The following is a 144,179-nucleotide window of genomic DNA, read 5'->3' as shown; positions in this document are numbered from 1 at the left end:
AATATGCCCATGTGTTCCAAAGCATCCCCTGCACTCGCCTATTTGACTCTTATCCCCCGTATGTGGTGGTAACAGTGACTGCTCACCATCACTGACCATTCACAATCTGCCAGGCTCTGTGCTAAACGCATTAGAGGCCTCTCCTATAATCCTTGTAATGATCACAGGTGGTAGGTACTGTCAGGCCTCTGAGCCCAAGCCTGCATGTATACATCCAGATGGCCTGAAGCAACTGAAGAATCACAAAATAAGTGAAAATGGTCAATTCCTGCCTTATCTGATGACATTGCCTTGTGAAATTCCTTCTCCTGGCTCAGAAGCTCCCTCACTGAGCACTTTGTGACCCCTGCCCCTGCCCCCAAGAGAACACCCCCCTTTGACTGTAATTTTCCACTACCTACCCAAATCCTATGAAACTGCCCCACCCCTAACTCCCTTTGCTGACTCTCTTTTTGGACTCAGCCCACCTGCACCCAGGTGATTAAAAAGCTTTATTGCTCACATAAAACCTGTTTGGTGGTCTCTTCACATGGATGCCAGTGATAGGTACTATGAGGAACTCCATTATGCTGATGAGAAAACTGTAGCGTGAAGAGGTAATTTGCCCAAGGGCACAATTAGTAAGTAGCTGAGGGAAGATTCAAAGCCAAGCGGTTGGACTTTTAAGCCTGTGCTCCTAACCACTGTCCAATACAACTTGAATTTCTTTCCCCAAGACCATGTGCATTACAAGAATAGGAAGTACTTTATCTTTTCTTTGTATCCATAGAACCTAGCAGAATGCCTGGTGCATATATATATATATATACACACACACACATCACACACACACACACACACACAGTTTGCTGAATGAATGCAAATAAATGAATGAGTGGTAGAGGCAAGGAATGAATGGGAGGTGAGAAAGTAGGCACAGCCATCCCAGAAGAACCTCATGAATTTTGGCTAAGTAGAGAGGAAGAGAGAAAAGGAACCATGTTTTCCATGATCAGCCTTCTGCAAACTCCCCGCTGGGGACAGGAGCAGCCTGAGGAGCGACAATGGGAGGGCACAGTGAGCCCATGTACTTGTGAGCCCAAGTAGGGGAAACTGGGGTTTCAGTAACTTAAGAGTTTTGGGCATATGATTTTTCAGGTCCTCTGGGCTCTAATATTGCAAGGTCTAAAGACTCCCTATGTTCCCTTCTGCTCTCACGGGCAGTTGTTTGTTCATTGTCATCATTATATTCCTGCCCTGCCCTTGTCCAGGGTCATGGGGAGAATGTACAAAGCCACTGTGGCTGTATTTCCTCTCTTGTGATACAGGATTTGCTCCAGGCTTCATTTCCCATCCTCTGCTTGCTTCAAACCTTCTCTTGTCTGGAAGTTCCCAGCCTCCCCGCTATTGACAGCACTCCCAGATTCTTCTTCCTTTTTGGCTTTCATTTAACTTCTCAGTGCAGTATTTTTGAATCAACCTCTTTAGCACCAGGTTCAACAGCCAAGGGCAACTAAAGGCTTAGTCTTGGGAACAACCCAATGGCCAGACCTAGGTCAAACCTAGTGCCCATGCTTTTGGGGAGGTAGAATGTTTTTTCAATAATATCTAAGTTTTGTTTCTGCAGCAGCCAGTGTCAATGCCTTCAGTCCTCCCCCTCACCACCCGCCCCCATCACGGCCTATCCTTTGGACCCTAAACTTGCAGTATCTGCATCTTCTGTGCCTGAGAATTTTTGGCCCCTTTTTTGCTCAGAAGTGCCACAGCCCCCAGAGCAGCTCTTAACAAAAGCTGATGGGGAGGTGGTATATAAATACCCCAGCTCCTTCACCCCTCAGGTGGTATGATTCTGAGGAGTGTGCTTCACACCAGGGCTTCTCCATGGGTTAAGGTCTAATCATTCCCTAAGGTGACCAGTCTCATAACTCACACATTGTTGGCTGCCTTCCCTTCTCTGTCACTTTCCCACTTTCCTACCAGCAGCCCTTGCATCTCCCCAATAAACCACCTGTACTCAAGTCTCTCTCTCAGAGTCTGCTTCTACAGGATCCCAAACTAAGACTGTTTCAAAGTTTTTTCTTTGGTGGAGACTTGGAAACAGGGCCAGGACTAGGTGCTCACTCTCTGGGTGGCGCAAATGCCAACTGTGCATTCACATGACCCTGACACTAAGTGCCTCCTTAAATGTGAAGCCTCGGCAACTCACCTACCCTTACCCCAGTCCAGAGGTATACAATTTTTGGCTTCCTTCAGCCAGACTGGAAGAAGAAGAATTGTCTTAGGCCACAAATAGAATATACTAACACTAACAATAGCTCATGAACTTTTTAAAAAATTGCAGAAAAATCTCATAATGTTTTAAGAAAGTTTGCCAATTTGTGTTGGGCCACAGGTTGGACAAACTTGCCCTAGTCCTGTCAGATAACGATTATTATCTACAATAGTCTCACCAGCCTGGAGCTGTTTGATCATTTTATATCCATGTGTTTGTTGTTTATATCAGTATCTTCCCTTTATAGTGGTAATCTCTGAGAGGGCTTATGCTAATTTGGATTGTTTTTACATTATGCAGAATAGTATAGTTATGGATCAAATTGTGTCCCCCTCAATGCCCCAGATTCATATATTGAAGCCCTAACCTCCAACGTGACTGTATTTGGAGACAGGATCTTTGAAGAGCTCATTACAGTTAAGTGAAGGCATAAGGGTGGGGCCCTGATCTGATAGGACTGTTGTCTTTATAAAAGGAAGGGGCCTCCCCACCCCCAACACCTGCACAAAGAAGTCATGTCAGCACACAGGAAGGTGGTGGCTGTCCACCAGGCAAGAGAAGAGGCCTCAGTTTGAAACCTGCCTTGCCAGCACCACCTTGATCTTGTACTTCCCAGCCTCCAGAAATGTAAGAAGTAAGTTTTTTGTTTTTGTTTTTTGTTTTTTTTTTTTTTGAGATAGAGTTTCACTCTTGTTGCCCAGGCTGGAGTGCAATGATGTGATCTCGGCTAACTGCATCCTCTAACTCCCAGATTCAAGTAATTCTCCTGCCTCAGCCTCCTGAATAGCTGGGATTACAGGCATGAACCACCACGCTTGGCTAGTTTTGTAGTTTTAGTAGAGACAGGGTTTCTCCATGTTGGTCAGGTTGGTCTCAAATTCCCAACCTCAGGTGATCCACCCGCCTTGGCCTCCCAGAGTGCTGGGATTATAGGCGTGAACCACCACGCCTGGCAGAAATAAGTTTTTATTGTTTAAGTCAGGGGACCCCAACCCCCGGGCTGTAGACCAGTATCAGCCTGTGGCCTGTTATGAACCCAGGCCACACAGCAGGAGGTGAGCAGTAGGCAAGGGAGCATTACCACCTGGGCTCTGCCTCTTGGCAGATGAGCAGCAGCATTAGATTCTCATAAGAACCTGATGAGAAGCCAGCTGAAACCGCCAAAACCAAGATGATGACAGTTAGATTCTCCCAAGAATCTAATGCTGCTGCTCATCTGGCAGAAGGCGGAGCTCAGGTGGTAATGCTATCGTGAAATGCGCATGCGAGGGATCTAGATTCCACACTCCTTATGAGAATCTAATGTGTGATGATCAGAGGTGAAGCAGTTTCATTCCAAAGCCATCACCCACCACCAACCCACCTCTACTGTCCTACCACCCTACTTGGAAAAACTGTCTTCCACGAAACTGGTCCCTGGTGCCAAAAAGGTTGGAAACCACTGGTTTGAGCCATCCAGTCTCTAGTATGTTGTTGTGGAAGCCCTAACAAACTAAAATAGATATTGAAACCACCTTTGCAAGAATTACAACAGTGAGAAAATTATGGTAGTGAAAGAGATGGGATTTAACCAGCCCTCACTTTTCCTTTAGCTGCCCTTAATTATCCCTGGGTTTGGGCCAAGCTAACTTTGTGCGGAAACTAGCCCTTTCCCAAAACTCACCTGCCTTTGTAAACCTAATGAGAGACCACCAGGCTAGGAGGATAGAGGAACCTGAATTCAGCTAAGGTGTAGACATAAAGGATTGCCAGACACTACTCCAGAGGTGACAAGATACACAACTTCCTCAATTACTCCTGCAGATAACATCACTCTTGTAGATCCTAAGATTGGTTTTTTGAGATATCTTTTCAGGCTTTTTGTGTGTCTGATGCCTGATGGCTCCACTTGGACCTGCCACCTGCTCCTGTGACCCCACCCAGAAGTGACTCAACGAGCAGGAGGACCATTTCCCACACTTGTATAATTGCACCCCCAACAAATCAGCAGCAAGCACCCATTGCCTAGCTACCTCGACCTCTTCTCCCAAACTACCTTCAAAAACCTCTAGCCCCAAATTCTTGGAGAGACTGATTTGAGTAGTAATAAAACTCCAGTTTCCCATTTAGTTGGCTTTGCATGTGTAAAACTCTTTCTCTATTGCAATTCCCCTGCCTTGATAAATCAGCTTTATCTGGGCAGTGGGCAGTGGGCAAGTGCGCAAGAAGAACCCACTGGGTAGTTATGCCAGGCGTTTGAACTAGAGTGACTTCATCTTGAATAGGGGGTGGATAAAATGAGGCTGAGACCTGCTGGGCTGCATTCCTAGGAGGAGAGGCATTCTTAGTCGCAGGATGAGATAGGAGTCACGGGATACACCTCACAAAGACCTTGCTGATAAAACAGCATGCAATAAAGAAGCCAGCTGAAACCGCCAAAACCAAGTGACCTCTGGCTGTCCTCACTGCTCACATACACTAATTGTAATGTATTAGCATGCTAAAAGACACTTTCACCAGTGCCATGATAGTTTACAAATGCCATGGCAATGTACAGAAATTGCCCTATATGATCTAAAAGGGGGAAGGAACCCTCAGTTCTGGGAAATCCCTGACCGTTCCCAGAAAACCCATGAATAATCCACTCCTTGTTTAGCATATGATCAAGAAATAACCATAAAAAACATACAACTAACAGCCCTCGGGGCTGCTCTGTCTATGGAGTAGCCATTCTTTTGTTTCTTCACTTCTCTAATAAACTTGTTTTCACTTTATTCTGTGGATTCACTCTGCATTTTTTTCTTGCAGAAGTTCCAAGAACCCTTTCTTGGGATCTGGATCAGGACCTCTTTCTGGTAACAGTTACAATATCCGTTACAATATCCTGTGTTTAAAAATCCAATACAAGGCCAGGCATGGTGGCTCACACCTGTAATCCCAGCACTTTGGGAGGCCGAGGTGGGTGGATCACGAGGTCAGGAGTTTGAGACCAGCCTGGCTAACATAGTGAAACCCTGTCTCTACTAAAAAACACAAAAAATTAGCTGGGCTTGGTGGCAGGTGCCTGTAATCCCAGTTACTCGGGAGGCTGAGGCAGGAGAATCGCTTGAACCCAGGAGGCAGAGGTTGCAGTGAGTGTCACTGCACTCCAGCCTGGGCAACAGTGTGAGATCCTGGAAAAGAAGAAGAAAAAAAATACAATACTGTGGGCTGGGCGCAGTGGCTCATGCTTGTAATCCCAGCACTTTGGGAGGTTGAGGCGGGCAGATCACCTGAGGTCAGGAGTTCGAGACCAGCCTGACCAACATGGAGAAACCCTGTCTCTACTAAAAATACAAAACTAGCCAGGCGTGGTGGTGCATGCCTGTAATCCCAGCTACTCGGGAGACTGAGGCAGACAATTGCTTGAATCCGGGAGGCAAAGGTTGCAGTGAGCTGAGATCACATCATTGGACTCCAGCCTGGGCAATAAGAGAGAAACTCTGTCTCAAAAAAAAAAAAAGAAGAAGAAAAAAAAGGCCGGGCACGGTGGCTCATGCCTGTAATCCCAGCACTTTGGGAGGCTGAGGTGGGCGGATCACGAGGTCAGGAGATCGAGACCACTCTGGCTAACATAGTGAAACCCCAACTCTACTAAGAATACAAAAAATTAGCCGGGCGTGGTGGCGGGCGCCTGTGGTCCCAGCTACTCAGGAGGCTGAGGCAGGAGACTTGCTTGAACCCGAGAGGCAGAGGTTGCAGCGAGCCAAGATCTCACCACTGCACTTCAGCCTGGGTGACAGAGTGAGACTCCATCTCAAAGAAAAAAAAAAATCCAATACTATTACCTTCATTCATATATTCATTCATCCATTCATTCATTTTCTTTTCTCTTTTCTTTTGTTGAGACAGAGTCTCACTCTGTTGTACAGGCTGGAGCGCAATGGTGCGATCTCAGCTCACTGCAACCTCTGTCTCCTGGGTTCAAGTGATTCTCCTGCCTCAGCCTCCCGAATAGCTGGGATTACAGGTGACCACCACCATGCCCAGCTAATTTTTTCTTTGTGTCGTTAGTAGCGACAGGGTTTCCCTATGTTGGCCAGACTGGTCTCAAACTCCTGACCTCAAGTGACCTGCCCACCTCAGCCTCCCAAAGTGCTGGGATTACAGGTGTGAGCCACCGTGCCTGGCCTCATTCATTTTCAACAATGTTTAAGAAACCTCTACTCTGGATGAGTAAAGGTCTAATGATGCTAAAGATGCTCTCTGAGGAGCACACAAATGAATAAGATACTTTCTCAACCCTGACTCAAGGGCCATCTCATCATCAGCATTGTTATTTTAAAATGCACATTTGCACATGTTACTCCACTGATGTAGGAAAGATGACAGGACCTGACTCCTGGCCCCTTTCCAGATTTATCTCCTGTCATTCCTCTTCAAGTACCTTGTATTCTAACCACAAAGGATTATTTGTTGAACTCTTTCTTTATTTTGGGACTTTGCTTAGTCCCCTGTGGAAATCTTACTTATCCTTCCAGATTTAAGAGAAGTCACACTACTTCCATGAAACCTTCTGGATTCTTCCGTGCAGAATTAATTACTCTTTTACTGGTACTGATAGCACCTTTATACCTCTATTGTAGTATTTACTGTAGTCCACAGTTTAATTTTTAATACATCTCTTTCTAAAACTAGAGTGCAGGTGCATCTAGAGCAGGGGCTTTCTTTTTGTTTGTTAGTTTTTTTCTTTTGAGATGGAGTGTCACTCTGTCGCCCAGGCTGGAGTGCAATGGCACGATCTCGGCTCACTGCAACCTCCACCTCCTGGGTTCAAGTGATTCTCCTGCCACAGCCTCCTGAGTAGCTGGGATTACAGGCACCTGCCATCATTCCTGGCTAATTTTTGTATTTTTGTAGAGACGGGGTTTCACATTGTTGGCCAAGCTGGTCTTGAACTCCTGACCTCAGGTGATCTGCCTGCCTCAGCCTCCCAAAGTGCTGGGACTACAGGCGTGAGCCATCACACCTGGCTGCTTTCTCTTCTTTAACTTCTTTCTTGCATCTAGTACAGAGGCCCTCTCAGAGCAGGTACTCAGTAAGCATGAAGAAATGAATATGATGCCTTTGGGAACTTCAAGACTACTAGAATGAGCCACTCATAAAATTAGTTCATAAGTCAACCAACCGTCATTCATTTTTTAAATAAATATTTTAAGGGGAAATAGTGCACAAAGAATTTCGTTCCTCAGCAGGAGCACAATTTATATAGATTTCTAAGACATATCAGGAATAGCCTTGGATACATAAGAAAACAAAACAAAAATTTCCAAATAACAGAGATTTCAGGAAGATAGAAGTTTGATTTTCACTCATGTAGAGGAGTTTAGGTAAGGGTGTCTACAGCTGATACAGCCAAACCATGATCACCAAGGGCCCTGGCTCTTTTTATCTTGCTTTGTCACCCTCCAACATAGCCATTGCATTGCATCTATATTCCAGCTAGCTGGCAGGAGGAAGAGCCAATGCGGGGCATGTGTGTTCACCCCACCCCAACACTTCCTGGAAGTTGCTCATCACACCTCCATTTCTATTCCATTGGCCAAAACTTAGTCACAGGAGCACACTTGGCTGCAAGATATAAACTGTAAAATTCCAGGAGTTCACAACCAGGCTGGGCAGCAGGGTGAAACCCCGTCTCTACTGAAATACAAAAAAAATTAGCTGGGTGCAGTGGTGGGCACCTGTAGTCCCAGCTACTCGGGAGGCTGAGGTAGGAGAATCGCTTGAACACAGGAGGTGGAGGTTGCAGTGAGCCAAGGTTGCGCCGCTGCACTCCAGCCTGGGTGACAGATTGAGACTCCGTTTCAAAAAAAAAAAAAGTAAAATTCTGGAGTGGGTAGAATATCTAAAATATCAAGTACCAGAATAGTGGAAGTTCCATTTCTAAGGAAGAAGGGAGGAAATGAATTTGAGACAGCCAATTAAGTTTCCGTTCTCAACTTACCCATTGCCTGGACCTTGTTTCCTCAGGCAGATAGAAGCTGCTGTACAATGTAGGATACCTAGAGCCCTGTGTGTAGCTAGTTCACCAAAGTGGTAGATTTCATACGAGAAAATGTGCTCTGTGTTGTGTCCTCTGGAATGAACTTGACATTTAATAAATAATAACAATTAAGGAGAAACCTCTGAAATTGACTTGGGACACTGCATTTTCCTCATTCACCTGAAATATCTCCTCCATAAAGGTCAGCTTTGTTATTCAGAAGGTACAACTTGATACACATCTTCCACTAAATGCAATGCCTGGTGCCATGTTGCCAGTGACGTGTGGGGTTTTTGTTTTTGTCACGGGTATTAGACGCACATTTTAGTTCAAAACAATGACTGAATAAACCAGCAAACTCAGGTTGGGTAGGAGTATAAATTCCCTGTCCCAGTACTTTTTTGTAAATGGAAGTAAATGGTTTCTTTTTTGTAAATGGAAGAACAACGCCTTCCTCCCAAAGATTTTATGAGAATTAAGTGTATGTGTTTGTGTGGGTGTGTGTGTGTGTGTGTGTGTGTGGAAAACCTTTCCATTCTCAAAGTATATTACTGTTACAGGGCTTTGGGGGCAGTAAGCAAATATCAACCTATTTGATGTGAAAGATAAAATAGAACACAATAGCAACCATGCTGGAACTAACAGAGCGGGGGAGCTTCAAAAATAGAAGGGCTTGTTGCATACTGTTTGAATCTCAGGGCTGGACAACCTTCACAGAGCAGGCACATTTCCAGCATGCCCGGCCACTGGGCAGAACTCCTGGGAGTTCCACACCACTGCAAGTCCTCTCAGAGATGAGTTGCATCTGTTTCTCACCCTGAAGGAAAGAGGGGAGAAGGGGAAGCTGGCAGGGCTGGGCTGGCCAGATGCCAGCTGAGTGTCCCAGAACTGGATTTGGATTGTGGAAGCTGAGGTTGAGAACATTCCCACCCCAGCCAAGGTGTCAAGCCACAGTACACAGGAGAAAGCCTCAAGCCCCAAATCAGGAAGCATGTGAGCCTACAGTAAGTGGAGAGCGGCCGGCAGTGGAGACAAGTGAAGGGGTCACACAGAAGAGCTGGGAGTTGAAGAGGAATGAGATCAAAGCAAAAGGAGAGGGAGAACAGGACCAGGAAAGAGAAGTAGGGGTTGGGGGGACAGGCCTGGGAATCTCCTCAAATATCTATGGGGCCTACAGAGTTCAAAGGAATGACCTGGCTTCAAAAGCCACGTGGCCGGCGTGGAACCACCTTAACATCAAAGCTGACCTGCCTTGAGACCCTCCCCTTCCCATGATTCTATTACTGTCAGCAGGATTTGCTGCTACAGTGGAACAACATGGAGTTTGATTACAGACACCACTGGTTTCCAATCTGCATTCCCTGGGCAGGTGGTACAGTTTATGTGCTGCACAAAGGCATCCCAGAGATGGGGGCACACAGGGGAGGGGAAACCCAGTCCATATCTCAGTCACCATGCCCAGGTGTGGGGCTGCACCTGCCCAGAGGGAAGAGGAGGCTCACTCTTTGCTCAAAGGCACCTGCAGGGCTGCTCCCCTCACAAAGTCCCAACATGGGACCGTGGGAGTCCTGGCCTGCCCCTTCATGCTGCAAATCCCCCAAAACTGCAGCTTAATTTCATTTATAAAATATTTTAAACTAAATGTAAAAGTATACTCCCCAAAATGCACTTAAGTGAAGACCATCAGACCAAATTGTTTGGGGACAGAGACACCTTAGAATAAAGCTTCTTGCAATCTCTAAGCACATATCTGAACTCAATGTCAATGTGTTATTTACTTTGATCTCATGGCTCTGCAATGAACTTAATAACATTCAGGCCTTCACGTAATTGAGTAGTGACCTGGGAGCGGTCTGCACAAAGCTAGAAAAAGGAACCCAGGCCCCATGCGGTGGCTCACGCCTGTAATCCTAGCACTTTGGGAGGCCAAGGCAGGACAATTGCTCGAGTGCAGGAGTTCAAGACCAGCCTGAGCAAATGGTGAAACCCTGTCTCTACAAAAAAAATACAAAAAATTAGCAGGGTGTGGTGACTCATGCCTATGGTCCCAGGCACTCTGGAGGCTGAGGCGGGAGGATCATATGAGCACAGGAGGTAAGGCTCAGTAAGCCATGATCACACCACTGCACTCCAGCCCGGGCAACAGAGAAAGACCTATCCAAAAAAAAAAAAGAAAAGAGAAAGAAACTCATAGGCCAAGATGGGACACTGTGTCTCCCCGGCCCTGTGGGGATGGGAATAGAGGTGATGCGGTGGTTGCTGATGCACAACTGTCTTGTTTTCAGGTGAAGGGCATTTCTCTTGTGGAGGGGAGGGCCTTGGACAGCCAACGCCATTTTGGATTTAACTCATACAGTTGTATCTCCTTGCTCTGATTCCACACTCACTGTATTAGCTTGCTAGGGTTGCCATAACAAAATACCACCCACACACAAAAAGTCTACTGAGTGGCTTAAATAACAGAAATTTTTTATCTGGCAATTCTGGAGGCCAGAAGTCCAAAATCAAGGTGTTAATACGTTTGGTTCCTTCTGGGGGCCGTGAAGGAAGGATCTGTTCCAGGACTCTCTAGATAGCTGTGGATAGCTGCCTTCTCTCTGGATCTCTTCATATCATCTTCCCTCTATGCGAGCCTGACCCTGCATGCAAAATCCAAATAAAGACATCAGTTGAGGCCCACACTAATGACCTCACTTAACTTGATTACCTGTGTAAAGAAACTATCTCCACGTAAGTTCATATTCTGAGGTACTGGGGGGGTTAGCACTCTAACATACATTTTTAGAGGAGCACAGTTCATCCTATAACACCAAGGAATCTTCTAGAGATAATTTGGCTTCCCTGAAGATTCTCCTACGTGGAGAGAATCCAGGGACCAAGCAATGAGCACTTCTCATTGTCAATGAATGATTTCTGTTAGTGAAATATTACTAAAAACAAAACTTCCTGCCAACCTAGAAAACCTCTCCACAAAAGTAGAGGAGAAAGGAAACCGTCTTATTATTCAGCAAACATTAAACCAGAATGTAATGCGCATCACAGGCAAACTGCTAAAAAGACAGCAGAGACAGAAAGAAGCCTCACCCTTTATACAGGCGAGCAGATGCAACCCGGTCCATGCGTGTTCTCAAGATGAACAGTAACTAGTCCTCAAGTAAGAGGGCTTGACAGCACCATTTGCCACACGGAGTTCATTGTAAACTCACTTGGGAATTAGGGTGACCACTTTCTTTCTCTCCCACTCTGAGATGTATGTAAACTGTTTTAAAAGCTAAATAAACCTGTTGTCAGCTTTTGGCCTAGGAATGACTTTCCCAAGGACCTGGGAGCCATCATTTTAAAATGTAATCATTGTTTTGGCTGGGCACGGTGACCCACGCCTGTAATCCCAGCACTTTGAGAGACCGAAGCTGGTGGATCATCTGAGGTCAGGAGTTCAAGACCAGCCTGGCCAATATGGTGAAACCCTGTCTCTACTAAAAATACAAAAATTAGCTGGGCGTGGTGGTGGGCACCTGTAATCCCAGTTACTTGGGAGGCTGAGGCAGGAGAATTGCTTGTACCAGGAGGCGGAGGTTGCAGTGAGTCAAGATCATGCCACTGCACTTTAGCCTGGGCCACAGAGCAAGACTCTGTCTCAAGGAAAAAAAAAAATGTAATCACTGAGAAAAATAGTGCCCCTATCTCCAAGTTTTTGTGGGAGAGTAGAAGCCTACATTTCTATTGGTTTGTTTTCTCTCTCTCTCTAATAATAGAGACAGGATCTTGCTCTGACACCCAGGCTGGAGTGCAGTGGCATGATTATAGCTCACTGCAGCCTCAAACTGCTAGGCTCAAGTGATCCTCCTACCTCAGTCTCCCCAGCAGCTGGGGCTACAAGTGTGTGTCACCATGCCCTGATCATTTTTTCTTTCGTTTTTGATAAAGATGGAGTCTCACTATGTTGCGCAGGTAGATCTCGAACTCCTGGCCTCAGGCAATCCTCCTGCCTTAGCCTCCTAAAGTGCTGGCATTTCAGGCGTGAACCACCATGCCCTGCTGGCTTATTCACTTTAAATCAATTTTTAGAAGTTTTAAAACATATTACAAACACTATTCCTTTGTCATATATTTTACAAACATTATTTTCTTTGTCTTTTCTACTTCTATTTATATTGTGTTTTTTTCCTATACAAACCTTTTTGTTTTTTAACTAGGCAAGCTTGTTAATCTTTCCAGACTTTGTATTTTTTGTTTGTTTGTTTTTCTTTCCTGAGACAAGTCAGTCTCTGGGTTGGGATTTTGTACTCTACGGCCACAGACAGCAGGAATGCCCAAAGCATTGGCTCCAACAACTGTGACCCGGGACGTTCACGGCCATGGCCTGTGGCTGAGGGTATCCTTTTTTTTTTTTTTTTTTTTTTTTTTTTGATACTAAATCTTGCTCTGTCCCTCAGGCTGGAGTGCAGTGGTGCAATCTCAGCTCACTGCAACCTCCACCTCCCAGGTTCAAAGGATTCTCCTGGCTTCAGTATCCCGAGTAGCTGGGACTACAGGCATGCACCATGATGCCCAGCTAATTTTTGTATTTTTACTAGAGATGGGATTTTGCCATCTTGGCCAGGCTGGTCTCGAACTCCGACCTCAAGTGATCCACCTGCCTTGGCCTCCCCAAGCGCTGGGAATACAGGCATAAGTCACCGTGCCCGCCCGACTGGCCGGTATTCTTGTAGGAAACATGCTGAGTCCCTATGGGTCACAGAAGGAAATTCAGAGATTGAATAAAATGGCCTCCATGTTCCTTTGAGGTTCTCAGATTTAAAGTCATTTCTTCCAGCTAAGCCCCAGCCTAGATAGGAATATTAGTCTGGGTTTATACTAAATAAATGATAAGATTATCCAAGCTTCTGTTTCTTTGAATCAATTAAGATATGCTTTTTTCCACCTTGAACTATCTGTATTTCAAAGAAATTCATTGTCAAGTTACTGAAGCTGTAATAACATTTAAAGAAAATTTCTGGACCATGCCTGATGTGATTCAGAAAAAATTCAGGGAATATCCAAAAATACAAAGGAATGAACAATAATAAAACTTGGCAGACCACTCAATAAAATGTCATTTATTATCTTGCAATTTACCTGAAACCCAATGGCACAGGCCCTTCCTAATATTTCATTCCTCTGCTTTCCACAGTAGACCCTTAAGGTTTTCCAATCTTGCTTGTAAAAAATAATCTTTTATTCCCCTTCACTGCCTATTTCTAATTCTACTTTCTCTTCTTCACTTTCCTGGATCATCACTGTCTTCTCTAGGCCTCAGGTGTACCAATTCCTTCTGTTTTCAGTATGGACTTCCTAACAATTAGGATGTGGAGGCCAAGGGAGAATGGAACAGGTTGCCTCGGGAAGCATTGAGCCTCCTCCCAGATTGAAAGTGTAAAAAAGAGGCTGAATCGACCAGCACGGTGGCTCACGCCTGTAATCCAAGCACTTTGGGAGGCCGAGGCGGGCGGATCATCTGAGGTCTGGAGTTCGAGACCAGCCTGGCCAACATGGTGAAACCCCGTTTCTACTGAAAAATACAAAAATTAGCCGGACGTGGTGGCAGGCGCCTTAATCCCAGCTACTTGGGAGGCAGAGGCAGGAGAATCGTTTGAACTTGGGAGGCGGAGGTTGCAGTGAGCCGAGATAAAGCCATTGTACTCAAACCTGGAGGACAAAAGCAAGACTTCTCTCAAAAAAAAAAAAGAGCTGGATCCCACGCAGGAGATGGTGGGGCAAGAATTCTAATTATTACTGGAGTTTGGATTATATGATCTGGAATATTCTTTTTGAAACAAAGACATTGTCTCCAGTATGCCTTAGTGCAGGCACACACAGACTCAAAGACTCAAAAACTACTCTGTAGAAGAGAAAATTTCTAGGTTAGAAACATTTCAGCTTAATGATATGGACCAGGACACCTTCAGTCTCTAGTTTAATTCAGTGTCAGATAAATGTGCTTGCTACATTTGAAAGGCTTCATGATTAAAAAAAAAAAAAAAAAAAAAGAGGCTGGAAGGAAATACGTGACTTTATATGCACAGAAGAAATCTGGAAGGGCATACATCAAAATGTTTCAACGTTTCATCTCTGAGATTTGCTGCTATGACTGTGATCTGGGATGTCAGATCCAGATGGATGATTTCAATGTTTAATTTTTGTTATTCACTATGTTTCAGATTTTCTGCATGAAAACAAGAATTATGTTTACAAACTACTACCCACCCACCCCATCTCTATCTCTTATCTTTTTTTTTTTCTCTTTTGACAGGCTGGAATACCAGTGGCATCAGGACTGACTGGTGGAGGGCAGGTCAGAGAGCTGTAAGCAGTGTATATCTAGCAGAAAAAGATGCTGAGGAACAGAGAGCACTACAGACACTATGCTGACACCCAGGGCTACACCCACAAGGAGTTGTCTGGGGACATCAGGTATGGCAGAAAGACCCGAGGGGAAGCCAGGTGTGGTGGCTTACACCTGTAATCCCAGCAGTTTGGGAGGCTGAGACTGAAGGATGACTTGAACCCAGGAGTTCAAGACCAGCCTGGGCAATATGGTGAGACCCCATCCCTACAAAAAAATTTTGAAAAATTTAGCCAGGCATGTTGGTACACATCTGTAGTCCCAACTACTTGGGAGGCTGAGATGGGAGGATTGCTTGAGTTTTGGAAAGTGAGACTGCAGTGAGCCATGTTTGCACCACTATACTCCAGCCTGGGGAACAGAGAGAGACTCTGTCTCAAGAAAAGAAAGAAGGAAAGAAAGAAAAAAGAAAGACCCAAGGCCCATGGAGTTCATGTCAGAGAGGGAGCAGACTGGCTGGCTGTCATACAACTTGGTTTTAACTCAATGAAAGGAAGAGCTTTCTCACCCTCAGAGCTTGCAGAAAACCAAATAGAGATCCCTGTAAAAAGTGATCTCCTAAAGAAGCCAGGACACGATGATCCACTGGGGTACACAGGAAGCAAAGAGGTCTTTTGTCCCTTACACGCTTGAGATATCCCAAGGGAAGAGCAAGGGTTCCATAGTGTGGAGCGTTGACAAAGACAGCTGCACTCCTTGGCTGGCTTTCAGAGTTATTGTGATGTGTGGCCAGCTAAGTGGACCCAGTGAGGATATTGTCTTGATTTAACTAAAGTAGTTCCAACAAAATGGCTAAATGTCTAAAAACTGATGACTACAAAACATCTAAGCACAAGAGAACAGCAAGGAAAAGGCAGAGCCGGCACTTCTCCAACACTGAGAATTAGCTCTTTGTCAGCCACATTATGAGATAAATTCAAATCTGCTTAGAAGTTGGCTGAACACAGTTGAAGTGAACAGAAAGACTATTTGAACTATGAATTTACATCTGCTATCACTAACAATAAATCAAGCTGGAAGGGCATACTATGTCTTGAGATATTAGCCCATCATACTGTGAGGCCATCATGATTAAGCATTTAGAACATTATTAATAATAGTATAATTATAATGAGGGCAAAGGGGGTGGATAATGTTAACAAAATAAACTTTGAGATCATTTCATAAGTATTATATCTTTCATCTTTATCTCATCATTTCAATTCTGGGTTTTGTTTTTTGTCTTTTTTGTTGTTGTTGTTGTTGTTGTTGTTATTGTTTTGAGACAGGGTCTCACTCTGTCACCCAGGCTGGAGTGTAGTGGCATGATCTTGGCTCACTACAGCCTCCACCTCCTGGGTTCAAGTGATTCTCCCACCTCAGCCTCCTGGGTAGTTGGGACAACAGGCACACACCACCATGCCTGGCTAATTTTTGTATTTTTTGGTAGAGGCGGGATTTCACCGTGGTGGCCAGGCTGAAATTCTGTTTTTTTGTTTTGTTTTGCTTTTTTTCTTTTTTGAGATAAAGTTTCGCTCTTGTTGCCCAAGCTGGAGTGCAATGGTGGGATCTTGGTTCACCGCAACCTCAGCCTCCTGGGTTCACTCCCACCTCAGCCTCCTGAGTAGCTGGGATTACAGGCATGCGCCACCTCGCCAGGCTAATTTTGTATTTTTAGTAGAGACGGGGTATCTCCATGTTGGTCAGGCTGGTCTCGAACTCCTGATCTCAGGTGATCCACCCACCTCAGCCTCCCAAAGTGTTGGGATTACAGGCATGAGCCACCTTGCCTGGCAAAATTCTGTTTTTATAAATGTTTTGATATTACTTATATAGAACTCTAGACATATATAGAAGAAGTATTCCTACATATTAGCATGTAATAGATTAGTGATAGGTGTGCCCAGTGCCACATAGGAAAGGACAGTGGATTGCAGCAGTGATTAGACATGGGATCTCACATGCACCAATTGATAGGAGAAAAATACACAGTTTAGAAATAGGAGGCTTGGAGATAATGAGTTCCTGTCATGGGAGCTGTTCAAACATAAGCTATGATACATGGTCATTTGATGTCATGGTAGAGGGGATTGTAGGAATCTTTGGAGACTTGGACTGGAGGACTTTTAAAGACTTTCCACCCTGAATTCTACATTTCTGTGTCTCTTCTGTATTCTCAATGTACTTCGGTCAACTTATTTCATGGAATTTATCTCATTCTGCCTTTCATTGTGTTGGCTTTATATGTTTATTTGCCTCTTATGGTAGGTTAAGTTTTTTGAGAGAAAAGTTTATTTTGTGTGTCTCTTTGTAACCCCAAGTTACCTGAAACCATGCTTTGCACATTGGAGGCATTCAGTAAATGCTTCTTAATGTAAATAGTGAAACATCATTATTTTTAGTAAAGCAAATAGTATTGTCTGACTTCTTGGAGAATAAAATGATATATGAAAGACCGATGAAAGCAGTGGAGGAAGTTGTTCACAGATTACCTTTTAAGATTGTTTTCGGTATTGAATGCAGATCATTTTCAGTATTGAATGTACCATCACTTATTAAAATGCTGTTTTTGTGCAAAGACGGTGGGACTGCTCCATCTTAAGTAAGATGTAGCATCACATGAAGTTTTACTCTCCCAACAAGAATAAATCCACATGTATTTACTGAGCAGTTCTCCTGTGTCAAGAGCTGTGTTGTGCACTTTGAGGATTACACAATAACCATCAATATGGCTTCTGTCTCAAAACGCCCAGGATTCATTTCAGAAGATAACAGAGAAGAGGCGCACATGAAGCCAAGAATGCTGAGATACCAGGTATTACAACATCATAAACTGGTTCCAACTGAATGCTCTAGAAACCAAGGGACAAGAGGATCCCTGCAGGTCAGAACAATCGAGGAAGAATGACTTTAGCATGGCAGGACTGTCAGGACGGCATCCCATGTGTGGGACCAGCCCTTTCTTTGTGATCCATTCCAGACATTTGTTAGGATGCTGGGTAGAATGTGAGCCACAAGTCAGAGAGCTTCTTTGTCGTCAGAATCATCGATAGCCTTTTGTTTGCCGCCACAATTAAGCCCCTAACCCAATGTTTGTATCTATAAATGTGGCAAATTGTGGTTGGGATGATGTTGAAAATTCCTTCCAGCTATTAAAAAAATCTGCAATTATATAAGAAAAGATAATTTCCTGAGAGAGGGACAGATACAGAAAACTTGGCTTGCCAGATAGGTCTGTCAAGGTATGTCTTCCCTTGCCTGAGGAAGGAAACCAAGCCTTAGAGCTACGTGGAAGAGAACACAGCCAGGCTGTCTTCAGGACAACTTGAGCTGCTGTGTGACCCTCGTGAGCCCCCTCTGTCCTGGCTGTGCTGTCGATGTCTCCAGGATGGGTGGCCCTGCTGAGGCTATCCTTGCTAACTTGGGTTTGGTAGCTGGCTCTGCAGTAGCGGCAGTGCGGCAGCCACAATGAAAATTGATTTTGTTCCATCCTTCAGTCAAATCCATCTCTGCTGCTAAACATAAGAGCTCAGCTCTTATGGCAGAGACTCTAAAATGACAGTTTCTGAAGGGAGGCTTTGCCATTAATGGATTCAAAGAGCAAGCTATTATGAGCACAGCAGAACTAGAACAAGTAGAGCTCAGGCAAGCGAAATCGTTTTTCTATTTGTTATTATCAGGGATGAGAATGGCCACATAGAAAACCAATGACCAGAGCCACTTGTGTTTTGTTTCTTGTTCTTGTATTTAACAAGTACTAACTGGGCAGTACTTGTTCGTTTATGTAACTGTTCATCGGCTCATTAATTCAACAAACTTGTTGCTGCTCCAACACATCAGGCACTGTGCTATATGTTTGCAATGTAGAGACCAATAACATCCTGTCCTGCCCTCTTGGAGACACCAGTTTATGGGAAAGGCAGGAGAGAACAATGCACTGTGACAAGTGGATGTCAAGGGAATACAGGGAATGGGTGGTGGCAGCTCAAGGTTTGTAATCAGGGAAGAATTCCAGGCTGAAGCCTGTGTTAAACCTGGAAAGTTTGAAGGTGAAATAGAATAAGAGAGTTGAGGCAAAAGGACCAGCTTAGACAGACACAGAGACAAACACGGTGAGTTCTCATATGAAATTTATTCATTCAACAAACTTGTATTGAGCATCTATTTTGTGCCAGACACTGTTCAAGGTACTGGGGATACATCACTGAATCCAACAAACAAATATTCCTGCCTTCATGGAGCTGATATTCTAGCAGGGCAGACAAATAAGAAATAATAAACATAATAAGTGAAGAATGCAGCATGCTAGAAGGTGCGAAGTGTCTGAAGAAAGGGAAGAAAGAAAAAATAGACCACGGTGTGGGGCGGGGAATGCCCAGGATAGGTTCAGGCCTCTGAAGGGCAGGATGCAAGGGTCAGGGAGACTGCTCAGCGTTGCCGCCATCCTTAACCTTCCAAGTCCTCCTCCCCAGTCCTTCCTCCAACTTGTGCTTGCGCCATTTTGCGAAATGGATTATGTCCCTCCTCCGATTCGAATCATTCCGTGGTTGTCCTCTGGTTTCAGGCTCAGGTCTAATCCCCTGAGCGTGGCTCGCGTGGTCTAACCTCTACCCACATCAAGCCTCTCTTCTGGGGTTGTGTAGCAGGATGAGCCACAGACAAAGCTCCTCAGACACCGAGTTAAAGAAGGAAGGGATTTATTTGGCCAGGGGCATTGGCAAGACTCCTGTCTCAAGAACTGAGCTCCCTAAGTGAGCAATTCCTGTCCCTTTTAAGGGCTCACAACTCTAAGGGCGTGCACGGGAGAGGGTGGTGATCGATTGAGCAAGCAGAGAGTACGTGACTGGGGGCTGCATGCACCGGTAATTAGATCAGAACAAAACAGGACAGGGATTTTCACAGTGCTTTTATATACAATGTCTGTAATCTATAGATAACAGAACCGATTAAGTCAGGGGTTGATCTTTAACTACCAGGCCCAGGGTGTGATGCCGGGCTGTCTGCTTGTGGATTTCATTTCCGTCTTTTAGTTTTTACTTTTTCTTTCTTTGGAGGCAGAAATTGGGCATAAGACAATATGAGGGGTGGTCTCCTCCCTTAGTTGGAGACATCTGTTGACTTCCTCCCCACCATCTCTCTCCTTTCTTTTCTCTTTCTTTCTTTCTCTTTCCTTCCTTCCTTCCTTCCTTCCTTCCTTCCTTCCTTCCTTCCTTCCTTCCTTCCTTCCTTCCTTCCTTCCTTCCTTCCTTCCTTTCTTTCTTTCTCTCTCTCTCTCTCTCTCTTCTTTCTTTCTTTCTTTCTTTCTTTCTTTCTTTCTTTCTTTCTTTCTTTTCTCTCTTTCTCTCTCTCTCTCTCTCTCTCACTCTCTCTCACTCTCTCTCACTCTTGTTGCTCAGGTTGGAGTGCAGTGGTGCGATCTCAGCTCACTGCAACCTCCGCCTCCTGGGTTCAAGTGATTCTCCTGCCTCAGCCTCCCAAGTAGCTGGGATTATAGGCATTAGCCACCATGCCCAGCTAATTTTTGTATTTTTAGTCGAGATGGGGTTTCATCATGTTGGTCAGGCTGGTCTCGAACTCCTGACCTCAGGTGATCCGCCTGCCTTGGTCTCCTTAAGTACTGGGATTATAGGCATGGGCCACCGCGCCCAGCCGCCGCCATCTATTTCTCCCCCCATGCTTCCCCTTGGGATCCAGTAGTTCCAGGGAAGTTGGAGGCACCCCCAGCACCAAGCAGAGGCCAATCCACAGCCTCCACACCTGGCCAGGGTAACTGGTTGAAGGGGGCTTCAGATCTAAAGTGATCTAGTTTGGCTTGTTCCAGGAATGCTGGGGACGCAGGGCGTTCCTCCTGTTCTAGACGATGTGGTGTGCAGACGTGAGACCTGGAGCTGGGGCAGACACTTCAGGTCTCGTGGGGAGAATCAGCTTGCAGGTAAATTGGAAGACGGAGGAGAGAAGCAAGAGACTGGGGAAGCAGAGCCCCAGACCCGTGACACATGAGTGTTCCAGGACACAGGGCTCTCAGAGCAGCCTTGGCGTCCCATAGCAGTGGCTGCAAAGCCAAACCCTCGTGTCCCACCCCAGCCCTCCTGAGTCAGAAGCATGGGGTGGGGTCCAGCCAGCTGCATTTTCACAAGCTTCGCCTGCTCCTTGAAGTTTGATAACCACAGGTCTAGAGCCGTTGTCTTAGCCAATAAATTCACTTTATAGTTTAAGCCCATTTGAGTCAGTTTTTCCATACTTGTGTCACTTGCCCTTTGAACCAGAAGACTCAGGTGCTGTAAAGAAAAATGGGACTTCACTTGTGTCCCTCATGTCCTTGTAAACCTGCTCAGTGCAGGCTGGCCTCTTGCCACTGGGTGAAAATTTGGGCAGGCTGCATCACTTTTCCACCCTGTCTTTTTCTTTCTTTCTTTTTTTTAAAAAATTATTTATCGTGGTAAAATACATGTAACATAAAATCTATCACCTTTAAGTGTATAGTTCCTTTGCACTAAATATATTCACATTCTCATGAAACCATCACCATCATCCATAAGCAGAAAATTTTCACCCCTAATTGAAATCCTGTTCCCATTAAACACTATTTCCTTCTCTCCCCACCCCTGGAAACGACCATTCTATTTTCTGTCTCCGTGAATTTGACTATTTCAGGTACCTCATGTAAGTACCTATAATAGGTACTTATAAGAAACATACGACATTCCATACAACCTTCCAGGTACCTCATATAAGTACCTAGAATAGGTACCTAGCAGCATCATCTGTTCAAGGTTCATCCATGGTGCAGCATGTGGTAGAATTTCCTTTCTTTTTAAGGCTGAGTAACATTCCACTGTGCGTGCACTCCACATTTTGTTTATGCAGGCAGGAGTCAGTGATCACTTGGTTGCTTCCACGTTTTGACTATTGTGAATAATGCTGCCATGAACGTGGATATTCAAGTATCTGTTCCAGTCCCTGCTTTCCCTTCAGGGAAATTCTTATCACAGATTCGCTTCCCCAATCTGCTCTCACTCTCTTCTCTCTCCCCTTGGAGTGAGAGGTGTCCTGAAATTGGTTCTGGATACTTGGAATACTTTCTCTTGCATCTCCAAGCCTCAGTTCGAACAAGCAACTCAGTATCCTGTAAAGCCCATGAACTGTAGCTAATCACCTGTTATCTCTCTGAAAGTCTGAGTCATAGCCTTACCCTCAAAGAGGAAAGAAACTCACATGTGTTTTAGAGGCTGCCAAGCACTCTGGAAAGGGCTTTACATGTTTTTATCTCATTATACTGTGTAACGACCTTGTCAAATAAGGATTCTTATCTTCTTTTACAGAAGAGGAAACAGCTTCAAGAAGGCAAGTAGTGTGTCTGAGTTCCCACAGCCAGAAAATAGAATCAAAACACAGGTCTGGGTCGGGCATGGTGGCTCATGCCTATAATCCCAGCACTTTGGGAGGCCAAGGCAGGTGGATCTCCTGAGGTCAGGAGTTGAAGACCAGCCTGGCCAATATGGTGAAAATACGTCTCTACTAAAAATACAAAAATTAGCTAGGTGTGGGGGTGCAAGCCTGTAATCCCAGCTACTCAGGAGGCTGAGGCAGGAGATTCACTTGAACCCAGGAGGTGGGGATTGCAGTGAGCCGAGATCATGCCATTGCCTCCAGCCTGGGTGACAAGAGTGAAACTCCGTCTCAAAAACAAAACAAACAACAACAAAAAAACCACAGGTACTGTTGGCCTGCTGAGCATTTCTATGATTTCTTCATTCTACTCTATATTCTTTTTTTGTTGTTTGTTTTTGAGACAGGGTCTCACTCTATTGCCCAGGCTGGAGTACAGTGGCACAATCATGGTTTACTGCAGCCTCAAACTCCTGCCCTCAAGAGAGCCTCTCACCTCAGCCTTTCCAGTAGCTGGGACTACAGGCACACTCCACCATGCCTGGCTAATTTTTGTATTTTTTGTAGAGACAGGGTCTCACTATGTTGCCCAGGCTGGTCTCAAATTCCTGGGTTCAAGCGATCCTCCCGTCTCGGCCTCTTGAAGTGCTGGGATAACAGACGTGAGCCATTGCACCCTGCCTATTATACCCTAGTTTCGTGTCTAACTGGAGAGACAAAACTGTGAACAAATGAAGTGTGGAGGACTGACCACATGTTAACTCTTAGAAGAGAGAATACAGGGTGGACTACACTGTTTTGAGAGTAGCCTATGGTGAAGGTTGAACTTGCTCAGGACCTTGGAGAATGAATAACATTTAGATAAACAGAAGGTAGAAGAGAGAACATTCCTGGGGTGAGGGGTACACTAAGGCAAAGGTAGGGAGGAGAGCATTCAAGGGACACACACTGGACCTTCCTAACTAGTAGGTGCCTGTCAGAGAGCAGTAAGCAATAAGGTTAGATCAGAAGGTTCTGCTCACATTTGAACCAAACTGGAAATCCAAGCTCTTTGAAAGCAACATGGCATAACACATACAGTACGGGGTTAGACTTGGACTTGGAACTCTGCCCTGTCCATGTGGAAGTCATTTAAATGGTCCGATGCTCTGTTTCCTTCGCTGTGAGCTAGGGATGGTCATAGCTACTCCGTGCGGCTTTTGTAAAAATCCGTGATGGTGTGTGTATAAAGTGTCTGTCCCAGGCCTGGCACAGAAGCGCTCAGACGTGGTAGAGGTTGTTGTTGTCATCACTGTTATTGTTATACTCAGCAGTGCCTTCATTGGTAGGGAAGCACTGGGAGTTCCCAGAAACAGGAGAGGCTGACTAGGAAAATTTGTCTAGCAACAGAATGTAGTCCGGATGGCTTAAAGATAATGTGGGAGGAAAAGGAGACTAGGAAGAGGTTCTTAGGTTATTGGAACACAAAACCACAAGGGGCTGAGGCAGGGTGGAAGGAACTGGAATGAAGAGGAAGAGATGGCAGAGCTCACTGGGGCTTGGAAGTAAAGTATTAAGTAGAGGAAAAAGTCCAAAACAACACCAAGCTTTCTGGTAAGAATGACGAGGAAGAGGATGGTGTCTACTGGTGTCAGACACTAAACATAAGGAGGGAGAGCTGATTGCCTGGGAAGTACAGAGGCCCCAGGGAAGCTGTGAGGCTCAATTCTGGGCATGTTGAATCTGGGAGGATGATAAGATATTAAAATAAAATAAAACCCACTTTGTTTTACACATGGGGTGAGTTGGAATTGACGCCAGAGTATATGGGGAAAAATCAGAGTGCCAGAGAGAACATAGCAAGACTGGATTGGGGAGTGAACTGACAACACTCTTCATATAAAAAGTCTTCATTGTCTGAAGTTAGTGGCAGAAAAACCATGCACTTGCTTGACTGAGAAGGAAGCCACAGACCCCCCGGCACCATGAGACCTGAGTGGCCGTCCTTTCTTACCTAGTCCGTGGATAGTACTGCACCAGGCAGAGTGGCGCGTGCTCCATGCTATGGCTGAAGGAGGGAAGCCCGTGTTTATGGAAAGTTTCATGTCTTCACTGCTGGGGAACTCTGATCTTTTGTCTATATATACCTCATGTGTCAGTTAATATAATGCAAAGTTAATACAACAGCACTGATCCTCATGTGACGATGCTGGCATTCAATATATATTCTATTGGAAATTTCCTGAATATTTCTAGTTTGCTAGGATACTATTCAAGACCACTGCAGTATATATTACTTGAAAGAGTTAATATCGGTCCCCCAATACTTTAACTGTGACCCATTGCTTTAGAAAATTAAAATGGAATTAATTTGGTTTAACAATCACATGATTTTATCCTTCTTAGCTTTTTAGAAAAAAAAGCTTATTTCAGCAAAAATTACCTAATGCAAGAGCTGTTCTGTGAGTGAAGACTTTCTTTTGATTTCAAATCATGTCTATTTCTATGTAAATCACAGTGTTGATAATTTCTCCAAAGAGCCAGAACATCAGAATGTGGTCCATTTATTATTTAAATGAAATGGCATGCATCATTAGTTGAGTCCTTGAGATAGGTTCCATCTTATTGCTATTCTGAGTTCAAGCAGATTGTAAATGAAAGTCTAAATTTTATACAAGCAATGCAATGTCTTTAAAAGTGCCTTCCGGGTAGGAAGGGGGTGAAAGGAGAGAATTTCATTCTTGCTTTTGTTTCGGGGCTACACTGATGTCCAGTGTCAACTTGAGCATTTATTTGTATGTACAAACAGACAGCAAACTTGAAATTTCAAATCTCTAACTTTTCTTTTTGGTACATATTGCACTATCATAAGCTGCTAGACCAGGTAAATGGAAAACCAAGCATACAGAAGGATGTTTTGATTTTTATTTAGAGAATCTGAATAATAAAATTTAAGATTTACTGAGGATGTCCCTTCTATGTACTCCCATTATACCCTAACAATCTCCGGCATAGACACACTGGGGTGTATCTATGTAACTCTTCTTCCATGAGATTGTTGGTTCTATGAGAGGAGACCACATCTGCCTTGCTCACCATCAGATCCCCAGTATAGTTCTTGTGTCAAATTGTAATATGCATGCAATACATATGTGACTATCTAAATCCATGAACGATGGCAATTAAGCTGTTTCATTTAACTAGTTGCATGGAATGCTAAGATATCTTTCTTTATTATGAAAGGCTGGGCGTGGTGGCTCATGCCTGTAATCCCAGCACTTTGGGAGGCCGAGGTGGGCAGATCACTTGAGGTCAGGAGTTCAAGACCAGCCTGGCCAACATGGTGAAACCCTGTCTCTACTAAAAATGCAAAAATTAGCCAGTCCTGGTGGCATGCATCTGTAGGCCACTCGGGAGGCTGAGACACGAGAATTGCTTGAACCTGGGAGGCAGAAGTTGCAGTGAGCCGAGATTGCACCACTGCACTCCAGCCAGGGCAACAGAACGAGACTCCATCTCAAAAAAAAAAAAAAAAGGAATGATAGAAGCTTACAGCTATATAGGCGTTATAAGTGATTTAGTGCAGTGGTTTTCAACTTTAGATGCACTTTTTTGTTGTTGTTTTGAGATGACTGCAGTGCGGTAGCATGATCTCGGCTCACTGCAACCTCTGCCACCCAGGTTCAAGCAATTCTTCTGCCTCAGCCACCCAAGTAGCTGGGACTACAGGTGCTTGCCACCACGCCAGGATAATTTTGTATTTTTAGTAGAGATGGGGTTTCACCATGTTGACCAGGGTGGTCTTGAACTCCTGACCTCAAGTGATCAGCTTGCCTTGGCCTCCCAAAGTGCTGGGATTACAGGCGTGAGCCAGTGTGCCTGGCCCACTTACTTATTTTTATTCAGTTGTACAATAGATCTTTTTAATTTATTCCTCCTGTCTAACTGAAATTTTGTGCTGTTTGACCAATATCTCAGCCCCACTCTCAACCCCCAGGACCCAACATTCTATTCTTGCTTTTATGAGCTCAACATTTTTAGATTCCACATGTAAGTGAGATTGTGTGGTATTTGTTTTTCTGTGCCTAGTTTATTTCACTTAACACAATATCCCCCAATTCCATCCATCTTGTTGACAGAATTTCCTTCTTTTTTCAGGCTGACTAGTATTCCATTGTGTATATGTGCAGTGGACCCTTCATATCTGTGAGTTCTGCATTGGTGGATTCAACCAACTATGGATTGAAATATTTGAGAAAAATATGAATAGTTGCATCTGTACAGAACACATACAGACTTTTTGTCTTTGTTTCCTAAATAAGACAATGTAATAACCATTTACAGAACGTTCACATTGTATTAGGAGTTATAAGTAATCTAGAGATGATGTAAAGTGTGCAGGAGGATATGCACAGGTTATATGCAAATACCATACCACTTTATGTAAGGGACTTGAGCATCTGTGGATTTTAGTATCTGGGGAAGGTCCTATGGATACTAGGAGAAAACTGTACCACATTTTCTTTATCCATTCATTTATTCATGGACACTTAGGTTGAATCTACATCTTGCATATTGTGAATAATGCTGCAATGAACATGGGAGTGCAGATATCTCTTCAATATACTGATTTCATTTCCTTTGTATATACACCCAGTAGTGGGATTGCTGGATCCTATGATAGTTCTATTTTTAATTATTTGAAGGACCTCCATACTGCTTTCCGTAATAGCTACACAAAGTTACATTCCCACCAACAGTGTGCAAAGGTTCGCTTTTCTCCACTCTCTCTCCAATACTTGTTATCATTTGCCTTTTTGATAAGAGTCATTCTAACAGGTGTGAGGTGATATTTCTTTGTGCTTTTAATTAGCATTTCTTTGATGACTAGTAATTTTGAGCATTTTTTCATAAACCTATTGACCATTCATTGTATGCCTTCTTTTGAGAAATGTCTATTCAGATCCTTTGCCCATTTTAAAAATCAGATTATTTGTTTTTTCCTTTGAGTTGTTTGAGTTTCCTACAGTTTGGCTCTGCCAAGTCATATGTTGAAATTTGATCTCCATTGTTGGAGGTGGGGCCTGGTGGGAGGTGTTTGGGTCATGAGGGGTCTCTCATGAATGGCTGGATGCCATTCTCAAGAGTCTGAGTTCTCACTCTTAGTTCCCAAGAGAACTGGTTGTTGAAAACAGCCTGGCACCTCCCCCTCCCTCTCTCATTTTTTCTCTCTCTCACTATGTGATCTCTGCACACACAGGCTCCCCTTCCCCTTCTGCCATGATTGTAAGCTTCCTGATCCCTCAGATGCAGATGCCAGTGCCATGCTTCTCATACAGCCTGCAGAACCATAAGCCAAATAAACCTCTTTCCTTTATAAATTACCCAGCCTCAGGTATTCCTTTATAGCAACACAGAGAGATTAAGACAGAGTTTTTAAGAGAGAATAAGATTCTATTTTGAGACAGAGTCTCACTCTGTTGCCCAGGCTGCAGTGTAGTGGCATGATGTTGGCTTACTGCAACCTCCGCCTCCTGGGTTCAAGTGATTCTCCTGCCTCAGCCTCCTGAGTAGCTGGGATTACAGGCGTGCACCGCCACACCTAGCTAATTTTTGTATTTTTAGTAGAGACCAGGTTTCACTATGTTGACCAGGCTGGTCTCATACACAATAAATTTTCCCAACACAGTTTACTGAAGAGATTGTCCATTCCCCATTGTGTGTTCTTGGCACCTTTGTGAAAGATCGATTGATCATAAACACATGGGTCTATTAATATTTCCGGACTCTCTATTCTGTTTCATTGGACTCTGTGTCTATTTTTATGCCAATACCATGCTGCATTGATTACCATAGCTTTGTAGTGTATTTTATTTTATTTATTTAAAAATATATTTTACTGTTCCTTGTGAAGCAGGATTACCCCATGGGCAGCATGCCCAGAATGGCAGCCTGTAGTGTATTTTAAAGTCAGGTAGTATGATGTCTCTCGCTTTGTTCTTTTTGCTCAAGATTGCTTTGCCTATTTGGGGTCTTTAATGGCTTTATATAAATTCTAGGATTTTTTTTCTATTTTTGTGAACAAATGTCATTGGTATTTTGACAGAAATTGCATTGAATCTTTAGATCACTTTGGATATTACAGACATTTTAACAATATTAATTCTTCCTATCCATAAACTTGGGATATCTTTCCATTTATTTGTGTCTTCCTCGATTTCTTTCATCAATGTTTTATAATTTTCAGTGTATAAGTCTTCTGCCTCCTTGGTTAAATTTATTCCTGTTTAAATTTTTTGGTAGCTATTGTAAATAGGATTTTTTTTTTTTAATTTTACCAAAAAGTTTAATTATGGTTCAGAAAAAAAATGAGCAAATAACTTTCTCTGAAAAAATATATTGATTCTGTATAGATCACAGTGATGGAGGGAGGGGCTGGTAGGTTAAATTACCCTATTTTCTTTTTCTTTTTTCTTTTTTTTTTTGAGATGGAGTCTTGCTCTGTCACCCAGGCTGGAGTGCAGTGGCACCATTTCAGATCACTGCAACCTCCACCTCTGAAGTTCAAGCAGTTCTCCTGCCTCAGCCTCCTGAGTAGCTGGGATTACAGGCTTTTGCCACTAAGCCCAGCTAATTTTTGTATTTTTAGTACAGACTGGGTTTCACTATGTTGGTCAGGTTGGTCTTGAATTCCTGACCTTGTGATCCTCCCGCCTTGGCCTCCCAAAGTGCTAGAATCACAGGCATGAGCCACTGCACCTGGCTTCTTTTTTTTTTTTTTTTTTTTTGAGATGGAGTCTCGCTCTGTCACCCAGGCTGGAGTGCAGTGGCAGGATCTCGGCTCACTGCAACCTCTGCCTCCTGGGTTCAAGCAATTCTTCTGCCTCAGCCTCCCGAGTAGCTGGGATTACAGGCGTGCACCACCATGCTGGCTAATTTTTGTATTTTTAGTAGAGACCAGGTTTCATCATGTTGGTCAGGCTGGTCTTGAACTCCTGACCTCGTGATCCACCTGCCTCGGCCTCCCAAAGTGCTGGGATTATAGCCATGAGCCACCTCGCCCAGCCAATTACCCTGTTTTCTATTCTGAAAATGATTTTAATAGAAAGTCCCATTTCCAGTCTGAGTATAAAGATACATGTGCCCCAAATGGCTGAGAATAAATACAACAGGACATGCAAAAGCTGTAAAGCTAAGGACATACAAGAGAAAAATCTCAGAAATACCCAAAGTAGCAACAAGGAATGTTTGGCTGGAACTTGGAGTTCTTTCAGTCATCTTTGTCTTCTGCTCCATGTTTTAGGATGTGTGTGAACTCAGTCTAATTTAAATTCCCCTTTTTGTCAATAGGATCTTCTCTCTACAGCTCATCCACTTCCTCATCCATGAACCCATCCCCCATGGTTGTCAGCAGCTCTCATAGGTAATCTTCCCGAATCGTGCCAGTTGCTTCTTCATCAAAGCAAGCAAAAACATTTCTGATGACATCTTCAGGATCTGTGCCATTTAACTTCTCACCAAACATGGTGAGGAACATGGTGAAATTGATGGGGCCTGGAGCCTCATTCATCATGGCATCCGGATACCCATTAGTTGGACTCTTCCCCAGTGAAGCAAGCACATCCTGCAAATCTTCCTTGTTGATGAAACTATCTCTGTTCCAATCAATCATGTTGAAGGCCCCTTTGAACTCCTGAATCTGTGACTGGTCAAACATAGCAAACACATTGGATGTTGTGCACTAAGGGCACTTCTTGGTGGTCTTGGTGTTTCCTCTTTTGCTTGACATGATGGTGGTTAAATTATCCCAGCACAGCTACGAGAATCTGAGCACCTCAGTGAGCCCCTTGCTGCCGCTATATGTAATAGGATTTTTAAAAATTTCTTTTTCAGATAATTCATTGTACTACATACAAACTCTACTGATTTTTGTATTTTGAATTTCTGTCCTGTAATTTTACTGAATTTGTTTATTAATTCTAACAGTTTTCTGGCGAAGGACTTAGGTTTTCTATATATAAGATCATGTTGTCTGCAGAGACAACTTAAGTTCTTCTGTTCTAATTTGGATGCCTTTTATTTTTTCTCTCGCCTAACTGTTCTGGCTAGGACTTCCAGTACTATGTTGAATAGAAATGGTGAGAAATCGGGTATCCTTTTCTTGTTCCTGATCTTAGTGAAAAAGCTTTCAAGTTTTCACCACTGAGTGTGATGTTAGCTGTGAGTTTGTCACATATGGCCTTTATTGTATTGGGGTACATTCTTTCTGTACCTAATTTGTTGAGAATTATTATTATGGAAGAATGTTGAATTTTCTCAAATGTTTTTTCTTCATCTATTGTGATAATCATATGATTTTTGTCCTTAATTCTTTAAATATGATGCATCAAATTTGTTGGTTTGTGTATGTTGAACCATTCTTGCACCCCTAGGATAAATCCCATTTGATTATAGTGAATGATTCTTATGATGTACTGTTGAGCTCGGTTTGCTAGTATTTTGCTGAGGATTTTTGCATCTATATTTATTGGGAATATTGGCCTATAATTTTCTTTCCTTATAGTATCCTTGTCTGCCTTTGGTATCAGGGTAATGCTGGCCTTGCAAAATGAGTTTGAAGTATTCTCTCTTCTTCAAGTTTTTGAAAGAGGTTGAGAGACATTAAATATTAGCTCTTTAAATTTTCTTCTTTATATGAAATTGGTTTGTTTTTTGAAGAGATAAACAAAATTGACAAACCTTTAACTAGACTAAGAAAAAAAGAGAAAAAAGACTCTCTCTTTTTTTTTTTTTCTTTTGAGAAGAAGTCTTGCTCTGTAGCCTAGGCTAGAGTGCAGTGGCACAATCTTGGCTCACTGCAACCTCTGCCTCCCAGGTTCAAGCAATTCCTCTGCCACAGCCTCCCAAGTAGGTGGGACTACAGGCATGCACCACTATGCCCAGCTAATTTTTATATTTTTAGTAGAGGCGGGGTTTCACCGTGTTAGTTGGCCAGGCTGGTCTTGATGTTTTGACCTTGTGATCCGCCTTCCTTAGCCTCCCAAAGTACTGGGATTACAGGCGTGAATCACTGCACCTGGCAGAAGACTCTCTCTTTGAAGAAGACTTTCTCTAAATAAATGAAAGAGGGGACATTACAACTGATACCATAGAAATACCAAAGATCATAAGAGATTACTCTGAACAGGAGGTTCCAAGATGGCCGAATAGGAATAGCTCCAGTCTATAGCTCCTAGGGTGAGTGACGCAGAAGATGGGTGTTTTCTGCATTTCCAACTGAGGTACCGGGTTCATCTCACTGGGGCTTGTTGGACAGTGGGTGCAGGACGGTACGTGCAACCAATGACTGTGAGCCGAAGCAGGGTGGGGCATTGCCTCACCCAGGAGGTGCAAGGGGTCAGGGAATTTCCTCTCCTAGCCAAGGGAAGCCGTGACAGGTGGTACCTGGAAAATTGGGACACTCCCACCCTAATACTACGCTTTTCCAATGGTCTTAGCAAACGGCACACCAGGAGATTATATCCCGTGCCTGGCTTGGAGGGTCCCACGCCTACAAAGCCTCACTCACTGCTAGCACAGCAGTCTGAGATCGAACTGCAAGGCGGCAGTGAGGCTGGGGGAGGGGCATCCACCATTGCTGATGCTTGAGTAGGTAAAGGAAGCGCTCAGGAAGTTCAAACTGGGTGGAACTCACCGCAGTTCACGGAGGCCTGCCTGCCTCTGTAGACTCCATGTCTGGGGGCAGGGCATAGCTGAACAAAAGGCAGCAGAAACTTCTGCAGACTTAAACATCCCTGTCTGACAGCTTTGAAGAGAGTAGTGGTTTTCCCAGCATGGAGTTTGAAATCTGAGAACAGACAGACAGCCTCCTCAATTGGGTCCCTGACCCCTGAGTAGCCCAACTGGGAGACACCTCCCAGTAGGGGCCAACTGACACCTCATACAGCTGGGTACCCCTCTGAGACGAAGCTTCCAGAGGAAGGATCAGGCAGCAATATTTGCTGTTCTGTAATATTTGCTGTTCTGCAGGCTCTGCTGGTGATATCCAAGTAAATAGGGTCTGGAGTGGACCTCTAGCAAACTCCAACAGACCTGCAGCTGAGGGTCCTGACTCTTAGAAGGAAAACCGACAAACAGAAAGGACATCCAGACCAAAACCCCATCTGTATGTCACCATCCACAAAGACCAAAGGTAAATAAAACCACAAAGATGGGGAGAAACCAGAGCAGAAAAGCTGAAAATTCTAAAAATAAGAGCGTCTATTCTCCTCCAAAGGAACACAGCTCCTCCCCAGCAACAGAACAAAGCTGGACAGAGAATGACTTTGATGAGTTGAGAGAAGAAGTTCAGTAACAACGAACTTCTTTGAGCTAAAGGAGGATGTTCGAACCCATCGCAAAGAAGCTAAAAACCTTGAAAAAAGATTAGACGAATGGCTAACTAGAATAAACAGTGTAGAGGAGATCTTAAATGACCTGATGGAGCTGAAAACCATGGCATGAGAACTACGTGATGCATGCACAAGCTTTAGTAACCAATTCAATCAAGTGGAAGAAAGGGTATCAGTGATTGAAGATTAAATGAATGAAATGAAGTGAGAAGAGAAGGTTAGAGAAAAAAGAGTAAAAAGAAACGAACAAAGCCTCCAAGAAATATGGGACTATGTGAAAAGACCAAACCTATGTCTGATTGATGTACCTGAAAGTGATGGGGAGAATGGTACCAAGTTGGAAAACACTCTTCAGGATATTATCTAGGAGAACTTCCTAAAACTACCAAGGTAGGCAAACATTCCAATTCAGGAAATACAGAGAACACCACAGAGATATTCCTCGAGAAGAGCAACTCCAAGACACATAATTGTCACATTCACCAAAGTTGAAATGAAGGAAAAAATGTTAAGGGCAGCCAGAGAGAAAGGTCGGGTTACCCACAAAGGGAAGCCCATCAGACTAACAGTGTATCTCTCAGCAGAAACTCTACAAACCAGAAAAGAGTGGGGGCCAATATCAAACATTCTTAAAGAAAAGAACTTTCAACCCAGAATTTCATATCCAGCCTAACTAAGCTTCATAAGTGAAGGAGAAATAAAATCCTTTACAGACAAACAAATGCTGAGAGATTTTGTCACCACCAGGCCTGCCTTCCAAGAGCTCCTGAAGGAAGCACTAAACATTAAAAGGAACAACTGGTACCAGCCATTGCATAAACATGACAAATTGTAAAGACCGTCAATGTTAGAAAGAAAGTGCACAAACTAACGAGTAATATAACCACCTAACATCATAATGACAGGATCAAATTCACACATAACAATATTAACCTTAAATGTAATGGGCTAAATGCTCCAATGAAGACATAGACTGACAAATTGGATAAAGAGTCAAGACCCATCAGTGTGCTGTATTCAGAAGACCCATCACACATGCAGAGACATACATAGGCTCAAAATAAAGGGATGGAGGAAGATCTACCAAGCAAATGGAAAAAAAAAAAAAAAAAAAGCAGGGGTTGCAATCCTAGTCTCTGATAAAACAGACTTTATACCAACAAAGATCAAAAGAGACAAAGAAGGCCATTACATAATGGTAAAGGGATCAATTCAACAAGAAGAGCTAACTATCCTAAATATATATGCACCCAATACAGGAGCATCCAGATTCATAAAGCAAGTCTGTAGAGACCTACAAAGAGACTTAGATTCCCACACAATAATAATGGGAGACTTTAACACCCCACTGTCAACATCAGACAGATCAACGAGACAGAAAGTTAACAAGGATTTCCAGGAATTGAATTCAGCTCTGCACCAAGTGGACCTAATGGGCATCTACAGAACTCTCCACCCCAAATCAACAGAATATACATTCTTCTCAGCACCACATTGCATTTATTCCAAAATTGACCACATAGTTGGAAGTAAAGCACTCCTCAGCAAATGCAAAAGAACAGAAATTATAACAAACTGTCTCTGAGACCACAGTGCAATCAAACTAGAACTCAGGATTAAGATACTCACTCAAAACCGCTCAACTACATGGAAACTGATCAACCTGCTCTTGAATGACTACTGGGTAAATAATGAAATGATGGCAGAAATAAAGATGTTCTTTGAAACCAATGAGAACAAAGACACAACATAGCAGAATCTCTGTGAAATTTATAGCACTAAATGCCCACATGAGAAAGCAGAAAAGATCTAAAATTGACACCCTAACATCACAATTAAAAGAACTAGAGAAGCAAGAGCAAACAAATTCAAAAGCCAGCAGAAGGCAAGAAATAACTAAGATCAGAGCAGAACTGAAGGAGACAGAGACACAAAAAAACCTTCAAAAAAATCAATGAATCCAGGAGCTGTTTTTTTGAAAAGATCAACAAAATTGATAGACCGCTAGCAAGACTAATGAATAAAAGAGAGAAGAATCAACTAGACACAATAAAAAATGATAAAGGGGATACCACCACCAATCCCACAGAAAGACAAAATACCATCGGAGAATACTATAAACACCTCTATACAAATGAACTAGAAAATCTAGAAGAAATGGATAAATTCCTGGACACAGACACTCTCCAAGACTAAACCAGGAAGAAGTTGAATCCCTGAATAGACCAATAACAGGCTCTGAAATTGAGGCAATAATTAATAGCCTACCAACCAAAAAAAGTCCAGGACCAGATGGATTCACAGCTGAATTCTAACAGAGGTAGAAAGAGGAGCTGGTACCATTCCTTCCGAAACTATTCCAATGAATAGAAAAATAGGGAATCTTCCCTAAACCATTTTATGAGGCCAGCATCATCCTGATACCAAAGCCTGGCAGAGACACAACAAAAAAAGAGAATGTTAGACCAATATTCTTGATGATCATTGATGTGAAAATCCTCAATAAAATACTGGCAAACTGAATCTAGCAGCACATCAAAAAGCTTATCCACCACGATCAAGCTGGCTTCATCCTTGGGATGCTAGGCTGGTTCAACACATGCAAATCAATAAATGTAATCCATCATATAAACAGAACCAAAGACAAAAACCTCATGATTATCTCAATAGATGCAGAAAAGGCCTTTGAGAAAATTCAACAGCACTTCACGCTAAAAACTCTCAATAAACTAGGTACTGATGGAACGTATCTCAAAATAATAAGAGCTATTTATGACAGACCCACAGCCAATATCATACTGAATGGGCAAAAACTGGAAGCATTCCCTTTGAAAACTGGCACAAGACAGGGATGCCCTCTCTCACCACTCCTATTCAACATAGTGTTGGAAGTTCTGGCCAGGGCAATCAGGCAAAAGAAAGAAATAAAGGGTATTCAATTAGGAAAAGAGGAAGTCAAATTGTCCCTGTTTGCAGATGACATGATTATATAGTTAGAAAACCCCAAAAGCTTCTTAAGCTGATAAGCAACTTCAGCAAAGTCTCAGGACACAAATTCAATGTGCAAAAATCACAAGCATTCCTCTACACCAATAACAGACAAACAGAGAGCCAAATAATGAGTGAACTTCCATTCACAATTGCTTCAAAGAGAATAAAATACCTAGGAATCCAACTTACAAGGGATGTGAAGGATCTCTTCAAGGAGAGCTACAAACCACTGCTCAATGAAATAAAAGAGGACACACACGAATGGAAGAACATTCCATGCTCATGGATAGGAAGAATCAATATCATGAAAATGACCATACTGCCCAAGGTAATTTACAGATTCAATGCCAGCCCCATCAAGCTACCAACGACTTTCTTCACAGAATTGGAAAAAACTACTTTAAAGTTCATATGGAACCAAAAAAGAGCCCGCATTGCCAAGACAATCCTAAGCCAAAAGAAGAAAGCTGGAGGCATCATGCTACCTGACTTCAACCTATACTACAAGGCTACAGTAACCAAAACAGCATGGTACTGTTACCAAAACAGAGCTATAGACCAATGGAACAGAACAGAGCCCTCAGAAATAATACCACACATCTACAACCATCTGATCTTTGACAAACCTGACAAAAACAAGAAATGGGGAAAGGATTCCCTATTTAATAAATGGTGTTGGGAAAACTGGCTAGCCATATGTAGAAAGCTGAAACTGGATCCCTTCCTTACACCTTACACAAAAATTAATTCAAGATGGAGTAAAGACTTAAATGTTAGATCTAAAACCATAAAAACCCTAGAAGAAAACCTAGGCAATACCATTCAGGACATAGGCATGGGCAAGGACTTCATGACTAAAACACCAAAAGCAATGGCAACAAAAGCCAAAATAGACTAATGAGATCTAACTAAATTAAAGAGCTTCTGCACAGCAAAAGAAACTATCATCAGCATGAACAGGCAACCTACAGAATGGGAGAAAATTTTTACAATCTACCCATCTGACAAAGGGCTAATATCCAGAACCTACAAAGAACTTAAACAAATTTACAAGAAAAAAGCAAACAACTCCATCAAAAAGTGGGTGAAGGATATCAACAGACACTTCTCAAAAGAAGAAATTTATGCAGCCAACAGACACATGAAAAAATATTCATCATCACTGGCCATCAGAGAAATGCAAATCAAAACCACAAGGAGATACCATCTCGTGCCAGTTAGAATGGCAATCATTAAAAAGTCAGGAAACCACAGGTGCTGGAGAGGATGTGGAGAAATAGGAACACTTTTACACTGTTGGTGGGACTGTAAACTAGTTCAACCATTGTGGAAGACAGTGTGGCAATTCCTCAAGCATCTAGAACAAGAAATATCATTTGACCCAGCAATCCCATTACTGGGTATATACCCAAAGGATTATAAATCATGCAGCTACGAAGACACATGCACATGTATGTTTACTGTGGCACTATTTACATTAGCAAAGACTTGAAACCAACTCAAATGTCCATCAACGATGGACTGGATTAAGAAAATGTGGCACATATACACCATGGAATACTATGCAGCCATTAAAAAGGATGAGTTCATGTCTTTTGTAGGGACATGGATGAAACTGGAAACCATCATTCTGAGCAAACTATCGCAAGGACAGAAAACGAAGCACTGCATGTTCTCACTCATAGGTGAGAATTGAACAATAAGAACACTTGGACACAGGGTGGGGAACATCACACACTGGGGCCTGTCGTGGGGTGGGGGAAGGGGGGTAGGATAGCATTAGGAGATATACCTAATGTAAATGAAGAGTTAATGGGTGCAGCACACCAACATGGCACATGCGTACATATGTAACAAACCTGCATGTTTTGCACATGTACCCTAGAACTTAAAGCATAAAAAAAAAAAACCCACAAGAAAAAAAAAAAAGAGATTTCTCTGAACAAATTGTATGCCAACAATTGGATAAGCTAGAAGAAATGGATTAATTCCTCAACACATATAACCTACCAAGACTGAATCATGAAGAAATAAAACATATGGCTGGGTACGATGGCTCATGTCTGTAATCCCAGCACTTTGGGAGGCTGAGGTGGGTAGATCATCTGAGGTCAGGAGTTCAAGACCAGCCTGACCAACATGGTGAAACCCAGTCTCATCTAAAAACACAAAATTAGCTGGGCATGATGGAGCATGCCTGCAATCCCAGCTACTCAGGAGGCTGAGGCAGGAGAATCGTTTGAACCCAGGAGGCGGAGGTTGCAGTGAGCTGAGACTGCACCATTACACTCCAGCCTGGGCAACAAGAGTGAAACTCCATGTCAAAAAAAAAAAAAAAAAAAAAATAGAGACTATATGAACAGATCAGATCAATAACCAGTAAGGAGATTGAAACAGTAATAAAAAAAGTCTCTCATCAAATAAAAGTCCAGGATCTGATAGCTTAATTGTTGAGTTCTATAAACCACTTACTCTTATCATTTGATATTTTCCTTTATATTGACTCCCTTTTAGGCATTACAACTATTTTAAAAGAAAACTATATCATTTGATAACTGGGCAATCTGTTTCAACTGCTATACATAGATGAAAAATGAAAATAAAAGTAAGGAGAATAAAATGTAACTAAGTTCTAGGTAGATAAAATTGTCTGCTGATGACACTCAGCCTGAAACTTGTCTCATTAAAAAGAAGTACTTGGAAAAATGTCATTAAGTTGAAACTTTCTCCTTGACAAAATGATTCAAAGAGAATCGAAACGGGGTGACTTTTCTATTATATGTGAGTCATATAATAAATTCTGGAATAATTAATTCTGTTATTAATGAATACATCCTGCATTCACATAGCACCTATAATTACCTCAGGAACCATGGTGTTCTACATAACATACTCTGTAAAATACCATGCTCCAGGCACAATTGGAGAACTGCTTGTTTTATGGATATTTTTGCAATGGCTGTCTAATCAGAATGATTAAAGATCGAAATACATTAAGGATAGAATTCTGGCATTAAAAAATCTGTATAAAATGGGGAAGAAAAGAAAAAGACAACTTTCTTTTGATATGCCCCCAAAAGGAAACGTCTACTGAGAACTTCTTTTATTGAGTTTCAAGCTCTTTATAGATTACTAAGTAATCAAGTCTGATGCCGATTACACACCAGTACACACTGTTTCAGTGCTCTCTTCAAGCAGAAGCAGCAAAAACACTGAGTGCAATTAAAAAGGTGACAAGAAAGAGATGGAAGACCCTACTGTTACTCGCAGCCAAGTCAAATGCAATTAACCTGTGTTTTCTAACGCAAAAATTTTTTTTCAGGCAAAGTTTTTCTTATCAGACATCCCTCAATGGGTTGAACCAGTGGTACAGGACAAATCATGAAGGGGCATGAAACTGATGTGTGCTTCTTCAAGCATTACTCTATAATGAGAAAACATTTGCTGGAACAAGCCTTATACTCTCCATCAGATGCAGACTTGGCACTCATTCCATTTCTTTTTTGGAAGCTGAAAATGCCTTTGTCTACTGGCGCTGTTTAAAAGTTGTCTAATCAACATCATCATAATGCTGTGTCCCTCCTGCGAAAGCCAGCTGGGATCTCTGGTTCTATCAGGGAGCAAGTTTTAATACAGCCACTTTCCTTTCAACATATTGGCTGGGAAATCTCCCCCGCTGGGAAGTAAAAAGCTTTAATTTTGTGAATCATCAAAGCTTTTTCTTATACATGGTGTAGAATAACCTTTCCTTTGCAGAAGGTCTAATCCAATAGCCTCCCAGACCTCAGGATGTCACCAAATGGCATGTGCGTGCAAGAAGAACAAAGGAGGAAGCCATTCAAAGCCCAGCTGCATATTGCATAACACCTTGAATTAGAAAATCCACGACCCATAAAACGCTTACCTACTTTGTGGAGTTTAAATAAAGCAGAGTGCTGCTCCTCTTTAAAGAACTGCTTTACAGTTATCTTCCTGTCAAAATTCCAATTATTCTATGACTCAGTGGGTAAGTGTTTAGCTTTTTGAAAACTTTTTTTGGGGTAAGAATGTGAACAAGTTTTTATGAGAAGTTTGTAAAGGAAAAGTTTATATAATAATGCTCAGCTGCAACAAATACAAATATATTTTATTTCATTATTTGAAATAAAATACTTAATGTTTTAAGAATTAGATCTTATCTATAAAATTGATGAACATTTTCTTTGGTACCTCTGAAAAACATAGTAATTCCCCCCATCTAGGAATTAACTGATATCTGTGACAGGGTTGGGAGTATTCAATATGCGCCTCTCTGAGACCTTCGGACTAAGATTTCCGTATAAGAAGAATCCCAGGCTGAAAATTTTTATGTACCAGGGATTCATTTTTCCTAATTTTTACAAAACCTGTGCATGGGCACTTTTTATTTCATCTGTACCAAAGACCAGCCGCTGCTCACTTTCTCCACTTCCGTTTAGCTCTGGGGACAAGGCTAGATGATACTTCTCAACCCCCCTTGCAGATAAGCCTGGCTCTGTGGCTCATTCTGGCCGAGGGAACGTGCAAAGAAGTGATGCGCTCACCTTCAGCCTGGCCCATAGAAACCTCTCCCATGCAGTCTTCTCATCCACAATCCACTCGCTAAGTGGCAAAGGATCCAGGCAAAGAAGTAGAGGCTCTAAAAGCGTATCCAAGTCACAAAATGAACCATCACACGCCAATTGTAAATATCCACAACGCTGAACTTTGAGTGAGAGATAAATTTTTATTGTGTTAGATCACTGATATGTTAGAGTGCTATTGTTTTTGTTTTTAAAGTAGCTCTTAATATAATCACCCGGTGTCCTTGCTTCTTTCTTTTGGCCTCCCTCTGCTCTCCTCTTTTTCTTGCTCCTGTTATCTTTCCTTATCATATGATTAGGTGTTTTGATTTAATAACCAAATCAAAATACCCTTAGTGGATTTAGGATTAAACCCTTGATGGTGTTGAAATAATAAGCAGACTCAATTGATTTAATTCGGAGAAAAGGTTTCGCCAATTCGACTTCTTAAAACATTTACAAGTTAAATATTTAAGATAACTTTTATTAAACAACTGCTTGGGTGGATGGGCATTTATCTGGTTTAGAGATCACATAAGAATCAAGGTAATTAGGACTAACATGGTGATCTCAGCGCGAATGACCCAGAGGATGTGTACAAGACAAGCCTCTGCTGATAAGAAGGAAAACTAATGTGCATGAACTTGGAAAGACAGACTTGGAAACTCAGCCAACTCTCTTTATTTGAATGGCCCTGCGGCTTCTGTTGGGCACACATAGATGATGAAACACAGGGTCAAACATCTGTAAGAGCAGGCCAGAAGGAGTATTAGTACTGCAAATAACTGGGTGAAGCTTCCAAAATCATTAAAGTTTCAAAAAAGCTTTTCACAAAAAATCTAAAATGAAAATTCCAGTCTGATTTTGCATAAGCTGCTTTCTTTCAGATTCCGTTTAGTGGTTATAACTCACCCTCTTCTCTTTTCCATGTAGGCGGTTCTCAAACTGGGCTCAGTTAAACCTGTTCAGAGGCTGTCTCAAGAAGTGGGCTCCAGGCAATTCACTCTGGATTTAACCAGAAAAGCTTCATTTTGAGCTGTTTTGCAAACTGGGTTTTAGCATAAGCATTTATTTTTGTGTGTGAGTGGAAAGGTTCCTTGACTTTAAAGGGGTACAAACCATTGCTTTACATCTTAGCTGGACATCACATCTATTGTCAGAGTTTTAGTCTCACAAATACCCAGTGATGTCCAAATCTGAATCTATGGCACATCTCTTTTCTGAGCACCCCCCTCATAGTCCCACTCACATTTCACATGTCCGCTTACTGGATGTCTCATAGACACCTCATCACAATATTCCTGAAATAGAACATATTATGCTGCCTACTCTTCTTCCTTAATTAATGACATCACCATTCACCCGATTACTCAACATAAAACTCTGAATCATTCTGACCCCCTTTCCTCTCCCTCTCTGTATCCAATCTGTCATTAGGTTCTGTTTTGTAAAGCGTCCTAAATATCCTTTAAATATGTCCTTTCTCTCCACCCTCACTGCCACTGCCTTGGCGTAGGCCCTTGTCATCATCCTTCATCTGGATCATTAAAATAGTCTACAGATGGCTCTCATATCACTGTGCTTCATGGCTGCCTTGGGGGTTTATATAAAATACAGCAGAACGCATAACAGTTAATATTTACGTTTAGCTTTGTAGTCAACCGATGCTTTCATGTACATTGTCATATTTAAGTCTCACAACATTCCAGCAAAAAGACATTGTGATCATTCTTAATTCAGAACAGGAAAATGATGCCTAAGAAAATTACCTTGAACAAGGAGTCTCACCAGGTCATAGTGATTTGAACCCAGATCCAAAGGCTCTAAAGTTTATGCTGATGACTTTAAGCCATACCTCCAAACAGGCATCACCATGCCTAAAAGAGAAAGTGCACAACCTTTAGTCTGAGAAAGCCTCTTTATAGTCACGCCCCACAGAGCATATTTAGTAGTTAATAATAGAGTTCTAGAGTTAGAACCCACATTATAGTGTGAAACCTTAGAGAAATCATGCAAACCCTCGAATCTGCAGTTTCTTCATTTCTTAATCTGTGAAGTACGGCTAATAATAGAGTTTATCCTACAAGGTTGTTGTGGGGCTTAAATAAGGTCATGAGTGTGAAGCCCTTCACACTTGGCCTGTCCCAGAGAAAGTGCTCAATGAATGTTGGTTCTTGGTACCGATTTATCAGCCTCATCCTGCACCATTTCCTTTCTGTCCTCCACCCTTCAAACAGACCAGACCACATTCTCCACTACTGCTTCTTTGAAGCCTCAAAAATTCAGGTTGATGACTCCCCGACCACTTTATACCACCCCTACAGTTATATACTTGGTCGGAGAGTATAGCCTTTAAGTCAGCAGTGGATTGTTTCCTGGGATTGGCCAATAGGGCCTTGAGAAAGTCCCCACACAACAGAATGTTCTTCCCACAGACTCTCGCTGGTCTCCTGCTTTAGGCTTCCCATCTCCTTGCCCTGACTCTTCCCCATCCCCTGCCATTTCTGACTTTAGATGTGTCCCCTAGGCTTGCCCTGGCTCCACTTCTGATCTCAGCACCGCACCAGTGCTGTGCTTCTGGGCAAGCCTTTGGCATCTTGGTCCTACTGTCTCTGGCGTCTGACCTCAGTCTGTCCTGTTTCTAGCTTTCCTGGAGCTGACAACTCCCAGGGACTGATCAACAATGGTTCAGATGGGATGATCATAGTTCTTATCACACTGTTTCATGTTATTTCTTTGTCTTTCTCATCCATTAGGATAAACTCTTCCAGGACAGAAAGACCTTGTCTTTGATCTTAGCAGATCCTTCATAGCACCAGGTTTAGAATAAGTGAGTGCCTGTTGATTGAATAGACTATTCTTTCTCCACATAGAGGCATCTGATAGCACAATCTTCTGAAACTGCTGTTGTACAACCACATTCAAATTAATGGGAGGTACATACAACTGTGGTCATATGTGAAGTTTTTTTCCCCACCAGAATAATATTTTAAAAACCTCACCCCTAAAATAGTTTTAACAAATTATTTTCCTGCTGGGTACTGTGACTCACACCTATAATCCTAGCACTTCGGGAGGCTGAGGCGGGTGGATCACCTGAGGTCCTGAGTTCGAGATCAGCCTGGCTAACATGGTGAAACCTTGTCTCTACTAAATATATAAAATTAGCTGGGCATGGTGGCGCATACCTGTAATCCCAGCTATTCGGGAGGCTGAGGCAAAAGAATCCCTTGAACCCGGTAGGCAGAGGCTGCAGTGAGCCGCAATCGCACCATGGCACTTCAACCTGGGCAACGGAGTGAGACTCTGTCTCCAAAAAAAAAAAAATTATTTTCCATTATGTGCTGACAAGTTTCTATAAATTCGACTATGTCATCAACTGTCCTCATTAATTTAGTTTCATTCTACACATTTTCATTGTTAACCCTTTGCTTTTCATCAAGCACTTTGTTGATATTAGTCCCTTACTTCTGTACATAGAGTCCTTGAAAGGAGTTTTATGTTTGTGTTTTCTTGCTGCACCTTGTTGAGTAACTTTTTCCAAGTACAGTATATGCTACATAATATTGCTTAAATTGAAATACACAGACATTTTTGCAGCTACAAAATAACCTCATTTTGTGTTTGATTAAACTATCACAGCTTTCATTAGACACATTTTTCTTTAACCACTGGGCCTTATTTTTATTTATTTGTTTATTTATGTATTTATTGAGACGGAGTCTCATTCTGTCACCAGGCTGGATGCAGTGGCATAATCTCAGCTGATTGCAACCTCCGCCTTCGAGGTTCAAGCAATTCTCTTGCCTCAGCCTCCTGAGTAGCTGGGATTATAGGCATGCACCACCACGCCCAGCAAATTTTTGTATTTTTAGTGGAGACAGGGTTTCACCATGTTGGTCAGGATGGTCTTTATCTCTTGACCTCATCATCTGCCCGCCTTGGCCTCCCAGATTTCTGGGATTACAGGCGTATGCCACCACGCCTGACCTAGTTTTTTTTTTTTTACTTTTATGTTATTATTATTTCTCTGAGACAGACTTTCACTCTTTTTGCCCAGGCTGGAGTGCAATGGCACGTTCTCGGCTCACCGCAACCTTTGCCTGCTAGGTTCAAGTGATTCTCCTGGCTCAGCCTCCCGAGTAGCTGGGATTACAGGTATGCACCACCACGCCTGGCTAATTTTGCATTTTCTAGTAGAGACAGGGTTTCTTCATGTTGGCCAGGCTGGTCTCGAACTCCCAACCTCGGGTGATCCGCCCACCTTGGCCTCCCAAAGTACTGGGATTACAGGCGTGAGCTACCGCGCGCCCAGCCTTATTTTTTTAAATCTGTAAAACAGTAAGGTTGCTTAGATGAGCACTTTCTTTTCAGCTCCACTGCCTGTAGTGTGTGGTTGTGAGATGTGACTAAAAACTCTGGTGTCTCCTTGTCTCAGGTGATCTCAGAATTAATAGAGGAAAATTTAAAAATTCTATTGGTTTACTAAAAAGAAAAATGTACTTTGAAATTATTACTTTTTAAAGGAAATAAGCTTTAGAAAAATGCAAATTAATGCAACAACGAGATACCACTTTTTATCTATCACCTAAAAACATATGGGTTAGGGAAATGCACATTAATGAAATGAGATACCACAAATTGCCTACCAAAAACATGATTATCCCTGGTGTTGGGAGGCATTATTGTACACCACTGGTGGGAATGTAATTTGGTGCAATTTTCATGGAAGGCAATTTGACAGTATGTATTCACCAGACTTAAAAATGCATATAACAGCTGGGCGCGGTGGCTCATGCCTATAATCCCAGCACTTTGGGAAGCTGAGGTGGGCAGATCACTTGAGGTCAGGAGTCTAAGACAAGCCTGGCCAATATGGTGAACCCCGTCTCTACTAAAAATACAAAAAATTGCTTGAACCCAGGAGACGGAGGTTGCAGTGAATCAAGATCGTGCCACTGCACTCCAGCCTGGGTAACAGAGTGAAAGTCTATCTCAAAAAAAAAAAAAAAAAAAAAAAGGTATATAACCACCCATCTGCAAGGGGTTAATAACCAGAATATACAAGGAACTCAAACAACCCTATAGGAAAAGAATCTAATAATCTGATCAAAAGATGGACAAAATATTTGAATAGACATTTCTTAAAAGAAGACATACAAATGGCAAAGAGGCATATGAAAAACTGCTCAAGGCTGGGTACATGCCTGTAATCCCAGCACTTTGGGAGGCCAAGGTGGGTGGATTACCTGAGGTTGGGAGTTCGAGACCAGCCTGACCAACATGGAGAAACCCTGTCTCTACTAAAAATACAAAAAAAATTAGCTGGGCATGATTAGTGCATGCCTGTAATCCCAGCTACTCAGGAGGCTGAGGCAGGAGAATCATTTGAACACGGGAGGCAGAGGTTGCGGTGAGCTGAGATCATGCCATTGTACTCCAGCCTGAGCAACAAGAGCAAAATTCCATCTCACAAATAAAATAAAATAAATAAATAAATAGAAAAGCTGCTCAATATAATTGATCATTAGATAAATGCAAATCAAAACTACAACAAAATATCATCATTGATAGCAATGAGATATCAGCTAAAACGGCTTTTATCCAAAAGATAGGCAGTAACAAATGCTGGTGAGGATGTGGAGAAAAGGAATCCCTGTATACTCTTAATGGAAATGTAAATTTGTACAACTACTATGAAGAACAATTTGGAAGTTCCTCAGAAAACTAAAAGTTGAGCTACCATTATGATCCAGCAATCCTACTGCTGGGTATATACTCAAAAGAAAGAATATCAGTATATTGGTGAGATATCTGCACTACTATGTTTGTTACAGCACTGTTTACAATAGCTAAGATTTGGAAGCAAACTAAGTGTCCACTGACAGAAGAATGGATAAAGAAAATGTGGTACATATACACAATGGAGTACTATTCAGCCACAAAAAAGAATGAGATGCAGTCATTTGCAATGACATAGATGGAACTGAAGATCGTTATGTTAAACGAAATAAGCCAGGCACAGAAAGACAAATACCACATGTTCTCACTTATTTGTGGGATCTAAAAATTGGAGCAATTAAATTCATGGACTAGAGAGTAGCAGGATTGTTACCAGAGGCTGGGAAGGGGAGTGGGGGCTGGAAATGAGTTGGGGTTGGTTAATAGGTGCAAAAAAATAGTTAGAAAGAATGAATAAGATCTACTATTAGAGAGCGCAGTAGGGTGACTGTAGTCAATAATAGCTTAATTGTACATTTTAAAATAACTTAAAGAGTATAATTAGACTGTTAATAACTCAAGGAATAAATGCTTGGGAGATGGATGCCCCATTCTCCACACTGTGCTTATTTCACATTGCATGCCTGTGTTAAAACATCTCATGTACCCCATAAACATATACACCTACTGTGTACACACACAATTTTAATAAAAAAGTAAAATTGTTCTCATTAAAACGAAATAAAGAAATAAAAAGGCATATAACCTTTAAGCCAGAACTTACTCTTTTAGAATGTTCTCCTAAAAATATAATTGAAAATAGATGCAAAGCTTTAGCTAAATGGTAGTTTGCAGCAGTTTGATTAGAAAAGAAAAGCTCTTTGAATGCTTGCAAATTGAATGAAGTACCATTTCCCAAACAAGCAAGGACAGATGTTTGGGGCTACTGCTCTGTAAAAATTGTGTGGCTGGACACACAATAGAGAAGAAACATCTAATCACTCCTCTCTGAGGCTGAACCATTGGCGGGAAGGAGATAAAGGTCACTTTTCTTTATCCCTTCACCAGCTCCATTTCAGGACAAACCAGAGGAAATTGAGCATCTTACAAGCTGAGCAGCAAAAAGCTAGAAGGTAGAAGAGGAAGAAAGGAGGCCAGGTCAGACCTACTTCCAGACCCCATCTGAGGGGGCAGGTTCCAGAACACCAAGAAGACTGGGGGCAAGGAAAGCTCTCTTGTGCCACCTTGTAATCCCCACATGTGTATGCATCAAATAGAAAGGCTCCCTTCTGCTCATAGGCTGTACTGATGTTTCTTCTACATGGTTAGAATTTATTTTAAAGTTTATGACAGAAAATAATTTAAAGGTCCAACAATGGAAGATGGATTGAAAAAAATGTTTATAGAAGACTTTACTAACATGAAATAATATTTACAATATATAGATGAGTGAAAAAAGCAGATTACAAAAAAAGTATGCAAAGTTATCTCATTTCTATGAAAAACAATACATACACACACATATATATATGTACAGCCACAAACAGAAAAAAATATGGAATAGTGATATGGTTTCAATCTGTGTCACCACCCAAATTTTATGTAGAACTGTAATCCCCAGTGTGGGAAGTGAGGCCTGGTGGGAGGTGATTGGATCATGGGGGTGGTTTCTCATGAATCATTTAGCACCATCCTCTTGGTGCTGTTCTAGTGACAGTGAGTGAGTTCTCACGAAATCTGGTTGTTTAAAAGAGTGTAGCACCTTCCTTCTTCCCTCTTGCTCCTACTCTGGCCTCCTGCTTCCTCTTTCCCTTCCACTGTAATTGTAAGTTTCCCAAGGCCTCCCTGGAAGCCAAGCAGATGCCAGCATCATGCTTCCTGTACAGCCTGTAGAACCATGAGCCAATTAAATCTCTTTTCTTTATAAATTACCCAGTCTCAGGTATTTCTTTATAGCAGTGTGAGAATAGACTAATACTGATAGTATACTTTAAGGTGTCAACAGAATTCTAGGTACTGGTGTTAGATTCAGTAGCTAATAAGACAGACAAGACCCCTACTCATAGTGCTTTTATTCTCATGGGGAAATACATAACATAAAAAATAAGCCAATAAATAAACATATAATATGTGCCACATACTGTTGTCCGTACTGGGGATACAATTTTGTGAACACACTAGGCAGTTATGGTCCCTGTCCTAACAAGTTTTCTTGTCTGCCTTCTGTGTCTGCTATGAATAGCGAAGTGAGGAGGCTGTGGGGACCTAGGAAAGGGACACCTGACCCGGTCACGAGGGATCTGGGAAAGCTTCCCGAGGAGGGAAGTGCAGACTAACAGCTAAAAGATGAGTAAGGAGTAAGGCAGCTGCAATAAGAGAGAGCTTTCCAGAGAGAGACCAGGGCAGGTTTTCAGACCTCAAGGAGAGAGGGAAGGAAGGAGGGCAGACAGACACACAGACTGGCTGAATGACTGACTGCTTTATTCCAGGAATTCATTCTGGTATCTGTGGCACTTAGGGTTTGAGCATGGATGGAACAATGCGGAGTAAAGCAGCCCGGGAAGCAGGTCATGAAGCCATGTTAAAGAGGGCTTGGGCTTGACCTGGAGTGATCTCTCAAAGGTCATCATGAGTAGTTCAAGGGCTCAGTAAATCAACTTAGCCCTAGTGTGTACTTCTTTAGGAAGAAACCATTTTTTAAAATAATAGTATCTTTGAAACCCATTTCTGAAGAATATTTAATTACAGGGAGATATACTTATGCTGTGGTGCTTAAAAGAGCAGGCTACAAAACAATGTGTATAGTATACATGGTAACACCCTTATGGAAAAAAGTACAAATATGATATATGTTATTTGTAATGCAAAGAAAAATGTCTTAGGGAAATACGCTAAAACCAAAATGTAATCTGTGATTATCTCTAATGATGGAATTACAGGTAGTTTTTGTTTTCTTTTCTTTATGTTTTCTATAGTTTTCAAAATTTCTATAATGAAGTGAATATATATTCTTTTTATAATCAGAAAAAAATATTTAAGTGTGCTTTAGAGACAGAGAGCAGAGCCCTAAGGGTTATACATCACCAAGTGACCTTGCCTATAGGCAATTATTCAGGAGAAAAAAATAGGCTCAGCATTGAAGTCTGTCCAGGCACAGCAGCACACGCCTGTAGTCCCAGCTACTTGGGAGGCTGAGGTGGGAGGATCACTTGATCCTGGGAGGTCAAGGCTGCAGTGAGCTGTGATTGTACCACTGTACTCGATCCTGGGCATGGGCAACAGCGCAAGACCTTATTTCAAACAAAACAAAACAAATAACAAAAAACACTGAAGTCCGGATGGGACTCCAGGACTCACATTTTTTACTTGCAGGAGATTTTACTCACATTTTTCTGTAACAATTTGAATTGCAATGTGACCTGCACTAAAGGAAGCGCTGTTTTTTGACAGCACACATAAATTTCTCTATTGGCAGATAGGTTTCACCAGTAAAACTAATATGTATGCACATATTTTTGCATGCCTAAGCATATCATTTGTATATGCTTTAAACTTTTAAGTCCTGTTTCTAAGAATTCTGTGCCACACTCGTACTTGACAAGCCAGGTAAAACAGCTAAATTAGATCATTTCTCTATTAAACTATTCTCAGCCTGGCTATGGCTGTCCTGAGGAGACTTGAGTGCTAGCTCTCCACTGAGGGGCTTGCCAGCGACCTTGGACCTACCACAAAACTGCTTTGGGCTTCAGCTTTCTGAACCACAAATGAGCGAGGTAAGCTACCATTGCTAAGGTCGCCTAAATTCTATGATTTTGGGACTTCTTTCCCATTGTAAAACTTGACAACATCCTAAAAACAGAGTGAAGACTGAACACTCTTTCATTTGTTGACTAAAGAAAAAGCGTCAGGCTTTTTTTTCTGAGATGGAGTCTCCCTCTGTTGCCAGGCTGGAGTGTGGTGGTGCGATCTCGACTCACTGCAACCTCTGCCTCCAGGGTTCAAGCAATTCTCCTGCCTCAGCCTCCTGAGTAGCTGGGACTACGGGCGCATGCCAACACGCCTGGCTAATTTTTGTATTTTTAGTAGAGACAGGGTTTCACCGTGTTGCCCAAGCTGGTCTCGAACTCCTGAGCTCAAGCAATTCGCCCACCTTGGCCTTTCAAAGTGCTGGGATTACAGGCATGAGCCACCGTGCCGGCCCAAGCATCAGGCTTTTAAAGAATTAAAGCTAGCTTTATTTAGAAGTCTTCCTGGGGACTGTGGACCAAGGCCTGGAGCCTGGGAGCAGTCTTTCGGCTCTGGCACAGTTTTTCATCCCACTGCTTATATATAGGTGGTGGGGGTTCAGTACACGCAAAATCACATCAAACTTCCTCAGAAGTTACATTAAAGAAGAATCACATCACGGTTTGGGTGTAAGAGTACATCTGGTTATAAATTACAGAGGCATAATCACTAACCCCATCTGACGTTATCTTATGTATAGGACAAGGCAAGGACCAGGTCATTTATCTTTTAAGGAGTGTAGTGACTCAGGCAAGAGACATGGGGGGCCTATGTGCTCTCTCCTGTTTTGTCTTCAAAGCATCTTTCCAGAGAGCTGCCTGTCCTACAGAGTCAGGGACTTTATGAAATTGTGTTGCCAGGAAGAAATGAACAAATATGGCTTCTTATGTTTGCTACTTTGTCTCATATATTCTACAAGTTTTACAGAAATGAATCAAGTGCTATTTTATTATGCTTAATTTTTTAAAAGTTATTTCTTTATTTATTTATTTTTTGAGACAGAGTCTTACTCTGTCACCCAGGCTGGAGTGCAGTGGCACGATCTCGGCTTACTGCAAGCTCCGTCTCCTGGGTTCACACCATTCTCCTGCCTCAGCCTCCCAATTAGCTGGGACTACAGGTGCCTACCACCACGCCAGGCTAATTTTTTTGTATTTTTAGTAGAGACGGGGTTTCACCGCATTAGCCAAGATGGTCTTGATCTCCTGACCTCGTGATCCACCCGCCTCGGCCTCCCAAAGTGCTGGGAGAATTTTTAAATTTTTTATTTATGTATTTTTTGAGATGGAGTTTCACTCTGTCACCCAGGTTGGAGTGCAGTGGCGCAATCTCGGCTCACTGCAACCTCTGCCTCCCAGGTTCAAGCGATTCTCCCGCCTCAGCCTCCAGAGTAGCTGGGATTACAGGTGCCTGCCACCACACTCAGCTAATTTTTGTATTTTTAGTAGAGACGGGGTTTCATCACGTTGGCCAGGCTGGTCTCAAACTCCTGACCTCAAGTAATCTGCTGCCTTGGCCTCCCAAAGTGCTGGGATTACAGGCGTAAGCCACCACACCCGGCCCAATTGCTATTTTAAAAAGAAATGTCTGAAGTTGCTTTCACATTCTGGAAGGTGGAATAAACAAGTCTGCTCTTTTGCTTGAGAAATACCTAGAGGGGTCTTTTGATTATAGAAGGTGATCTCTCCAAGGCATATTCTGGAAAAAGGGGATTCTGGCAGATAACTAAATTGTACTGTAAGTAGAGAGATGGTGGAGTTGCAGTGCTAAAATGAGGGGTGGCTGTATCAATGGAAGTGACTTTAGCTCTTTCCTGTAGCCTCCATTGGAGCCCCTACCCAATCCAAGTAACATACAATCTAAGTAAAAATTGTGTGCTTCAAAGCAAAGCAGACTTTGAGATAAGACCTCTAGCCCCAGTTCCCAATCAGGCTGTTCTTGCTGAGCTCCTTCTTCTGTATAGAGAGTTTCTGAGTCTCTGCTGGCGAAGGAGAAAGGTACAAGAACCCTGGGGACTCCAAGAAGATGATACAGAGGAATGAGGGTAGAGAGGAAAGTCGGCCCTAGGAGCACAGCAGCAGGCAAGGCCCTAAAAGGACGGATAGTAATGTAAATTTCCTGTGCTGGAGAGTTGACTAAAGGACTTGGAGGATGGCAAGACCTGATGTACAGCTTGAAGTTGTTTTCCAAGCAGTGCCCCTCTCCATCACCCCTGACTTTCAGCAAAGGTTAAAATATGCAATTGTCTAATGTTAATGGTGCTTCGGAGAATGAAGGAAAGGGAATCCCTGTAGGGGATTCACCCAATGAGGTGAAGTAGTAGAAGTAAGAACAATAGCTGCAGGGCAAGATGAGAAACGGGAATTCAGCAGAACCTTTCAGAGAGAGATTACTTGAAGAACAGCAGCCACCAGGCCTTCTGCACACTCTGCTCCTCTGCTGTGACGTCCACCACACACAGGCTAACAAGCACACGCGCACGCACACATGCACATGCACACAAGCACATGAATGCACTCATGCACACCCTCCCAGGAATCCTGAGAACCCTGGAAGGAGGCAGGGCTTCTCATAATATTTGGTTTGGGAACTGGATACTCACCATTTCATTTGGATATTACACGACAGAGTATTCTCAATAGATTGGAAGATTGGCGAATGGCTTTCATTTGACTGTAAATGACAGAAAAAATAGTCCCGTTATATTAGTAATATTAAATCATCAACAGCTGTTATTTTTCTTCAAAAGAGAGTCAAAATGTCCATTGTAATAGAAATCATTTGTCCAATTGTTGGCAAAATGTTCGACAAGTTCCATGTTTTAATCTCTTGCTTCATCAGCTGAGCTAAATGCACACCTTGTACTTACATGTGCTTGTTAACCTGGCCATTCTTTCATTCTCAAGGCCCCCTGTCTTCCCTGGGCCTTTTCTAAGATAACTTAAACTTAAGGGGGCTCAAAGAAAGGCCTGGTCGACTCACATGGGTTGTCTCCTCTTACTTGGCACGGTGATTTTAAAACTGGAAATGATTTTAGTGCTGGGTGCTTTCTATGCTCCCCATGTGGTGTGTGTGAAAGTGGGAGCACTGAGCATGTGAGTGTAACAGGAGTGAATATTCCAGATGTGCTGTGGATCTCAAGGACCTGGCTTCACCTGGATTTACTCTGTTAGTGTCCATGATCATCACAAGCTGAGGAAGGTCCAGACCCTCACTCTACTGTCACTTCTAAAATCAAAATACGAGATCATGAAATGATTGTGTGAAGGCAGAACTTTCTTGGATTATTCATGGAAATACATGGGCAAATGCCTTTTGTGTGTGACAATTATAACAAGAATTCCTGCCAGGGAGAGCTTGTCCTGTGTTAGGAAAATACCATCCTGCCTGAGGTAAAAACAGTCTATAGAAGCTGGGCTTGGCGTGTTATACTATAAGAAGCTCCTGGGTGAACCCAGAGGGAGGGTCTAAGTGTGGATAAAATGATACTCAGTGTGCTTTTTCTTATTATCTTACAACAATCAACACACAAGATTTCTGTGATCAAATGTCTGGGAGTTTCTCCCCAACAAGCAATCAGTTCTGCAGCAGACACCAACCTGGCGCTACAGTTCAATTTTGACACTATCTGTCTGGAGATAGTGTCAGATCCCACAGGTTGAAGGCTCAGTCCCCAGGATCACCCCAGCTCCCAGATACCAGTCACATGTCAGGGCCTCCAGAAGTCCTGACAGACTGGCTTCAGTTTGGGATTGCTACAACCACTCTTTGGGTTGGGTTAATTTGCTAGAGTGGCTCACAGAACTCAGGGAAACACATTGACCAGTTTGTTATAAAGGATATTACAAAGGATACAGATATGTAGAGTGAGGTATGGCGGGAGGGGTGCAGGGCTTCCACAGGCACTCTACCCTCCAGTTATCTCCTATGCTTAGCCATTCGGGAATTCCCCAAATGCTGTCCTCTTGGGCTTTTTATGGAGACGTCCTTGGATAGACATGATTGACAACCATGTAGAAATGTGTTTGGACAAAAGGATATGATCTAATGCTCATGGACTGAGTGGGGAGACCCAGCAAAGCCTGTCTGTTCCGGTTCTCCTTGGCTTCTCTGTGCAGCGCTCCTTCCTCCAGGCTATGGGGCGGGACCCCTTCTGAAATGGGAGTCTTACGGCCTACAGTCACACAAGGTAGCTCAGGGAATTTATGGTCAGCTCCAAGACGGAAAAGTAGGGGAAGATTCCTGTCTTGGGGAGAGAAAGAAGGGTGGGGGAAGGTCAGAGAAAGATTCTATTTTCTAAAGCCTGATTCTGAGGCCTAAAGTGCCCCCCCAAGATTATAACAAAATACTGTAACAAGGGCTATGGGAGTTATGAGCCAGGAACTGTGGATGAAAAAATATATATATTTATACATTTATATAAATTTTAATATATTTATATATATTTATGCTTTTATATAATTTTTATATATTTATTTATATATTATTATATTTATATATAAATATATATATGCATATATTTTCATCCACTATATATTAAAAATACCACGGAGAGAAGGGGAGAGAAAAAGAGAGAGAGGAAGAAAGGGAGAGAGGAGATGTTGTGCTGTTTCATAATGGGGCCTCTTGAATCCTCAGAAAGTTAAAAAAAAAAAATCACAGAATGCTTGGTGAGACTGCATTTCTTGTGGGAACCATAGAGGAACTGAGGAGCCAACCAGCTCTAAGCCTACGTGATCACAGGGAGCAGAGGCCCCTGGCTGCATTTGAGGGATATGGCCATGCTTAGAGGGAGTTACAGGAGTAGAACCAGTGAGCAGGAGTGGAGGTGCTGTAGCAAGTGTTAGTGCTTGGGAAGTGAACACGGCTCATTAGTGAAAAGATACACACACACACACACACACACACACACACACACACAGAGCACCGATAAAGGAAATCTCCTGATTTTGAGGAAAGACTTGAGTGAGAGAGCTCAAGGAAGTAGTTTGTTCTGTCCATCTGGGACATATGGTGACAAATCCTTACAGGAAGAAGAAAACTATGCCTATTTCTGCCCTTGAATGGAGTGCAGGCATTCCTGGAAACTGCGACAGGTGTACTACTGCAAAGAAGAGTCTATTTTCCCCCTGGGACAATGGGTATAACAGAGTGGCATCCTGACCAATAACTCAGCATCACATAAGCCATAAATAGAACCAACTGCATGTCACAAAAGCAAAGTATTAACTTATATAATTACCTCAAATTGTAAAATTATTTCTTAATTTCTATAAAATAGGCATAAATGTAATGTACACATAATGTTACAAGAGACTCCAATATGCTATAAAATGAATAACCATAAAAACAACTAGTGTTAACATGAATATAACATGAAATGTTATAATAAAAATGAACTAAACACTTGACTAACGATACTTTTGTTTGCCTTCTTAGCAGTTAAATATAGTTTTATGGTCCAACATATAGGTATAATCTTAAAAGGGCTATTCAAGAAAGTGAGTTAATACTTTTTTTTTTTTTTGAGACAGGGTCTTGCTCTGTCACCCAAGCTGGAATGCTGTCGTGTGATCTCAGCTCACTGCAACCTCTGCCTCCCAGGTTCAAGCGATCCTCCTGCCTCAGCCCCCCGAGTAGCTGGATGTTGGTCAGCCTGGTCTTGAACTCTTGACCTCAAGCAATCCACCCACCTTGGCCTCCCAAAGTGTTGGGATTACAAGCATGAGCCACTGCCCCGGCCTCTTTTCTCTCAATAAGTGTTCCCGAATTAAGCAGTGCTGTTTGAAGTCAGTCAATTAATCAAAAGTTCCTTAAGACACATGGTAAATACTTACTACTTGTTTGTTGCTCTTGTTGTTGAGGGTGATGAGGGTGATGATGATGATGGTGGTGATGGTGGTGGTGACTTCTCTGAAAACACTACATGGCATATAGCTACATGTTCTTTTAAGAGGTAGGACCTTCTGGAGGGTATCAAGTGAAATAAGTTCATACTATGGTGTACCTGACATGGAACAACTGGGGAGCAGTGGTTTGGAGGTACTTTATGAGTCAGGATTGCATTAAGCTGCATGGAATAGAGACCTGTCTGTAAATAGGGCTTTGTCCTTCCCAATAACAAGAAGTGGATGCAGCCTGAGGCTGGCACAGCTGCTCAAGATAGTGGTCAAAGACCCAGCTTCTCTACCCGCCTGCTGTACATCCTCATGCTCCTGCATCTCCAGGCATCATGAACACATTCCAGGCAGGAAGAAAGAAGAAGGGCAAAAAGTGTGTACCAGCATATTTATTCCTGGTTTTTTTTTTTTTTTTTTTTTTTTTTTTTTTTTTTTGAGACAGAGTCTCGCTCTGTCACCCAGGCTGGAGTGCAGTGGCGCGATCTCAGCTCACTGCAAGCTCCGCCTCCAGGGCTCACACCATTCTCCTGCCTCAGCTTCCCAAGTAGCTGGGACCACAGGCACCCGCCGCCACGCCCGGCTAATTTTTTTGTATTTTTAGTAGAGATGGGGTTTCACCGTGTTAGCCAGGATGGTCTCGATCTCCTGACCTCGTGATCCGCCCGCCTCGGCCTCCCAAAGTGCTGGGATTACAGGCGTGAGCCACCGTGCCCGGCTATTTATTCCTTTTTATGAGGAAATCAATAGCCTTCTCAGATGCCCCATCAGCAGACTTCTCCTTGCCTCTCATTGGCCACCATGAAACAGGGCCTCTTAGCCACAATGAAAACTAAGAAGATTCCATCCGAAATGAAACCAGTGTTCCATAGTAAAAAAAAAAAAAAAAAAAAAAAAAGAAGGGGAGCCAGGCACCGTGGCTCATGCCTGTAATCTCAACACTTTGGGAGCTGAGGTGGGGATTGCTTGAGCACAGGGGTTCAAGACCAGCCTGGGCCACACAGTGGGATCCTCATCTCTACAAAAAATACAAAAATTAGGCAGGCAAAAAATTAGGCAAAAAATATCAAAACAAGCAAACAAACAACAACAACAACAAAAAAAAAAAAACAGAAAGAAAGAACAAATACAAAAATTAGGCAGGCGTGGTGGCACATGCCTATAGTCCCAGCTACTCAGGAGGCTGAGGCAGGAGGATCACTTGCCAACCGCCCAGGCTGAGCCTGGTAGGCTGCAGCTGCAGTGAGCTATGATTGCACCACTGCACTCCAGCCTGGATGACAGAGTGAGACTCTGTCTCTTTTTTAAAAAATAAAATAAAATAAAATGAAGAAGGGGAGAATGGATATTCCACAGGCAACTATCAATATCCTCCTACAGGTTGATTTATTTTGAGGTAATAATTCAGGGCTTTGCTGCAGCATAATTCATACTATGAGTCATGTTTAAATGGCAAGGTCATAACAATTTTTTCGCATATGTTGTTTGAGTTTAAACTGCTGTACTTTTTATAAATTCTGCCATGCTCACCTTCTCAAGATTATTATCTGCCATTTAAAAATATATAAAACTGGCCGGGCATGGTGGCTCATGTCTGTAATCCCAGCACTCTGGGAGGCTGAGGTGGGCGGATACCTGAGGTCAGGAGTTTGAGACCAGCCTGGTCAATATGGTGAAACCTTGTCTCTACTAAAAATACAAAAAATTAGCTGGGTGTGGTGGCATGCACCTGTAATCTCAGCTACTTGGGAGGCTGAGGCAGGAGAATCGCTTGAGCCTGGGAGGCAGAGGTTGCAGTGAGCTGAGATTGTGCCATTGCACTCCAGCCTGGGTGACAAGAGTGATACTCCATCTCAAAAAATAATAATAAATAAAAATAAAAATATACAAAACTAAATTTTAGGATAAATGACATGTCCAAGAACAAGTGGGCTCTAATTAACATGAATCATCTTCATCCAGCATTTTACATGTAGAACATTATCAATTGCAGATCATGACATTAGAGAAAGAAGAGGACTTAGAGATCATTGGACTTATAAATGAAACAGAAGCCTAGAAAGTGTACCTGATTTAGCCAACGTCTAGTTATCAACAGAGATAAGACTAAAACCTAAACTTTTGAACTTCCAGTTCAGTGTACTTTCCACTACCCAATTAAATATATATCTAACTTTGGAGCCCATTTCTTTTGGGAGGAAGAAGAATTGAGTCACACAGCTTTCACTTTATCCCCATCATTTCAGATTCTTTTCTAACCCACTTACTTACAGAGTCCCTCAAGACCTGAATAACAATGCTTGTTACTTAATGACTTACTGAACACATCATTATGGAATAAGTTATACTTCCCAAGATAGTACAACTATATAAATGAGTCTATTATTCTGCCTGTAAGGCAGTTAGCTTTAAGGTTTCTTATTTCAGTTCTCAGAGCTCACCATCACAGAAGGCCAAACAGGCAGCCTCCTTCGATGTTGTAATTTTGTATGGGAAGGCTTTATGTGTACACCCAAATAGTCAATTGGGAAAAGATGGTGCAATCCATGTGCTCTATCCCTCCCTCAAGAGAGATAACTCCTTTCAGCATCCCTGTCTCATTTCCATAATGCATATGCAGAAGGATGTAAATGTCAGGAAGCCACTATTATTTGAGCAGCTAAATTACCTAAAAATTCTTTCCTCTTGAGCTGAAATTCACCATTTCATAGCTTTCATTCATTGAGACTAGTTCTGCACCTGGGAGCTATATGGATATCAGCTCCTTCTTCTATGGGACAAATATTTGAAGAACACCATCATGGTTCTGGTTCATTTTTTCTCCAGTTCCTTCTATTATGCATGGGCATCTCAGCATCCTTCATCATCCTGATCACTACCCTCCCAATAAAATCCAATTATCAAAGTACTGATACCCAGACACGTTCAGAACCAGAAACAATACCATGAATAAGGTTTGAATAGCACCCAATAGGGCCATTTCCTCCTTTATTTTGGACACTCAATTAATGTGGCCTTAAATTAATTAACAATCTCATCCCAGTGTTGTTCCATATTGAGCCTGTGGTCAGTTGAAACTGTTATTGTTTCTTCTGGAGCACTGTCCTTGCACCAGCTCTCCTTCTCTGGAATGTCGTACCTATACTCCCCTCAGGCATACCACAGAAGCGGTCAAATAAGTAAATGTGTCACATGAATTTGTTTTGTGGCTGTCAAAATAATAATTCAGTCAAAATGATGTACTGTATTCGTTGTATGCTGACCTATTCCAGGCACTGTGCTAACAACTGTACTTCTATTATCTCCCTCAATCCTTATGACAACCCTTTTGAAGCAGATATTATCCAGGTTGACAGACAAAGAAGAGGCTCATAGGCTGGGTGCGGTGGCTCATGCCTGTGATCCCAGCACTGTGGGAGGCCAACGTGGGTGGATCATTTGTGGTCAGGAGTTTGAGACCAGTCTGGCCAACATGGTAAAACCCCATCTCTATTAAAAACACAAAAATTAGCTGGGTATGGTGGCGCATGCCCGTTAATCCCCGCAACTTGAGAGGCCGAGGTGGGAGAATTGCTTGAACTTGGGAGGCGGAGGTTGCAGGGAGTTGAGATCGTGCCACTGCACTCCAGCCTGGGCAACAGAGTGAGACCCTATCTCAAAACAAACAAACAAACAAACAAAAACAACAACAAAAAAAGAGACTCATAGAGGTGGGAGAGTTTGCTTATGATCATATGCAAAGGAAATAGAGAAGTTGGGAAATCAAAGCCAGGCCTGTCAGAATTCAAAGTCTTTGCTCTTAGCTATAATTCTACTGTGCCTCTTTATCCTTAGCATATAGAAAAAAAAAAAGTGATTAAATGATGGCTCTTCCTGCAGTTTTATAACCAAGGAGAGCAGACAGAATAAGAGGAATGGGTTTGGAGTTCCATTTTGTTTAGATTACAGGACAGATACTCTTGGGCGTAAAACCTTATAGCCTTTTACTCTCTGGGAGTTAAAGCTTAAGTGTTCTAGTCATTTACAGAAATATTTAAAATGTCAATTTAATGAGTCTCCCTGGCAGCTGGCATTGTTGTGCTCATGCGATACAAAGTAGCTAAAAAACTATATAGAAAGGCATCTAAATTCTTACTAAAATATCAAAAATCAAAGCGCCGTGCAAACACTGGCCACGATTATCTCCAATCAGCTGGCTTGAGTTTCAAAGCTCAATAAGTGACATAAGAGGAAAAAGAGCTCTATGATTCATTTTAAAATCCTTTTTTTAAAGCCCTGGTCTGCTACCAGCTGTCCCTTAACTCCTCACAATGAGAGCAGCTGCAAAAGAAAACTGCCAACATGAAAACATGATCAGAATAATAGCTGACCCCAGCAAGGAGCAGACCTTTCCCAAACAGGATTAGATCATTGACTTTGGCTTTGTGTTCTGAGCTTGGTCTGTCACCCTTCTAGGTAACAATCCTTTGAAACTGTGTGTAATGATGGCTTTGAGAGAGGCTCCAAAAAATGAGAACTGTTCAATGGATTGAACGACATTCAGCTAGCTAAAAAAAAAAAGGGACAAAATCTTGTTCTGTTTGCTGTAATGGGGAAGACTGAAAACCCGAAATTAAACGGAATAAGGCACTTAGTTTTTTTCTTACTTTGAAACTATATTCTTAACTCTAAATAAATCCCTTTTTGAATCCGGTCAATTCTGTAAAATGGTCAATCTAGACCCTCTGTTGACAAGGATACCCCCACATCAGGGCCTTTGCACATGCTGTTCCTTCTATCTGGAAAATTTCAAACTCATTACCATCCTATAGTCCTCGCTAGCTACTGCTCTTGCTTTGTCTCAGTTAAAGTATCCCCTCCACAGGCCTTTCCAGACTACCCAAACTATCATAAGTATGCTAGTTTTATGTTCTTGTACCCTACAGATGGATAGTGCTCTATAGTTGGCAAAATAACGCCCTCACACACCCCCACCCACCCACCAAAAAAAAAAAAAAAATCCATATCCTAATCCCCAGAGCCTATAAATATGTTACCTTACACAGCAAAGGGGACTTCGCCAATGTGATTAAGCTAAGGATCTTGAGATGGGAAAATTATCCTGAATTATCCAGTGGGCCCAATGTAATCACAGAAGTCCTCGCAAGTCAAAGAGGGGGTCTTCCTTAGAGCCTCCAGAAGAAACCCAGCCAGGCTGACAAGTTGATTTCAGTGCAGTGAAACCCATTTCAGACTTCTGCCACCCAGAATTGTAAGATAATACTTTTATGTTGCTTTAAGTCACTCAATTGTGGTAATTTGTTACAGCAGCAATAGGATAAGAACACAGTACTTACTGTGCTTTTATTAATTTGTTGTTCTGTCTTTTCTGTTTAACTATAAGCTCTGTAAAAGTAAAGGCAAGGTCTTATCTACCTCCAAATCCTTAGCACCTAGTGTCCCACTGGGGACATTGTATATAGAAAAACGGCGTTATATACTTTTGATAAGAGTTTGATTTTTAAAGAGATTTTAATGTAATATGTATTTCATTAAAATGAAGGAAGATTCTCGAATAATTAGATAATTCGTTCTTAAATTTTTTCTGAAGCATGACCTGTTTTGTGACCCTATTCCCTAGGAGATGGATGAAAGTATATCATCTCTAATTTTAGCATTCAATTCCCTAATCTGGGTTTTAAAAACTCAGCACTAGATTTAGAATGCACTGTAGTCATCTGAGCTGCCCAGCACTCTGGTGCAGTAAAGGGAGAGACGACAGAAGTTAGGAGGCGGACAAGGAGTGAAGTGGAGGACAGGGAGAATGGCGTTCCTCTTGCCTCCGCCGTCCTGTGAGCACACCTACCTGTGAGCTACAGTCAGAAGGGCCCCAGCCAGGTCCTGAAAAGCTTACTGTGCGCTCCGCTGCCATCTGCTGTCAGCCATGGGTTTGGTTAAATACAAACTGCAAAGGCTTCAGGTCTTCCTGTCTTTAAGATTCAGGATAGTCCAGCCAAAAGTTACAGATTAACGCGAATCCCCTCACTTTACATAGTAAACGGTATGAAAGTTCTTCTGCTCCACACATTCTTGCCCACACATGGGATTTTAAGTTTTTAACTTTCAGCCATTTTGTTGGTTTTGTAGTGGTATCACATGGTTTCATTTTGCCTTCTTATGACTAACAAAGTTGAGCACTTTTCACAGGTCTTTATTGGTTATTTGGAAAGCTTCTTTTGAGGGATGGCTGCTTAAGTCTTGCTCATTTTTCTATTGTGTTGCCTGTCTTCCTTATTGATTTGATGAGTTCTTTATTCAGGACAGGAGTGCTTTGTCCAATCTGTTTGCAATTTTTTTTTCTCATATCGAGGTTTGTCTTTTCATTCTTATAATGGGGTCTTCTGATGTACAGTGTTCCTGATTTTAATGTAAATTCCAAATTTACACATATAAATTTATAAAAGTATAATTTAATGCAAATTGTAAAGTCCAATTTACAAATCTTTTATTTTATGGTTCATCTTTTTTGGGTCTTATTTTGAGACAGACAGGTTCTCACTCTGTCACCCAGGCTGGAGTTCAGTGATGCGATCTCGGTTCACTACAACCTCCACATCCCTGGGTTCAAGTGATCCTCCCTCCTGAGTAGCTGGGACTACAGGCACACGCCACCATGCCTGGCTAAGTTTTTGTATTTTTGGTACAGACAGGGTTTCACCATGTTGCCCAAGTTCTCTTGAACTCCTGAGATCAAGTGATCCACCCACCTTGGCCTCCCAAGGTGCTGGGATTACAGGTATGAGCCACCGTGCCCAGCCTTTTTGGGATCTTAAGAAATTTTGGCAGGCTAGGTGCAGTGGCTCACGCACAGGTGTGTAATCCTAGTGCTTTGGGAGACTGAGGCTGGAGGATCGCTTGAGGCCAGGAGTCTGAATCCAGCCCGGGCAACATAATGAGACTCTGTCTCTACAAAAAAATTTAAAATTATCCAAGCAGGGAGGCATGTGCCTGTAATCCCAACTACTCTGGAGACTGAGGGGCAAGGATCGTTTGAGCCTGGGAGGTCAAGTCTACAGTGAGCCATGATTGTGCCACTGCACTCAAACCTGGGCAACAGAGAGTGACCCTGTCTCAAAACAAAACAAAAAACTAAAAGACCTACATGAAAGTCATGAATATATTCCCCTTTTATCTTCTAGAAACTTTACCATTTACCCTTTCACATTTAGATTTAGCATCTACCTGAAAGTGATTTTTGTGTAAGTATGACATAGGGGCATGCGTTTTTTCCACTGGGATATTCAATGGCACATCTATAAACACCTTTCCCTTGCTGCACTGCATGCTACCCTTGTCATGTGTGTGTATATACATATCCACACACCTGTGGACTTCTTCCTGGACCTCATTCTACCGATCATCTGTGATTATTTATTTATTCTTGGGCCACAGCCATGTATTCCTTGTAATGATAATAATTACAATGGAAGCAATAATTATTATAAAAATAACAGAAGCAGTTATTTTTTAAAACCCACAGACAACTGTGTGGCAGGCAGTTTGTCTACCGCTACTTCTAGCACACTCAGTAAGGAGACAGTGTCTTAATGTAGTCTCTAGTGGGTCTAATCTGGGTCTCTCTTTCTGCACTAAATATTAATGGGCACTACTACTCCTATTACTACTACACAGCTTATATTCACATAGCATTTACTACGTGCCAGGCACTTTTCTAAGCACCGTACACAATAACTCATTTAATCTTCCCAATACGTCTTTGAGGTAGGTGCTATTTATCTCTTTTACAGATGAGAAAATTTAATCATGACTTGCTCAAATTGCCCAGCCAGTAAGTGGTGCAGCCAGGACTTGAACACAGGCCAGTCTGGCTCCAGGGTCTGTGCTCTCAACTACTACCCTTGGTGCCTCTCTTATGGGCAGTGGGGTAATGTATTTTCTTGCAAACCACAACATGCAGCCAGGCAACAGAGAGCAAGAGCACTTATCTCCAACTTGGTTAAACATTCCATGCAAGTGATGGAGATGTGGCCCAACATAAAAACCTTTAATGATGTGACTCCTGTTTTCCTTTCCAACCTCATCGCCCTCCAAAGCCTCCAAACGTACTGTTCTGTGTTCTTTTATGTAGTGATGAGTGAGGAATGACAAGGGGAGACAGGAAAAAGTTTCTTACACTCACAGGTCCTAGAAACAGATGGCGCAGCACACCATGCACAGCCACAGGGGAAAGCGCCAGTCAGGAGGCGGAAGCACCAGGAGCCAGGGGAGAGCCTGGGCGCTTACTGGAGTTTCCGAGGAAATGGTAAGGCAGGGCGGGGTCAACAGTTTGGGATTGACTCGTTGGAATAATTTCAGTGTGCTGTAAACTACAGAGGTAGTCCCTAGTTGCCTGTTACCTGGCCCTGGGATGATTTAAGAGGAACATTGCCTCCTGGGGTTTCAGGGCCACAGAGGAGGTGTGGCTCAGGGCTATAGTTCGTAAATCATAGGTATGCTCCCACCTGAGTCCTTTGCTGTCTAGAAGAATTGGGGAGCCCCAGGAGGGGCAATCACCCCCTAGAAGGGAAGTTTCTTTTTTTTTTTTTTTTTTTTTTTTTGAGACGGAGTCTCGCTTTTTCGCCCAGGCTGGAGTGCAGTGGCCGGATCTCAGCTCACTGCAAGCTCCGCCTCCCGGGTTCACGCCATTCTCCTGCCTCAGCCTCCCGAGTAGCTGGGACCACAGGCGCCGCCACCTCGCCCGGCTAGTTTTTTGTATTTTTTAGTAGAGACGGGGTTTCACCATATTAGCCAGGATGGTCTCGATCTCCTGACCTCGTGATCCACCCGTCTCGGCCTCCCAAAGTGCTGGGATTACAGGCTTGAGCCACCGCGCCCGGCGGGAAGTTTCTTAAAATGACAAAACATCTTACACAATTTAAAAAATATAAGTAGTACATGTACTCTGTATTCAAACTGTCCGTAGTGCCCCAAACTGCCATGTGCTGCTTTGTCTCTGAGCACATACTGTTCCATGCTTTGGTTACATCTGTTTTTTTTTGTTTGTTTGTTTGCTTATCTTAAAATCTTAGATCAAATCTGCTTCTCTGAGGTCAAAGCCCTGATGACCCAGAAGTACAGTTAAGAGCTTTCCTTACATCACACCCCGGGACTGCAGCATGTTTCATATTGCTGTCATTATTGGTTAATTTACCTGTTTCTCCTACTAATTATAAGACCCTTCTGAGGTGCTGGGAGTGGGAAAAGGTAGAAACATTGTTGGAATGAATGAGCAAATGAAAAAACCTCTCCCTCCCAGAGACAATACTACACTCTTCCTGTTCTCTCCACCCTCTGTCATGAACTGTGTCTCCCACAGGGGTGTTTTCTCCTTTTATGTTTTACGTGTATCGCTGACTTCTATCTGGGCCTCTTCCTGGTGGAGCTGGGGGTGGCTGAGGAAGAAGGTGGGCTCAGAATTTTCATTGGTCAGTTATTGAGATCAGTAATCTGAGTTTTAATATCATATTATTAATTTATTAGCAATATAAAAATATACTTTGGGGCAGATATTTTAAACTAAAAATAAAAATTCCAGCATTCGTATTTACTCAACGTTAACATCACATTTTAAGAAACTAATTCTGGCCAGGTGTAGTGGCTCACACCTGTAATCCCAGCACTTTTGGAGGCCGAGGTGGGTGAATCTCTTGATCAGGAGTTCAAAACCAGCCTGGGCAGCATGGTGAACCCTTGTCTCTACAAAAAATCCACAAAAAATTAGCTGGGTGTGGTGGCACATACCTGTTGTTCCAGCTACTTGGGAGGCTGAGGTGGAGGACTGCTTGAGCCTAGGAGGCGGAGGTTACAGTGGGCTAAAATCATGCCACTGCATTCCAACCTGGGTGACAAGAGGGAGACCCCATCTCTCTCTCTCTCACACACACACACATGAAACTAAGCCTTACAATAAGTGGTAAGCAAAAAATACTATTTTCATTGTAGAGATGTAGAATGAAGCTCAATGATGGCAAATTACTTTGTTCAAGATACCAAAGTTTGTAAGTGACGGGCAAAATTCTAATTTGAATCCAGATTCTGTTGCTAAATATGGAGGATTTTCCATTAAGCCGCACTGCTCACTGCTCCTTGACTTACATTTGTTTCCCCTCAGCTTTTATTTGCCACTATTTACAAAAAAGATACATGCTTCACGCTTGCAAGCGCTGAGTTAATGATCATTTTGAATGTTCCTCAATGTAGGTAATCAGCAAAGCCTTCTGAAAAGGCAGTTAGGACAGCAATGCCAGAGAAGCAAGCATTTACAAATCTCCCATAACAGAGACACTGGTCTACAGAAGTATTTTAGGGCCCTGTACATTTCTAAGGAGCACACGAAGTACACAACAGCTTATAAAGAACCTCTCTAGGTTTTGTTTCATTATGAAATGATGAAGAGACATCAAATGTTTCTAGAAAATCAGTAAAATCAGGGATATAAGATTCAAAGTACAGTGATTGGGTACTACAGAAATAGACAAAGGGTAATGAATCTAGTGAATAATTATGCACATGATCAGGAAATGTAAATTGTGACAATGTGAACAAAGGAGTCGACAGTGTATGAAAATCTGAACACATTTTTATGCATCTAACCAAAATAAAAATATCATACAAAATTAATTTAGAATGATTTTAAATGTTTTCTCTGTTTTAATTTATCAGCAAGTAAGCCAATTGATCCTTTATTGTGAAATTTAATACTTAGAAACATTTGCACTAAAATTAACTTCTTCTATGTTGAATGATGGTTGAATTTCTTTCATATGCTTCTGACTGAGTGGTTTTAAAAATCCATGCCGGTACATGTATTTATCTCTGTAGCTTTTATAAAGGCATTCCTGTACTGTGATCCTTCAGAAACTGCACTTTCAAAGACTTCCTTTTCAGTCATTTTCAAGATTCAGGGAAATGTAAAAGATTCAACTTTGGCAATGGCTGGGACCTCTGCCCCAATAATGCTATATTCCTAAATGCTACTCCGTGAGATATACATTAATGAAATAGAAAACAGAAACACCAAATGTTTTAGTATATATTTTCAACTGAGAAAATATAAACAATATTTATACAGTATTCCATTTTAAGTATTTACACAGCATTAACATAGAAAGCAGTGAGAAACATGATACATTTACAGTTTTTTGTTTTTGTTTTTTTCCGAGACAGGGTCTTGTTCCGTCATCCAGGCTGTAGTGCAGTGGTGCTATCTGGCTCACTGCAGCCTCCACCTCCTGGTTTCAAGCAATTCTTGTTCCTCAGCCTCCCAAGTAGCTGGGATTACAGGCCACCACATCCAACTAATTTTTGTATTTTTTGTAGATATGGGGTTTTGCCATGTTGGCCAGGCTGGTCTTGAACTCCTGACTTGAAGTGATCCACCCGCCTTGGCCTTCCAAAGTGTTGGGATTACAGGCGTGAGCCACAGCACCCAGCCTTACTGTTTGCTATTTACAATCTTTAAACATAATTGAAAAGCAAAACTTTGGAAGATAACTCTTAAAATATTAAGTAATTAAAATATATAAAAAATGATATTGGGAAAAATGTCACATATAATAACTTAATAAATGTAAACTATATTAGAAATGCAAATATATTGCATGGAAAGAGCATACTGACCTAATACAGGTATACAAAGGAATGAAAAGATATCATTTCATGAGATGCATATCAATCCAACAGTGAATTAATCCACTGCTAACTAGGGTAAGCAATTAGAATAAGGCAAATTGAATCAGCAATAATACAATTTAAAATTTCTAAGTAAACTTGAAAATATCTTTCAACATTTATTTAACCACAAGCACACAAAACATGAAAATATCAAACTGAAAACTAGTCTTAAACTTGGAATCAAATTACTTTGTCAATGTGAGAAAATTCAGGCAGCTGTCAGTTTATAAAATAATCCACAGAGAAAATTGATGGGGACTGTTTTAATTATCATTAAAAAGTATTATGCTGAAAGCAACATTTAGATTTTTTTTGGCCTCACTGTCAGTGTTAATTTATTATTTACTGCATTAAATACCACACACAATGGGAAAACAGTATTTTCTGTTTTATCACATTATATATTCCAAGTTATAAAAATAAATCTTTCTGCAAATAAAAAACAAAAACAGAATAGTTTGCATTAAAAGTTTTTAAAATATGGCAAACTAACCTGATATCATGACATTTTTTTGGCCATGATTATACTGAGTCTTTATTTATTCAGGAAGTTAAATCAAAAATCTTTGATCCACCAATGTTTTGGACACCAAATTCTTTTGTCCTACTGTATTACGGATATATCTAAAAATCTGGAAAATTAAAATAATTCAGAATGAAAAGAAATATAAACAAAATTAAATATGCACATCAGTTAAAACATCTAGATTAAATTAGCTAATTCTCTCAACTATTTTCATGTATCAGGCATCTGAATCCCATGGTGATACACAAAATTATTTCAAGATGATAATTTTGTTCATAGTTTCAAAGCAATGTATGTTCCCATTTAGAGTAAATTCTTATGAATTAATAATACAAATTCTCTCATGTTCACAGGGATACATTTTAAAATATTTAGAAAGGCAACTTTCTTCTAAGTCTAAAACTAAGGAAACATCAAAAGAATCTACTCGCTAGGGATAGAATTTCTGCACAATTCTAGATCACTGTCAAGGACTAATAAATTGCATCTTACTCATATATACTTCTTTGACATAGTGGAGAATATTTAGTTGATAATAACACCATTTCAAGAACAGATTTCCCATTTCTTGAAATCTCTATTTCAGGGTCCACACTCATACACAAAGTTGCTTTTCATCTACACTGGCAGACGAGGTGTCAAAGCTGCAGGCTAAAGGGGGCTTCCCTTTGGTGCTGAGCCCTGAGCTAGCTCTCCAGTGCCTGTTTTTTTGTTACTTAACATCTAGTGGAGAGGGTGGATGGGACTCTAATTACTGTTCACTTGTAGCATCTAGGAGACTAGTAGTTAAATGTCTTCCTATAGGATTCCTCTTCCATGTATAATCAAGCAACTGATGCCCTCCACTAGACCTCAGTATTTCATTGACCCTAAAGGACAGAGTACAGTTGGTTGAAATGTTATTCCTCCTTTTGGTGGGGTTAGTCATATTCTAAACCTTTACAAAATTGTAGTAAAAGTAGACATTGTTACTCTCTGCTATGAAAATATCTACTTCTAAAATATTTCTCTCAAGAAAATGAAGGGAAATGTAGAAAAATGTTTAAAATTTACCTCTTGTTGTAGATATGTAAGGAAGGATGCTAAAATAAAATTTTGGCAAGCCAAATCCACAACACAGAAGAACAGCAGATCAAAAATAAGAAGGGTAGCTTCATTTCCATAATACAGGACACTGCTGAAAGAATAACCTTCATCTATTAAAAAAGTTTAGAAAATATAAATTAGAAATTTAAAAAAGGAACAAGTCTGTGATAAATTTCTGGTGACAAAATCTGGATATTTAAAAATAGCACATTAGAAACATACTATATACAATAATTCATGGCTTACACAAAAATAAACAAAATAATTAAATTAAAAATAAACAAAAATTTTAAGATTTGCTCATCTAAAAGAGGTTAGTTAAAAAACTCATAACACCTCCTATAAAGCAGTTCTAACATTAGGACCAATGGTTGGTAACTGCTAGTAGTGTAAGTTTCAAAGACCAGTTAATAAATAGCCTTTCTCAAAAAAAAAAAAAAAAGAAAAAAAGAAAAGTAAAAAAAAATAAAATAAAAAATAAATAGCCTTTCTCTATTTCTTTATGTAACTCAAAGCTAAATTAATCTTACAAACATTCCCAAAGATAGAGTATATTAGAGAAAAAACCCAGCAAGGCACAGAATAGTACACAGTGTTCAAGAGTTCAATAATTTATTTTAAATAGTCCCCTTAAGGTTTTGCTCTAAGTTCTCTTCTCACTCCACCAGCGGGGGTTCATCCTTATTGGGATGTGAACACCCTTTTAAAAAGATTATGATGAGGCCGGGCACAGTGTCTCATGCCTGTAATTCCAGCACTCTGGGAGGCTGAGGCAGTAGGACTGCTTGAGGCCAGGAGTTCAAGACCAGCCTAGGCAACATAGCGAGACTCCATCTCTACCAAAAAAAAAGAAAAAGGATCTGGTGGTGCACACTTGTAGTCTTAGCTATTTGGGAGACTGAGATGGGAGGAGTGCATGAACCCAGGAGTCTGAGGTTATAGCGAGCTATTAATATGATTGCACCACTGCACTCTAGCCTGGGCAACAGAGCAAAAACCTGTCTCTAAACAAACAAACAAACAAACAAAAAACCACAAAAGCCTGATGAAAGCTAAAGACCCTTCCACCAGGAAAAAAACAAAAAAACAAAAAAAACTATACATATACAAGTCTTGCCAACAATTTCAGGGAAATCCAGAAGACCACTGAAGCAGCCCGGGGATACCCAGTTAGGAACATCTGCTTTATACAAGGGGGCATCTGGAGTGCTGGTAATGTTCTCTCTTGAAAGGGTACTAGTTACAGGGGTATATTCAGTTTGTGAAAATTCACTGACCTATAAGTTATATCCTTACAAAATATGCACATTATACTTGCATATATAATCTTAAAAATAAACCTGTTTTACATGCTGTCTCTTGGTGATTTTCTACTAACACTGCTCCAGCAATGACTTCATATGATAGCAACTCCTCAATTTATTGTGTGCTTCTACTTTCTCCTACGACCTGGCCCCTTATATTTAATGCCTACTGGATACCTCTTCCTAGATGTCCTAAAGTACCTCAAGATGCAACATACTGAAAACTAAATTCATCCTCTTTCCCTCAAAACCTGGTCCTCCCTATGTATTGCCTCTGTTATTGAAAGGCACCACCACCCACTTAGTCACACAGTCAGAAGTCTGGATAATTTTTGACTAGTCTTTTCCCTTAACATTTCTGGCAATCCTTTCTTCTCTAGCCCCACTGCTACTGCCTTAGCTCATAGTCTCATCACCTCTTGATGAAGACGAAGATAGTGAGGCCAGGAGCGGTGGCTCACACCTGTAATCCCACTTTGGGAGGCTGAGGTGGGCAGGTCACTTGAGGTCAGGAGTTCGAGGCCAGCCTGGCCAATATGGTGAAACTCCATCTTTACTAAAAACACAAAAATTAGCCAGGTGTGGTGGCAGGCACCTGTAATTCCAGCTACTCGAGTAGCTGAGGCAGGAGAATTGCTTGAACCTGGGAGGCGGAGGTTGCAGTGAGCCAAGATTGCGCCACTGCACTCCAGCCTGGACAACAGAGCAAAACTCCATCTCCAAAAAAAAAAAGAGGAAGAAGGATAGAGAGATGGAAGAACACAGTTAGAAAGAGGAGGAAGATAGGAGGAAGAGGAAGGAAGGCTGAAGGAGAAAGGAAGAAAAAAAGCAGGAAGAAAGAAGGTGACTATTGTATTATTAAAAATAATAGGGCCAGGCGTGGTGGCTCACACCTGTAATCCCAGCACTTTGGGAGGCCGAGGCGGGCAGATCACCTGAGGTCACGAGTTCAAGACCAGCCTGACCAACATGGTGAAAACCCGCCTCTACTAAAAATACAAAAATTAGCCAGGTGTGGTGGCACACGCCTGTAATCCCAGCTACTTTAGGAGGCTGAGGCAGGAGAATCACTTGAACCTGGGAGGCAGAGGTTGCAGTGAGCCAAGATCACACCACTGCGCTCCAGCCTGGGCAACAAGAGTGAAACTCCATCTCAAATAATAATAATAATAATAATAATAATAATAATAATATTTCCTTTTCTAAGTGCCTGTCCATAACAGATACTTTACTGGGTTCTTTATATTAACACATAATAACTCCACAAAACTTTTAGAGGATTGTAACCAATTTTACAAAGAAGGCATTAAAGTTCAGAAAGGCTAAGCAAGTTTCTCAAAGTTCACAAAGCCAGTAAATGGTAGAGTCAGGTTTTGAATCCAAGACCAGAAGACTTTGAAAGCTACATTATTTTTGTTTGTTTGTCTGTTTTTGTTTTACAGAGACAGGGTCTTGCTCTGCCACCCAGGCTACAGTGCTACGGCATGATCATAACTCACTGCAGCCTTGAACTGCTCAAGTGACCGCCTGCCTTGGTCTCCCAAAGGGCTGGTATTACAGGTGTGAGTCACTATGCCCTGGAGGAAAGCTATAATCCTAATGTCTAAACTATGCTATTACAATTTTGCATCTATTTAAACTCAACTTGTAACCTCCCAACAGAGTAATTCTCCAATTTACAAATCAGATCTGCTTAGCACCCTTCAGTGATATATCCATGTTCATTAGCAGTGGTTTTTCTTTTTTTTTCTTTTTTTTTTTTTAAAGACAGAGTTTTGCTCTTGTTGCCCAGGCTGGAGTGCAATGGCGCGATCTCAGCTCACCACAACCTCCGCCTCCTGGGTTCAAGCAATTCTCCTGCCTCAGCCTCCCAAGTAGCTGGGATTACAGGTATGCACCGCCACTCCCGGCTAATTTTGTATTTTTGTAGAGACAGGGTTTCACCATGTTGGCCAGGCTGGTCTTGAACTCCTGACCTCAGGTGATCCGCCTGCCTCGGCCTCCCAAAGTGCTGGGATTACAGGCATGAGCCACCGTACCCGGCCCCATTAGCAGTGGTTTCTAAATCATTTTGATCATGCATCCCTATCAGAATAAGATGTTGAGCATGCAACCCATAATAGATATAATAGAAATATTTTATTAATTACTACTCCATATAAATTTAAAAATAGATTAATGGTGATTAAATTGCAAATTTATACAAATAGACATTTTAATATTTTCTTCTCACGCCTCCATGGATCAACTTATATACATCTTGTGGGGCAAAAAATTAAAAAAAAAATTTTAGAAACAACAGGTTTACAGGATAGAGTGAAACTCCTTAGGGTATCAGGCAAGGCCTTTGTAATTTGGTCTCTGCCTTCTTTATCTTTCAAGTACTCTCTTCCACTGTGTCCCACTTCATATCAGACTTTATAAAGTTTCAAAGTGCATAATGCACTTTGCGCACTGTTTTTGAATCCCCTTTTCCCTGTCTGCATGAATGTCTTTGCCTCCCTCTCTTACCTTAATCCTCTCGGTTGACAAACAGCTACTGAGTTTTTAAAACTCAGTTCAAACTTCTCCATGTTGCCTCTTCTGGCTTTACCTCATATCTGGTTAGATTTTCTATGCTCCCTTCTGTCCCCGGCACAACCTGTGCCTGTACAGACTTCTATGCCAGTACCACCCTCTTTATTCACATGTTTGTCTTCTATAGTCTGTTAAACAAGATACCCAAGGTAGGGATCATTCGTCTGTGTATCTCAGACTGACACAATATCTGGCATGCAATAACATATGGGTAAAGGATATCTAGGCCAGGGCATTGGTTATACCACTTCCATTCTTACTCATACAATAGGTCATCAGTCATACTACAAATGACATGTATACTATCTTTTTAATATGAAACCAGGTTTAATCACTATTCCTGTCACAAATATTAGCAATTTTTACAAACTTGGATAAGATAAAAAATTAAGTATTAAAGATTAATCACAAATGTTATTCTTCTTTAAGTGTTTCATATGTTTGGCATTAAACGAACGTTCCAATAAAATCTGAATTTTATTTGTTTACTATCTCTTCCATGTGGACTGTTGATTCTGAAATTCACCTTTTCTACTTTCTTATAGAATCTTTTATGTGTTTGTTTCCTGCTATATGACATAATAAAATAGAACACAGAAAAGAATTATAATTCATGAGGTTAACTGAGTTCATTGTATTTCCTTTGTTTTTATGTAAAGTTGTTATTATTATTTGAAACAGAGTTTCACTCTTGTTACCCAGGTTAGAGTGCAATGGAGTGAACCCAGCTCACTGCAACCTCCACCTCCCAGGTTCAAGTCATTCTCCTGCCTCAGCCTCCCAAGTAGCTGGGACTATATGTGCATCCACCATGCCTGGCTAAATTTTGTATTTTTAGAAAAGACGGGTTTCACCATGTTGGCAGGTTGGTCTGGAACCCCTAACCTCAGGTGATCCACTTGCCTCAGCCTCCCAAAGTGCTGGGATTACAGGTATGAACCAATGCGCCTATCCATAAAATTATTAAATCAAAAGAAAAATATCAGCTGGGCTCGGTCGCTCATGCCTGTAATCCCAGTACTTTGAGAGGCCAAGGTGGGTGGATCACGAGGTCAAGACATCAAGACCATCCTGGTTAACATGGTGAAACCCCGTCTCTAGTGAAAAAAATTAACCAGGCGTGGTGGTGGGTGCCTGTAGTCCCAGCTACTCAGGAGGCTGAGGCAGGAGAACGGCGTGAACCCGGGAGATGGAGCTTGCAGTGAGCTGAGATCGTACCACCGTACTCCAGCCTGGGCGATACAGCAAGACTCCATCTCAAAAAAAAAAAAAAAAAAAAAAGAAAAAATATCTACAAGCACTTTTTTCTCAAACTTTGAAAACAGTTATCAAGTTCTACAAAGGGATTTAAAAGATACCATTGTAAAAGATGCTTTTTTCCATTGGTTCCATGAATTCCATTCCAAGAATTCTTTCAAGAAGCAACTTATCTTTTATAAAGTAATCCATTTCCTTATGAATCTAATAAAAAAAAAAAGACAGCATCATTTCAAAAACAGCAGTGAAATAAATGCTTTGCAATTAATGTAAAATCAGCAGGAGAGAAAATGAAAAATGAACAGCACACAAAGAAAATCTGTTCTTCAAAAAGACAGAATTTACTACACTGAAACCTGTAACAAACTTCTCTATAGGAATGTTTTAAATTTTAAATGCCCTTAGTAGTATTTAGGGCTAGATATACTGAAAATCAATTTATAAAATGCTTTTCAGAAGTACAATCATAGCATAACACAAGGATTTCAATAATGAATAATACAGTATTATTTTGGGAACTGGCTAACAAAATTCCAGTACAGATATAGTATAAGGGAATCATCATTATGTTAACAGACAAAGAAAATTTCATTTTACTTTTGCATAACCTAACTCTATCCCTAAGCCATAGTTTGTTAATGGCTAGAAATGTCTTTTAAAAACATATTATTCCTAAGTATTGAATGTGACAGACAAAAAAAGGGAAGGTCCTAAGTGGGGGAGTTCTAAGTTTACTGACTTGGTTGACTTGAAGAAATAATTGACATTCCCACTTAACCTTTTAAAAACTGCATTTGATCCCAGCTTAAATATAAATGTTGACATACATACATGGTCAATGAAGGAGCCAAGAAATTTATTCATCATATGATATGCCTTTATACTCTGCTCAAAAGTATTTTCTGATGAACTCAATAGTCTAGCAGGACCATTTTTCTAACGTAAAAAAGAGAAATGAATAAACACAAAGTCTTATGTTCTTGGTATCTAAAAAACATTAAATATTGACAGAATATATCTGAACTGTACTTTATACAAACCCTTATTAGTGTCTCATGAATTCTGTCATAATGTTGTCTCATCTGGTTAGAAACTGCAATCTCAAAAGTCTGACCATCTGTGTTGGGTACCAAACCTCGCTGGCTACACAAATTTTCCTGAAAAGTTAAAGAATTTAAGTTAAGATCAAAATTATAAAAAATTTCCTGCCTCAAAAAAAAATACAGACTGTTTTTTAGCTGTTATCATGTATTACAAGATTCAGGTGCTAAGTGAAATTCACTGAAACTGTATTTGAGAAACAGATTCTACCATTATCCAAGGTTCCCAGATTTTGCTAATTTCTACTTTATTCTAATTCATACTCCCTTACAGGTCTTTATATCATCTCCTTTGCTCTACTTAAAAAAAAAGAAAAATATATGTATATTTATCTATAATATCTAAATATATCTATTTATATATTTATCACATATACATTTATATATTTAAGTAGAGCATATATATATTTTTAGGTAGAGTATATATATTTAAGTAGAGCAAAGGAGATGATATAAAGACTATATATATGTTTATTGTATATTGATATTCTTAGCTTCCCTTATAATGAAGATTATTGCTCTTTTAATGTATGCTGAAAGGTCTTGCTTTGGAGTTAACTAGTTTTATAATTGCAAATGATCTTTATTGTTTTCTAAACATTTTTGAGATGTTTCCTTAATTAATTCCAATAAAACACAGTGATACATGACCAAACAGTTAATGTTATGAACCAGATATCCATATTCATTTTGGGTTTCCCTGATACAACTGGGATCCTGACAACCACAAATATGTAAAAAATTTTTGATTTGATTGATGCTTCAAGGCTCGACTCAAGTTCTCTGGCCTATATAAAGCCTGTCTACCTACTCCAGAGGTTAATATTTTCCTTCTTTGTCTAAATCTAACCTGAAAACATAATATGGCACTTGGCTTTCTATACAGTTAAAGGGAGAATACATATAGTGAACTTCTTTATTTAAAATTTTTTTCTTGATTAAAAACATGCATGCCATTGCAGAAAATTTACAAAATAAAGAGAAATACAAAAAAGAAAAGAAAAAAAATTACCTAGTCTTAACACCCAGAAATATAGATATATTAAGGAATTTCATTTCCAGTCTTTTGTCTAAGGGATGTACATATAAATAGCATAAAATTGGGATCACAATGACTTCTTTTTCACTTAACGTTATAGCCTGAGCAATTCCCCAGTCATTAAATATTCTATAAAACATGATTTTACCATCTACTTAAGATTTCACCATAAAGGTAAGCCAATTTATTTAATATTCTCCAATTTTTATATACTTTTTCCCTTATAAATAACTCCTGTGATAAAGATCCTGAATTTAAGTAGCTGTTCATATTGTTAATTTTTCCTTGAGTTAACATTCACAAAATCAGTGAATTAAAGATCATGAACCTTAAAAAGCTCTTGGTATATACGTTGCCCAAACACTTTCAAGAAGGTCTGCATAAATTCAACCTGCCACCAGTAGCTTTGTGGTTGCCCATTTCACTGTGTCCTTGATGCTATTAAGTATTAGCTTTTCTAAAAAAATTTTGCTAATTTGAAGAGGGGAAAATCATTATTTTTATATTCAGATCTTTGATTATGAGTTAAAATCTTTTTAGAGGTTTATTAGTGTCTATTGCTCATTTTTCCATTGAGATTTTAATTTACTGTTTTCTTAGTGATTTGCATATCTTTCAATATTGTTATCAATATCTTTGTCATATTTATTATAAGTATTTTACTCTAATTTACTACCTTTTATGATTGCTTGATATGTAAACGTACTATATTAATAAAGTAACATCAATTAATATTTTTTGATGCTTTCTATTCTTTATCCTTAGAATATCATCCTCCAGTCTGAAATATTCTTTTCTAGGTTCTTATGGCTTCATGTTTTACATTTAACTTTTTAATCACAAAGTAATTTCTAATGTTTAATCAAGTGATCCAGTTCAATGTATTAAATAAATTCTTCTCTGAAATGCCATTATCACGTATCAAATTCTTACAAGTCACAGGTATGGCCCTTAATCACTAAATCTTCTTGGTTTTTCTGCTTAAGCACATCCTATTCTCTAAAAAATTTTATTATGGAAGTTTTCCAAATGTACATAGTAGAGAGAACAGTAAACCACTCACTACCTAGCTTCAGCAATTACTAATATTTTATCAATTTTGTTTCATCTATCCTCCCAAATTTTCTTTTTTCTTAGAGTATTTTAAAGTAAAACCCAGACCATGTCATTTCATCTGTAAATGCTTTGTATGCATTTCTAATAAGAACTTTAAAATAAATAACTACCATGCCATTTTCATACCTAACAAAATTAGTTATTTCTTAACATTTAGTCCACTAAAAATCTCCCAGATTTTTTAAATAGTTGGTTTGTCTGAATCAGGATCCAAATAAAGTCCACATATTGTATCAGATTGGTTTGTTTTTCAAATCTTTCTTATAATGTAATAGTTCATACACTGCCACCATCATCCTTCCTTTTCTTTTCATGCCATCGATTTGTCTGGAGACACTAAGTAATTTATCCTGTGAGGCAGCCTATACCCAGACCTGGCTAATTACTTTCTATGGCGCTATTTAATTTGTCCCTTTATCGCTTGTATTTCCTGTAAACTGGTGATTAGGCTAGAGGGTTGATTATACTCAGGTTCAGTTTTTTAGGCAAAAATACTTCATTGGTGTTATATACTTCCTACTGCATCATGGCAGGAAGTGTATATGTCAGTTATCCTTATTTTTATTTACAGGGCGTCTAAATTACGTCAACCTGATCCCTCATTATAAAGTTCCCTGTCAACAGTCACTTAATTGTTTAGCATCCACTGATGATGGCAGATTACATTCATCAATCCATTAGTCGCTGCAAAATGGTAATTTTTCTAACTTAGAATTCCTTCTACTTTCTTCTATAAAGAGAAACTTTCCCTCATGAATTATCTGGTTACTGTGAAATACAGTTCATATAGGAACTACAAGGTAAAATTAGATTCTTTGCCTTTGTGGATGTTCAGGGTGAGCTGGTCCCTAGCAATTTTTTTTTTTTTTGAGACAGAGTCTCGCTCTGTCACCCAAGCTGGAGTGCGGTGGTGCCATCTCGGCTCACTGCAAGTTCCGCCTCCTGGGTTCAGGCCATTCTGCCTCAGCCTCGTGAGTAGCTGGGACTACAGGCGCCGGCACAACGCCCAGCTATTTTTTTTTTGGTATTTTTGGTAGAGACGAGGTTTCACTGTGTTAGCCAAGATGGTCTCGATCTCCTGACCTCATGACCCACTCGACTTGGCCTCCCAAAGTGCCGGGATTACAGGTGTGAGCCACCATGCCCGGCAGCCCCTAGCAACTTTCAAAGTGATCAATAGGCCAGGTGCGGTGACTTACCCCTGTAATCCAAGCACTTTAGGAGGCCAAGGTGGGTGGATCACCTGAGGTCAGGATTCAAGACCAGCCTCGCCAACATGGTGAAACCTCGTCTCTACTAAAAATACAAAATTAGCCGGGTGTAGTGGCAGATGCCTGTAGTCCCAGCTGCTCAGGAAGCTGAGATGGGAGGATCACTTGAATCCAGGAGGCAGAGGCTGCAGTGAGCCAAGATTGGGCCACTGGACTCCAGCCTGGGTGACAGAGCGAGACTCCATCTCAAAAAAAAAAAAAAAGTTATCAATAAAGACTTTTTTTAAAAAAAAACAATCCCAAGATTTATAAGAATCCATTTCTCAACTTAAAAACAAAAATATGTAAAACATTTTCATACCGCTTCTCTTTTAAGGTTCATATTCATTTCTTCCATATTAGTATCTGCATGCCCATGTACTGATCTACCATGAATGTAATATCCAAAACATTTGTGGGATAATAGAAACACTGATATCTATAAAAAGAGAATAAAAAGAAGCAATTAGCAACTCTTATGCAAAACAACAAAAAATAAAGTTTTCCTTAAAATTGCTTTCTTCAAAATAATGAAGATTGTATTCTTGGGAAATACATAAAGAGGATAATACAGTAATCAAGGATAATAAGGTTTTTTTTTAAAGTGTTTGAAAAAGAGATTGAAGATATTTTCCAAGAAAGGGAGAAATAAGTCTGTGCAACATAGGGAGACTCTTTCTCTACAAAAAAAAAAAAAAAAAAAGTTGGGTCGTTGGTGGTGCACACCTGTGGTCCCAGCTACTTGGGAAGCTGAGGTGGGAGGATTGCTTGAACTCAGGAGGTCAAGGTTGCAGTGAGCTACGACTGCACCACTGTACTCCAGCCTGGGTTACAGTGCGAGCCTTTTCTCGAAAAAAAAGAAAAAAAAAAAAGAAAGGAAAAGAAGAAACAGCGTTGATATACAAACAATTTTCAGGGGTGCTGGAATTAATGAACTACTTGGAAGCATAAGAAATTCATAATTAAGAAACTGTAAATAAAGGTGAAAAAAACAGGCTGGGCACAGTGGCTCACACCTGTAATCCCAGCACTTGGGGAGGCTGGAGGCAGGCGGAGTTCAAGACCAGCCTGGCCAACATGGTGAAACCCCATCTGTACCAAAAATATTAAAAAAAAAAAAATTAGTCCAGCAGAGTGGTGCACACCCGTAATCCCAGCTACTCAGGAGATTGAGGTGTGAGAATTGCTTGAACCCGGGAGCCAGAGGTTGCAGTGAGCCAAGATGGTGCCACTGCACTCCAGCCTGGGTGACAGAGCAAGACCGTTTCCAAAAACAAACAAAAAAAACACACAAAAAAAGATGAAAAAACTAAGGCAGTAAATATTAACTTGTAGCTCATTATAATTATCTCTGGAATTAACAACCAGTGGAAAATTGGACCAAAAATTCAGTCATACCAAATGACTTTTAAAGCCTCTCTTAACAAACTCATGACCTTTAAAAAGGGAAAGTAACAGTTGCAAGATGAAGTCAGAAAGTACTTACATTACTCATAGAGCATAAATCAACGAACTGTCGAATTTTATCTTCTATAAATCTCTCATAAAAGACAGCAAAGAACACGATCTGAAACATTAAGCCAAGTTTATGTTTATTAGCTTTTAGGATTTTAATTTTCTGTTACAGCCACAGTGTAGTATCTTAAGAAAAAAAAAGTTCCAACCAAAAGCACAGTGGTCTTTAACAGTTCCTATGTGATAAAGTCCTACTTATCATTTCTGAGTCTTCTGTCGAAGGGAGGAGGATTTTGAAATTGTATTGAGTCATTGAGGGAACCTATTTTGAGTTTTGCAAACTTTCTGTGTCATTAAACAAGCTATGACAAACACGTGGGAAGAAAGAAAAAGTCTTTTAAAATAGGACAAATCAATGCATCGATGGTCAGATTTATGTTTGGTTTTGTCACTTTGCTCATCTAAATTCCAAGACATGAGAAAATCCTCTACTTTTCAAATTAATTTTCTCTGCCAGAACAGCACATAAAAAGCATATATCTAGTATTCTGACTATAAAGTATTAAAAATTCATACGGAATGGTTTCCAGTGTTTTCTTAGATTTAATAGTAGAAACAGAAATTTTATAAATAAAAATTTTACCTGGTACATCTTTTTAGACATGTTTCACAAAAAGGTAAAATTTCCTAACTCCCCTATTTAAAGCTGTCCCCACTATCCCCCATTCCTACCCTCCACTCTCCTCCCTTCTTTTTACTCTCTATCTCATGTCCCTGCTGCATCTCTTCACAGCACTTGGCACAATCTGTCATTTGTTCCTGTAACAGCATATCCATAAGCTCAGCACAGCATCCAGTACATAAAATGCACTTAAATATGTGAATGAATAGATAAGTGAATCTACAGTAGCTGACTGCTGAAAACGTTTTCCTACATACTCTATATACATATTTTATTTTATTTTATTATTATTATTTTTTTTTTGAGATGGAGTCTCGCTCTGTCGCCCAGGCTGGAGTGCAGTGGCCGGATCTCAGCTCACTGCAAGCTCCGCCTCCCGGGTTTACGCCATTCTCCTGCCTCAGCCTCCCGAGTAGCTGGGACTACAGGCACCCGCCACATCGCCCGGCTAGTTTTTTGTATTTTTTTTAGTAGAGACGGGGTTTCACCGTGTTAGGCAGGATGGTCTCGATCTCCTGACCTCGTGATCCACCCGTCTCGGCCTCCCAAAGTGCTGGGATTACAGGCGTGAGCTACCGCGCCCGGCATATATATACATATTTTAAACCTCTTTAAAGGATGTCAAACACAGCAATATTCAAGGTTTAAAAATTAAAAGACACCACTTAAAAGCTGAAGAGGCTGGGTTTAAGGAAATAGAAGGAGTGAACAATAAAGCCTGACATCATTAGAATCAAGAAGAGTTTAGACAAATTTACAAAACTGTAACAGGTTGTTAAAGGAATTCTCAAAGATTCTTGACAAATATATAAACACTGATCATTTTAGAATATTACCATGGCGAGAAAAGGTTTACTATCCAGCTGACAGCAAAGTGAGATGCAAAGAATGAAGTTAGATGGTGGTGTCTGAGATTGCTAGGTGCTGTCCCAACAACCCTTTCTCCTTAGTAACAGATCCCTTCCTTGAGCAGGATATACTGCTGCCCAGCTGAAAGGTTCTAGTGCAGTTAGGTGTGGCCATGCTATTAAGTTCTAGCCAAGAAGATGTTGAAAGGCACTTCTGAAAAGGCTGTTAAAGAAAAGGTGACCTTACCTACTTCAATTCTCTCCTGTAATTTCATTGACCATTATGGACCATGAAGGGACTGTGGAGATGGAAGTCCCTTGTGGCTGGGCAGAAGGACAGGCTTCTGGGTCCTGACAGTAGCACTAAGCCACCATTTCACTCCAGCCCTGTACTTTGGACCTCTGCTCATCTTTTTCATGGGAAAGGCAAGGTTCTCTTTGATTTCAGCCACTCTTATTTTGTTTTTGATTGTGTTATATTCAACCAAATATGAAAAGTTTCAGATGATGCTGCTTTAGACTATCTACATCCAGATGAATCTGATATACTCACAAAATATATTGGTATATTGTACAAAATATTTCCTTACTATTACATTGATGGTAAACATCAAACCCCATAGTCTTTTGATTCTATTTTGTTTCCAATTCTAATATGTTTGTTTTCTTTTTCTGGTTGTCAGCTGTCCTTTACTAACTCTATCCCTGTAGTTTCAAGTTTGAGTAAGTCTCATCAACTTAAAATAAATATATATTTAAAAAGTTAATACACAGATTACTGAATACCACCACCTGGACCTAATTCTCTAAGAATATGCTCTCTTAAAAATATTTCAATCTGGCTCAGACCTGTAATCCTGGCACTTTGGGAGACCAAGATGGGAGGATAGCTTGAGCTCAGGAGTTTATGACCAGCCTGGCCAACATGGTGAAACCCCGTCTCTACTAAAAACACAAAAATTAGCTGGGCATGGTGGCAGGCCCCTGTAATCCCAGCTTCTTGGGAGGCTGAGGCAGGAGAATCGCTTGAACCTGGGAGGCGAAGGTTACAGTGAGCCGAGATCACGCCATTGCACTCCAGCCTGGGCAACAAGAGTGAAACTCTGTCTCAAAAAAAAAAAAAAAAAAAAAATCGCTGGGTGTGGTGGCATGTGCCTATAGTCCCAGCTACTCAGGAGACTGAGGCAGGAGGATTGCTTGAGCCCGGGAGGTTGAGGCTGCAGTGAACTATGATTGCATCATTGCTCTCCAGACGGGGAGACAGGGGAAGACTGTCTCTAAAAACAAAAACCAAACAAACAAAAATCTCAAAAGATCCTTAAAAGTAGGCTGTTCTAGGTAGATAGCTATTAGCCAGCTATAGGAAGTTAAAATTGGTCTCTCTAGAGGTCCTATCTTCATGTGCTGATTATAAAAGTTAAGGAAATTTTAAACAGAAGGACTCTTTCTGTTTATGAGTACCTGAAAGTTAGATGCTTGCTGCTGCTTCTTTTTCTTTCCTTTTTTTTTTTTTTTTTTTTTCTTTATAGCCTCTACTAGATCCATGGGACCTGAGGCTAAAAAGACTTATTTTTACTTTTGGTCATTTTAATAAATATTTCAAGAAAAACTCCACAAGGGGTATGAGCAATTTGAGTAAGGTTTCATGATATATAAATAAATGCAAACAATAAGTTATGTTTCAAAAGAAAACAACATATTTAGGGTAGCTTATCTGTCCCTGTATTTACATATAAACTAAACAAGGAGTCTGTCCTATGACTATAAAGCTGCAGACTCTCAAAGGCCCTTCAGAGCCCCACTATCGACAAGAATGTGAACTCTGAAATCAGGCTGTCTGAGTTCAAATTCCAGTTCTGTCAGTTACTAGTCACATGACTTCAGGCAATTTTTTTAGCCTTCCTGTGTCTCAGTTTCCTCATCTATAAAATGAGGATAATAACAGAACTTATTTCTGAGGGCTATTATAAAGATTGAGGCATTATTAGGTATAAAGCAATTACAATTGTCCTTTAGTATGTTGGGATTGAGTCCAGAACCCCCAAGTATACCAAAATCCACCCATATTCAAGTCCCACATTCAGTCCTGCTGGAACCCATCTATACAGAAAGTTGGCCCTCTACAGATGCAGAATTTGCATTCTGCGAACACTGTATTTTCTACTCTCAATGAGTTCAAATAGTTTAACCCCATGTTGTTCAAGGATCAACAGTAATTACACTTGATCTTAGCCTAAAGGCCAAGAAGTGATGGATCAACAGTAGTTAAATTAGTACAGTGACTAACACAATGTAAGAATTGACTACTGGCTGGGTGCGATGGCTCACACCTGTAATCCCAGCACTTTGGGAGGGGAGGAGGGTCACCTGAAGTCAGGAGTTCAAGACCAGCCTGGCCAACATGGTGAAACCCCATCTCTACTAAAAATACAAAAAAATTAGCTGGACGTAGTGGTGGGTGCCTACAGTCCCAGCTACTCAGGAGGTTGCGGTGGGAGAATTGCTTGAACCTGGGAGGCAGGGGCTGCAGTGAACCAAGATGATGCCACTGCACTCCAACCTGGGCGACAGAGCGAAGACTGTTTCCAAAAAAAAAAAAAAAGAACTATTAGCTTATTGCTCTTGTCACCTTCTTTCTGCTACAGAAAGAAGGATGTGGTCAATGTTTGATGATAATCAGTAAGTAAGCAGAGTTATAAATAAGTAATGTTACTTAGAAGTAATATTACCTGTATAATTCCTTACCTGTATAATTCCAATGGCTAGCCAAAGAGCAGCAGACACTGCATATCTCAAAATGCGGCTATAAGGAGCTACATAGCTAGATGGACTTCTAGAAAGACTAGAAGATGAGTCCATTAATGCCAAGTTCTTGAATCCCACAACCTGGAGTAAAAAGGAAAAGTAATAATTTAAACAGACATGGATAAAGAAAACTACTCTAGACTGAAAATAGAAAACCTCTCCCTACTCACCTTGAAAAACTAAAATATCCAAGTTTGCATAAACAGTAGAAAATCTAGATAAAAATAATTATTATCCAGTATCTTAACTACAAAGTATTTATTACATAATATTTAGTTAGTTCATTTGGCATTCTTCTCAATATGACTAAGGGTCAAATATAACCTTATTGTCATACACACTGACAGGAATACAAATTTAATTCAAAGGATAAAACTTTCATTAGTAAACTACCAATGAGTGAAACCAACAACTAGTATTTCATGAGTATTTGACATGTGCCAGGCACTGTACTAAACATTTTTATACTTTGAAAAAGTATATTACAAAATGTCTTCTAAAGGGCATAAGTTCTTTGAAAAAATAATCTATGTTTAAATACATTTGGTCCATCCATTACACTCACCTCCATGCTTCCCACCCTTGTAGAATAAAGGCTCTGAGAAGTTTTACAGTAAAAGGTACTACATGATTATACTGAATCCAATATTTTCCAAACTTACTTGACTATAAAACTTTTTCATGTAACATCTTTTAAAGCTGAGGAAACTCCTAAACACACACACACACACACACACACACACACACACACGCAACTTCAAAAAGAAAAGAAGTATGTGAGGTAACAGATAAACTAGCTTGATTTAGCCATTCCACAATGAATACATATATCAAAACACTGTATTGTAAACTATAAACATATGTAAATTTTATCTGTTCATTTAAGAAAAACCAAAATACTACTTCAAGTGAATTTTGGAAGTATTGCTCATATTATTTAAAAGCTCTAAGGATACAAACAGTCTTCTACTAGTTTTACAAAAATAAAGGAAGGGAAAGGGGAAAGAGAATGGAAAGAAAGAAGAAAAAAGAGGGAAGACAGACAGACCTAAGAGTTAATGATTTATATTCAATCTTAATTAAGCAGATAATTCCTGAGAAAACATATTCCCATATAAACGGTTTCCATGTTCAGTCTTATACTTAGTACTGAATACTTTCTTCAATAATTTCAACTAAATCCATGAAATAACTGCAAATGTATAATAAATATGTTGCATCTTGTTCATTTTAGCCCCAGCTCTTAGCACAGAACATAGTCTATAGTAAGTTTTCAATAAAAATTAGTTGAAAAATATCAAACTTATAATAGTGATTCTAATGCAGGGGAGAATACGGATCAGGGAGTAGGGAGCTTTTTCAAAATATAGATACCTGGGGTTACCTCAAAGCTACTAAATCAAACATAGTCTCTAAGGGTGAGCCTGAGCATAGGTATTTTACAAAAGATCCCCGAGGACTTCTGATACGAACTATTGGTTTTAAAGCCACTCCTTACACCTAGAGCAGTCAAACACACAGAGACAGGAAGTATTATAGAATGGTGGTTGCCAGGGGTTAGGTGTAGCAGGGAATGGGTACAGGGTTGTTTAAGGGGTATGGAGTTTCAGTTTTGCAAGATGAAGAGTTCTAGAGATGAATGGTGATGATGATTTTGCATGACAATGCGAATGTACTTAACACTATCTTTTTTTTTTTTGAGATGGAGTTTCGCTCTTTTTGCCCAGGCTGGAATGCAATGGCGCGATCTCGGCTCACTGCAACCTCCGCCTCCCGGGTTCAAGCGCTTCTCCTGCCTCAGCCTCCCGAGCAGTTGGGATTATAGGCATGTGCCACCATGCCCAGCTAATTTTGCATTTTTTGGTAGAGACAGGGTTTCTCCATGTTGGCCAGGGTGGTCTCAAACTCCCGACCTCAGGTGATCCGCCTGCCTTGGCCTCCCAAAGTGAGGCGTGAGCCACTGCGCCTGGCTGACTTAACACTATTAAACTCTACACTTAAAAATCCTTAAGATGGTAAACTTAAAAAAAAAAAAAAAAAAAAAATTGTGTCCGGCCGGGCGCGGTGGCTCAAGCCTGTAATCCCAGCACTTAGGGAGGCCGAGACGGGTGGATCACGAGGTCAGGAGATCGAGACCATCCTGGCTAACACGGTGAAACCCCGTCTCTACTAAAAATACAAAAAACTAGCCGGGCGAGGTGGCGGGCGCCTGTAGTCCCAGCTACTCCGGAGGCTGAGGCAGGAGAATGGCGGGAACCCGGGAGGCGGAGCTTGCAGTGAGCTGAGATCCGGCCACTGCACTCCAGCCCGGGCTACAGAGCAAGACTCCGTCTCAAAAAAAAAAAAATTGTGGTAAAATATATAACATAAAGTCACTCCTTTTTAATGGCTTCACAACAATATTTCAACCTTTAGAGAAATCTTCCACTGTCATGAAAACTTAGTTGGAATTATATTAGTTTAATATTTATAAGGTACATGTAAGTTGCATATAATCACATCAAACAGTTTATACCTCCAAAAAGAAGAGGACAGTAAGTACTTGAAATAGTGAATTAATTTTTCTCACAGTCTGAATTTCATTCCATTCATTTGCTACAAAATATGTTCTCCATATGCTTACAGGAACAGTGGCACTTCGTACACCACCCTCACCTGGTCAGAAAAATAAAATGAGTAAAAGAATTCTACCTCCTTTGCTCTGCAAGGATAGCAAAAGAATTTTGGTACAAATGTATATTTCACTTACCTTCAACAGCTTTAAGAACCTTTCCTTTAGGTCGCTCCCAATCAATAAAGAATACATCTATTGTAATCTGGGATATGAGCTTATGCAAAAATTGTAGTGCCTGAGAATGACATATAATAAAACACCTGAAAGAGTACCAGCATTAAGCCTGCTTATAAAACCAATATTGACTCTTTAAGAAACATACTGTTATCACAAGAACATATACGTTTATAAGTGAATTCACATGAAGTTATAATACCACCAGGGGATCATTAGAAGCTCATCAGATAACCTGGAATCACCAAATTCACAGAATTTTCATATACATTTTACTTTACCTTACCTTTTTATTTATTTCTTTAAAATAGGAATACGAAAAGAGGAGACATTTTTCCTCCTCACATAGGGACTTATATAATTGACTCTTTCCCAAAGATTCTAGAAGCACACCTCGTTTTGTAGATCAGTTGACTTCTTTATAAGTAAAAATATTTTCAACTATAGCTTGTTTTTCCTAATTAAAGTTTTTGAATGCTCTGTCTGTTTTTTCTATTTCTGCTATTAAGATTTCTGATTTTTACAGAATGCGTTGTTGAAACACATCTTTCTCATTTATAGAAGCAATATGTTTAAACTGAGGCATTCTTTCTAGTTGCTGCATTATTGATCAAATAAAGGATAAAAATCTAAGTATGGGATACTTCATTTCGAGAAGCTCCTAGCCAGTGGAAAAAGGAGACACTTAATATTCACAGTACAATGGGATAAGGACTATCAAGAGGCATATAAAGAGCTTCACCTACATTGATAGAGAACACTGAGTTGAGGATGGGGGTCATAGGAAGAAAGGAGCAAAGGAATCTGGAGACAGACAAAACAGCTTTAAGATCTCAACACTTTATCCTTGATTAATGGAGACAAAATTCATGCCTGAAGACATTTTGTCCCATTGTAAATGTATCATCAGACTTTAAGGAAAGTTATATACTGAAATATCATTTTATCAAATAAGCCATACAAATTTATGGCTTCTTTGAAAAAAATATTTAAGGCAGATTTTCAGACTGAGTATCTACTACAAATAAAAGTAAATTTACTGCATAAAATAATCAATGCTTTCTTTCAAAACCAAAGTGAATTTCACACCAAAGATTTTTGAAAGCATTTTAATTTTAAAGACTTATTAGTTCATTAGCAGGCCTTTTAAATTTGGTAACCTGTCCTTTAAAACTTACCTTCAGAGCAAAGGCACATCCAACATAAGTGACAAAACGTTCTTCCTGAACTGGCATTGGTAGCAAAACAGAGACAGACTTCTGTGCCTATAATAAAAATTACTTGATTAAATATAATCACACAAAGTTTTTTTTTTTTTGGGGGGAAAGGAGGGTCTCAGTATGCTGCCCGGGCAGGACTCGATTCTGGACTCACAGGATCCTCCCACGTAAGTCTTCCAATTGAACAAGGTTTTTCTTAAGCACAATTTAAAAACCAAAGAAAGCATAAAAGAGGAAGATAGTGATGTGATCGATAAGCTCAGCACACTCAAGGAATGGAGAGTTGGGCACTTTTCTTAATACTGTTGATCAAAAATTCTCCCAAACAAAAATAGTTCCTTTATAAAGAAAATTTTTCAATTATTCTGATATTGGCAGTTGGGGTAAATTCAGAAACTCACTCACTTTGAAGAAAATAAGCCAGTAAAGACCTGTTCCCACTGTGATGATAAAGAAAACATTGGCCAGATCACCAGCATAGTACACCAAGAATTTCATAACTGTCTGCAATTAAAAAAAAAGAATTAACAGCTGTTTAAGACTCAATGTATAAACCACTTTTAGTAATATTACCACTTTTATACATCATCCACTACGTTTCTTAAGCCTGAAACCTCGTTTCACATATCCACGTATGATCTGGCTATAAAGACGACCTGCTTCCTCCTCCTTGCTACCTTTTGGTTCCTTACCTTTCTGGCCATTCCTGGTAGCCTCTTTTTTCAACTCTTCTCATCTTTCACTATCTAAGAAAATTGAACTGCTTCCTAATTTTCTCTTAGTCCCCTTTAATCTCTCCTCCACACTAACACCAGAGTTAGTTTTCTAAAATGTGAATTGGATTGTGTCACTTCCCTTGTTAAAAATGAACAACTCCTCAATGCAATATAAATTCCTGATCCACAAGGTCTTTCACAATATGGGCCAAAATTAACTTTTTAGCCTCATCTGCCAGTTCTAGTCATGTAGTTAGTCAATGACTAATCACTCCATACTTTCATCTTGAATACTTTGTGGAATAAAATGGGCATTGTTTTACCAAATATTCTTCTCTTCCTCTCTCTGGTAAGCTCTCATGATTTCTGAGAGCACAGACTATGTCTGTCTTTGCTCACTATCACATCCTCTAGTTCCTGGCAGAGTGCCAGACACTTAGACAGTAGAGCCTCAGTGACTATTGTAGAATGAAGAGATAATCCCACTTAAAGTTCACTTCTCTGGGAAGCCTTTCTGGACTATCCCAAGTAGTAAATCAAGTCCCCCTGCTGATTCCTTAGCTCACTGGCTTTGGAATCAGAAAGATACTCTGGTTAAAGTTACCCTGTAACCTTTCTCATGTTCTTCATTGGCAAAATGGAAATATCTATTACTGAGTTGCTGTAAAAATCAAGCAAGTAGAAAATTTAACCTTTGCCTCAATTTCATCATGTGTAAAATGCGAATAATAACCTAACTTCAAAGAGCTACTGTGAGGATTAAGAAAATTACATACATAAAGCTTTAAAAAGTGCCTGGTACATGGTAAATATTTTTTAAATGTTTGATAAAAACAAGGGAAGGTTTTCCTAAACAAGATCCTAAAAGCACTGAAAAAATATTCAGATATGATGATATCAAAACTAAAAGTTTCTGGCCAGGCGTGGTGGCTCATGCCTGTAATCCCAGCACTTTGGGAGGCCGAGGTGGGCGGATCATGAGGCCAGGAGTTCAAGACCAGTCTGACCAACATGGTGAAACCCCGTCTCTATTAAAAATACAAAAATTAGCCAGGCAAGGTAGTGCATGCCTGTAATCCCAGCTACTCAGCAGACTGAGGCAGGAGAATCACTTGAACCCGGGAGGTGGAGGTTGCAGTGAACCAAGATCGTGCCTCTGCACTCCAGCCTGGGCGACAGAGAGAGACTCTGTCTCAAAAAAACAAACAAAAACAAAAACAAAAACAAACCTGAAAGTTTCTGTTAAACAAAGGACCACATGGATAAAAATGACAGATGGGTCACATATTTATTTGTTCATATATTTCAACATCAGAAACCAAAAAGGGGTTACTATTTAGAAAATAAAAAAAATCCTTCACATAAACAAGAAAAACTGGAAACATAGTAGAGAAGTACGCAAGGGATATAAACAGGCAGTTAACAGAAGGAAAAACCTGAATGATTAAAATGTATATGAAGAGTACAGAGAAATGAAAATGAAATCAATAGTGACATACTACTATATGCCATGAGACTGGCAAAAATTGGAAAGGTTGGAAAAATATCAAGTGTTGCCAAGTTTGTGCAGAAATAAGAGCATTGCTGGTAGGAATATAGACTGGCATACAGTATGGTAGGAAGAAAATGAGGTACGTATATACCATATGACCCAGCAATACTTATCCTAATTACATACCCCAGAAAAATTCAATGCAACTTCTTTACTTATCCTCTAGCTGTGTCTTATGAAAAGGATCCAGAATAGTCAAAAGATTAAAATATTATTTAAAAACCGCTGAGATTATACCTGTAAGTCAATCATGGGACTCCCAATGCGCCTCTTCCATCCTGCTGTCTTCAAAAGAGATGCTAAAACAGCTAGCCCACCCAATACACCCAAAGCAATCTAAAAAACAAAAGAACAATTGAGAATTTATGTAATTTCTCTCATTGGTGTTCAAAAACACTGTGAACAGAAAGTAAGGAAGTACTCAAAAAAATGGTGGGGTGGGACATGTTGAAAGGACACAGGAGTCAAGTTGGAGGAACTTGTAATGGCCAAATGTGGGACAATTTGAACAAGAAAACAAATAATAACATATTATAATTACTAGAATAAAATAAATACGAGTTCACACTGATTTAAAAATAAATAATTGAATAAATAATGTGAGCAAAGGGAGAGTTTCTCCTTATAGTAAAGTTCCAAATAAATAAAAAAGTAATTAGGGAAACAGAAAATCACCATCAGGCAAATATCACAGTGAAACTTTCTGCAGGTAAGAATCATCAATGGATGCTACTCAATAAAATTAGAGGGCCGGGCGCGGTGGCTCACGCCTGTAATCCCAGCATTTTGGGAGGCTGAGGTGGGTGGATTGCCTAAGGTCAGGAGTTCAAGACCAGTCTGGCCAACATGGTGAAACCCTGTCTCTACTAAAAATACAAAAAAATTAGCCTGGTGTGGTGGCATGCACCTGTAATCCCAGCTACTAGGGAGGCTGAGGCAGGGGAATTGCTTAAACCAGCAAGGTGAAGGTTGCAGTGGGCCGAGATCACACCACTGCACTCCAGCCTGGGCAATAGAGTGAGACTCCATCTAAAATAAAATAAAATAAAATTAACAGGGTCAGCTGGGTGTGGTGGCTCACCTGAGGTTGGGAATTTGAGACCAGAATGACCAACATGGAGAAACCCCATCTCTACTAAAAATACAAAAATTAGCTAGGCGTGGTGACACATGCCTGTCATCCCAGATACTCAGAAGGCTGAGACAACAGAATCACTGAGATCACGCCATTGCACTCCAGTCTGGGCAACAAGAGCAAAACTCCATCTCCAAAAAAAAAAAAAAAAAAAAAAAAAACGAGAAGGGGGAGAATAAGAAGAATAAGAAGCAGGATGTTTGCATAATTTCAAAGAATCTTCCCCGTGAGATACTTATTTTTATTTATTATTATAGCATCACTTTGATGGCATCTTTGCCAAAACTATATGAACTCGATTTGATCATGGGAAAATACCAGACAAACCCAAATTGAGGGCCAAAATAATGGACCAGTACTCTTCAAAAGTATTACGGTCAAGAAAGACTAAGAATCTGTCACACATTGTAAAACACTAAGGAGCTATGACAGCTAAAAGCAATATGTGACGCTAGATTGGGTCCTAAAACAGAAAAAAATTCAATAGTGAAATTCAAATAGCATGTAGATGAGTTAATAGGACTACATCAATATTAATTTCCAGATTATGATCATTGTGCTAAGGTTATGTATGCTAACATTAGGGGAGGCTGGGAAAAGAGTATCTGGCAAATTTGTTTTAGCAACTTTCTTGCACATCTGAAATTATTTAATTGTAAAATACACTGTATATATTTTAATAGGTTAAAATAAACTTACATCTGTCTGGACATGTGCTTCTCCATGATCCATTTCGTATGTGACTGAGAAAGAAACCTGGTATTTAAAACAAAACAAATTAGCTATACTGAAATTATGTAATACAAACTTATAAAAACACATTTGTAGCTGGGTTTTACCATAAACACTATAGTTTCTAACTATCAATATTATTAGAGTTGACCTTTACTTACATGTAAATAGATATGCTTTTGAGAATTATTTGTGCTACTTTAAATATCTCTTTCACGCACATTAAAAACGGGGCTTGTTAGGAGATAAGTTAAATTCATGCACAGACTAATCATATTTCATTTTCTGATAGACTTCTGTAACTGAGGAATTTGACTAAACTTGTACATTAGGAATTTAGCAACTGGGTAAACCACCAGTTGCTAAACCGTAGATTAATCAAAGATCTGAACAAAATCTTAAAGATACCACTACGTTAAGAGACAAGAGAAAGAACCTAGTAAAAGGTCAGAGAAGAGGACTGTGAGGGATAGGAGAGGAAGATACTTAAGTCTTACCATGGTCACAGAATAGGGAGTTTCAAGAAGGAGGAGGACATTGAGTACAGTTTCAAATGTTGTATAAATGTCAAGGTAAAGAAAGCCACTATACGTGGAAACCATCGCTGACTTTCATGAAAGAGGTTTTCAAAGAAGTAAATGGCAAGAGCCAGACTGCAAATGATGAAAGAGTAAATGGTTGGGAAATGAAGAGATACATTAGCAAGCTGGGCAGCTGGCAGAACTGAGTAAAATGTTTGTTCGGTTGGTTGGTTGTTTTAGTTTGTTTTTAAGATAAGGCAATCTGAGAGTTTTTATAAACAAAGGAAAGGGACTCGCAGAGAGGCTGTCTGAATAAGACATTAGGGATGGAACAGGATATTGGAAAATGTACTATAAATGAGTTTAGATAGAAGATTAGTTTAGGAAGAGAGGAGGGGACCTTCTTTCTTGGAAACAGGAACAAGAAATGGGAAGGACAATGAAACAGAGATTCTGAAATATTAAAGAGGAAATCTTAAGGAATTCATGTTAGATGGTCCTGATCTGCTCAAGACTAGATAAAGAGCAGAGACATAGCTGGATGTTTACAACTGATGTAAAATTTTGCAACAGCTGCCATGAGAAATTAAGAAATGATGAAAGAATTGTATATTTTATAATTAGAATAATTTGAGGTAGACTTCATCAATGTAGTTTCATGACTTAACTTTTTTTTTTTTCTCTTTTGAGACAGTCTCACTCTGGAGTGCAGTGGTGCAATCTTGGTTTACTACAATCTCTACATCCCAGGTTCAAGCAACAAGAATTCTCCTGCCTCGGCCTCCCAAGTAGCTGGGATTACAGGTAACCACCACCATGCCCAGATAATTTTTTTTTGTTGTTATATTTTTAGCAGAAACAGGGTTTCATCATGTTGGCCAGGCTGGTCTCTAACTCCTGACCTCAACTGATCTGCCCACCTCGGCCTCCCATAGTGTTGGGACTACAGGTGTGAGCCACCACAACCAGTGGACTTAACTTTTTTCTATTTGTTATTTTTCAATTTATCAAGGCTTAGTTTAGAATTATTTTGGACAAGAATAATATTTAAAGAAAAGACTCAGAAGTGTTTTACATTAAAATAAATATATATATACACATACACACATACACACACACACACAATTATTTTATTTTATTTTTTTTGAGACAGAGTTTTGCTCTTGTTGCCCAGGCTGGAATGCAATGGCACGCTCTCGGCTCACTGCAACCTCCTCCTCCCGGGTTCAAGTGATTCTCCTGCCTCAGCCTCCCAAGCAGCTGGGATTACAGGCATGCACCACCATGCCTGGCTAATTTTGTATTTTTAGTAGAGACAGGATTTCACTATGTTCGTCAAGCTGAAAATAAATATATTCTTGATTACTCATAACACCACTCCAGGAAGTTTTAAACCAGGCAGTCTTTTGTTGTTACCAAGTATGTTTTGGATTTTCTTCTCCTCTCATTACAGTGTATGCAAGCTCGGTCAATGGAAACTAATTTTAGCACTGGATTAGGTAATACAAATGAGGATGGAAAATCTTTAAAAGTTATACTACATGTGTATTTTTACTTAATTAAAGTTTGAATCTAATAGCAGTCAAGTACAAGTATAAGCACAACAGAGAGGCCAAAAGCACCGGCTGAAGGAACTAGAATATTAAAATACAGAAGTAAAATAGTAGAAATTCAAAGCTCTTACAGAGTTTGGAGGTAAGAAATGCTATGCTCCACTTCTCATGTCTTTACAGAAAGAAGGGAATAGCCACTTAATCTCTAGGAGGAAAAATATAGAATTACCTCTGTTTTTTTACCTCTATCCCTCTCTCATTTATCCCTCCTCAAAGCAAGATGCTTTATCTGACTGGAGAAGTTGAGAAGAGGAACTGAGCATGTGTAGCTCAACCTTCTCTAAGCTCATTCTCTGCAGTGCAGCCTAAGAGGTCTCGCTTCCATATACAGGCCCACCCGGGCAGAAGAGGCCTTCTGTCCTGTAGTTAAGTTTAATTTAGTTGACGAAGTAGTGGGAAACCTATTTGGCTGCAGGTCCAAACTACATCCTCTAGTTCATGTTAGCTGTACTAGCTATAACGCTGATAATTATCATCTCCTTCTGCCTGTTGAAGTATGTCTCTATTAAGTAGGTCACAGATTGGTGAGCACACATATGCCCACTGTAAAGTCCGAGTTCCTGGCTTAACTGGGCAAAGACATAAGTTTTTTTTTTTTTTTTTTTTGAGATGGAGTCTCACTCTTTTGCCCAGGCTGGAGTGCAGTGAAGTGATCTCGGCTCACTGCAACTTCGCCTCCTGGGCTCAAGCGATTCTCCTGCCTCAGCCTCCAGAGTAGCTGGGATTACAGATGCGTGCCACCACGCCCGGCTAATTTTTGTATTTTCAGTAGAGACAGGGTTTCACCATGTTGGTCAGGCTGTCTCGAACTCCCGACCTCAGGTGATCCACCCGCCTTGGCCTCCCAAAGTACTGGGATTATAGGCGCTCGCCACCGCACCCGGCCCACAAAATCTTAACAAAAGCATGGTGGCCAAAAAGAACAGGAGCAGACACTGCACATCTCAGCATACCCCAGTATCCCGAACAAGGATACTAGGCTGCTGGTGAGACTTCTACTGAAAAACATAATCCATTCTTACTTTTTTATACTCAGGATCCATACGAACTCACCTCTTACCATTATTAGTAAAAAATAATTAAGACTTGACTATATGTAGAGAAAGGTTTATTTAGAACTTAAAAAAAAAAAGACTGTCTTTTGACCAAAATGTAAACTGAATCAGTATTATACTCTATTTATACATACAAGGGCACTGATTAGTCAGGAACTCACCTTCACAGACTGGCTATTGGCGTCTTTGATATCAATGTCACTGTAGGCAATGGTGATTAAGGGAGGGTAGATGTTTCCATTTATTGTGTTGGGTACAAGGTGGACGCTATTTAAAAGAAAATACATTTATAGTACTCAGTATATCCAGGCCCTTAAACATACATTTAATTTACCATTTGTTTTGAATTTAGTATGAATTGTCTGATGATCTCAGAACCAATCAGTTAACAAGGACTAAGGAAGGTTACACGTAAACTAATGATGACAACATAAGCCATCTTCAGTGATCAAGACTTGAACATTAAAATATACCATCTGATGGTGTAAGATTAAAGAAAAAACAAACTAAAAATATACCATCTGAGATAAATTAGAAGCTCAATCCAAGTCCTATGAAGTTTACAGATGAAATCACTGAAGCACTATAAACTATCTTTGAGGAATAATCAAAAGTACAGTGCTACATGAAGCCTAAAGAAAGGCAGATAAGATCTTGATTTCAAAAGAGAAAGATGAATTCTTAACAAAACAATATATGTCAAGCCAGGTGCAGTGGCTCATGCCTGTAATCCCAGCACTTTGGGAGGCCAAGGTGGGAAGATTGCTTGAGCCCAGGAGTTCAAGACCAGTCTGGACAACATAGCAAGACCCTGTCTCAAGATAAACAAATAAATAAATTTTTTAATTAAAAAAAAAGTGTCAGCTGTAATATGGTTATGGCACAAAGTGAGGTTCATTTTGCCAAATTCAATGCATTAGTACTGTATAGTTTGTGAATTCAAAAAGGAAAGTGCCAATCACTAGGGGCCACCATGGTTTCATCAAGAACACATCAAGTCTGACTAGGTGCATTTTCATTTTTACTAGAATACCATATTAGCAGATTGAAGAAATGCTGAAAACACAGTACATTTGGATTTCAGCATGATACATAACAAAGTTTCTGCACTGTTTACCTCATAAGATTATGAGAATCAAAATGAAACAACTGAAAAAAAAAGTATATTGAAGTACTTCAAAGTACCAAACTACTGTGAGATGATGGTATTGATTTTTATCAGTGTAGTCAAGGTACACATCATAAAACATTAGAATGGGAAAGTCACTAAGATTTTAGAGATCTCACACTGGAAAAGAAAGAGAAATTTAAGTGGTGCAGTACTAACCTAAGGTACGATCACAGTTAGATTATCCTAAGAAGAGGGGGGTGTTGATAATTAATCTGGGTAAACCCAGAACAAAAGTCACTGAAAGAAATGAGGATAGGGGAGTCCTAAATATCACCAACCATCTGGCAAGCTCTTTCTAAAACACCAATTTCAGCTCACTGGTATTTACTTAGCTATTCACAGCCCATTCTAATTCAGCAGGTCTAGAGGGGGACCTGGCATGTGAATTTTGACCTAACTCCTCACACTCTTCTGTTATAGTTTCCCCCTTGGCTATTCACTTTTACTGGTCTATGCCAATCTACACATATACCTAAAATAACCTGACCAACTGTTCCAAATCAGTTGTCCTTATTGTTTTCATCTACTAATGACTGGCAAACACTTCCATTATATTTTCCCATAAATAATATCATTAGACATTTGTTTACCTCAGTGATATTTGGGTAGCAACTCGAATTACTCTTGGCTGACTTCCTAAGTCATTTTCTCGTCCACTTACTGCATCCACTAAGAAAATGCGCCGAGTTAGAAGCCACTTGCCAGAGTTGCTGTCTTTTATTATAAAAAGAAAAAAGTTTACTGTACAAATTTAAAAGATAAAATTATTGTTTTAGATAAGATGGCTGCAAAATGCTACTAGTATAAGAAACACCTGACAATGGCCTTCTCTAACTCATGTGAATGTCTTCTTCTTTTTTTTTTTTTTTGAGACAGAGTCTCACTCTGTCGCCCAGGCTGGAATGCAGTGGCACAATCTTGGCTCACTGCAAGCTCTGCCTCCTGGGTTCACGCTATTCTCCTGCCTCAGTCTCCCGAGTAGCTGGGATTACAGGTGCCTGCCACCACACCCAGCTAATTTTTTTGTATTCTTTAGTAGAGATAGGTTTTCACCGTGTTAGCCAGAATGGTCTTGATCTCCTGACCTCGTGATCTGCCTGCCTCAGCCTCCCAAAGTGCTGGGATTACAGGCGTGAGCCACTGTGCCCGGCCTCTTTTGTTTTTTTTTAGACAGGGTCTCACTCTGTTGACCAGGCTATAGTGCACTAGCATAATCATGGCTCACTGCATTCCCAACCTGGGCTCAAGTGATCCTCCCACCTCTGCCTCCAGAGTAGCTGGGACTACAAGCTTGCACCACCACACCAAGATAATTTTTTTTTTTTTTTGTAGCAACAGGCTCTCATCATGTTGCCTAGGTTGGTCTTGAATTTCTAGGCTCAAGCAATTCTCCCCTCTTGGTCTCCCAAAGTGCTGTGATTATAGGTGTGAGCCACTGCGCCTTGGACTTGAATGTTTTCTGATTGTTTGAACTTTGCATAAATTTGGAAGGCTTTTCCCTGCAAATTACCTGAAAAAGCAGAATTTTATAATATGAGTAATAACAAAAGAAACTAATTTGTCCAAAAAAGCATATTCAGGACAGCTTGAAGAAAAAGCCCCAATTTACAGTTATACTAATGTTTCTCAGGATATACCCTCAGCAACAGTATAGTTTCTTAACGATATGTCTGGTAATAAAATTAGTAAAAGTTTCTAAATCCACCATCAATATATTATTTTATTTTTTGGTACATTGTATAGAACCATATAAGAGAGAATTCATGACCTTTCTTATGTGGTTTATTAAATTATCATGTAGGTTAACTTATTTATTGATTTCTGCTCAGGGAAAAAAGTGGTATGTATGGATGTCTTACCTTGGTTCACAAATATCTTATTGTGTTGAAGATTTAGGTTTAACACAGGCACAGCCAAAATATATTGATGTTGATTTTCATCAGCATATTCAAGGTACACATCATAAAATATAGGAGTGGGAAAGTCAATTAAGATCTTAGAGATAGGAATCTCACACTGAAAAGTAAAATTAAAAATAAAAGCACATAAAACAGCAACTTAAAGTACTAAAAAGCAAAAAAAAAAAAAAATCACAATTGAAAATTAGCAAGCATATTTATTATCTTCAGAATGTTTTTCTAGTTGTACAAAATATCTTTATACTACCTTGTTTATATGCATTTCCATTTGCCTTCCAAAACCTGAATACTGTAAATATGATTATTTTATAAGGACCAAAAACACTAATAGTAAATAACTGCTTTGAGAACTTTGAAAACTTCTTAAGCCTCAACTCAGATGAAGGAGGTACGTTTTCATTCTCAATATTAAGTGTACATCAGTGAAAAGGTTTAAAACTACTGTCCTATGGGATAAATTCCCAATTTTTTCTCCTGCTGTACAATGATGTCTATGATCTGCCTTCCATTAACCAAGCCAGGTTTATCTCTCATTACTCCCTATCTGTCTATGGTGGTCCATTCATACTAATCTACTTGTAGTTTCTAAATATGCCATGCTACTGTATGCCTCTCTGTCATTGCAAATGTGGCTTCTGTCTGACATTTCATTCCCCACTGTATTCTCCTGGAAAACTCATATTCATTATACAAGCCCAAGTATCACTTACTTTGTGAAGCCTTTCTATACTTCCCCAGGAATCAGTACCTTATACAAACCTATAGAATGACACTTGTATTCTTTGCAATTCTTTGTCTATATAACTGTTTTGCCTACTACACTATGAAGAACTTGAGAGTTGGCCAGGTTCAATGAAATAAAAATGCTTTTTAAACCTGATGGAACATTGGCTCCACAGTTTATGTGACACAAGTCTTTGAGTAAATTACCTAATTACTTGGCATAATTTCCTTATCTGTGAAGCACAGATATTATGTATCTCACATAGTTATTTTATGAATCAAATGGGATAATAATGATAAAATGCTGAGCACACAGAGACAGGCATTACATAAATGTTGATCTTTCTGGCCTATGTTAGAAGCACAATAACATTTATTTTAAAAACAACAACAACAATAACATGTAAATCATTTCTGACAAAAGAAGTAAATTCATGTTCATAGTAGAAAATTTGGAAATTAAAAACAAGAAAACAAAAACAATTTCTGACCCCACTATCCAGAGGTAATCACTGTTAGTAGATTCTTCCAATCTACTTTCCATAATGGTATTTTTTGTTGTGGTTTTGTTCTATGGTTGTGTGTGGAACTTTATCAAGATGTATTTTTACAGACTAATGAATTTATATGGTTTGGCTGTGTTCCCACCTAAATCTCATCTTGAACTGTAGTTCCTATAATCCCCATGTGTCATGGGAAGGACTGGAGGGAGGTAATTGAATCATGGGGGCGGTTACCCTCATGCTGTTCTCATAATAGTGAAAGAGTTCTCATGAGATCTGACGGTTTTATGAGGGGCTTTTCCCTTTTTTGCTCAGTATTTCTCTTCCTGTCACCATAAGTTTCCTAAGGCCTCCTCAGTCATGCTGAACTGTAAGCCAATTAAACCTATTTCCTTTGTAAATTACCCAGTCTCGGGTGTGTTTTTATTAGCAGTGTGAGAATGGACTAATACATGCATGTCTTTCAAGTATTTAATGGCTCATAATATTCCTTAGTAAGATAATGTAATTTCAAAATAGGTACCAAAGGAAGGAATGTCAGAGAAGGAAGGAAAAAGAAAAAAATGGAGGAAGATGAAGGAATTATTTTTGTTTGTTATTAGGGGGTAGAAGAAGGGAGTAACCTTTATTAGTCATTTAAAAAAAAGTAGCATTTTTACCTTATTTCAAAATGCTCACAAGTAAGCATTACTTTTTAAGACCAATAAGCCTAGAAGCAGATAAACAATTTATTACGAAGATGTATTATATGATGTTTAAGACTCTAGGCTGGGCGAAGTGGCTCGCACCTGTAATCCCAGCACTTTGGGAGTCCGAGGCTGGTGGATCACTTGAGGCCAGGAGTTTGAGACCAGCCTGGTCAACATGGCAAAACACCATCTCTATGAAAAACACAAGAATTAGCTGGGTGTGGTGGTACATGCCTGTTGTCCCAGCTACTCAGGTGGCTGAGGCACATGAATTGCTTGAACCCAGGAGGCAGAGATTGCAGTGAGCCAATATCGCACCACTACACTCTGGCCTGGGCAACAGAGTGAGATTCTGTCTCAAAAAACAAAACAAAACAAAACAAAACAAAACAAAAACCTCTATAGATAACAAGGTGCTTTGTTTACGCCACTGAAATTAAGCTTTTCTGTACCCAGGTAATAAAAAATTATATTAATTAGTGAAATTATTCATCACTATTAAAAACATTTCCGGCCAGGCACAGTGGCTCATGCCTGTAATCTCAGCACTTTGGGAGGCTGAGGAGGGCAGATCACCTGAGGTGGGGAGTTCAAGACCAGACTGACCAACATGGAGAAACCCCGTCTTCAGCCGGGCATGGTGGCATGTCTGTAATCCCAGCTACTCGGGAGGCTGAGGCAGGAGAATCGCTTGAACCTGGGAGGTGGAGGTTGCAGTGAGCTGAGATCGCGCCACTGCTCTCCAGCCTGGGCAACAAGAGCAAAACTCTATCTCAAAAAACAAAAAACAAGAAAAAAAAAATTCCAATCTCAAAATTTAAGTATTATTCCAATTACTGCTGATATGATATTTTGAAAAATAAAGCTAAAATATAGTCTAATATCGTTCAAACTTACATTTTGTTGGTAGGTTGTTCCAAATGAATAAGCAGCATTTAGCCTTGTTTCTGTGTCTGGACAAAGCTACAGTAAAATAATACAACACATAAATATCTCTCACAACTGTTTTCTATTCTTATACTCACCCAAACATGGATATATGCTCTACATCATACTTAACGTAATGTATCAAGGATATGAAAAGTTAAGGGAACATCTGTTATAAATTAAAGTCATAACTTTAAAGAAATAAAACTTTGCCAGGCACAGTGGCTCATGCCTGTAATCCCAGCACTTTGAGAGGCCAAGATGGGTGGATCACAAGGTCAGGAGATCAAGACCATCCTGGCTAACACGGTGAAACCCCGTCTCTACTAAAAATACAAAAAATTAGCCGGGTGCGGTGGTGGGCGCCTGTAGTCCCAGCTACTCAGGAGGCTAAGGCAGGAGAATGGTGTGAACCCGGGAGGCGGAGTTTGCAGTGAGCCAAGATCGCGCCACTGCACTCCAGCCTGGGTGAGAGAGCGAGACTCCGTCTCAAGGAAAAAAAAAAAAAATTAGCCAGGCGTGGTGGCTGGCGCCTGTAGTTCCAGCTCCCAGTTATTCGGGAGGCTGAGTGAGCCAAGATCGCGCCATTGCACTACAGCCTGGGCGAAAGAGTGACACTCCCTCTCAAAAAAAAAAAAAAAAAAAAAAAGAGACTTAAGAAATTCTAATTTAAAGCATCAGAAAAAAAAATCAACTGTAGTGTGTAACTGATGCTTTATTCATACAATAATCTAATCTTTGCCTCAGGCAAAAATAATGCACATTATTAATTCTTTAACTAGAATTGTGCTTACCTGTAAAACACCTCCTTCTAAAGTTTGCCACTTGAGAAAATTTCCTCTTATATCATAGGAAGCAGCAACAAACTTCAGTTTTGTATTCTGATTAAAGAAAACAAGAGCAAAATCAGGTCAAATACTCTGAAAGTCATACAACATCCTATAAAGAAATGTTCATCGTTGACAAATTACATTCAATTACCTTTATTTTGAGGCTCAATTAATCTATTTCTATGACTAAATACACCTAAAATAATTGGACTGTTTTTTTGCATGAAAATTATTATTCTAGAATTGAGAGGCAGCACTAGTGACAGATAGACTCCTTTCGAACCTGTTAAATAGGAGGCAGTGTGGGAGAACAGTATCTCCTCATTCTGGAAGGTCAAAAAGTTAGAGGTGGGAATTTGGCCCTGTGAAGTGCTGAGCAATGTCACAGAGCCCCAGTCAATCTTTGGAAGCACTTCTTTAAGGTATGGAAAAACAGGACAGAGATTTTTTGCATTTGGTGTTGAAAACTACTCTTCCCAACCCTACAAGTATTAGTTCTTGTCATAACCACATAATCCAGAAGTATCCACATATTCAATACAACAGCTAAACTCTATACTGTTTAGTTCTTGTAAGTTGTTGACATTTATATTTAGTTTAGTTTATATTTATATTTAGTTTAGTTGACATTTATATTTAATTTAGTTGAGTTTGTAGCAATAACCTAAAAAGGTAAGAATTATAACTTTCTTATTACCTTTTAAAATTATAAATCAAAAGGTAGTTATCCTCGAATGATATTAGACATTTTTACCTGGTTTTCTCCTTTAAAACTGAAATTTGTAGGAAGAGAGGTAGAACTGAGCACTTGAGGTGCTAATCCTAACTGGTCTCCATAAAACAGCCAAGGAAGATTCTGTCTCCTATAAACAGTTACAACTGTTTTAATAATGGAGAATAAATATTTCTTATTAATATTTGTGAATATATTAATAACTGCACTGAATTCAGTCAAAATAACATTTCGTCAATCAAAATATCCTTACCAAAATGAAATAGAATGAACAGTGCTCAGTCCAGCAGTATTTTCAAAGATAAACTGAAATAGTCGACATGCATCAAATGTGGCAAAGTCGTAAGAATTCATGTTCATCACACATATATTTCCAAGAGCTTGACAAGATGTTAGATTGGCATATACCTACAACAGAACAATGGCAAAGAAAAGTAACATGAACCTGAACAGTCTATGCAAAAGTTGATATAAAAATTTTACTTTGTGCAGATCCGTTCCAAGACGGCCAAGTAGGAACAGCTCCGGTCTGCAGCTCCCAGCGTAATCAACGCAGAAGATGGGTGATTTCTGCATTTCCAACTGAGATACCTGGTTCATCTCATTGGGACTGGTTGGACAGTGGGTGCACCCTACGGAGGGTGAGCTGAAGCACGGTGGGGCATTGCCTCACCTGGGAAGCGCAAGGGGTTGGGGGATTTCCCTTTCGTAGCCAAGGGAAGCCATGACAGACTGTACCCGGAAAAACAGGACAACTCCACCTAAATACTGCACTTTTCCAATGGTCTTAGCAAACGGCACACCAGGAGATTATATCCCACGCCTGGCTCAGCGGGTCCCATGCCCACGGAGCCTTGCTCACTGCCTGCACAGCAGTCTGAGATCCACAGCGAGGCAGCAGCCTTGGGGAGGGGCATCTGCCATTGCTGAGGCTTGAGTAGGAAAACAAAGCAGCCAGGGGAAGTGCCAGCTGGGCGGAGCCCACCGCAGCTCAGCAAGGCCTGCTGCCTCTGCAGACTCCACCTCTGGCGGCAAGGCATAACTGAACAAAAGGCAGCAGAAACTTCCACAGACTTAAACGTCCCTGTCTGACAGCTTTGAAGACAGCAGTGATTCTCCTAGCATGGCGTTTGAGCTCTGAGAATGGACAGACTGCCTCCTCAACTGGGTTCCTGACCCCGTGTAGCCTAACTGGGAGACACCTCCCAGGAGGGACCGACTGACACCTCATACAGGCGGGCGCCCCTCTGGGACGAAGCTTCCAGAGGAAGGATCAGGCAGCAGTATTTGTTGTTCTGCAATATTTGCTGTTCTACAGCCTCCACTGGTGATACCCAGGCAAACAGGGTCTGGAGTGGACCTCCAGCAAACTCCAACAGACCTGCAGCTTAGGGACCTGACTGTTAGAAGGAAAACTAACAAACAGAAGGGAACAGCATCAACATCAACAAAAAGGACATCTACACCAAAACCCCATCTGTAGGTCACCAACATCAAAGACCAAAGGTAGGTAAAACCACAAAGATGGGGAGAAACCAGAACAGAAAAGCTGAAAATTCTAAAAACCAGAGCGTCTCTTCCCCTCTGAAGGATCGCAGCTCCTTGCCAGCAACAGAACAAAGTTGGATGGAGAACGACTTTGATAAATTGACAGAAGTAGGCTTAAGAAGGTCAGTAATAACAAACTTCTCCAAGCTAAGGGAGGATGCTTGAACCCATCGCAAGGAAGCTAAAAACCTTGAAAAAAGATTAGATGAATGGCTAACTAGAATAAACAGTATAGAGCAGAAAACAATGGAGCTGAAAACAATGGCACAAGAACTACATAATGCATGCACAAGCTTCAGTAGCTGATTCGATCAAGTGGACAAAAGGGTATCAGTGATTGAAGATCAAATTAATGAAATAAAGCGAGAAGACAAGGTTAGAGAAAAAAAGAGTAAAAAGAAACGAACAAAGCCTCCAAGAAATATGGGACTATGTGAAAAGATCAAATCTACGTTTGATTGGGGTACCTGAAAATGACAGGGAAAATGGAACCAAGTTGGAAAACACTCTTCAGGATATTATCCAGGAGAACTTCCCTAACCCAGCAAGGCAGGCCAACATTCCAATTCAGAAATACAGAGAACACCACAAAGATACTCCTTGAGAAGAGCAACCCTAAGACACATAATTGTCACATTCACCAAGGTTGAAATGAAGGAAAAAATGTTAAGGGCAGCCAGAGAGAAAGGTTGGGTTACCCACAAAGGGAAGTCCATAATACTAACAGTGGATCTCTTGGGAGAAACTAAGCTAGAAGACAGTGGGGGCCAATATAAAACATTCTCAAAGAAAAGAATTTTCAACCCAGAATCTCATATCTAGTCAAACCAAGCTTCATTAAGTGAAGGAAAAATAAAATCCTTTACAGACAAGCAAATGCTGAGAGATTTTGTGACCACCAGGCCTGCCTTCCAAGAGCTCCTGAAGAAAGCACTAAACATGGAACAGAACAACTGGTACCAGCCACTGCAAAAACATGCCAAATTGTAAAGACCATCGATGCTAGGAAGAAACTGCATCAACTAATGGGCAAAATAACCAGCTAACATCATAATGACAGGATCAAATTCACATATAACAATATTAACCTTAACTGTAAATGGGCTAAATGCCCCAAGTAAAAGACACAGACTGGCAAATTGGATAAAGAGTCAAAACAAATCAGTGTGCTGTATTCAGGAGACCCATCTTACCTGCAGAGACACACATAGGCTCAAAATAAAGGGATGGAGGAAGATCTACCAAGCAAATGGAAAAAAAAAAAAACCAAGCAAGGGTTGCAATTCTAGTCTCTGATAAAACAGACTTTAAACCAACAAAGATCAAAAGAGATAAAGAAGGCCATTACATTATGGTAAAGGGATCAATTCAACAAGAAAAGCTAACTATCCTTAATACATATGCACCCAATATAGGAGCACCCAGATTCATAAAGTGAGTCCTTAGAGACCTACAAAGAGACTTAGACTCCCACACAATAATAATGGGAGACTTTAACACCCCACTGTCAACATTAGACAGAACAACAAGACAGAAGGATAACAAGGATATCCAGGACTTGAACTCAGCTCTGCACCAAGTGGACCTAATAGACATCTACAGAACTCTCCTCCAAATCAACAGAATATACATTCTTCTCAGCACCACATCGCACTTATTCCAAAACTGACCACATAGTTAAAAGTAAAGCACTCCTCAGCAAATGTACAAGAATAGAAATCACAAGAAACTATCTTTGAGACCACAGTGCAATCAAATTAGAACTCAGGATTAAGAAACTCACTCAAAACCGCTCAACTACATGGAAACTGAACAACTTGCTCCTGAATGACTACTGGGTAAATAATGAAATGAAGGCAGAAATAAAGATGTTCTTTGAAACCAATGAGAACAAAGATACAACGTACCAGAATCTCTGGGACACATTTAAAGCAATGTGTAGAGAGAAATTTATAGGACTAAATGTCCACAAGAGAAAGCAGGAAAGATCTAAAATGGATACCCTAACGTCGCAATTAAAAGAAGTAAAGAAGCAAGAGCAAACAAATTCAAAAGCTAGCAGAAGGCAAGAAATAACTAAGATCAGAGCAGAACTGAAGGAGATAGAGACACGAAAAAACCCTTCAAAACATCAATGAATCCAGGAGCTGGTTTTTTCAAAACATCAACAAAATTGATAGACCGCTAGCAAGACTAATAAAGAAGAAAAGAGAGAAGAATCAAATAGATGCAATAAAAAATGATAAAGGGGATATCACCACCAATCCCACAGAAATATAAACTACCATCAGAGAATACTATAAACACCTCTATGCAAATAAACTAGAAAATCTAGAAGAAATGGATAAATTCCTGGACACAGACACCGTCCCAAGACTAAACCAGGAAGAAGCTGAATCTCTGAATAGACCAATAACAGGCTCTGAAATTTAGGCAATAATCAATACCCTATCAACCAAAAGAAGTCCAGGACCAGATGGATTCACAGCCGAATTCTACCAGAAGTATAAAGAAGAGCTGGTACCATTCCTTTTGAAACTATTCCAATGAAGAGAAAAAGAGGGAATCCTCCCTAACTCATTTTGTGAGGCCAGCATCATCCTGATACCAAAGCCTGGCAGAGACACAAAAAAAAAAAAAGAGAATTTTAGACCAATATCCCTGATGAACATCGATGCAAAAATCCTCAATAAAACACTGGCAAACTGAATCTAGCAACACATCAAAAAGCATATCCAACACAATCAAGTTGGCTTCATCCCTGAGATGCTAGGCTGGTTCAACACACACAAATCAATAAACATAATCTACCACATAAACAGAACCAACGACAAACACCACATGATTACCTCAACAGAGGCAGAATAGGTCTTCAACAAAATTCAACAGTCCTTCATGCTAAAAACTCTCAATAAACTAGGTATCGATGGAACGTATCTCAAAATAATAATAGCTATTTATGGCAAACCCACAGCCAATATCATACTGAATGGGCAAAAACTGGAAGCATTCCCTTTGAAAACTGGCACAAGACAGGGATGCCCTTTCTCACCACTCCTATTCAACACAGTGTTGGAAGTTCTGGTCAGGGCAATCAGGCAAGAGAAAGAAATAAAGGATATTGAATTATGAAAAAAGGAAGTCAAATTGTCCGTTTGCAAATGACATGATTGTATATTTAGAAAACCCCATTGTCGCCAGGCGCGGTGGCTCAAGCCTGTAATCCCAGCACTTTGGGAGGCCGAGACGGGCGGATCACGAGGTCAGGAGATCAAGACCATCCTGGCTAACACGGTGAAACCCCGTCTCTACTAAAAAAATACAAAAAAATTAGCCGGGCGAGGTGGCGGGCACCTGTAGTCCCAGCTACTCAGGAGGCTGAGACAGGAGAATGGCGTAAACCTGGGAGGCAGAGCTTGCAGCGAGCTGAGATCCAGCCACTGCACTCCAGCCCGGGCGACAGAGCAAGACTCCGTCTCAAAACAAAAAAAAATTAAAAAAAAAAAGAAAACCCCATTGTCTCAGCCCAAAATCTCCTTAAGCTGATAAGCAACTTCAGCAAAGTCTCAGGACACAAAATCAATGTGCAAAAATCATAAGCATTCCTATACACCAATAACAGACAAACAGAGAGCCAAATCATGAGTGAACTCCCATTCACAATTGCTTCAAAGAGAAAAAATACCTAGGAATCCAACTTACAAGGGATGTGAAGGACCTCTTCAAGGAGAATTACAAACCACGGCTCAATGAAATAAAGGAGGACAAAAATAAATGGAAGAACATTCCATGCTCATGGATAGGAAGAATCAATATCGTGAAAATGGCCCGACTGCCCAACGTAACTTAATAGATTCAATGCCATCCCCAACAAGCTACCAATGACTTTCTTCACGGAATTGGAAAAAACTACCGTAAAATCCATATGGAACCAAAAAAGAGCCCACATTGTCAAGACAATCCTAAGCAAAAAGAACAAAGCTGGAGGCATCACACTACCTGACTTCAAACTGTACTACAAAGCTACAGTAACCAAAACAGCATGGTACTGGTACCAAAACAGATACATAGACCAATGGTACAGAACAGAGCCCTCAGAAATAACACATCTACAACCATCTGATCTGTGATAAACCTGACAAAAACAAGAAATGGGGAAAGGATTCCCCATTTAATAAATGGTGCTGGGAAAACTGACTAGCCATATGTAGAAAGCTGAAACTGGATCCCTTCCTTACACCTTATATAAAAATTAATTCAAGATGGAGTAAAGACTTAAATGTTAGACCTAAAACCATAAAAACCCTAGAAGAAAACCTAGGCAATACCATTCAGGCCATAGGCATGGGCAAGGACTTCATGACTAAAGCACCAAAAGCAAAGGCAACAAAAGCCAAAATTGAAAAATAGGATCGAATTAAACTAAAGAGCTTCTGCACAGCAAAAGAAACTACCATCAGAGTGGACAGGCAGCCTACAGAATGGGAGAACATTTTTGCAATCTACCCATCTGACAAAGAACTAATATCCAGAATCTACAAAGAACTTAAACAAATTTACAAGAAAAAATCAACCCCATGAAAAAGTGGGTGAAGGATATGAACAGACACTTCTCAAAAGAAGACATCTATGCAGCCAACAGACACATGAAAAAATATTCATCATCACTGGCCATCAGAGAAATGCAAATCAAAACCACAACGAGATACCATCTCGTGCCAGTTAGAATGGCAATCATTAAGAAGTCAGGAAACAACAGATGCTGGAGAGGATGTGGAGAAATAGGAACACTTTTACACTGTTGGTGGGATTGCAAACTAGTTCAACCATTTTTTCCATACTGGAACACAGTATGGCGAATCCTCAAGGATCTAGAACTAGAAATACCATTTGACCCAACCATCCCATTACTGGGTATATACCCAAAGGATTATAAATCATGCTACTATAAAGACACATGCACCCGTATGTTTATTGCGGCACTATTCACAATAGCAAAGACTTGGAACCAACCCAAATGTCCATCAATGATAGACTGGATTAAGAAAATGTGGCACATATATACCATGGAATACTATGCAGCCAGAAAAAAGGATGAGTTCATATCCTTTGCAGGGACATGGATGAAGCTGGAAACCATCATTCTCAGCAAACTGGCACAAGGACAGAAAACTAAATACTGCATGTTCTCACTCATAGGTAGGAACTGAACAACGAGAACACTTGGACACAGGGCGGGGAACATCACACACCGGGGCCTGTCTTTGGATGGGGGACTGGGCAAGGGATAGCATTAGGAGAAATAAGTAATTTCTTATTTCTTATAAATGATGAGTTAATGGATGCAGTAAACCAACATGGCACATGTATACCTATGTAACAAACCTGCACGTTGTGCACGTGTACCCTAGAACTTAAAGTATAATTTAAAAAATAAATAAATAAAAAGAAAAAAATTACTTTGTTTTCATTTTGCCTATTCTAGGGCAGGCATGGTGGCCCACAGCTGTAATCTCAGAACTTTGGGAGGTAGAGGCAGGCAGATCACTTGAGGTCAGGAGTTTGAGAGCAGCCTGCTCAATGTGGTGAAACCCTGTCTCTACTACAAATAGAAAAATTAGCCGAGTATGGTGGTGGCATGCACGTGTAGTCCCAGCTGCCCAGAGGCTAAGGCAGGAGGATCTCTTGAGCCCAGGAGACAGAGGTTGGAGTGAGTCAAGATTGTGCACTCCAGTCTGGGCAACAGGGTGAGACTCCGTCTCAAAAAAAAAGAAAAAAAATTTTTTTTAACCTATTTTAATGATAATTTATTTTTGTTTGTATTCTCTTGCTTGTTAAAACCTTTCCTCTAGCTTACATAGAAAATAAACTTTCCGCTTGGGAAGAGAAATAACACAAACATTTTCATTGTAAATTTTAGGCTAAAATATAAAGACAAGAAACTGAAAGAAGAACTAAGGAAAAACTCATAGTATGACATTAAAACAAACTCAGACTATATTTGAAAGAACAATAATTTATATATTAGATCTTACACATAAAATCTAATCCATTTTGTTTAAGTAATCTGCTTTATAAACAACAAAATGAGATCATTTGTTGTGTTTGCCTCTCAACTTTCTTTCTCAGTTTTCCCTATCAGGAAAAGGCAATTCCATTTTTACAGTTATTCATGTGAAAAACTTGGAACTTTTTTTCTCTCTTGTCCCTTATCCAGCTCATGAGTAAATTCTGCCAGCTAAATCTTCAAAGCAAAGCTGAAGGTAAACGCTTCTCTCATTTCTGTAATACCACCCTTGTGCAATGAATGGTCCACTGCCTCTCACTCAGATTACTCTAATACTCTCCTAAATGGTCCCTTACCCCAACAAATTCTATTCTCCATGCTACAATGATCCTTTCAAGAACTGAAGTTCTATCATGTCGTCCTTTGCATGAAATCCTTCTATTTCCCTTAAAGTAAGCTCTAGGGCTTTGCCGTAACCACGCCCTACATCCTTGACCTCATTTCCACTTGTTTCCCTGCTCACTCTGCTCCAGCCACTCCAGCCTCCTCCTCCTAACTTAGGCATGAATAAGCCAGTAAACTCTGCTTTCAGGTCTTTGCTCCTGCTATGGTTTCTGCTTAGAACATTCTTCTCCTTGATGTTTACATGGCTCACTCTCACTTTTTTCAGTTCTTTGCTCAACTATAACCTTGTCAGAGATGTCTGTCCTGATCACTATATAAAATATCATCCCCCACCCCCTCTATGTACTTTACTCTTAACTATTTGCCTTCATAGCAGTTAGCACAACCTGACATTTACTTAGGCTGTGACTCCATGAAGGCTTGTTTTTTTCTTTTTCTGAAATATCTAACCTGATTTAAGAATTGGGCCTGGCACACAGTAGGTCATCAATAAACATTTACTAAATGACAGTCAGTTTCCCCTAACACTCCATTTCAGCTAAAAAAGCTTGGAGACATTCAATATATGTACACTAAATAACATCTTCTTTATATATTCCCTTTCAGCCCATAAGAAAGGGTTTATTCTTCTTATAAGATTATGACCAAGAAGCTATAGCTACTTAGAAATAAAACTTTTATTATCTGGGTAAATAAATGGTATAATTCTTCAAAATAAAATGAAATTTATTTTTAAAAATTCAAACTTACCCAACATGCAGCTGCTGATGATTGCAAATACTTTGCAAACCACTCTGAAGTTAAAGACACGCCCTGTAAACCAAAAGATAAATTTTAAGTTCAAATGATCTCAATATGCATATTGTTGAATGGGAAATGTCTCACATTACTTTCACAATGTTAGTAGAAAAAAGATACCAATAGGAATACAAGAATTGATTTTAACCAATGTCAGTTATTATAAATAGGACCGCATTACAAAATAATCACACTTAGGCAAAAGATATAACAAGACAAAATGTGTCTATAATCCAAAAATACTACATGCTTATTTCACTAACATAAAAAATAAAGTGGCAAAAGAAAAAATAACAGATCCTGACTTAGTATTGAGTGGTTAACATTTACTGGTTTAGAATTATTGTAAATACTGTACTGAACTGGCAAGCTATAAAACAAAATGGGGGGAAATAATTTCACGTCTCCAAAGTGGTGGTTCTCAAACAATCGTGGGCATCACAATCACCTGCAGAACTTTCTAAAAACAAAACACACCTGGCTTCATCCCAAACAAAAAGGAATCAGTATCTCCAGATGAGACCAAAGCAATTACATGGGTTTTGAAGGTTACAGATAAAAACCTCTAGTTAAAAAACATTGCTTTAAAGCCTATCTGCACATCTTGCTAAAATATGAGAAACTAAGAAGCACCATTCAGAGAAAATTGTCTGGGCACACACATAAGTGATACAACTAAATTATATGAATATGGCACCACAGTGATCAGAGAAATCTATAATAAAATTATGAGGTACTATTTTTGCATATTTAATAAGCAAAAGTTATTTTGTAAGAAAAAATATGCATAGAAGGCTGGGGAACACATGCACACAAACTGGTAAAAAATGAAATGCAACAAAACAGTACTGACAAATGTATGTAAAATGGAGCCACATACTATGCCACTGATAGTGTTAAAGTTGCTTTTATAAAGCAATATCCATATACTCTAACCCAGAAATTTAGGAACACTTAGGAAATTTATCTTAAAGCAATAATCCCTCTAAATGGGAAAACATTTATGTGCATAAAATGGTTGATGGCAATATAGTTAATAACTGAAAACCTAAATATTCTCTGGAGATACCATTATACAAATTTTAATGCATAAGCCAGAATATTGTGGAACTATTAAAAAATATAATTATATAAGGTGAATCTGGAACATGGTATAGAGAAACCAAAGAAATCCCTAAAGTCTAAAGTCACGTCAAAAAAACACAGGAGCTATGCTGAAAGGAAGTTCAAATTTGGTACAACTTGAACTTCGAAAAGAAGAATAACAGTAACAGATTATAACACAATGAGTAAACAAAGATTCTATGAGTTCATAATAAAGCTTTTTTTTAAAAAGAAAAAAAGCACAGAGAAAAAGTAAAGTGCTTCTACAGACAATTGCTAGCTAATAAATGTAGAGGGAATAATAGGATTGTTATTAGAAATTACCAGTTTAATAACTGATACAGGCAAGATTCATTAATGAATACTAAAATGGATATGGATAATTTACATTGTCTCAGACTAACGTATTAATCACAATACCTTTACAATGGAGAGAAGTGACAGACACAACTATGAACAAGAAATCAATTTTTTTTTTGAGACGGAGTTTCGTTATTGTTGCCTCGGCTGGAGTGCAATGGTGCGATCTTGGCTTACTGCAACCTCCGCCTCCTCTGTTCAAGCAATTCTCCTGCCTCAGTCTCCCGAGTAGCTGGGGTTACAGGAGCCTGCTGCCATGCCTGGCTAATCTTTGTATTTTCAGTAGAGCTGAGGTTTCACCATGTTGGCCAGGCTGGTCTCGAACTCCTGACCTCAGGTGATCTACCTGCCTCAGCCTCCCAAAGTGCTGGGATTACAGGAGTAAGCCACCACGCCCAGCCTAGCAATCAAATTTAGTATCACCAATAACTGGACAACCTGACAGACATTACATACCCCTTGTTGTGATGCAATGGGAGGTATACAACATCTATATAATATCTTGCAAAAATATGTTTCACTGAGTCTAATCATGAGAAAACAATCAGAAAAATAGAGGAGAAAACCACAAAAGCAAAGTGAAGCAGGGATATGTTCTAAATTAAAGGACACTAGAAAGACTAACTGCAGTTAGTCCTTGATTGGATCCTAGGTATCCCTTTCTCCAAAAAAGGCAGGGAGAATAAAGAACACTTTTGAACAACTGGGAAAATTTGGGTATGAATGAATATCAGTTAATAATATTATGTTAATTTTAAATTCCTTGGGTGTGATTCTAGGAAAATGCCTTATTCTTTGGAGATTCACACTAAAGTATTTGGAGTGCAATGTCATTATGTCTACAACTTACTTTCAAATGGCTCAGGGGAAAAAATATTGTGTGTGTGTATATATCTATATATAGAGAGAGATAAAGCAAATGTGGCAAAACATTAATAATTCGTTAACCTAGGTGAAAGACATATGCATAGTCATTGTTTAATTCTTTCAGTTTTTCTGCAATTTTGAAATTTTTCAAAATAAAAGTTGGGAAAACCAAAAACCACAAAGATAGTTCACTATTAATGTCTTTGAGGGAAAGGGAATGGGGAGACACTAACTCAAGTATGTGAAAATTTTTTCTGATTGGCAAGTATATTCCAAGAGTAGGATGAGTAGGATTGGATGCCTTGTTATAAAATTATACAAACAGAATTATGTTCCAATGTTGTTCTCTAAGAAAACTTCCAACCTTAATGTTCAAAGTAGACTTTTCCAATTAGGAAGAATGTATGTTATGGAGTCAATACAAATATTTCAGTCTAATTGGCAATTACAGTCTTAACATAAAACTAATAAACATGTATTCTGGTTTATCAATTAATCTAATCTCGTCTGAGTTTAATTACTTTAAACAAGCCCTCAGAATCTGACTGACTTACAAGTACATGGATAAAATTGAGTTCTTATTCTTGCAAACTGAGACTACGCTAGGGTAGTCAAAACATCTTAACTAGATTTTGCTTACACGTTTTATACTCTGGCTACACGGCACCAATCTGAAAAGCAGCTGCAACATGACTTAAAATCAGGAATCTCAAATCTGTCCTTAGGAAAGAATCAGTGTTCAGAACTGGTATGTTCAGTGCACAATTGCTGTGGTGATGTCATGCTCTCCCTGGCCAGGTCTGAGCCTCAACAGATGAGAGACAGACATTCATGGCAAATGGAACCACTCTTCTCATCCCTCCTGTGGGCCCCTCGCCTCTCCTCCCTGCCCTTGGGCAGTATGTGGGATGCAGGGATGTGGAATCCGGCTGACCTCGTTTCCTCCACCCTCTGCCTCATGGCATCTTGGGAGGACTGGGGGATCCTCTGAGACAGCAGGCACCCCTTGCTGGCCTCTTATGGCCATTGCCTTCCAGGCAGCCTTTCTTCACAGTGGCGAGAGCTACCCCACAAGCCCATCAGGCTGCTCTTCCCTGCTTGCACCAGTGTTGGCTCTGCTAGACCTTTACTGTGCTCCTGGAGTGCTCCAGGTTGTCCCTCAGGTGACCCAGGCCGAGCAGTGGTGTCCTTCCTGTTTCCAGTGCCCAATCCTCCAGTCGCCACTGCAGTGTCTGCATGTGGGACCTGGAAAGTTTTGGGGAGGGTCGAGATGGTTTTGTTTTTTTAAAAATTTAGTTTTAAATTATTTTTAACTTTAAAAAAATCTGGTATGTTTAAATGAAATACATTAACTGAATCAGAACAACATTAAGGATGGAACAGTTCTTCCCTACCCACCTATGAAAGAAGTCTATAATGGGTCAACTGCACGGTGCTAGCAGACGAGGGAGAATGTGGGGGTGGAACAGAAAGTGAGGGGGTTGGAAGATTGGTCACATTGAGCATATAAATAAATTGAGGATAATGAACCCCAGATTTCTCACTCCTGGAGAAGATACTTCAAACCTATCAAACGGAAAGGTGAGAAAGAACCCTGAAGTACTGCTTCAGAATTAAAGGGATCAGTATGAGATTTTATTATTTTATTTTATTTTATTTTATTTTTTTATTTTATTTATTTTATTTTATTTTATTGAGACAGAGTCTTGCTCTGTCACCCAGGCTGGAAGGCAGTGGCGCGATCTTGGCTCACTGCAATCTCCACCTCCCAGGTTCAAGTGATTCTCCCGTCTCAGCCTCTCGAGTAGCTGGGATTACAGGAGCACACCACCACATCCAGCCAATTTTTGTATTTTTAGTAGAGACGAGGTTTTACCATGTTGGCCAGGCTGGTCTCAAACTCCTGACCTCAAGTGATCCACCTGCCTCGGCCTCCCAAAGTGCTGGGATTACAGGCCACCACGCCCAGCCCTTTTAGTATATATACACAGACACAGAAATAGTCATAGATGTGTGTATGTATATATGTGTATATTTCCTAGCTATGTTTGGTGAGAGGACATACTAAGCGTGTTAATCTCGGTTTCTAAATATTATCCTAAGAAACTGATTAAGGAAATGGCTGATTCCGGCCAGGTGCGGTGGCTCATGCCTGTAATTCCAGCACTTTGGGAGGCCGAGGTGGGCATCACCTGAGGTCGGGAGTTCGAGACCAGCCTGACCAACATGAAGAAACTCTGTCTCTAGTAAAAATACAAAAATTAGCTGGGTGTGGTGACGCATGCCTATAATCACAGCTACTTGGGAGGCAGAGGCAGGAGAACCACTTGAACCCGGGAGGTGGAGGTTGCGGCGAGCTGAGATTGTGCCATTACACTCCAGCCTGGGCAACAAGAGTGAAACTCCGTCTCAAAAAAAAAAAAGAAAGAAAGAAAGAAATGGTTGATTCCAGGTCTGAGGCAGGAAAAGTACAAGCTTAGCCTATAAATCTTGTACCATAAAGTAAGCAAATCTTCAAAGAATGATGGGAACATGTCAAAGAAAAAAAAAAAAACCATGCAGGAGCCAACTTGAAGGGACTTTTATTCCAGATATAGGACAATTTGAACACCTAAACAAATAATGAGTATGCCGGATTGTAACTAACTGAATAAATTAGGAACCCACATATCCACATGGACATTAATTTTAAAAAATAAGTGTATAAATTGGGAAGAAGAGATAGTTCTTCCTTATAATAGAATGTCAATTAACAAATGTGGAAGTAATCAAATGTGGATGGAAATAAAAAATTAACCTTTGGCAACCATCACAGTAGTGGTCAACAATGGAGTTAAAGGTTAGTGAGGAAGTGTAATCTAGTGAGGAAGTGTAAGTTAGTGAGGAAGTGTAATCTCAGAAATACGCCTCACAAAATACTAATCAATTACAAATGGTAAATGGTAACTTTATGGTAGTCATGGTGACTTTAGGGCAGGTGATCAAGGTTAACAGCATCAGCGGTGGCACAGGTAGATACTGTGTGCCTCTGGATGTGATGCAGTCCACTGAGAAGAACACGACATCTTTTTTGTGGCTTTCATCTAAGCAGGTACTTAGTATGAGGAAAGTATCTATAGGATGGTAAGGCCTGTAATCTTCAAAACTGTTGCATTCACGAAAGACAGGAAAACACTGAGGACCTAGTTTCAGATTGGAGGAAGCTAAAGGGACATGACCACTAAATGATTGGGGATCTCAGACCAGAAAGAACAAAGAGTCATTGCTGGGACTTCCAGCAAAATTATTTCAACTTAAATTTTTTGAAAAAGGAAAAAAGGAAAATTAAAGGCCTGCAAATTTAATAATCATATACAGATATGCACTCCAATCTGGAGAAGAATGCCCCAGAAGACACATATCTTGTTACAGATCAGCCAATTTTTGGATAATCTCAGAGCTCCCTATGTATTTTAGCTTTTATTTTGCTGTCTTGTAACTACTTGGTACTTGCCTGTCTTCCTCACAAAACTATACTGGAGGAGAGGAATTTTTGCCGGATTCATCAAGATCCTAGATCCCACCCTCATTATTGCTATCCTCGCAGTCCTCTTAATCACTCCTATATTCAATAATAATATTAACAATAATGATATTAACAACCAGATCACACTTTGTCCACCCTTAACTCTGGCGTACTAAGCATCTTCAATGTTCATTCATTAATTCCTATTCTAACTCTCAGTCATCTAACTCCCGTTCTCTCTGATTTGCAACTTCTGTAGTTCCAATTCCTCTACTTACTTTCCATTTTATACCCTAGAAGTGGTTATCACCAGCACCTGCTGCCAAAGCTCTAACTCTAGGCCTCAATGCTCTCATCCATAAAATAAGAAACAATGGGCTGGGTGTGGTGGCTCATGCATGTAATCCCAGTACTTTGCGAGGCTGAGGTGGGTGGATCACGAGGTCAGGAGTTCGAGACCAGCCTGGCCAACATGGTGAAATCCTGTCTCTACTGAAAATGCAAAAAATTAGCCAGGCGTGGTGGCAGGTGCCTATAATCCCAGCTACCTGGGAGGCTGAGGCAGGAGAATCGCTCGAACCTGGGAGGCGGAGGTTGCAGTGAGCCGAGACTGTGCCACAGCACTCCAGCCTGGGCAACAGAGCAAGACTCCATCTCAAACAAAAATAAAATAAAATAATAAGGAATAATCTGGCCAAATGAAATTAATCCTGATTTCTCTAATGATTACTATGTACAGACACTGTGATAAAGGTATTTTTATTATGTCCAATTTACAGACAATCAACTGAAGCTTTGAAATCTTCTCAAGGTCCAAGGATACAAAACTAATGACTTGCAAATCCAGGGTTCAAATCTAGAGTTTCTGGTGCCCGTAAATGCATTATACTGCATCCTACACAGAACATATACCAGATATTTCTGGTGTAAACATTCTGTAGCACACTGAAAAACAAACAGGCTATGGTACAGACTCAGTACTGTACTTAGAAATTATAATGCTGAATTATTAGACTAATGTTTCTTAGATTGATTTTGTTTTTTTCTTAGATTGATTTTTTTCTGTTTTAAAATGATTTATACAAAAGTGTTTCTCATTCTAGCCTGAAATTAATTACTAATGGATGAAATGTAGAAAATTTCTTAACAACAGAACAAAAAAATTGAAGCATACTCACAACTTCTCCATAACGTGCAGTTGAAATTCTACGTAGAGGAAAATTCCCTGTGTTGCTGAAACATAATCCCCCTGTCTTTATAAATAAATGAGGGAAAAAATAGAAGCTTATGAAAAGGCATAAGCAATTGAATTAAAAATATATATACTTTATCAATTTGGTTAGCCTTACTAAAATGTTAGGTTCTGAACATGCACAGGACTTGCTGGTATTAACAAATGTTGGCTCACATCGGATGCACCTGTTCAATATAACAAAAATAATTTTTAAAATGTTAATAAATTATACTAAACCTAATTTAATAGAAAAGTTGTCTTTCTAAACAATGGATTAGAGTAGATTCATTCAGTGAGCAATTATGTAAATATGTTAAACAAATTTAAAATAACATGGATTTGAATAGTTTTAGGCCATTCTGTGTTACAAAGTATAAAGTAAGTAAAACTAATCAATAGAAGAGTATTTTTTAACTACATGGAATGTACAGAATGAATAATTCTGAATATCAAAGATAATTAAGTCACTCAACTAACAAAAGAGACCAACAAACTCATATAAATGAAACCCAATCAATTTTTACAATTAGTTATATCAAATATACTTTCCTTATTTTATGTGCCACAAAGTAAAAAGGTAGCATAAGCTGAAGAGAAATGCAGAAATAGCTCCTATCAAAGCTACAGCCAACACTTTTAAATAAATTCTATTTATCATCTTTGTTTATTTTAGAAAAATACTTCATATTTTTCATTAATGAATGAGATAGATGGGGGAGGGTACTGGACCAGTGATGAGTGAATATATAGGTATTCTTCACTTGCAAAATAGAGCAGGTAGGAGTGGGGCTGGGGCATGATGTAAAACAGACGAGGCTTGGGGAAATATTAGAGGGGCAAAAAAAATCGGTATTTGGATGCCGTAACTCAGGTCAGCCTTAGAGAAAAGATGATCCAACACTAAGTAGCCCTCAGAAAAGTTGCTCAGCTATTTTCTATATTAAACTTGGAAACTAAAGAAAAAACTGTGCCTGGAGGGAAGTCATGATGTAGGCCTCTAAAAAAATTAAAGAAGCTGAAATTGGTATATATGCTTAAATTAGAGGGAAGTATATAGGCAGGCAGGGGTGTGTGTGTGTGTGTGTGTGTTTCACAAACACATGCACAAAGGGGGAACAGGAAGCAACAGAAAATGGGACTATAAATCAGGGTACCTGGGCTATGATTAGTATACATTAATGTTTTACGTATTATAAGGGCTTTAGTATAGTACTTAGCACATAATTATATTATAGATTATATACCAATTATATAACAACAAACAAAAATAGCTACTCTTTACAGAGTGGTTACTATGTAGCACTATACTAAGAACTGTACTTACTTATTTCTGAGCCATTACAGCCTATGAAGTGGGTGGCAATAATACCATTCCAAAGACGAGGGATTGTGAAGTAGTGAGCTATCCATGGTCAGACAACTAATAGACTGAACCAAAATTTGAACCCTAGTGTGTCTCATGCTCTAGGCATCAGCTTCTGTATCTGTTAATGTCTACTTCTATCCTTCCTTGGGTTATTGTGAAAACTAAGTGAACTAAGTGATATGATAGGAAAACATTCTTAAAAGTACAAATTATACATTAGTATAAGATGATATTAATGAAGCCAGCCCCATCACACTGCTTACCTGTCTCCTAAAGCATTTGCCACCATAAAAGAGTTTTCATTTCCATCACAGAGCTCACAAGTTGCTTGAGACAACAATGTTCCATTAATATCTCTTTCCACTGAACAGTTTAGAAACAAAAAAAAGATGTAACTCATAGTAAACATATAAGCTTCTACATATTCCGAAAATATTTAACAAAACCCAAGTGTAACTATTATTCTATTAATTTTCAAAAACACTTTATTTGCATTAAAGGCATAACAAGTATCTCCATAATAAAGTATAGAGAAGTGATCCCTTCATACCCATCCATGCCTCCAAAAAAAAAAAGAGAAGTGATGTCTTCCCTATTTTCACATAGTAAAATACAGAAAACCATTTTCTAAGTCATCATAACAATTAAGTCAGTATTTTTTTCCTCAAAATTGTCTTACCTCTTATCTATACATTTCTGTCACACTGGGATAGTGAAGCAAGTATTTTCGTAGATTACTGATAAGTTTCTGCAACTTAGAAGGCTTTTAGTAGTATCTATTAAAGTTTCAAATTCACATCCTTACAACACTACAATTTTGTTTTTAGATACCTAACCTACAGAAACACTTGAACATGTACATAGGTATATTCATTGAAGCATTATTTGTTAGAAACAACATGAATATTTAAAATAGCAGAATGGTGGTATATTCATGCTACAAAATACTATGAAACAGATGAAAAAGAATCAGGTAAGGCCAGGTGAGGAGGATCATGCCTGCAATCCCAGCCCTTTGGGAGGCTAAGGTGGGTGGATCACATGAGACCAGGAGTTCAAGACCAGCCTGGCCAACATGGCAAAACCTTGTCTCTACTAAAAAAAAATACAAAAATTAGCTGGGCGTGGTGGCTTGTGCCTGTAATCCCAGCTACTCAGGCGGCTGAGGCATGAGAATTGCTTGAACCTGGTAGGTGGAGGTTGCAGTGAGCTGAGATCACACCACTACACTCCAGCCTGGGCTAGAGTGAGACCCTGCTTCAAAAAAAAAAAAAAAAAAAAATCAGCAACATCTAACAGAGTATCAGAGTATACCACTAATTGAAAAAAGTATGCTAGAACAATATTTGTGTATGAAACATTTATGCAAACATACCACTTATGTTTCCTGTGGCTATATAATGTAGATCCTTATAACAGGGAAAAAATTCTGAATGTGCACACACACACGTGCACACACACATGTACACACACACACACACAAAAATAACCAGTTACTTTGGGGTTGAAGGAGCAATAGAAAAACAGTATTGGGAAAAATGGTCAAAAAGGACTTTAGTCTTATCCATAATGTTTTAAGTTTTTGCATGGTAGTAAAAAATAATTTTAACAAAAGTAAAGATGAGCAACTTGTTCCTCCTACAGTCATCCCTGTCTCAATAAATGACAGCTCCATTTGACCATTTACTGTGGTCCCAGTCCTTAAGAGTCTCCTCATGTTCCATATTAAAAATAAAAAATAAAAAAATTAATGTGCAAATTCTGTCAGCTCTCTCTTCAAAATATATTCAGAAACAGAATTATTTTCTCTACCTCTACAACTAATATCGTGGCCTGCCGGGTACAGTGGCTCATCGTGGTCTGCCGGGTACAGTGGCTCATCTCGTAATCCCAGTATTTCAGAAGGCCAAGGCAGGATGATTGCTTGAGGCCAGGCATTCAAGACCAGCCTGGACAGCATAGCAAAACCTCATCTCTACACACACACACACACACACACACACACACAGAGCTGGGTGTGGTGGCACGTGCCTGTAGTCCCAGCTACTCAGGAGGCTGGGGCAGGAGGATCACTTGAGCCCAGGAGGTCGAGGCTGCAGTGAGCTGTGATAATGCCACGGCCCTCCAGCTTGGGTGACAGAGCAAAAGCCTGTCCAAAAATAAAAAATAAAAATAAATTAAAAAAAAGAAAGAAAAAAGAAAAAACTCTGGCCCAAGCACCATCATCTATCACCTGGGCTTTTGTAAAAGCATCTAACTGGAGTGCTGGTTTTGTGCTCCATGCAGAAGCTAAAGTGAAGCTTTTAAAACTTCAGTGTGATCATGTCACTCTTTTGCTTAAAACCTTCCAAATGGCCTCCCATCTCACATAAGACAATTTCAAAGGTCACTAACACAGCATAAAGGTCTTACATGATCTGTACACTATCACCCCAATTTTTCAGACCCAGATGCTTCCACTTTACTTTACTTCTTTGCTTTAGCCACATTAGTGTACCTTCTGTTCTCTGAAAAATGCCAAATATACTCCCATCTTAGAACCTTAGTACTTGCTATTCCCTCTGCTTAGAATGATGTTCCCCAGGCATCTTCATGGCTCTGTCCCTCCCTTCCTTCAAGTCTTTCTTAGATTTCACCTTTCCAGAGAGGACTACCATGATAATGTATGTAAAATAATACCCTATTCTCTCTCCCTTCTCTTGCACCATAGAGAATTTTAATCACAAAATAGTACCCTCTAAAATAGCAAAATACTGTTTCCACAGCTGTAACCTAACCCGAAGGGGCCAGAAGATGTCAGAGCCACTGTTTAGAGAAAGCAGCAAAGAACGTTCCTTTCCCCTACTTCTCATCCACAGATATCTCAAGAGCATCTAATTTAAGGAATGAAGAATTACAAGAATTACAATAACATAGCTATAGTAATAGAAACATAACTTGAGTGGTTAACTATATAAGATTTCAAACTAGTTTTTATTCTTCCAGTAATTAACTGGCTTACACACATGGCTGATATCAAGTGTACCAGTATGTATTTTCTCTTGATACTAACTTGTGCTGTCCAATACAGTTACTGTTGACTGTGGTTACTAGCCACTTGTGATTACTGACCACTTGAAATGTGCCTAGCCAGAATTGAAATCTCAAAAATTTATTAAGAACAAAAGAACGGGCTGAGCATGGTGGCTCATGCCTGTAATTCCAGCAATTTGGGAGGCCAAGGCGGGTGGATCACCTGAGGTCAGAAGTTTGTGACCAGCCTGGTCAACATGGTACAACCCCATCTCTACTAAAAAATACAAAAATTAGCTGGGCGCAGTGGCAGGTGCCTGTAGTCACAGCTACTCAGGAGGCTGAGGCAGAAGAATCACTTGAACCTGGGAGGCAGAGGTTGCAGTGAGCCGAGATTGTGCCATTGCACTCTAGCCTGAGCGACAAGAGTGAAACTCTGTCTCAAAAAAAAAAAAAAAAAAAGAAAAAGAATGAAGATATCTCAAAAATTGTTCACCTTGATTACCTGTTCAAAGGATAATATTTTAAATAATATTAGGCTAAATAAAGTATATTATTAAAATTCATTTCATGTTTCTTTTTACTTTTTTTAATGTATAGACAAGAAAATTAAAAATTACATATTTGGTTTGCATTGTATTTCTACTGAACTGCACTACTTTAAACAAACGCCAGCATATTTGGCCTTAACAGTTTTTTATTCCAAATTTATGATTAAATCTGACTTACCTTCATCTTCCCATAATCCTAAAATTTACAGTGGAAATAGTACATCATGAAGTGTAACAAATTTCTTATTGCCATCCAACTCATAAAACTTTCATTAGCCCCATCCCTAAGAATACACCCCCAAAATACTGTGAGAATCAAGTTAATATTTTCAATGGAGGCAAGAGTGCCAACGAAACTACTAAGAAGCCGGGTGCGGTAGATTGCTTAAGCCCAGGAGTTTGAATCCAGCCTGGGTAACATAACAAGATCTCGTCTCTAAAAAAAAGAAGACCAGGCAACTCTAATCCCAACATATGGGGAGGTCAAGGCAGGAGGACGGCTTGAGGTCAGGAGTTCGAGACCAGCCTGAGATATATAGTAAGACCCCCATCACTACAAAAAAATTTGTTGAAACGAGGAAAAAAAAAAAAAATTGAGATAATTTAAAAATTAATCTTTGAATGGGTAATATATAAAATATAAAAATAAAAGGCACAAAAGGATTTATTTTATTTTTTGAGACAGTTTTGCTCATGTCACCCAGGCTGGAGCGCAGTGGCATGATCTCACTCACTGTAACCTCCGCCTCCCAGATTCAAGTGATTCTCCTGCCTCAGCCTCCGAAGTAGCTGGGACTACAGGCACCTGCCACCATGCCCAGCTAATTTTTGTATTTTTAGTAGAGATGGGGTTTCACCATGTTGGCCAGGATGGTCTCGAACTTCTAACCTCAGGTGATCCACCTGCCTTGGCCTCCCAAAGTGCTGTAATTACAGGCGTGAGCCACCGCACCAAGCACAAAAGGATTTAAAATGAAAATTAGGTATCTTTCCTGCCATTCCGAGGCACTCAGTTCTTCACTCAGGAGGCAGCATTGTTACCAGTTTCTTATGAATCTTTTCAGAAATAGCCTGTGTATATACAAGCACATATGCATATATAATGGTCTTTAAAAAGCTAAATAGTGGAATACCAAATACATAAAATAGTGCTGATAAATAACAGGTACTCAATAAATACTTGTAGATGAATGAATAAATTATTCTATATCTTGCTTTTTTACTCAATATATCTTAGATTTCTTTCCATAGTAATATGTGTAGAACTGCCTCTTTATTTTTCCACAATTGCATTCTATACCATTGTATGACTATATCATAATTTATTTGGCTGATCTCATCTTGATAGACTCTTATATTGTTTACAATCTTTTGTCTCAGGAATAATGTTGCAAGAAAAAAAACATTCAACACTTCTTCAGGCATATAGTTAAGTGTATCCAAATGAGAAATTTCTAGATGAGAGCTTTCTAGGCAAAGATAATCTGTATTTTTAATTTTGATAAACACTGTAAATTTGCTCTCCACAGAGGTTGCACCAACTTATAATTTTCCCTATTAATACATGAATAACCATTTCCCTGTATCCTTATAAATACATTGTCAAAGTTGAAAAAGTTTCTTTTTGTTGTTTTCATATGGAGTTTCACTCTTGTTGCCCAGGCTGGAGTGCAATGGCATGATCTTGGCTCACTGCAACCTCCACCTCCTGCGTTCAAGCAATTCTCCTGCCTCAGCCTCCAAGAAACTGGGATTACAGGCATGTGCTACCATGCCTGGCTAATTCTGAATTTTTAGTAGTGGCTACGTTACTCAGGCTGGTCTTGAACTCCTGAACTCAGGTGATCTGCCCACCTCGGCCTCCCAAAGTGCTGGATTACAGGTGTGAGCCACTGTGCCTGTTCGAAAAAGTTTTATAATAAAATCTGGTAGGTTAAAAATAAAATCTCATTTTAGCTTTAATGTACATTTTCTTATTCCGAGTAAGGTTCAACATTTTTTCTCATGTTTTTTTTTATGTGAACTTTATTTATGATTTTTGGCTATTTTAAAAATTGGGCTATTCATCTTACTTTTATTTATCTGTAGGACTTTTACATTTATTGAAGAACTTTGACCTCTGTCTATTGTATGCATTAATATTTTTCTTTAGTTTGTAGTTTGGTTTTTGGTATTATAATTTTTATGGCATTTTATAAATTCACCAATTTTTCCTTCTGTGGTTTTTCTTTTCTTTTTCTTTTTGTCTTTTTTTTTTTTTTTTTTTTTTTTTTTGTAGAGACAGAGTCTCTCTATGTTGCCCAGGCTGGTCAGGAACTCCTTGGCTCAAGTAATCCTCCCACCTAGGCCTCCAAAGTGATTTTTTTGGTCATACTTAGGCCTATTACAACAAAACTATACAAGTTTTTCCTACATTTTCTTTAAGAACTTTCATATATTCATATTTAGTATTTGATTCATTTGGAGTTTAATTTTCTCAGAAATAAGGTAGAAACCCAACTTGGTGTTTTCTCAGTTTTCCCAGCACCATTTATCAGTTTTATCCCCACTTGGATGAAATGCCACTTTTTGCACATACCAAATTCCCATGAATTGAATCTATTCTGATTGTCTAAGTTCCATCAATCAGTCTGTGTACTCATAAGCCTGTCATACATGTGATTATAGTAGCTATATAACATGCATATTATCTGATGGGGTAGTTCCTTCTTTCCCTTCCCAGAATTTTCTTAGATCTCATATATCTTTCCTGATAAACTTCAGAATCTATTTATATATTACCCCAAAACAAACAAATAATAACCTGATAGAATTTCCGAGGGTCCTTTAAAATATACAGTCTGGTAGGAGAGTTGACATCTTTCTAATATTTAATCTTCCCATGCAAAAATAGAGAATGCATTTTCACTTATAAAAGCCTGCCTTCATATCCCTCAGTAATACTCACAAATTTCTTCAATTAATTATGTTGTACATTCCTTCTAAAGTATATGCCAAGATCAGGTGCAGTGGCTCAAGCCTGTAATCCCAGCACTTTGGGAGGCTGAGGCGGGCAGATCACCTGAGGTCGGGAGATCAAGACCAGCCTGACCAACATGGAGAAACCCTATTATCTACTAAAAATACAGAATTAGCCAGGCGTGGTGGCACATGCCTGTAATCCCAGCTACTCGGGAGGCTGAGGCAGGAGAATCGCTTGAACCTGGAGGGAGGCTGCAGTGAGCTGAGATTGCACCATTGCACTCTAGCTTGGGCAACAACAGTGAAAACTCTTGTCTCAAAAAAAAATCCAAAAATTAAAATTAAAAAAAAAAATATACCTACTTATTTTTTCTTTTTTGTTGCTATTGTATATGAGGTATTTTCTTTCATCACTGTTTATAGTAATTTTTAGCCATTCTCTTGGGTGTTTTAAACATACAATCAAATAATCTGTAAACAATGATATTTTACTTTTTTTGCTTGTTTGTTTGAGACAGGGTCTTACCCTGTCGCTCAGGCTGGAGTGTAGTGGCACCATCTCAGCTCACTGCTGCCTTAACCTTCCAGGCTCAAGCGATCTTCCCACCTTTGCCTCTCGAGTAGCTGGGACTACAGGTGCATGCCACCATACCTGAATAATTTCTTTTTTATTTGTAGAGATGGGGTTTCACTGTGTTGCCCAGACTGGTCTCGAACTCTTAAGCTCAAACAATACACCTGCCTTGGCCTTCCAAAATGTTGGGATTAACGGCCTACCTTTTCTTTTCCAGTGATAAATATTTTTTTTCTCTTACTTAAGTGCATAGTTTGCATCCTTTTCCAGGTCCTGACATTAATAGGAACGCTTACACTTTTTCCCTATTAAGCATCAACTTGGTTTTTGAGTTGAGACGTACATATTTTATCATGTTATGTTAAAGAAGTAACCATCTAATCCTACACAATTAAGAGTTTCAAAAAACTCAGACAAAACTCTGTATTTTCTTCTCAATGCCTGCTGATGTCTTAAGTATCACTAAATTTGTACAAAAATAATTTTTATAAACACTATTAAGGGCTGGACACAGTGACTGATGCCTATAATCCCAGCACTTTAGGAGGCTGAGGCAGGAAGATCTCTCGAGGCCAGGAGTTCAAGACCAGGCTGGGCAACATAACAAGACCCAGTCTCTACAAAAAATTTAAAAATTAGCCAGCTGCAGTGGTGTATGTGTGCAGTCCTAGCTACTCAGGAAGCTGAGGCAGGAGGATTGCTTGAACCACTACAAAAATATTAAGTAATCGTTTAACTATTTAAATTAATGCCTTTTTCAAAAAACAAAAAACAAAAACAAAAACACAAGTGAAGATTTATCACTACTTCTTTGTAAGGAATCTAATTCTTACCTAAAATATGGCCAGCGGGACAGTGGCATTTTCCTTCGGCAGTTAAGCCACTAGGGCAAGAAATGCAGTTCCAGCCATCTTCTGTAACACCTTTCTAAATTAAAAGAAAAAAAAAGCTTTTCTCTTTTTTAATTAACTTTCTTCTTCATAATCATGTAAGTTCAAAATGCCATAAGAGTATGTAACTGCAGTGAATATTCAAATAAATCATACATATATGAGCCACATAAAAATTCCCTGGAGAGATAATTCATGCTTATATTCCAAAATTAAGCTCTATATTATTACTATGTCCTGACAACTATTAAAGGATTAACTGTGGATAATAGTTCTCTCTTCTTCAGGATCTTTAATTCAAATGGATGCCTACTTTCATAATTATTTGTCATTTAGTTTTTCTGTTTACAAATATAAAACACAACACAACACAAAAAGATTGAATCAATAGTCAGTTAATAGGTTAATCTCACCTGTTCTAAAACATTATTCTAATTTTAAAAAATTCAAATACATAAAAAATTTAGTCCAGGTACGGTGGCTCACATCTGTAATTTCAGCACTTTGGGAAGTCAAGGTGGGTGGATCACTTGAGGCCAAAAGTTTGAGGCTAGCCTGGCCAACGTGGTGAAACTTCGTCTCTACTAAAAATACAAAAATTAGCTGGGTGTGGTGGTGTATGCCTATAATCCTACTTGGGAGGCTGAGGCACCAGAATGGCTTGAACCAGAAAGGTGGAGGTTGCAGTGAGCTGAGATCACGCCACTGCACTCCAGCCTGGGCAACGGTAATACTCTGTCTCAAAAAAAAAAAAAAAAAAAAAATTCATTTATGATTCAAAATGGGTAAATTTTATTAAATATAAATTATACACAGTCGTTGAAATTGATTTATGAGAATATTTTCTTCTATCCATTTATGGCTTGTACTAGTATACTTTTTTTTTTTTTTTGAGACAGTCTTCACTCTGTCACCAGGCTGGAGTGCAGTGGCACGATCTCGGCTCACTGCAAGCTCCACCTCCCGGGTTTAAGGGATTCTCCTGCCTCAGTCTCCCGAGTAGCTGGGACTACAGGCACATGCCACCATGTCCAGCCAATTTTTGTATTTTTAGTAGAGATGGGGTTTCACCACGTTTGCCAGGATAGTCTTGATCTCCTGACCTCGTGATTCGCCTGCCTCGGCCTCTCAAAGTGCTGGGATTACAGGCGTGAGCCACTGCGCTCAGCCTAGTAAAGGTTTTTGATAAAGTATGACAGCATTCAAAATTGGGCTTATTATATTATATGGTTTAGGAAAAACCTGGGGCAACAAACACAATAATTACAAACACAGTTGTACCCAAAGTTCATAAAGAACAAAAATAATGCCACAAATTATTTTAAATTTTGGTTGAAAAGACTGAATTTATCAAGAAATACTCCTATTTTGCAATACATTTATATAGGACTATTTATTTATTTATTTATTTATTTATTTATTTTTGAGACAGAGTCTCACTTTGTCACCCAGACTGGAGTGCAATGGTGCGATCTTGGCTCACTTGTAACCTCCGCCTCCTGGGTTCAAGTGATTCTCCTGCCTCAGCCTCCCAAGCAGCTGGGACTATAGGCACACACCACCATGCCCAGCTTATTTTTGTATTTTTAGTAGAGATAGGGTTTCACCATATTGGCCAGGCTGGTCTCCCGAGCTCATGATCCACCGGCCTCAGCCTCCCAAATTGCGGGGATTACAGGCATGAGCCACCATGCCTGGCCTATATAGGACAATGTAAAGATTACAATAACTTAAAAAATGTCACTGAAAAACAAATCTGCTGTGAGACCACTTTTTATTAGCAGCATTTTATCATGGGTAATTCAGGTAGGATCAACATCTGCAAAGATATAAAATAAATGGTAATCTATTATAATCTATTATAAAGATGTAAAACAAATGGTAATATAAAAAATGGTAATCAGACCTACAAGTAATACAGACAGCTGTAAATCAGGACAATTGATAACTTTATATTAAATTCCCAGAATTAATATTTTTTATATGACAACGAGAAGAAACATTACTGTAAATGTCAGACTGTTACACAGACTTTTAATTATCCAACATGATTGAAAAATATATTTGTTAATTGAGAATTATCATATATAGTAACTACTCAATTTTCCAAAAATTACAATATAATGAAATTACTAACAAAACAGAAACAGACATTATTTAACCTATTTATTAATGCAATTGGTATTTCATGAAATAATTACACCTCAGATATCATTATGAACATCAATCATCATATAAACTGTTGACATGGTAGGTCTAAGACAACTTCATTTGCATCAGTCAAAGAATATACACATCCCAAATTGCACACATCCCAAACTGCTCTATATATTCCTTATTCATCTAATTTTCTTCATAATCGAGTTATTCTATGAGTAAAAACAAAAACTTAAATTTTTACAGCTTTGTGGATTTTGGGATTTCAGATTTTAAAAGAAATACATTTCTGTTTTCTCCAAGTTTGCATAAAATTTCGCTGATTTCCCAAAACTTACTCTAGTAAAAATAAAGTTAGCATAGTAATTTTAAAGTTTGTGGGCAAACATTAAACATTAAATTATAGTTTGAAAAATAAAGATATTTAACTTATTACTTTTACAGTTAAGTTATTTTAAAATAAATTATGCATACCATGTTTTCTGGGCACTTTTTACAAATAACAGCAGGTCCTCCATTATTAGAGATCATCTGAAATCCTGGTAGACATACACATGAAGTTCCTAAAAAAAAAAAAAAAAAGCCAACTTTATCCTTGATAAATAAAAATAAAGTTCCAAGATAGTGAAACTTTTAATAAGTCTGAAGATCTTGAGAAGCAGTATAGTGATTAACAGCAGGATTCTGGAGCCAGTACTGCCTGGGTTCAAATCCAGAAACATACTTCTTCAGTTCCAATCTTAATACTCCTACTCGGTTGCATGACCTTGAACAAGTTACTAAACTCTCTGCCTTGGCTTCCTCTACAATAAAAAGGAGAAAAAAAATCGGTACCTACCTCATAGTGTTAGTATGAATATAAAATTAGTTATTATACGTAAAGGTCTTAGACTGTCACACACAGCTGGTATTGTGTTGCTACCATTTTAAGCGCAAGTATAACTAAACTATTAAACTACTTAACTGCTGCTGGAAATTTTACATTTCTACGTCACTAAACAATACATATGTATTCGGGCCAGGCGCGGTGGCTCACGCCTGTAATCCCAGCACTTTGGGAGGCGGAGGCGGGTGGATCACCTGAGGTCAGAAGTTCGAGACTAGCCTGATCAACATGATGAAATTCCATCTCCAGGGACTAGGGGTCGACCAAGACGGGAGTGTTACTTTTGCCAGGGCCCACCTCAAACCGTCTTACCGCGGGCATCCTGCCTCTGGTTAACGCCACACGGAACACAGGAGAGCGCGGAGATATCAAAGTACTGGTTGTTGTCGCACTTCTCCGGCTGCTGGAAAGGGAAAGAGAAGGTCTGGGCCTGTAAGAAGCGAGGGAGGGACAACAGGAGGAACACGGTCACGGCCCGGGCAGATAAGAGGGACCAAGCCGCCATTGCCACCTCAGTCCCACCGCGCGTCGCCATGGTACCGACACTGGAAGCCTCACAGGCGTCAGTCCCCCATCAGCCTCTGCGGCAGCTCCACTGAGCTGATTGGACAACCCAAGTCTGGGGACCGGAAGTCACTGCTGGTGTTGCTTGGTTGCTAGGTTACCAACCCTGCGCGAAGTTGGCAGGTCCAGTAAAGAGTAGGTTAGAGGCCGGCTAACCCTGAAGCCCAGCGGTATTTTCAAAAGTGTATAGAGTTCCTCTACTTACGGTAGGGCTGCCTCCTCCCCTCAATAAACCCATCGTAAGTTGAAAATATCATAATTTGTCGAGTTATATTTACATCAGAATTTATTCAGACTAGGTAATTTTCACGTTAAAGGAAACATGACTTGTAGTTTAACAATTTGATGTCAAAAAAACCCACTGACTTAAAACCAAGTGAAGGATTACTATAGCTTAAGCACTGAAAAAATAAAAAACTTTTCCTGCCAGGTTTGAGCATAGGAAATCATGTATGTGAGACAAAGTAGGAAACGGAAGAAACCATGTTTGCTCATTCTGTTGCCAGCGGAATTTCACAAAGCCCCTGATTCAGTGACTGAACACAGTCCTCCAGAATAATGCCCTGAAGACAGTAAGAGGATAGAGCACAGGTTTCCACAACTGTTGCTTGAATCACTTCATTTTCTAAAAAGACAAGTTCAGTGATCCTAGCTCTTGCCTCTTTCTGTACGTAAGATAACGTCTGACAGGATTAAAGATTATGCCTCTGTAACCTATAATCAGATGTACTCTCCAACCAAAACTTTGATGAGATTTTGCTCCAGTGTAACTTCTGAGCATGTTTAATGTAACTTTTGAGCACATGCAGAACTCCATCCCTTGATAATAGAAACTGTGGGCAGAACCGCTGCTTTGGAGCAGTATAACATAAACTCTTTGAACGACTCCCCAGTGTTGCATTCCTCAGTAAGACTCCAAATAAAACTAACTTTGAGTCTTTAAAAGCCTTATTTTTTTCTTTAGTTGACATGTATATAAAATGAGATCACCTTTACACCTCTTGTGAATAAAAGAATCTAAGCCTGGTGCTGTGGCTCACGCCTCTAACCCTAACATTTTGGGAGGCCACCGCAGAAGGATTGTCTGAGCCCAGGAATTCAAGACCAGCCTGGGCAACATAGTGGGACTCCACCTCTACGAATAAAATTTATTTTAATTAGCTGGCTGGGTGGCACATGCCTATGGTCCCGGCTACTTGGAAGGCTGAGGCGGGAGAACCATTTCAGCCCAGGAGGTCAATGAGCCCAAAGGCTGCAATGAGATGTGATCGTGCCACTGCACTCCAGCCTGGATGTCAGAGACCCTGTATCCAAAAAAAAAAAAAAAAAAAAAAAAAAAAAAAAAAAAAAAATCCTGGACAAATATATGGAAACTTTTAGAGTTAGAGACCACTTGCGAGGCTAAGGTAGAAATCTAGAGTCTAAATTGGAGCCATGGAGGAAAGGAGAGGCAGGAGAGGATGAATAAAGGAGCTTATTCCGGAAGAAGAATTATGAGAATTTTATGATTTGGACATAGGAAGTAAAGAAACAGAATCAAGGATAACTTACAGGTTTCTGATTTGGGTGGCTGGGTAGATGGTTGTGATATTAAAGGAAGATACCTGTGGCAGATAGCTTCTAAGCGAAAACTTATTGGATAAATAATTTTTTTTTTTTTTTTTTTTTTTTTTTTTTTTGAGACGAGTCTCTCTGTCGCCCCAGGCTGGAGTGCAGGGGCCGGATCTCAGCTCACTGCAAGCTCCGCCTCCCGGGTTCACGCCATTCTCCTGCCTCAGCCTCCCGAGTAGCTGGGACTACAGGCGCCCGCCACCTCGCCCGGCTAGTTTTTTGTATTTTTTAGTAGAGACGGGGTTTCACCGTGTTAGCCAGGATGGTCTCGATCTTCTGACCTCGTGATCCACCCGTCTCGGCCTCCCAAAGTGCTGGGATTACAGGATAAATAAAATTTTAAGGTAGAAATGAAAGTTATAGGAATATTTAACATGGTGGGGCGCTGGGGGGTGAATAATAATAGAAATAATAGGTATTAATAGCTTGTTTTTGTTATCAAGCAAATGAGCTCTGTATCCAATGTGCACGCAGAAGCTAACACTATGTGGCACAAGCTTTTGAGGAAAAAAAGGCTTTATTTGCACAACTGTTCAGCAAGGATATAGGAGTGCATTCAAATCTGTCTCCCTGATTTGGCATCTGGGGTAAACTCATGGGCTTGGAAAGCCAAGGGAAAGGATTTACGAATGTGTCCTGGCAGGCTGATTGGAGGATTTAAATTTGACCATTTAGAAAAAGGTACATAGAGGCCGATTTTAGGCCCGATCCTCCAGTCAAATGGACCCATCACTTTTGAAAGAGTTCCAAGTTCAGGTTCCAGTCATGTCCTGGTCTTCTTGGTTCCAAGGAAAGGATTCATTGGTTTTGGGTGTTGTTAGAGGTCTAAGCTTTTTCTATTGTACACGCCTGGGCTACATGACTTGCAGTTTTTGGCTCTGTTATATCTAAAAGGTAACACGATATTTTGTTATCAACAGAGTAGGCCCAGTTTGGGCTAGTCCCATGGAGACACTTTTAATGTGTCCAGTATTGCAATATCTCATTTGATCCTAAATTGGGACTGTTATCATCACCTTTAATTTACATGAAATAACCAAGGCTTCGAAAGTATAAGTGACTCTCTAAGGTCACACTTAATTCATGGTTCTAACCCTGTTAATTTGACACCAGAGCCCATACTTTTCTTCAGTTTGTTGTTGTTGTTGTTTTAAACTTTAATTTAGGTTCAGAAGTACATGTGCAGGTTTGTTATACAGGTAAATTGAGTGTCTCGGGGGCTTGGGGTACAGATTATTTCCTTACCCATGTGATAAGCATAGTACCCAATAGGTAGTTTTTTGATCTGTACTCTCCTTCCACCCTGCATCCTCGAGTAGCACCCAGTATCTATTGTTCCCTTCTTTGTGTCCATCTGTACCCAATGTTTAGCTCCAACTTACAAGTGAGAACACACAGTATTTTATTTTCTTTCCTGTGTTAGTTTGAGATAGGAGGTTGGCAGGACCGATTTCACAGGATAAGGTCATAAAGACCTGGCTGATAAAACAGGATAGGTAAAGAAGAGGACTGAAACCTGCTAAAACCAAGATGGTGACCAAAGCGACCTCTGGTCATCCTCACTGTTCATTATATGCTAATTATAATGTATTGGCATGCTAAAAGACACTCCCACCAGCACCATGACAGTTTGCCCATGCCATGCCCACTTAGAGAAGTTACCCTATATGGCCTAACAAGGGAGGACACTCTGTTCCAGGAACTCTCCACCTTTTTCCTGGAAAACTCATGAATAATCCATCCCTTGTTTAGCATATGATCAAGGAATAACCATAAATATACTCAGTCTAGCAGCCCATACCATTGCTCTGCCTATGAAATAGCCACTCTTTATTCCTTTACTTTCTTAACAAACTTGCTTTCACTTTATTCTGTCAGATTGCTCTTGAATTCCTTCCTGCATGAAGCTGAGAACCTATATGGCCACTCAGGCTGAACCCTAATTTTGAGGTTTGTTCTGTGACAAGTTCGCTTTGGATGATGCAGAGCCCACACTCTTAAGTCCTGTTTTTTATTGTTGCCTTTGAATCTCTGGATGTGCTTTTCTGGGCAGGAATAAAGAAAAGCTAAAGGCAAGTAAGTTCAAGATGAGATTAATGAATTAAAATATTACAAAGAAGGTGAAAAACAGAAGTGGAGGTTGTGCAGAAAGGGGAATTAGTGAGGTTCAGATCTTACAGCTGGGGTACTTTGTGTGGTGAACCCTGTGCTTATTCCCAATCTCCAGACACTTAGTGCCCTTTTGATTTGTTAACCTTTTGTGTGTAACTTGTTTTTTACTCACTTGAAGTCTTCAGGATGTTCCTCTCTGTGCCCTACCTTCTCATTTTTCTTAATTTTACAGTGATATATCTGGGCATGTTTCATTGTCATCTTTTGTGTGGAACACGTGTTGTAACGTTGCAATCCAGCAAAGAAACTCATGACCTTTAAGACTGGGAAATGATTTCTTCTATTAACTATTCCTTTGAAGACTTTCTCTCCATTTTTTTTTTGCCTTTCGGACACCCTATTTTTCAGATACTAGACCTCATGGACTGTTCCTCTAATTTTCTCAGATTATTTTTCCATTTTTCTTTTTTCTTTTCTTTTTTTTGAGACGGAGTCTCGCTCTGTTGTCCAGGCTGGAGTGCAGTGGCGTGATCTTGGCTCATTGCAAGCTCCGCCTCCTGGGTTCATACCATTCTTCTGCCTCAGCCTCCCGAGTAGCTGGGACTACAGGCACCTGTCACCACGCCCAGCTAATTTTTTTTTTTTTTTTTTTTTTTTTAGTAGAGATGGGGTTTCACTGTATTAGCCAGATGGTCTCGATCTCCTGACCTCGTGATCTGCCCGCCTCGGCCTCCCAAAGTGCTGAGATTACAGGCGTAAGCCACTGCGCCCAGCCTCTGTGTGTGTGTGTGTGTGTGTGTGTGTGTGTGTGTGTGTGTGTGTGTGTGTGAGAGAGAGAGAGAGGGAGAGAGAGATGGAGTTTTTTTGCTCTTGTTGCCCAGGCTGGAATGCAATGGCACTATCTCGGCTCACCACAACCTCCGCCTCCTGGGTTCAAGTGATTTCTCCTGCCTCAGCCTCCCGAGTAGCTGGGATTACAAGCATGTGCCACCATGCCCGGCTAATTTTGTTATTTTTAGTAGACACAGAGCTTCTCCATGTTTGTCAGGCTGGTCTCGAACTCCTGACCTCTGGTGATCCGCCCACCTCGGCCTCCCAAAGTGCAGGGATTACAGGCATGAGCCACCAAGCTCAGGCTTCATTTTTCATTTTATTTTGTTTGATTCTACTTTCTGGAAGATTTTCATGAGCTTATCTGTCAAACATTGCACTGAACTTTTCATTTCTTCTATTATAAATTTAATTTCTAAGAGCTCTCATTTGTTTTCTGGCTATATCTTAATTATGGCATTTTTGAATTCTTCCATGCTGCAATATTTTATTTCCCGGAGTACATTACAAGTAGTGTTTTAAAGTTTTCCTCTGTTGCATAATCTGTATCTTCGAAGTTCTGTTTTGTATAAAAGGCTTTCTCCTAAATCTGGTGATCTTTTGCCATTTACACACGTACAAAAGTGGGTGGCCAGGCACAGTGGCTCATGCCTGTAATCCAGCACTTTGGGAGGCCGAAGCAGGTGGATCATCTGAGGCCAGGAGTTCGAGACCAGCCTGGCCAAAATGGTGAAACTCCGTCTCTACTAAAAATACTAAATAAGCTGGGTGTGGTGGTGCATGCCTGTAATTCCAGCTACTCAGAAGGCTGAGGAAGGAGAATTGCTTGAACCCAGGAGGTGAGGGTCGCAGTGAGCTGAGACTGCGCCATTGCACTCCAGAACCGGCAACAAGAGTGAAACTTTGTCTCAAAAATAAAAAAAAAAAAAAGTAAGTACACTGACAAGCTAATTAGAAGCTCTACAAAGATAGGAAGGGCTTGTTGACCAGGCTACAATGTGTAGAGTGACTTGCCTGGGTTGTTTCTTAGGGCACTCCCTCATTCTTCCTGTCCCCTTTCCCTATTCTATTGAGATGATCAAATTTCTCAGAAAGATTCTTCTCCTTGGAGATTTTAATCCTGGGTGTAATATTTAGAGGGTGTGAGTTTCATCGTTCACATGATGCCCTTCTTTTACATATATTAAATAGAATCCCTGTTTGCAAATGCACTGAGAATAAACTTTCAATCTTTTGTTGGAGTGGGAGAGAGACAGGTTTCTAGGTATTGGAAGGAAAGCGCTTTGAAAGTTGATGTTCAATCACTTCTGTTTTCACTCCCCTCCACAAACAGAAGATATTATTGTCTCTTAAGCCTTTGAGGACTTCTCTGGTGCATATAAGATTGCTTCTTAGCTCTTCCCACTGTTAATTTAGGATTCAGCTCTCTTGGATCCACGGAAGAAATGATCACCTATCCATTTGCTTCCTGCTTGCAAAGTTTTATTGCTGTTCCTCTTACCCTATTCTCTTTATTCTTGTTAGTTTTTGTCTTTTTAAAAGTTTCTTCTGTTATTTTATTAGAATTTCCGGAAGGAGTGGAGATAAATACCTGTGTTTAAACTGTCACATTAAACTGGAAGCCAAAATAACCTGTTAACCCCTCTTCATGAACATACTCTTACCACTCTCTAATCTGTTCTCCATACCTCAGCTGGAGTACTCTTTTGAAATGCAAGTCCTAATATATCATCTGCCTGCTGTTTTTCCAATGGAAAGATCAAAGTCCTTAACATGAACCCTAACCCTCAGCATGGTCTGACTTCTTGCAGCCCTGCATTGCCCTGTGTGCTCCTGTGCTCTGTACCTGCACTGACCTTCTTTTCCTTCCCTGGATGCTGCCAAGCCTTTTCACTTCTCTGCCTGGATCACTCCCTCCCCTTCCCAGCAATTTCCTTTTATCTTTTTAACTCCTCCTTTCCAAGCAGCTCATTCATTACTTCTTCAGGGAACATCTCCCACCCTTCCTGACCAGGCCAGGCTCTCCTGTGAAATTCTTTCAGAGTACCATGGACTTCTCATCCATAGCACTTATCCCTGTAGTAAATTCACATTTAGTTGGGTAATTCTTTCATTAGTTTTACTTTTCAGAACTGTAGGCTTTGTGAAAGCAAGGATCGTGTGTGTGTGTGTGTGTGTGTGTGTGTGTATGTGTGTGTTTTCGTCACCACTGCCTCCTCAGCATAGCACTGTGCTTGGCATATTGTAAGCATTTATTTCTGTCATTATTTTATTTTTTTTTATTTTTGTATTTATTTTGAGAAAGGGTCTCTGTCACTCAGGCTGGAGTGCAGTGGCATGGACATAGCTCACTGTAGCCTTGGCCCCCTGGGCTCAAGCAATCCTCCCACTTCAGTCTCCTGGGTAGCTGAGACCACAGACAGGCACTAGCATGCCCACCTAATTTGTGTATTGTTTGTAGAGATGAGGTTTTGGCGCATTGCCTAGGCCTCAAACTCCTGGACTCAAGTGATCCTCCTACCTCAGCCTCCCAAAGTGCTGGGATTACAAATGTGAGCCACCACCCCTGGCCAATTTTATTTTGTTTTCCTATTTTTTCTTAGAGATTGGGTCTCAGACTGTCACCCCGGATGGAGTACAGTGGTGCCGTCATAGCCTACTGAAGCCTTGAATATCTGGGCTCAAGCAATCTTCCTGCCCCAGCCTCCCAAGTAGTTGAGACTACATGTGTGCACCACCACACCTGGCTATTTTATTTTTAAAATTTTTTGAGAAGCAGGGTTGGGGGTGTCTCACTATGTTGCCCAGGGCTCACCTAAAACTCCTGGACTCAAGCGAACCTCCTGCCTTAGCCTCCTAAGTAGTTGGGATTATTGGTGCAAGCCATCACACCTGTTTTACATTGTAAGCATTTAATACACATTTTTTGTAGTGGAAAAAATAAAACGTGTCTCATTCCTTTCCTTTAGTTTATTGTTGACTTCCAAACCATGAGGGGAACTTGATGTTTTTTCCTCTCATTTCATCACAAGGAAGAGGATAGAGGGCCAATGTGGGTTTGGGTCCAGGACAACAGAGCCTCTGAAACTGCCTTTGCAAAGATTATGACAGTGAGAGAAATCTAACGTGGCTTCACCCCATCTTGCTTCTAGCCTCACAGGCTGGGGGTGCTCATTCCTGGGTGAAGGCCAAGCTAACAATGGGAGGAATCCGTTTCTAGTTTAACTTGAAAGCAAGGATGATAATAGCCCTTTCCTAAAACTAACCCCTCTTGCTCAGGGCCCAAAAATTGCCCTTGTGAAACTAATGAAAGGGCACAAGATTAAGATTATGGGAGGGGCCTGAATTTTGCTAAAGTGTAGATGTAGTTTCTATAATCCCTTATTGCTCAGGAGTCATGTGGCCAGAGGTCACAAGATTTGTGACTTCCTCAATTGCTCCCATAGAAAACATCACTATTGTAAAACCTAAGATTGGTCTTTTGAGATATTTTTCAGACTGACCCCACCTGGATTCATGACTTATGACTCAATTGGTCCTATGCCTGCCCCCGCAACCCTTCCCCGACATAGAGGTGTACTCAGTGCAAGAGGATTGTTTTCCAGCCCTCTATGATATCATCCCCAACCAATCAGCTGCACCCATTCCCTAATCCCCTGTCCACCAAACTATCCTTGAAAAACCCTAACCTCCAAACCTTTGGGGTGACTGATTTGAATAATAACGCCATCTCCCATATGGCCAGTCTTGCATAATAAACTCTTTCTTTACTGCAATCCCATGGTGTCAGTGAATTGGTTTCATCTGTGCAGTGGGCAGTAGAAACTTCTCAGGCGACCACATCTCTGACCACTGTCCTAAAGGAGAGAAGATTTTTTTGTGTCCATATGACATGGTCTTTGTGAGACAGAGTAGGAACAGGGCACAGTTTCAGCTCACCATCACTTAGAGTACTCTTTCATGCATTCCCACTGATCACAAAATCCATACCACTATCACACTGCTAAGAGTCCTTTTACTTAAAGAATTCAAGGAACTGGCCTTAGGAGATAAGCAAGGTTGTGGAGTGCCCTACCTTGGGAAGGAATATTAAACAAATTATTTATAGCCTTGTTGCCTCAGGCCAATCACCAGGTGGCCCATTACTCAAGATAAGCATTGCAACCAGTAATGCTGACCTGCATACCCTAATCCTGAAGACAATTCCCATGCTTTGCCTAATAAAAAAGCCCAACTGACTCTTTTCTTTGGAGAGTCAGTCAGGGAATTCTCTCCCTCTTATGCCTTGGCATAAGCTGTCCCTCTTATGCCTTGGCATAAGCTCCAGTGAAACCTTGCCTGGGAAAACATTTTTGGCCTCATATCAATCTCTATTGGATTGAGAGCCCAAGAACCTATTGCTGTTAGCATTTGAGTTTACACTTTTTGGTTTTCTCCTTAAATTCTCTCTCTCTGTAGAGTTTGTTTTTAGAGCTTTAGGTCTTCCTCTTACTGCTTTCTTCTGTTTTATACACCTGGGATTGGATGGTACCCAGGCGGAAAGGAAGGCTAAGCAGAAGGACATCCTGTTTTACATGGGGTCTTGCCCTATTTACTAAATGGATTCACCTGAGATTTGTGATCCAAAGCTCCAGCAGTAAATCAAGAGATTTTATCCAGTATCCTTTCTACATAACTCCTTTCTGAACCTATAACATTGATAGAGTGTCAGTCAAGACCCCAGAGACAAGACTCCCATTTAACTCAGGCAAAAAATTACCCAAGTTGGAATTTGGAGGTCCTGTTCAGTTCTATCTACCACAAATCATTTGTTAATTCTGCTGAGTCTCTTGAATCTAACTTCTGTCACACACAACTGACCAGACCAAGCTCCTTTATTTGATCAGCAGTGTCCAAATCATGCTCCAATAATCCCTAGGAGTTTTGTAGTTGCATCTCTGAGGACCACTGCAGGGGACAAGTTGGCAAAGAGCATGAGGGACATCAGAGAAACATGCTATGTGACTTTCTTGGTGCTTTACTACGTGTCTTGCTTAATGTTTATATGTGTATGTGTGAGTGTGTGTATATGTGTGTATGTATGTGTGTACTAATTTTATCTACACAACAACCCTACTATTTTCATCTTCCTTTGATACATGAAGAAATTAAGGCACAGAGAGATTCAGCAACTAAAGTGATATAGCTGGCAAGTAGCAGTTAGGCTTGGAACTATGATATTCTGATTTCTGAGCCAGCTTTCTTGATTTCTACTTTATACTGGAGTTTACTGTGTGCTGGGGATTGTGCTGAATGTTAATGATTTCATTCATTTTTCATGACTGCCCTGTACAGTGGGTACTATTATCTTTACTCTTTCTCTTTTTGCTTTTTTTGTTTTTGTTTTTGAGACAGAGTCTTGCTCTGTCACCCAGGCTGGAGTGCAGTGGCATGATCTCGGCTCACTGCATCCTCTGCCTCCCGGGTTCAAGCAATTCTCCTGCCTCAGCCTCCTGAGTAGCCGGGACTGCAGACACGTGCCACCATGCCCGGCTAATTTTTTGTAGTTTTAGTAGAGACTGGGTTTCACCATATTAGCCAGGATGGTCTTCATCTCCTGACCTCATGATTCGCCCGCCTTGGCCTCCCAAAGTGCTGGGATTACAGGCATGAACCACTAAGCCTGGCCTTATCTTTACTCTTTCAATGAAGAAATATAAGGAATTTGTTCACAGTCATGGAGTGGCAGAGCTCTATTCACACTTGGGTCTGCCTGCCCTGAGAGCCCACTGTCTTAATCCCATTACACACACATCTTCCTGTGTGTAATGACTAGTGGATTGTGTGTGCTTTCTCCTCTGCTAGAATGTGAGCTTTTTGAGGAAAGAGGACAATATCTTTTTTATCTTTGTCTTTCAGGAGCCTTAGCAAGGTTCTTCTTCTCTATTTTTGTCTTTCAGGAGCCTTAGCAAGGTGGTGGTTGTTTTTGTTGTTCTTTCTTCTTCTCCTTCTCCTTCTTCCTCTCCTTCTCCCTCTCCCCCTCCCCCTCCTTCTTCTTCCTCTTCTCCCCCTCCTTCTTCTTCCTCTTCTCCTCCTCCTCCTTCCTCTCCTCCTCCTCCCCCTTCTTCCTCTCCTCCTCCTCCCCCTTCTTCCTCTCCTCCTCCTCCCCCTCCTCCTCTCCTCCTCCTCCTCTTCTTCTCCTCCTCCTCCTCCTCCTTCTTCTTCTTCTTCTGGAACTGTGGTACAGAGGACTTAGCAAGGTTCTTGACTCATAGTCAATGATGCTTAATAAATGCTAGATTTGTTACCTACACAGTGGGTGGATTTGTTAGCTTGGAAGGTGACAGTCCAATGACCACAACCAAGGAGGATTTAATGAGGGGATTTCATTACTTGCAACAAGTAAGGAGGACACTGGGGATAGTTCCTAAAGCAGTGCTTCTCCAAGCAACACTGAAAACAGTGCTTCTATTGGGCTGGTTAGCTCAGTCATTGTATGTACAGGTGGAGTAAAGGCAGCAAAGACACAATTGTCGATCATGCTTCTACATAAGTTGCATGTATAGAAAATGGTGAATAAGCTCTTCCCTGGGCGGGGATTTTAGCAGGGTAGTAAAGGGAGTTCACCAAAGTTCATCTTCAACTCAGGCATTTCTGGATCCGAACGGTTTTGGTTTTTGTTTTTCTGGGGCTAAGCTTCTTCCTAGAACTTTTTTGAAACAAAGAATGCAAGGTGAAACAGTTATAAGTGGGTACTTTTTCACAGTGCATACTCAAAACCCAGGACCTTGGGTTACAAATTGACTGGAAGTCAAGGTATGGAGGCTCTCAGAGTAGAAATCAAGGAATGAGTTGAGAAGATAAAGGTCCCAGAAGTTGAGAAGATTAAGGAACTCTGAGACCAAGTAATAAAAGGCTCTTTGTGTAGATGCTAAAGACCGAGGAAAGGCAACTGAAAACTCTCTGACACCAAAATTGTCCATGAAGGGTGGGTGGTGGTGCAGTGTGGTGAAACACCCGGAAGGCTAATTATCCAAGCAGAGTCACAGAATGGCCACAGCTCAGGGTGGTCACCATGTTTAGGGTCTAGTCTTCTGTTTTTCCATTTGAGAAACTTCATTTTCTCTCGATTCCCCAAAATGATTAGGTTTTCATGCTGACACACCAAAGGCATAAGAAACTGTTCAATAACCAGAATATCATGTGATTATGCTCAAATTACCTTGACCAGAATTTTCTTGTTCTGATTATAATGGTATGATCATCTAAGAAAGGCAAGGGGCAGACTAGAAAAGGCATTCAGGCGGAGTATGGTGGCTCATGCCTATAATCCCAGCATTTTGGGAGACAGAGGCAGGCAGATCACTTGAGGTCAGGAGTTCAAGACCAGCCTGGGCTACATGGCGAAACCTCATCTCTACTGAAAATAGAGAAAAACTTAGCCAGGCATGGTGGCACATGCCTGTAATCTCAGATACTAATGAAGCTGAGGCACAAGAATCCTTTGAACCCAGTGTGCCAGGATTGTACCATTGTTCTCCAGCCTGGGTGACAGAGTGAGACTCTGTCTCAAAAACACCCAAAATGGACAGACATTCAATATAGTGTCCTCACTGGAGAAAGTCTGTGTGAATAGAAGGAGGGTGGTCAGCCCAGAACAATGAAGGAGGTCATGGAAGGCTGGCAACGCCTGTCAGAGCTTGCTCAGGGGACAGAGTCTGATCTGAGCATACTTGCTCAGGTGAGTCCTGTGGTAAGTGGTCATTAAATGACAGCTGTTATTTTTGTTAAGATGAGTGAGGATGTCTCCAGGGAGTCTTAACTGAGAATCACCTTTTGAGATTAGGTAACTCATGTTCCATTTCTTAGAGTATTGCTTCTGTATTCTTGTTTGAAGGAGTCTGCCTCTGAGGACAGAGT

General features: G+C 40.3%; 1 protein-coding gene, 2 long non-coding RNA genes and 1 pseudogene across 6 annotated transcripts; all 4 read right to left on the bottom strand.

The window, feature by feature from the left end:
* Positions 1-28,854: 28,854 nt before the first annotated feature.
* Positions 28,855-30,570, bottom strand: LOC140712323 (myosin regulatory light polypeptide 9 pseudogene; annotated as a pseudogene).
* Positions 30,571-40,387: 9,817 nt separating this feature from the next.
* On the bottom strand, positions 40,388-53,788 carry LOC119624894 (uncharacterized). 3 transcript variants are annotated; one of them, XR_012093855.1, is made up of 4 exons: positions 52,059-53,788; positions 43,138-43,255; positions 40,862-41,826; positions 40,388-40,693 (listed from the first exon to the last, which is right to left on the bottom strand). It is a non-coding gene; the product is annotated as an uncharacterized lncRNA (long non-coding RNA). The 3 variants fall into 3 exon arrangements; XR_005241027.2 differs by having other exon boundaries at positions 40,388-40,954; positions 41,719-41,826; XR_012093854.1 differs by having other exon boundaries at positions 40,388-41,826.
* A 12,623-nt stretch (positions 53,789-66,411) lies between these two features.
* TMEM67 (transmembrane protein 67) lies at positions 66,412-131,733 on the bottom strand. Of its 2 annotated transcripts, none has more exons than XM_008001088.3 (28): positions 131,475-131,733; positions 130,751-130,839; positions 128,063-128,156; positions 120,395-120,494; positions 118,881-118,950; positions 118,710-118,784; positions 111,648-111,710; positions 103,191-103,345; positions 102,959-103,067; positions 102,169-102,255; positions 101,345-101,410; positions 98,473-98,629; positions 97,204-97,327; positions 95,604-95,709; positions 92,221-92,277; positions 90,624-90,722; positions 88,524-88,622; positions 88,077-88,163; positions 86,860-86,959; positions 86,626-86,765; positions 84,051-84,191; positions 79,807-79,887; positions 78,643-78,759; positions 74,856-74,972; positions 74,647-74,751; positions 73,917-74,019; positions 68,645-68,787; positions 66,412-67,697 (listed from the first exon to the last, which is right to left on the bottom strand). In XM_008001088.3, exons 1-28 carry the CDS (start codon positions 131,695-131,697, stop codon positions 67,617-67,619), a joined length of 2,988 nt encoding a protein of 995 aa, XP_007999279.1. In that variant the 5' UTR covers positions 131,698-131,733; the 3' UTR covers positions 66,412-67,616. The 2 variants fall into 2 exon arrangements, 1 of the variants encoding a protein (XP_007999279.1); XR_012093727.1 differs by lacking the exon at positions 66,412-67,697 and adding an exon at positions 72,493-72,686 and having other exon boundaries at positions 68,680-68,787.
* On the bottom strand, positions 124,520-128,056 carry LOC140712225 (uncharacterized). The gene is made up of 2 exons (XR_012093728.1): positions 126,897-128,056; positions 124,520-125,421 (listed from the first exon to the last, which is right to left on the bottom strand). It is a non-coding gene; the product is annotated as an uncharacterized lncRNA (long non-coding RNA).
* Positions 131,734-144,179: the final 12,446 nt, after the last annotated feature.

This window comes from Chlorocebus sabaeus, chromosome 8, assembly GCF_047675955.1.
Source record: "Chlorocebus sabaeus isolate Y175 chromosome 8, mChlSab1.0.hap1, whole genome shotgun sequence".
NCBI lineage: Eukaryota > Metazoa > Chordata > Mammalia > Primates > Cercopithecidae > Chlorocebus > Chlorocebus sabaeus.
This window is presented reverse-complemented; position numbering and strand designations above follow the sequence as displayed.

What these genes read in the sequence shown, in the direction of transcription:
- TMEM67 (XM_008001088.3), bottom strand. Translation starts at nt 131,697, where the DNA reads ATGGCGACGCGCGGTGGGACTGAGGTGGCAATGGCGGCTTGGTCCCTC. An exon ending in GCTACCCAAATATCACTGAG is followed by an intron (nt 95,710 to 97,203) that starts GTAAACAAATGT and finishes TCTTTTAAATAG; the next exon opens with CGTCCACCTTGTACCCAACA. An exon ending in TTACATATCTACAACAAGAG is followed by an intron (nt 67,698 to 68,644) that starts GTAAATTTTAAA and finishes TTAATTTTCCAG; the next exon opens with ATTTTTAGATATATCCGTAA.